A 121,896-nucleotide genomic window follows, 5' to 3' on the forward strand; every position below is an offset into this window, starting at 1 on the left:
CACTATCAAATCATAACTGCTAAAGCCTATAAATATTTAGGACTGCTGAGGCGTGTCTTCCATAGCTGCCATTCTATCAGAGCCAGAAAACTTCTCTATTTAACTCTAGTGAGATCTCAGTTAACTTATTGCTCACAATTGTGGAATCCTTATATGATCAAAGATACCACTATTCTTGAAAAAGTACAAAGACAAGCCACCAAGTTCATTCTAGCTGATTATGTCAGTTACTATAAAACACGCTTACTCCGGTTAGGTATCTTACCTCTAATGTATATGCTCGATCTCTATGATATTATGTTCCTTGTCAAAGCTTTACAACAGCCATCTTCTCAATTTAACATATACAACTACATATCATTTAGCTCTTCCAACACCAGGTCTTCGTCTATTAACAAACTAAATCATGTCCGCACTAATAGTAACTATGCCAGAAACTTTTACTTTAATAGAATTCCCAGGATATGGAACCAATTACCTTGCATTGACATCAACCAGTCCCTACCAGTCATCAAAGCTACTATTCAGAACTATTTATGGCAACACTTCACCACAAATTTCTCTCCTGACAATCCCTGCACCTATCATTACTGCTGTAGATGCAGCAAGTGCTATGATTCTGGACTGACAATTAACTTTACTACATAAGTTTAATTAACTCCCGGCTGCCAGCACAGGTTGCTGGCAGACCATCAATGCAACTTTTTCTTCATCTATACCCACCTACAGATGTATAATTGTAATTGTATGTTGCATTGTAAAGCATTAATAATAATAAAAAATAAAAATAATTAACCAGAAACTGTTTTTACCAAACTGTAATAAACAGTTTGGTAAAAACAATAACATTGCTTGTTCGCTTTCCTCACCTCCACGACAAACTGTTGTAGCCAATACCCAATAGAGCTAGTTTCCATTGTGAGAAGGTCGCGATGTCGAGACGATACCCTACCCTGGTTTCTTCTGGTGTTATATACTCCTTGCGGTACGTTTCCCATTCTCGCCAAATGTTAATAGACCAAGCAGTGTTAGCTTTAGTTTTAGGCGGGATTCGAGCTTCTTTTACTCGATCTTTTTATTTTATTTTATTTTTTTTTAGCTTTATAGTGCAATGTTACAGGTGTACATGGTTGTACAACAATAAAAGTGAGTTTGTATACAATTGCACTAAAGGTAATCTGGTAAGTACCAGATCCCATAACTTAAAATAAGTACTTATCATTACTTATATAATTACAATTAGCTGCTAAATGTATCAAAGTTAGGTGGCTTGGGATGTTTGGAGCAGATGCTACAAGGACATGTAAAATGGAAACTATGCTGGTTGTCTGGGTCGAAGTTTCTTATAAAATGCTGCCATAGGATTTTAGTTAGCTGAAATTTAATGGTAACAAAGGGTTGAGTTAGGTCAATTACTGGTAAGCTGTTGAAGGTTCGAGGAAGTCTGTTGAAGTAGAAGTTTCTTTGTTGATTAGATGATGTAAAATTTGTTACTGGAAGAAGACCTAGTAGAATGATGACAGAATTTGATGAAGGTCTGGATGTTGAAATGATCAGATGGATTTTGAATTGATTTTATGAAAAACAGAATGTCACACTGGTCATAAATATACATTAATGGTAGTAGGTTGAGCTTGATAAGGCGAGTTTTATAATCAGAAACATAATCGTTGAGGATGTATTTGGTAGCTCGGCGCTGGGTGTTACTAGATATTATTGAGGAATCGTCAATGTTGTAAGAAGTTGGGAACTTTGTATTAAAGGAGAGGTGAATAAATTTCTTAGTGTTAAAAGATAGGTTTGAGTCTTGAGACCAGTCAAATAAGGAGTTGAGGTCATCCTGGAGTTTGATGGAATTAAGTAGTTCAAAAATGAGTTTGTAGCATTTAGTGTCATCTGCAAAAGATAAAGCATTGGAGTGATGAATGGATAGATACAAATCGTTGATGAAAACTAAGAACAAAAGTGGGCCAAGGATGCTCCCCTGGGGCACACCTGATAAAACTGGAAGTAGAGTTGAGTAGGAACCATTGAGTCGTACACATTGGTATCTATTATATAGAGATATGATTTGAACCACCACCACAGGTAGCCAGTAATGCCAATTTGCCACAATTTTAAGAGTAGTTCATTGTGAGGAACTCGGTCGAAAGCTTTGGAAAAATCTAAATAGATTACGTCTGTTTGGGTTTTGTGCTCATAAATATCTTTGAGGAAGATAAGAAGTTGTTGCAAAGTTGAGCGCCCTTTCATGAATCCAAATTGTGAGGTAGAGATACGACTAGAAATAGATTTCGTAACTTTTTCATGAATAATATGTTCGAGTACCTTGGACACAATGCAGAGTAGGGATATAGGTCTATAATTAGTAACACAATTTTTGTTGCCAGCTTTGAAAATAGGGGTGATGCAATGTATCTGCCATTCGGAAGGAAGACAACAATGGTAAATGGCATATGAAAATAAATAGTGTAAAGGTTTGGTTAAAACAATGGCACAGTTTTTTAGGACAGCAGGACTAATTCCATCAATACCAGTCGCCTTTGAAGAGTCAAGAGATAGTAAAGCAGTGTGGACTTCGTCTTCAGTGATATTGATGGAGTCAATGGTAGAATTTGTAGAAGGCATGTCCTCAAATAGTAGGTACTCTGAGAGAACACAGAGTAAAAGTACCTGTTGAACAAAGTAGCTTTATCAATGTCATGGGTGGCAGAACTATCATCAAAGAAGACTGTAGCAGGGATAGAAGCAGATTTAGTGATGTTTCTTACATGCTGATATATTTTGGAGTCATTACTGAAGGCAAAATTGTGTTGCTTCAAAGTTGGCCTTGACTTGTTGGATGCTGTTTTGGAGGTTATCTTCTGCTGTTTTTATACGATTCAAATTGTGATCAGTAGGATGAGATTTGTATTTCTTTCGTAGAGTCCGAAGACACTTAATCTGATGGCGTATATTTGAAGTGTACCATTTAGGAAACTGAGAAGAGCTGGTTCTAATTTTAGGAATAAACAGGTCCATTCCCCTAGTGATATTGTTCTTGATAAAGAGCCAGATAGAGTCTATGTCAGATAGCTGTTCACAGGTAGTATAGTCAATATGAGATAGATAATTGATGAGGCCAGGATAATTGGCTTTAGAGTAATCAAAGATAACTGGTGGAGTGTGTGAGGGTATATGGTCTGCATGTGACTTAATACTTAAAGTGACAATAAAGTGATCAGATGATATCGGTTGGTAATGGGGATGAATAGATATGTTGTACACAATATCTTCATTGTTAGTGATTATTAAGTCCAGAGTATTTCCTTGATTGTGGGTTGGCTCATCAACCAGTTGATAGAGGTTTAGCTGAAACAGTAAGTCACAAAATTTGTTAGATTTTGGTGAGGAACCACTATAAGTGGCCCAGTTGACATCAGGGAGATTGAAGTCTCCCAAGAGAATAATTGGACTTGATTCGTTGACTAGGTTGGTAAGGTAACTATACAGCAATTCATGGTAAGTATCAGAAGAGTTTGGAGGAATGTAAACAACACTGATTATAAATGGATTTGATGTAGAGATGAGAACAGTTAGGATTTCAACATGAGGTGGGGATGACAATTGACTACTAGTGATGTTATCCTTTACAGCAAGTAAAACACCCCCACCTCTAGAATCTCTATCTTTACGATAAATGGTATAGCCACTGGGTATTATTTCATTGCCAAATATATCTTTAGATAACCAAGTCTCGGTGATACACAAAATGCTAAAATCAGATGAACAAATAAAAGATTGGAAATTGGATAGTTTGTAGACAAGACTTCTGGTATTCATTAAGCAAATGTGCAGATCATTTGGTTGAGTGTCATATGGGATAGAATGTTGATTGAAATCATGTAAGTTATTAATGCTGTTTCCAGTATTGACGTCACTAGAAATAATTATTATGTCAGAGTTATCATTGGTAAAAGCATTTGAATCATTTATTAAGTTAAGAGAAGTGTTGTAGGGTGTACCAGGAACTAGTCAATTGTTGGAGGACTCCATTGCAGTTTCAGTTTGTGGAGATTGGGAAAGGATGAATGAGGAGTTAATGATTTGGCCATGTAGTTTGGTCTGGACAAAGATCTTATTATAACGAATTCTAATGACTTTACACTCAATACCATTTTGGATTAGAGACCACCTCTCTTTTAGAAGAAATGACTCAATTAGTCTTTCTTCTTGTGACATGTCTGGTTTGATTCTGATATCTTTAGAAAGTGATTTAGCTTTAGATAAGAGCAGTGATACATCAATGGTTCGGGTTAGTCTAACTAGTATTGGGTGTGGTTTTGTAGATTGGTCACGATACTTTCCCAGTCTCAGTAGATCACGAATAGATAGGGGATTGATGGAGTTTTCACCTTCTGTAACAATGGATGTAAGTCGTGAGTGAGCCGTTCATTCCTAGGAGTCCCCTTACTACATTCATTTATTCCATAAATTACTACATTAAACTTGCGATCTCCTTGTGCTTTATCATCTGCCTTGTCAAACTTTTTAGCGGTCGTTGCTGACTGTGTCTGCCTGTTGGTGACAGACACAACAGGATTTGACTGTGTGTCCGGTTGTGATTTAGGGGAAGAGCCTTGAGGGTTAATAACCTCGTTGATTGGAGATGCTGAAACTTTCAGAGCGGTCACTTCTTGAGTGAGATTATCAATGGTAGATTTTAATTCTTGCAATTGATTTTCTTGAATGCTTAGATGACAGTGTGGGCAGTAAAAAGGATCTTCTCCTTCTTGCAACATTTTGTACAGTGTCTGTGAGAGTCCGGCACATTGCCGGTGGATCCAAGCATTACAAGTACTTTCACAGTAAATTGCCTCGTGCCCCTCTGTGTCTTCAGTGGCATCAATAATAGGATCCAAACAAATTGGACAAATTGTTGAAGTATCACCTGGAGAGTTCATTGGAGGTCGTTTCCTCTTAGTACGAGGGGTTGCCATGGTGACAATTCTAGTATTAATAAAACAACAGAGCAGATAGTTAAAGTGCAATGGTTTTCTGACCTTTGGTGGTACCGTTAAAAGAAACTAAGCCACGGTACAACAGCGTATGCGTCTGGGGGCAGGATCTTCAGTGACAGAGACGTCACGTCCGTCCGGCTAAAATCAGCCTGGCTTGGTTTCCTAGTTATCCTTGCGACTAATGAAGACTTTGAGAATAGTAAGATGGCTTTGTAGACTCAAAAACACACGATTAGGGCCAGGTAACGTAGAGCACTATAGCACCGAACAACTTCATTCCCGCGGTTTTATTTGAGATGATGAAAAGGGTGAACAAAATCGAGTGTCACTTGCTGTCGTCGTTGAGGCTGTAGTCAAGACGGACGTCACCGTTTGATTGCACACTGTAACAAAAGGCTGTAGCTTGCAATTACTCGAGCGTGGTAGTTCTTCCCCAAACTTAATCTCAAATTCCTGTGATGCTTTTACAAGCAACTCATCACTAATATCGTCACTGAGTCCGTACATAGTGTCAACCCTCACAGACAATGGATCGCCGGCAAACAAAGCTTGCTGTTCAAACGTTTGCGATGCAGCTATAAATAGAGCATCATCCATCTCGTTGAGTTCGTAGCGAGTATAACGTGTGGCACTTTTAGGCTTCAATGTTGTATCTTCCAGAGGCTTTTCCACAACCTGGGTGGGCTCCACAAAATCTTCAAACTCCATTCCAACTGGCGAGATACCGGCCTTTCTAAAATTGTCGCGAAATCTACGAAGCAAGGACGGGCTTACAACAGCATCCTTTCCACTGGTGCGATGTTCCATTTTCTAAAACAGTTAGACAGCACACACTCCAGCCTCCTCGAGGTATAAATGCTTCGTAGGAGGTGTTAGAATGACGCAATATATGTTTCGTCATTCTAACACCTCCTACTCAGCATTTATACCTCGAAGAGGCTGGAATGTGCTGTCTAACTATAACATAGTAGCTAATTGCAATTAGTTAACCACAGCTACGTGCACAATGAACAAAAGGTAAAGTGTAATGGAGAATCATAAAGATTCATGCGTCGGCGTACATGCACCATTGCCATACTGAGTGTGCGGTGTCTGTGAAACCCTGGCCACGCGTCGACAAGAGCGTTGATCTAACAGCACGTCGATCTGAGATTCAAGCTATAGCTACAAGAGTTTCGCTGGGAAGCTAGTTGATAGTGAGCTTGAAGAACTGTTGACTGTATTGTCAGTTGATCCAACTTGTCACTTGTGTTTGAAGAATTAGCCTCGTAGTGACGCACAGTGACAACATCTAGCGGAGCTACAACGATGGCAACCTTTCCCACAAGTTTGCAGTTCTCACTTCTAGTAACGGTGCTCTTGGTTGGCAGCGCAACTGCAGAAAGAAAGTGTCCTTTGGGAGAGTTCTGCCGTATTGGAGCCAACTGCAGCGGTGATAGTAGCCAGTGTGTAGAGACGTGCCCAACTGATTCGGACAGATCACAGCAGGGAAACTGGAGTACTGGAAACTGTGAAAGAGGTAAGGATGTCTATCGCTCGGTCCATCATGTCATAGATAATATATACCTCCGGACAGGTATATATTATCTATGATCATGTCCAATTGAAACTATCAGTGCTATAGTCTATTATCGTTCACCTGAGCTAGCCCTCGTTTCTCAGCCGGTCTTGTTTAGTAATATCTCGATCTTGTTAGCTAGCTACATGAACCCGCTTCCCAAACACTTTGTAGTACTGTAAAGCTCGATCTTTAAACGCCGGAACTATTTATCAAAAAAGCGCTTTGATACGGGCAAGAACAAGTTAGTTTTGACAGGGGCTCAGGTGAACGCGTACCGACTATAGACACTGGTAGATTCCATTATCAGGCCACATAAACTTAATTGTGACCCAATCTGCAAAAAGGGGTCTTATATATAATTTCCAAGTTTGTCGAGCCATAACTCATCATGTGTTTACCGTAGCTACGCAAGGAAATTTTGACATCAAAAAAATTTGACGAATTCAGACTTCAGCAGATTTGACAAATAAAATGTTGACGAAAATCAAGAAATTGTAGGCAAAACCTGTACTTTTAAGGGCGCTTATAAACAGTGTTGGGCAAGTTACTTTTAAAAGTAACTAGTTACATATTACATATTACTTGCTGCTGAACTATTTAGTTACAGTTACATATTACCCATAAAATAAAGTAACTGTAATAATATTACATATTATATTACTTTGTGTCCATAGCCTTAAGCTGTCACGTGTGAAACTACCACCTTATCACGTGACACGATTGCGCTGTTGGACAATGTGCAAGTCTTGATATAAGTAAGTAGCTGGTGAATAAGCCTCACTTAGTAGGCTTCATTACTTCGTTGTGGCTAGGAATTACTCAGTGGGCTACTAACGAGATTAGTAACTTCCTTACTTTTAGTAATAACATTTCGTAATATTAGATTCGTTTCAGTAACTATATTACTTAGGTAACGCGTTACATTTGCAAGTAAAGTAACTTGAGTTATATTACCTGTTTTTATAGCGTATTTCCTTATATTACTTTGTTACCACAAAAGTAATAATATTATGTAACACGTTACATAAGTAGCCTTTACTCCCAACACTGCTTATAAACATTTGACGAATTTAAATTTGATGAATTAAACCGATTCGTCAAATTCATCAAATTCTTTGACGTCAAAATTTCCTTGCGTACAGTAACTATTGTCTTAAAATTACCTCCAGGAATAGTGCTATGTTAGGAGTGTAAGGTGACTAAATTTCAACCTGGTACTATATTCACAAGTCAAGTTATGAATTTCCAAGTACATGCAATTGGAAAGGCTATAAGACCCCTTTTCACAGATCCAGTCACAATTATTACTGTACGTAGTTAGCATCATCATTGGAAAATTTGTCCTTGAAAATCCACAAAAAACTCTCAGAAAAGTCAAAATTTCATTGTGGCTCCAATGAACTTTTATTTTCATAGGATTTCCATTGAACAAATCAATGAATATCTAATGAAAGTTCTAATAATTTCATGAAGACTTCATGAAATAACTTGAACCCATTGGAATGAATACTTAGTATTCATTTCAATGGGTTTAGTATGTGAAAATAGAATAAACATTCCAGTGTTTTTTGGCCACCCATTGAAGTTTTGACTTCAAAGGGTTTTCAAACAATAGCAGTGCAGGATGGTTGATTTATCAAGACACACGTGCAGCCCAAAAAGCCAGCGCACCACACCATGAGTATATTAGCAGGAAGTAAGAAAACGCAATTTTCACACCTATATAGCTCTGTGACCCTACTCTGATTGGAACCAAATTTGCTACAGAAGTGCCGGCCAGTTAGGGGAGTCTACATGCCAAATTTGAAGAAAATCGCTCCAGCCATTTCCGAGCTATGAGCGAACAAAGTTTCGCTTTAGTGTCTTCGTTTTTTTCTTCATCTTCATTTCGCACACTTCGCAAAATCCGTCATAAAACATGAATGCATGTTCGGATTGGGCTGAAATATGGCACACTTAAAGAGTTCATTAAGGCGGATCTCCGTACCAACTTTGGTAGGTATCCGATGAATAGTCACGGAGTTATTACTGATTATTTGCGTAAAATAAGGTCGAAGGTCTGTCACGCCTACAGGGTAAACCCCTTGGAGAAATGAGTTAAAAATTGATATATAGATGGAGTAACCATTATAGGAGTGCGTTTTTGTGGTTTGAAAGAAATTGAGATAAAGACCATGGAGATATGACACAAAACCCAACCTGTGCCAAAATTACGCGGTTGATTTTTATGAATAAAAAACTATTAGTTTTCACGTCTACCAGGCAAACTGCCCAGAGCAATGAGCTGAAAATCAGTATGTAGCTGGAATAATTATCATAGAATGCCCTTGTAGTAGTACAGAAGAATCGGATTACAAACCACTGAGTTATGAATCGGAATGCAACTACGTGTAGCAAATGCGAGATCTAGATACTCTAATAGAACAGTCACCCTAATAAAGCATTCAGCTACTTACTCCATTATAGAATTACATTACATTGCAAGTTAATCTGTGGGGAATTCAGCTACAAACAGTTAATCTGATAGACAATTCAGCTACAGGCAAGTCACCCTGTAGAGAGTTCATCTTGAAACAAATCAGCCTGTAGAGAGATCAGCTAGAAGAAGTCACCTTGTAGAGAGTTCAGCTGCAAACAAATCACCCTGTAGAGAGTTCAGCTATGAACAGATCACCCTGTAGAGAGTTTAGCTGCAAACAAATCACCCTGTAGAGAGATCAGTTACAAAGAAACCATCATGTAGATAGTTCAGCTGCAAACAAATCATCCTGTAGAGAGATCAGCTATAAGCTGTGGCTAAAAAGTGGTATGATGCAAAATCCTTCCATACATGAATAAACATAGGACCTAACAATGTAGGTCACTTTCCTGGTACACTTTTGAGTTCTAGCAATAAGTGCTGATGAGTTGTGATGGTGACGTTGTAATAGTAGAATTGAAAACTCAATAATCGACACGTATTGCAACAAATCTCCAATTACAACACACTTACTCTAATTAAGGCACACAATCAAATTACTGGTATATGTTACAACAATAATCACACATACATTTACAAGATCATATGTTACAATATTATCAATAATGATAATAATAGTTCCAGTTCACAATGTTACATTTGCCCCCTCCAGATGAAGCTTGACCACAAGCTTATGGTCTTTAATACTCAGGTAGTCTTCTATTTCTTTGGGGATAGCGCGGGGTCACAGTTTGTTCAGCTGGAGAGAGTACAATATGGTCAACTGAAGGAGGGGCCCAGTCTGTACACTCATGTCTGTTGTTGATGTCATCTAGTTCAGCGGTGTCATGTTGGCCTGGAATATAACGATGTTGTAATCAATTAGTATGCACAACTCTAGTATGTCTGCCATCACAAATTTTTGCAGTAATGGGACTTTTCATAGATTTAATAACCCACTCCCCTTTCCACCTAGGATCGAGTTTCCCTGCTGTAGGGATAGACAACCAAACTGGGTTGCCTACAGCAAATGCAGGTTGCTTAGTACGTTGGTCATAATGGAGCTTTTGTGAACAAGCCGCTTTGGAGATGTTAGTGTGGACAAAGTCTTGTAGTTCTGCAAGTCTGGCTTGAATTTGAACCGGGTAAGATTGTGGGTCATAAGCTAATTGTGTTGCCATTGGACGTGGTGATGGATGCCTGCCATACAAAAGCAAAAACAGAGAAACTCCTGTCATGGTGTGTTGAGATGTTCTATAAGCATACAATACATATGGAAGGTAAATTTCCGAATCACTCTGTGAATCAACATATGTTCGCAACAGCTGTAGCAAGGTCCTATTGAACTTTTCTACCATACAATCCCCTCGGGGGTGGTATGGAGTAGTCCGTGGTTTGCAAACACCAAATGCATGTAAGACTTGCATAAACATTGCACTTTCAAAGTTACGACCTTGATCAGAGTGTAATATTTGGGGTGGACCATATGTACTAAAAAACTTGATAAGCTCTGCTGTGATACGAGATGCTGTTTGATCTGGAAGGGGGGTGGCATCAGCCCATTTAGTAAAATAATCCTGTATCACCAGCAAATAGCGATTATTATTTGTTGACAATGGCACTTGCAAGATGTCCACCACTATCATTTGCCATGGCTGACCAATGGGGATGTTTTGTAATGGTGCACGTTGTGGCATGGGCAGTTTTGACTGCTGGCAGGTGGAGCATTGTTTACAGTATTCCTCAACGTCCTTGGCCATATTGATCCAGAATGCATCACAACGTAAACATTCAAGCATCTTGTCTGCTCCCAAGTGGCCAGCTGTCGGTTACAGTTGAGGGCATCTTTCTTAAGACTTGGGGGCAGAAGGGGTACTGTGACCATCTGCTGCATAGGACTGGGTGAATACTGGCGGCATAGTACACCATCAATTACTTTGAGTTGGTGCCAAAGCTGTTTATACCTATAGAGTGGTGGTTTATTCCACTTTGCACTCTGTGGACTATCTATCTGTCAAAGCCAGATGGGCTTGAAGAACAGTTGACAAGATGGCATCCTTAGACCGACTGGCATGGAGGTCCTCATGAGAGTAAAGCAGTAAACTTATGGTAGCAGCACATGGTGAGGTTGTAATGCGGGAAAGTGCATCAGCATTATTCAAGCATCACACTAATTCGTATACAACATCTAATTTTTATAGTAACAGAGTAATGAATGACTGGAATTCATTACCCCAATCTATTGTTGATTCTCCCTCTGTTAATGATTTTAAAACACTGCTGGACAGACACTACAGTAATTGCTTATTTGATTTTGTATAGTAATTAGAATAGCTAAGTACATAATTAATTTTTTATGGATGTACAGGCATAAGCCTTTATCCTTAAAATACAAATACAAAGCATTACTGTTCGCAGATCCTTTACGGTAAACAATTGCAAAATCATATTCCTGTATAGCCAGAGACCATCGACACAGCATACCTTCCATCTTTTGTGCTGATAGCCATTGCAATGGAGCATGGTCTATATATAATTTAAATCGTCGACCAAGTAAGTAGTGGCGGAATTGCTTCAATGAAAACACAATGGCTAAGCATTCTTGCTAAATGACACTGTAGTTGCACTCTGATTTAGTGAGAGACCCACTAGCAGAAGCAATTGGGTGCCCATCTTGCTCTAAAACAGCTCCTAGACCAACTGCACTAGCATCTGTTTCCAGTATGAATTCTGCAACATTTGGGCCAAACAAGGGATAAGAAAGGACTGGTGCCTTAGTTAAACATTTTTCAAAGGCATTTACACAGTCACCATTCCATGAAAAGGTCATGCCATCATGTGTAAGAGAGTACAAAGGAGAGGCAATATTAGCAAATTGGGGAATATATTATCTATAATAAGAAGCCAGGCCAAGAAAATGGTGCACCTCAGTGGGATTGGTTGGAGTTGGTCACGTTACAACTACTTGTACCTTGTTGGGATCAAGTGACATACCTGTACCTGAAAACACATGACCTAAGTAGTGCACAGTATTCATTCCTATGTGACATTTTGAGCCCCTCAAGGTTAAACCAGCATCCAGCAAACGTTTAAACACTATATCAAGATGTTCCTTATGAGAGACTTCACTTGGGGAATGAACGAGAATATCATCTAAATATATGGTGACAAATGGGAGACCCTGTAGTGTTTTATCCATCAGACGCTGAAATGAACTGGGAGCTCCTGATAGCCCAAATGGCATTCTGCAGAACTCGTACAGCCCCATGCCAGGACCAGGACAAAAGGCAGTCTTTTCATGATCTTCAGGGTTGACAGGTAGCTGCCAGCAGCCACTATGCAGGTCAAGGGTGGAGAAAACCCTTGATCCTGCAAGTTTGTCCTGCACCTCATCAGGAAGGGGTAAGGGATAGGAATCCTTTGTGGTCCGTTTATTTAACTCCCTATAATCAATGCATATTCTTAATTGCCCAGATTTTTTGGGGACAAAAACAGCTGGTGCCATCCAGGGACTTTTACTACGTATAATAGTGCCTTCATCTAACATTGTTTGAAGTTGCTGGTTTACTTCCTCATGCTACTGGGCTGGTATAGCCTAGGTGGCACTTTTTCTGGGTTGCCAGATGTAGGAATATAGTGCCAAGCATCCTCAGTATACCCTGGTTTGGTACAAAACAGAGTGTGGTATTGCTCAAGGAGATATTTAAAACCAGTGAGTGTGCATGCAGGCAGCTCAACATTTGGCGGAGCATTGTAATTAGGAACAGCACAATCATCTACTACATCAACTTCTGATTCTTGGTCAACTGAAATGGCACAAACTTGGGTAGCATTGATTTTTGGTACTTCGTATATTGGAACAACTTGGGCAATGGCCATACTATTTTCTGTTAAAACATCTCTCTTTTGGGAATTGCTACATACTACTACTGGGGTTTGTGTAAAGTCCGATATCAACTCATTTCTGTGCAAAAAGTCAATTCCAAGAATCACAGGAGCCACAAGGGTTTTTACTACAATAAACTCATGTATGACACATAACTCACCCAACTGTACTGGGGCCTTCGCGTGTTTTATGGTCAGCAAACGGTCACCTGATGTTATTACCAACAAATTTGTCTCGCTGATGACATTTGAACAACATTACAAGCACCTGTCAGAGCATTAAAATGAATCAATGAGACTGGTGACCCAGAGTCCAGCATTAACTCTACTGATGCACCTCCCAGCTTTCCCTTGATAGGTGTTGCTGTGGACTTGACTGCTACTACTGTGATGATTGTGTTTTCATTGTGCACGTATAAGTCACTTGCAGGGCTTGCAATTAAGGACGCCTGTTGCCCCTCACAGGTGCCCCATTGTCGTTTCCCTGATACCAGCAATCCTCAGAGAGGTGGCCTCACTTGCCACAGAAGTAACATCGTTGACATTGGCAATCACGTTGAAGATGTCCCACTTGATTGCAATTGAAGCATCGATGGTGACTTCTGGGTGGCTGATTTACTTTTGTTGTCAAAGTGGCCACTTTCTCTGTCAAAACTGCTATTTGCTCTCTCAGAAGCTGGGTTTCATTAGGTTTCTCTGCAAGGGGGCTTGGATTCTTATCTGCAATAGTTGCCACAGGCTCAGAGTCAATTGTCATCGGTAATCTTGCACATGTCATCACCTTATCTAATGTGGTTACTTCACCCAACGCTCTTAGCTTTCTTGCAGTGGCTTCAGGAATTCCCGCCAAAAACTGGTGTAAGAGCAGTGATTCCTTTGCATCATTCACTGCTTCTGGAAGGGCATGAGGGAGAAGCTTTCTTAAATCATGGACGTAAACTGATATTGCTTTGCCAGGGCAGAGCTTCCTGCGGTGAAAGTCGTCCAGTGAAACGAAATTCATGGGTAGCATCGCCTTTTCCATAGCCTTTTTTGTTACCGCGTAGTCATCTTGCTGTTCTCGTGTCAGTTTCAACCAAACTGCCAAGGCCTCTCCTTCAAGCAGCGTTGGTAGCTTCTTTGCCTTTGTCCCCGCCTCCCATCCATTCGTTCAAGCACAAATATCGAAACGTTGAAACCAGTCTTCCACGTCCCCACTTGAAAATGGCTTGGGTAGGTTTATATGACATTCAGCCATCCTCTGCTACCAGTGTAATAGTAGAATTGAAAACTCAATAATCGACACGTGTTACAACAAAACTCCAATTACAACACACTCACTCTAATTAAGGCACACAATCAAGTTACTGGTATATGTTACAACAATAATCACGCATACATTTACAAGATCATATGTTACAATATTATCAATAATAATAATAATAGTTCCAGTTCACAATGTTACAACATCAAATTTATCCAAATTAAATGTGGGATCAACACCAAAAACACAATGCTTCTCACCAGTACAAAAATGTACTAAATCATCAAGAGTATAATTTACGAATGGCTCAAGGCATGAAGTGCTGCTATTTGGAATTACATGAGGAAGGTGAAGTTGAAATATCAACATGTATTTGGCACAAATACAAGGATATGACAGCCATTTTGAAGAAAAGTACACATGACAAAATAATAGAAAAATGACCTAACATGACTGTTCCCCTATAAAAGGGCCACATTGTCAAGTCTCATCAGCTTCTTTGTATTGAGTTCTTTGATTGAAATCTTGCACAGCACAGTGACCTATACAGCATCAATTTTCTGCTGTCAGTTGTGTAGGTGTTGTAATTAACCTAGGAGAAACAAATCAACTAAAACATAAAACAGGGTGAGATGGGAGGGACATGTTGATATTTCAACTTCACCTTCCTCATGTAATTCCAAATAGCATGCAGACACTTCATGCCTTGAGCCATTCGTAAATTACATTTTGGAAGGCTCCGTTTCATATCAACATGTATGGTGTGGAGCACAATGGAATGCCAAAACACTTGTTCCCAACTTAGTTTTGTCATCCCCATCCAAATTCTTATGATAAAACTTCTGGAAGGTGCCTTCTGAGGACCAGTCCGCAGCCTCTAGTATCTGCTTAGTTGTAACACCTGCTCCAGCTGCTTTAGAGCAGGCAGTTCCACGTAAGAGTGCAACTTGAAGATGCTAATGTCTATCCCAGCATCCTTCATGGTCTCCTTAAGCCACCTGGCAATTGTAGAAGAGGTCACTGGGTTGTGCTTCCCAATCCAAGAGAGAAACAAACAAGTTTTTGGTGTAGATGATTGAAAATCTCTAAATTCCTTGGTACACTCTTCAGAAGCCTTTACTGTCACCACTGGGCATAATATAGGATCATCCTTGAAGCAGGGAAAGAAAAAATCTGGTAAGTGCTTAGATGACCTGTTCTGCTTTGCTAAATGAGTTGGTCGGAATGTCACCCCATCTGACCGATAAGACCTCCATTGAATATTCAGGTTGGATAGGTCAGCTGATTGAGAAGGTCTAGTCAAGGCTAACAACATCACAGTCTTAAGTGTTAGTTGCCTAAGGGTCAATCCCTCATTGTTACCCAAACTCTTGAGGTAGTTAATTACTATACCTACATCCCAAAAGGATGAATATCTAGGCATGGGTGGTGTTCGATGAAAAGCACCCTTCAACAGCCTCGCAACTGCAGGATGTGATCCTACACTGATTCCATCCACTGCTTCATGCACTGAAGATATTGCTGAGCGGTAACAATTAAGAGACTGATAATGGTAGCCTTGAGAGGAAAGGTCAGCAAGGAAGTTCACGACATCTGCTATAGGTCCTGAAAGGGGATTTCTACCCCGCTTTTTACACCAGCTAGCCCATTTAGCAAAGGAGGAACCATGAGTCAGCACTTCCCAGTTTGTTAGGAAGTGTGACACTCGCCCAGCCACCTTTGGGCAGCTTATTAACAGGTTCATGTTGTTTATGAGAGCCTGTATGTGATGTGCTTGTGAACCCTGCAATTGAATATTGGTCCCAAGATTTAACGAACGATTTACAACATGTGTTGAATCGTGCACACAACTGACTGTTAATTGTCATTTCTTTTGTTTCATGGCAGATTTGCTGCTGCTGGGTGGCCATCCCCTTTGTTTGTAGTGGCCACTGTTGTAGTGGGAGCCCCCCCCGCGGCCCTTGAACTTTTGAGGGTGACCCTTCTGAGAATCCCGTCGAGGTTGCTTGTCAATGTTCAATGTCTTTGTTAGTGCTGCTGCAGCTTCCAGTCTTTCTTTAGCTAGTATAGCAAAATTGTCTCCAAACAATAGGGGGGCAGCCTCCTTGAAATCAGCATCCCTCACAAGGCTTTTCAGTCGGAAGTTCATCTGCGTAAGAATGGTCTTCCTTTGGTCTATAGTGTTCTGGGCACTAGCATTTCCTAACAACTGTCTGTATAGTTGCAATCACCTCAACTGGTAGCTCTAACTCTTCTGCCCTCTCCAACACATAGACCAACGGGTTTACCACGTCTAGCCAGAAGTTCTGTAGATGGCTTGCAGCTCTGTCTGCTCTTTGAGGTCGTGGGGATCGTAGCTGCGACCACAGGGTCTAACTCGGGGCATTTCAATCACCATGAGTCAGGTACAGTGGAACCTGTCTATAATGGTCACCTTGGGACCAGATATATCTGGCCTTTATATACAGGTGGCTGTTATAGAGAAAACCTGTATAAGGTGGTCAGCAGCATTTGAGTGGCTATGGCCGTTATAAATGAGTGATTATTATTAAGAGGCTCGCGCCAACCGCAATGCAGTAATACTTTAGTACAGAAAGGACAAGGTGAGCTTGTTATGAATGTTGGTTATAGCTATTGAATACGTTTAAGCAATGAAGCCTGATAGATTATATAGTAGCTATTCATTGAAAGGCAGGAAGTGTGATAATTGTGCATTAATTGAAACGGTGCCGTAGTGCCAGACAGTTGGCTTAACAAGCCACCATAAAAGGTAGCGACCGCTATAAGTTATGTATACAGTGATTCATAGGCGAATTCTTGGTTGGCCGTTATACGCGCGTTAGACAGGTGACCGCTTAATGCAGACAACAATGCATACATTTGTATGGGAACATATTTGGGACCTCATGTCCATGGCCGTTATGCAGAGGTGACCGCTTAATCCAGGTGACCGTAACACAGGTTCCACTGTACTCTAAATTTCTCGGCGCGCTCCACTCTCTCACTGTACTTCTACTTGAATGCTGTTTCAATAAAAGCAGCCGCCTCCTCAGAGATTTCAACAAGCTTGGATCCGCCACTTCCACCTTTCGCATGAAGCTCTACAAACGGAAGCAGTTCTTCTCCTCTTGTTAGGAGGAGCATTGTCGCCAGGTACTATGTCGCTGTGTTGCGAACCGGCCAGGTTATTACTACTGTATGTGGCCCTGTTCTTAAGTGTATTTCAGCATGCATGGCATTGATGCTGCTGCACAGATTGGTGATGACTTTCTTCGTCTCTTCATCCATAGTCTCCTATTGAACGTCTCAGCACGGGTAGACTGTCAGAACTAAATAAAAATGCCGATGAGACTTGACAACGTGGCCCTTTTGTAGGGGAACAATCATGTTGTCATTTTTTATTATTTTGTCAGGTGTACTTTCCTTCAAAATGGCTGTCATATGCTTGTATTTGTGCCATATACATGTTGATGTGAAACGGAGCCTTCCAAAACGTAATCGAATGATAAAACCATCATGGGAAAAGGTGCAGCATTTACAGTTCTCACAAAGGGATTTTTGCATTTCTGTCTTTCTCCTTCTTTACACATGTACATAACTGCATACAGTGAATCATTGTCTTCTTTACATGCCTGTACACCTTTTCTCCTTGCATCACCAATTTGTGTCTATCACGCAGAAGAGAACTGGCACTTTTCCCCACCTGCTTCACTGTTAAGGTATTTCTGGTCAATATTGCATATTGACTAGTTAATATTATTGTTGTCCGGACATTGTGGCTGGATAAATCAGACAGACTGCTGGAGAGAAGCCTTACAAAGGCATTAATATTTAATTAAGCTGTTTGTTTATGGTTTTTGGCAACAAGCTTTACCTCAAGCCTAAACAGTGAGGTTTGAACACCAGTCTACTTGTACTTGTCGGCTATGAATGTGCAAAATGTATTTAAAACCATGTTAACCAGTGTCAGCTTTGGCTTGTGGGATGCATGAAGTTTCATTTAATAGCTTAAAGACTATTGTACTTGACTAGTACATTATTTTATAACATAGTTACATTACTTTTGGCATAACTACATCTTGAGTACTGAAAGCTTAAAGCTGGGTACTAGTACATTTTTTTTGTTTTGGCTGGACAAAATCAGTGTTGTACTGGCAGTATGACAGTACACTCAAAAAAAAATTAGTCGGAGCCCTGGTTTAACTGCTGTTTCCTTTGCTTTTTTCATTAATCATGCACATTGTACTTGGCTTTGTTCTAATAACATATGGCTCCCAAGAATGAGCATTTCCATTTGGAGCTAAAGCTAAGCTATGGGCTCCTTTTTTTTGAAATAAAAGCATGATACAGAGTCTCACCATCACAACTTCAGAAAAAGTGAGTAAAAATTATACACATATGTATTGTGAGTGTAATAATACAGTCAGAAATTTTCAAGGGACAGAAGAATGCATCACATAAATTTAAATGTATTCTTTGGAAGACAAAGGAGTTGTATAAAAACACTATGAGCGAAATAGTCTCCTAAAAACAGACTCCAAACTTTGTACACAGTTATAAAGGTTAGTATATAATTATACTTATATAACTAGAGATGTACCACCAATACATACTGCATCAGTGGCTGGTATAGAGATTTTTGGTTAATATACGGTACACAATATCATAACCATAACCAGTACAATACACTAATATAGAAATGAAATATCTCAGACACTGTGCAATGACTAAGCTACATTATATACTGTACTATCAATGCACCGATATCGATAGTATCGGCCATACTTGGTAATATCAGATTGATATCAGTTATGGATTAATAAATTCCAATGCCATAACCGATACTTAATTTGTTTTGAGATGGTAACATGCATAGTGAGTGGAATGGAACATTACAGAAGAACATACACACCTTGAATTATTTTAAGAAGCTGTTGGTTAAATGACTATTACTAAGGCTGGGATGAAGCTTCGAATCTTATGTGGGTTCAAAGGTTAAGTAAACTTCAAATTATAAAACTATACTTTGAATCTTCGTAATGCACTCATAGCATACAAAAGAATTACAAATAAACATCATTTTCTTTGTTGCAGCTGCTTGTATGATCAATGTTCATTTCTTCACGATCAATCTTTGTGTGTCATGCTGACTTAAACTATCACAGTTTAGCTTGCTACCGTAGTTGTAGCTTTAATACACCTTATAAAGCAATAGATAATGCATGAAAACATCCTATTAGCCATTAGTTGGTTATTTCACGTATTTTTAATTGATTTTACAAAATTTTAAAGCGAAAATTTCTACACGCCTGCAAAGATTGAGCAGTATTTACCCAACCAAATAAGATATGTTAAAATAGCTCTGTAACTTTTGTACATGTACATATATATATATTCTATCTAATCAAAAACAGCCAAGCTGTAAAAAAAGGAGTGCGGCCCTTGAAAAGGCTATGGTGAAAAAAGATGTGAAATCCAAGGTGGCGGCCAAGAAATGGCTGTGATGGTAGGTTAATGGTAAAAATTTTAATAACAACAATTCAGGTGAATTTGGTGCTGCTTGGTCAATTGGCACAAAATTCACCTGAATTGTCGTTATTAAAATTTTTACCATTAACCTACCATCACAGCCATTTCTTGGCCGCCACCTTGGATTTCTTCACCATAGCCTTTTCAAGGGCCGCACTCCTTTTTTTACAGCTTAGCTGTTTTTGATTAGATTTCACTTCTTTTTGTATATGTATACCCCAAAGATGGCCTATGGCCAGCTTTGGGGCTTTTTAACCTATATATTTTTCTTTACCACAGGAAAAAGAAAAAGATGAAGCAGATTTTATAAACACTTTAACTCATTCTGATTTTATCAGTAAATGTACAAATTATATATATAATGCATATAATAGAGTTCATAATATAAAAAGAGAGCATATATTTATTACAAGTCAATTAATCCCCACAGGGTAATTTGCTGCTGATCTCTCTACTGGGTGACTTGAAATGTAACTGAAATCTCTACAGGGTGATCTGCTTGTACGTAGATGAACTCTTTACAGGATTCTCTCTATACAGGGTGACTTGACTCTAGCTGAACTCTCTGTAGGGTTATCTGTTTGTAGTTGAATTCTCTACAGGATGATTTGTTTGTAGCTGAACTCTCTACAAGGTAACTTCTTCTAGCTGATCTGTCTACAGGGTGACTTGTTTCTAGCTGATCTCTCTACAGGACGATTTGTTTGTAGCTGAATTCTCTACAGGGTGATGTGTTTGCAGCTGAACTCTCTACATGGTGGTTGCTTTGTAGCTGAACTCTCTAAAAGGTGACTTCTTCTAGCTGAACTCTCTACAGTGTGATCTTTTCATAGCTGAACTCTCTACAGGATGATTTGTTTGCAGCTGAACTCTCTACATGATGATTTCTTTGTAGCTGAACTCTCTACAGGGTGATTTCTTTGTAGCTGAACTCCCTACAAGGTAACTTCTTCTAGCTGATCTATCTACAGGGCGATTTGTTTGTAGCTGAACTCTCTACAGGTGATTTGTTGTAGCTGAACTCTCTACAAGGTGATCCTTCTAGGTGATCTCTCTACAGGATGACTTGTTTCTAACTGAACTCTCAACAGGGTGATCTGTTCAAGCTGAACTTTCTACTGGGTGATTTGTTTGCAGCTAAATTCTCTACATGGTGGTTTCTTTGTAGCTGAACTCTCTACAAGGTAACTTATACTACCTGATCTCTCTACAATGCGACTTGTTTCCAGCTGATCTGTGATTTGTTTGTATCTGAACTCTGTATATTGTTTGCAGCTGAACTCTCTACATGGCGGTTTCTTTGTAGCTGAACTCTCTACATGGTGACTTCTTCTAGATGATCTCTCTACAGGGTGACTTGTTTCTAGCTGAACTCTCTACAGGTTATTTGTTTGCAGCTGAACTCTCTACATGGTGGTTTCTTTGTAGCTGAACTCTCTACAAGGTAACTTCTTCTAGCTGATCTTGCTACAGGGTGATTTGTTTGTAGCTGAACTCTCTACATGGTGGTTTCTTTGTAACTGAACTCTCTACAGGGTGATTTGTTTGTAGCTGAACTCTCTACAGGGTGATCTGTTTGTAGCAGAACTCCCTACAAGGTAACTTCTTCTAGCTGATCTATCTACAGGGCGATTTGTTTGTAGCTGAGTTCTCTACAGGGTGATTTGTTTGCAGCTGAACTATCTACATAGTAGTTTCTTTGTAGCTGAACTCTCTACAATGTGACTTCTTCTAGCTGAACTCTCTACAGGATGACTTGTTTCTAGCTGATCTCTATACAGGGTGACTTGTTTCTAGCTGAACTCTCTACAGGGGATTTGTTTGCAGCTGAACTTTCTACATGGTGGTTCTTTATAGCTGAACTCTCTACAAGGTGACTTCTTCTAGCTGATCTCTCTGCAGGGTGATTTTTTTCTAGCTGAACTCTCTACAGATGATTTGTTTGTAGCTGAACTTTCTACAAGGTGATACTTCTAGCTGATCTCTCTACAAGATTACTTGTTCCTAACCGAACTCTCAACAGGGTGATCTGTTCATAGCTGAACTTTCTACTGGGTGATTTGTTTGCAGCTTAACTCTCTACATGGTGATTTCTTTGTAGCTGAACTTTCTACAAGGTAACTTCTTCTAGCTGATCTTTTTACAGGGCATGTTTGTTTGTAGCTGAGTTGTGATTGGTTTGCAGCTGAACTCTCTACATGATGGTTTCTTTGTAGCTGAACTCTCTACAAGGTGACTTCTTCTAGCTGATACAGGGTGACTTGTTTCTAGATGAACTCTCTACAGGGTGACTTGCATGTAGCTGAATTGTCTATCAGATTAACTGTTTGTAGCTGAATTCCGTACAGAATATCCTGCAATGTAATATAATTCTGTAATGGAGTAAGTTATAAACGTAGCTGAATGCTGTATTAGGGTGACTGTTCTATTAGAGTATCTCGATCTCGCATTTGCTACACGTAGTTGCCTTTCGAATCATAACTCAGTGGTTTGTAATCCGAATCTTCTGTACTACTGCAAGGACTTTCTATGATGATTATTCCAGCTACACACTGATTTTCAGCTCATTGCTCTAAGCGGTTTGCCTGATAGACACTAAAACTAATAGTATTTTTATTCATAAAAATCGATCGCGTAATTTTGACACAGGTCGGGTTTTGTGTCATATCTCCCTGGTCTTTATCCCGATTCCTTTCAAACCACAAAAAGACACTCCTACGATGGTTGCTCCATCTACATAGCAATTTTCAACTGATTCCTCACAGGAGTTTACCCTGTAGGCGTGACAGACCTTCGACCTTATTTTACGCAAATAATCGATCATAACTCCGTGAATGTTTATCGGATTCCTACCAAAGTTGGTACAGAGATCCGCCTTAATGAGCCCTTTAAGTGTGCCAAATTTCAGCCCGATCCGAGCACGCATTCGTGTTTTATGGCGGATTTTGCGAAATGTGCGAAATGAAGTAGAAGAAGAAAAAACGAAGAATTTAAAACGAAATTTTGTTCGCTCGTATCTCGGAAATGGCTGGAGCGATTTTCTTCAAATTTGGTGTGTAGACTCCCATTGCTGGCCGGCACCTCTCTAGCAAATTTGGTTCCAATCGGATAAGGGATCACAGAGCTACATAGGTGTGAAAATTGCGTTTTCTTTCTTCCTGTTAATATACTCACGGGTGGCACGCCGGCTTCTTGGGTCGCACGACACACTACTGTGTGTCTTGATTCTGTGAAAAGAATTTGGATCCCTGCAAGTATGCAGTAGTTGATGCATTTTAAGTTTTCAGTTATATGTGACTGGATTTTCGAAAAACGATCCAAATCGCACATTAGAAGTTTCGAGATAAACAGTTTTAAAGAATTCAATCCAGCATAACTCTCCAAGGATAGCAAGCACGCGTATGAAACTTACACTAAGGATGTATCAATCTGTTACCTTTCAGACCACTTCCAGTACTTGTAGCTGCTTGTAGAGTTTCCCGCCAAATAAGATAGAAAATCTGAGCTGTTGGACGAGCAAAGTAGTATCACGAGTGCTCACAAAGGGGTGGGGGGTAGTGGGGTGGGCAAGGGTTAGACTTCAAAATGGAGGCAGACCATGATTGGAATCCAGAGACAAGATTACAGGGCTGTGCTGGCACCCTAGTGGTTGATATGTAGCAAAATCCACAGAAAAAACATCTGGCCTACATTATCAGGCTGTCACCAGTAAACCACTGATTCTTGCCAAGCCAGGTCCTTCACAAGGCCTAAAACCACCATTCAAGTTCTACACACACCCCAGAAAAGACGTCTGCTGAAACCAGCCTCGAGTAGTTTGAGTGTCAAAACTACTAGTACGATAGTGTAGCTATCCACTGGTGGTGTTAGTTTGATTTTGCCTGATGTGTGATTTGGATCGGTTTTGTAAAATCTGGTCACATATGCTTGTATAACTCATTCTAAAGCAGCAACCAAGAAAATGCTCTGTAACTTTTTTACAGTACCATGAGTGAACACAATAAATGCTGTAAATCTAGTTTGTCTCCGACTTGATATGTTTTTCATGAAAAGTCAGGGTTTTTAAAGTGATAGATCTGTAACTTAGAAAAACAACTTTGAACAACTTGACAATTGGCTCAAAGTGTGGGTTCCTAAATTTATGTAACTGTTCTAAATTTCATGGTAGTAGCACTTTACATTACAGAGTTTAAGAATTTTAAAAATCATGACTAAATTTTGGAAGTTTATGCCTTGGTGCACTGAAGGAGCATGGAGCTATGTTTGTGTGAAAATTGCATTTTCTTTCTTCTTGTAAATTAATAAACTAACAGTGTGATGTGCTGACTTTCCTTGCTGCACTACACATTACTGTGTGTCTTAAGTAATATTATTATTTATTATTATTATTATTGCTGTGGTTTATAATTATGCAGAAGTGTCTTCCATCCAATTGTTTGATTTATTGAGCAATTCATAATGATTATAAAGGCAGAATTATAGGCAGCACGCATCACTTTGGGGGGATCCCTACATAAATGGTACTACCATGCTGTTTGATCGGAAGCAGTGATAAGGTGTGAGCTTCAAATTTCCAGCTCTTCAACAAAGTATGTTCAGTCTTCCACACTTACTGTAATTTAACATAGTACGATGATTTTAAAACAACATATCCAATCCCACAATGACTTAAATACCCATATGAAATAATCCCATTATCTAAGTTGGTTAGGAACCGCACCCTTGGTTATTCATGGTTTAGAAACCACACTTTGCCCAGTTTCTAAATCCACGGTCTGGTTCCTAACCTCAATAGGTAGGACAACATAACCTATTTGAAGTCTACGACTATGCTATTTGCTGCATACTGCAAAGTGTAGGCAAACTACTCACTGTAGTGTGTTGCGCGGCCAGTAAAGCAGAAACGCGCGCCGCAGACAATAAATGACATGACCACTACATGTGAAGGATTTTACAGGAATGAACGTTGTCAAATTTGGGTTGCCTGTAACTCACCCATCATTTACGCTATCCCTCTAAAACTCTAGAGTTAAATTCATCATGTCACTAGTATATCTACCACACAAGCAGTGAAGCAAATCTACATTGACTGTTTTGAGATCGAGATTGCCAACATCAAAGGGGAGATTTCATTTCTTTGTTTGTTTTTGTTTTTTTGCATGCAGTTAGACACAACCGCAGGTATATTCCTTGCGTTCCTTTGTGCATTCCGAACATTGATTGCCCTGCTATTGCTTCCATATTCTCTCAATTGCCTCAAGATTCACATCATCGATTTTGCCATACATCATTACCCTACAGTCGTAATTTCAGTGCCAAACAAAGTTTCAGTCGTCCTCAGTCGACCTAGAGGCCATACACAAAACCCATATCATTGTTTTTTGCAATACTTGCTTGGCAAGTAGGGCATTGCTTGGCAAGTAGGGCAATGTGTATTTAAACTGTTCTAAAAGTTTTGTTGAGATTGTTACATATGTTTTCGAGAATGGCTAGTTTGAAATTTGAATTTAGTCGCCCCCACGTAATTTGCTCTCTAAGGGTGCAGCTTAAGAATTTAAAGAATGACGCAGAGCACAACTGCGGTCACCAGTTATTGGGCTGTGAATAGTAAGTGTAGTTAATCAGTACATGCGCCATAAAGAAGTATACAAAAAACTATGTCATTGAATTTAGTCACCCCCACATGATTTGCTCTCTGCGTCATTGGCTAGTTTGAAATTTGAATTTAGTCACCCCCACATGATTTACTCTCTTAGGGTGCAACTTGAAGAATTTAAAGAATGACACAGACCACAACTGTGGTCGACTCACCAGTTGTTGAAACATTACCAGTTGTTGAAACAAGCTGTGAGTATGTGTATTTAATTAGTGCATCTAACTAGCCTAAAAGGAAAACCACCAATTATTTAGAATTGTCACCATGCATTATATAGCACCCCTACACAAAATTATATGGGTACACATGTAGTTACAACATACAGAGGAAACATGAATACCCAACAGTTTTCACAATAATAAAAGTAAGAATTGTACAATGTAATGACTGTGATATAACTGCTATAAAAATAATGTCTCCACTTCTCCAGTGGCCAACCATGGTAGCAGGTCTCACATGACAACATATTCATCCAAACACAGATAAGCAGTGGGAGTCAGTGCATTGACAACAAGTTGGTATGACTCCATTTTTGTAGAATCCAGATGAGTGGGTGTGGCTCCAGTATGTCTAAACAGTTAACACACATTCTTTTTCTAAATATGTACTATAGTTGCAACAGTATAGTATTTAAGTACAATGATACATAGTTTCCATTGCATCACTATCAAACAACACTAAGTGGAGGATATTGTTGCATCTCTAGTATGTACACTCCATCAATAAAATCAAGGAAACCTGTCTTAATTGCCACCAGTATAGAAAGACAACCTCTCTCGAATAGCCAATTCCAAAATGAGAATTTATACACTGCTACCTTCTTATTGAGCGAAGGTGGCAATAGACAAGCTCCACTGTAATTTATTCACATGATCTGATTTTGTACCTTCTGTCAGTCGATGAGATCCACTTGGCCAGGACAAAATGTGACCCAAATGTCCTAGATGATCCAGACTCAACCCACTTACGACCCAGTGACACAATGGAACTGAGTACTTATATTGGAGAATATAATTGAAGGGGTCAGTGGAATATAGAGGTGTACCAATATGGGTTTTTGGCATGTACCGATATCCAATATTAATGCCACCAAAGGAAGCCAATAACCGAGAGTTGATCCAATATTTGCATTACAAACAATAATCTATGCAACAGTGTACATTACCTACTCTACTGTACAACAGCATGTGGATATTCATTGCTTACACTATGCTTATGGTGGTACCGTGGTAGAAGCTTGGGTTCAATCCAGACAATTAGGCACCCACAAACATTTTTTCTTCTCCCAAGAACTCTTCAACGGATATGTCTGCATTACCCCACATTTTATTGGCTTGTGTGAAGGCTGGTACAGCAAGTTTCCTTGGTTATCTTGCGACTCTTCTTTTTATCACAAAGGTACTATATAACTGTTTTTTTTTATTTTTAAAGACTGATAAGCTTTCCAGCAACATAAACACTAAACTCACGTGTATTTCTTGTAGCGTAGTACTTGTTGTGGAGTGAACAATACGCCACTGGCACTAAACAGCCACATGGAAAATGTAGAAACCAATATATAATCTGTTTATGTACAAACTATTGCTGCTGTATAAATATCAGTAGCGATATCAATCCTCCTATTGTTCTGTACCGATACTGAAAAAATGCCATATTTAGCCAATCCGATTATCGGTACACCTCTAGTGGAATAAGGGGACATGTGCCATTTTAGATTTTCCATTTTCTAAAAATAAGAATGGCTTGGTTTAACCATGTGAATAATATTGTCACTAGGTAAAAAACAGAGTTTAAAAGTTCATGGCAGTCTCAATATAACTTTTAGCAAATAGTACAAATATTCAATTATGTCCCAAAATTCCCATTACGTGGTCACCTAATCACAATGGTGCTTGTCCGCTTTTGCCGCTGGCCCCTCAACTATATTTATTTCTAAGATGTGTGAACACATTACAACATGTGTATACAAGAAATGCTACATACCGTTTTAGCATTCCAAATCACCACATTAAGTCAATAATACTGCATAACAGTGCTGGGCGATATAGATTTTTCTTATGTCATATGTCGTAGCAGCAAAATTTATTCATGGTATGAATATCTAATCCAAAACAGCCAAGCTGTAAAAAAAAGAGTGCGTCCCTCAAAAAGGCTATGATGGAAAAAGATGTGAAATCCAAGGTGGCAGCCAAGAAATGGCTGTGATGGTAGGTTAATGGTAAAATTTTAATAACGACAATTCAGGTGAATTTTGGTGCCGCTTAGTCTTGGCACGAAATTCACCTGAATTGTTATTAGTAAAATTTTTACCATTAACCTACCATCACGGCCATTTCTTGGCTGCCACGTTGGGTTTCACACTTTTTTTCACCATAGCCTTTTTGAGGGCTGCACTCTATTTTTTACAGCTTGGCTGTTTTGGATTAGATTTCACTTCGTTTTGTATTTGTATACCCCAAAGCCGGCCTATGGCAGGCTTTGGGGCTTTTTTAACTTGTCTTTTTTTTCTTTACCACAGGAAGAAGAAAAGATGAAGCAGATGTTAAATACTTTAAATATTTCTGATTTTATCAGTACATGTACAAATTATATATATATATATATATATATATATATATATATATATATATATATATATATATATATATAATACATAATATATTTATTACAGAAATTTCTACGTGGTGGTTTCTTTGTAACTGAACACTCTACAAGATGACCTCTTCTAGCTGATCTCTCTACAGGATGAATTGTTTGTAGCTGAACTCTCTACAAGGTAACTTCTAGCTGATCTTTCTACAGGACGATTTGTTTGTAGCTGAATTTTCTGCAGGGTGATTTGTTTGCAGTTGAACTCTCTACACAGTGGTTTCTTTGTAGCTGAACTCTCTACAAGGTGACTCCTTCTAGCTGATTTCTCTACAGGGTGGTCTGTTCATAGAGCTGGAACTTTCTACAGGGTGATTTGCAGTGTTGGGAGTAATGCGTTACGTAATATTATTACCTTTGTGGTAACTAAGTAATATAACGAAATACGCTATAAAAACAGGTAATATAACTCAAGTTATTTTACTTACAAATGTAACATGTTACCTAAGTAATATAGTTACTGTAACGAATCTAATATTACATATTATTATTACTACAAGTAACAAAATTACTAATCTTGTTAGTAATTCACTGAGTAACGCCTAACCACAGCGAAGTAATGAAGCCTACTGAATGAAGCTTATTCACCAGCCTCTTACTTATAACCAAGATTTGCACATTGTCTAACAATGCAATCATGTCACTTGATAAGGTGGTAGTTTCACACGTGACAGCTTAAGGCTGTGGACACAAAGTAATATAATATGATAGTTACTTTATTGGGTGATATGTAACTGTAACTAAATAGTTCAGTTGCAAGTAATGTGTAATATGTAACTAGTTACTTTTACAAAGTAACTTGCCCAACACTGGTGATTTGTTTGCAGCTGAACTCTCTACATGATAGTTTCTTTGTAGCTGAACTCGCTGCAAGGTGACTTCTTCTAGCTGACCTCTCTATAGGGTTACCTGATCTCTCTGCAGGGTGACTTTTATCTTGCTGAACTCTCTACAGGGTGATTTGTTTGTATCAAAACTATCTACAGGGTGATTTGTTTGTACCTGAACTTTCTACAGGGTGATTTGATCTCTCTACAGGGGGTGATTTGTTTGTAACTGATATCTCTTCAGGTAGATTTATTTGTAAGTGAGCTCTCTACAAGGTGATTTGTTTGTAGCTGATTTCTCTACAGGGTAATTTGTTTGTAGCTTAACTCTCTACAAGGTGATTTGTTTGTAGCTGAACTTTCTTCAAGGTAATGTGTTTCTAGCTGATCTCTCTACAGGGTGATTTTTTTTTGTAGCTGAACTCTCTACACAGTGATTTGTTTCTAGCTGATCTCTCTACAGGGTGATTTTTTTGTAGCTGAACTCTCTACAGGGTGATGTGTTTGTAGCTGATCTCTCTACAGGATGATTTGGTTGTAGCTGATCTCTCTACAGTGGGTGATTTGTTTGAACTGAAATCTCTACAGGTTGATTGTTTGTAGCTGAACTCTCTACAGGGTGATTTGTTTCTAGCTGATCCCTCTACAGGATGGTTTCTTTGTCACTGAACTCTCTACAAGGTGACTTGTTTCTAGCTGATCTCTCTACAAGGTGACTTCCTCTGGCTGATCTCTCTACAGGGTGACTTGTATCTAGCTGAACTATCTACAGGATGATCTGTTTGTAGCTGAAATCTCTACAGAGTGACTTGTTTCTAGCTGATCTCTCTATAGGGTAACTTGTTTCTAGATGAACTCTCTACAGAGTGGGTTCTTTGTAGCTGAACTCTCTACAAGGTGACTTCTTCTAGCTGATCTCTCTATAGGGTGATCTGATCTCTCTGTAGGGTGACTTTTATCTAGCTGAACTCTCTACAGGGTGATTTATTTGTGGTTGAACTCTCTACAGGGTAATTTATTTGCAGCTGAACTCTATGCAGGGTGATTTGTTAGTAGCTGAACTCTCTACAGGATGGTTTCTTTATAGCCAAACTCTCTACAATGTGACTTAATTCTAGCTGATCTCTCTAGACGGTTACTTCTTCTTGCTGAACTCTCTACAGGGTGATTTGTTTGCAGCTGAAATCTCTTGTTTCAAACTGATCTCACTGTAGGGTAACTTGTTTGTAGCTGAACTCTCTACCAAGTGGTTTTTTTTATAGCTGAACTCTATATAGGGTGATTTGTTTGTACCTGAACTTTCTACAGGGTGATTTGTTTATAGCTGAACGCTCTGCAGGGTGATTTGTTTGTAGTTGATCTCTCTACAAGGTTTCTTTGCAGCTGAAATCTCTACAGGGTGACTTCTTCTAGCTGAGCTCTCTCTTGTTTCTAGCTGATCTCTCTACAGAGTAACTCGTTTGTATAACTGAACTCTTTACAGGGTGGTTCTTTGGTTGCTGAACTCTACGCAGTGACTTGTTTGTAGCCAAATTCTCTACAGAGTAACTTGTTTGTAGCTGAATTTTCTACAGAGTGACTTACTTGTAGCTGAACATTGTATAAACTATAAAGTAACTTGTCTGTAGCTGAACTCTCTACAGGGTTACTTGTTTGCAGCTGATCTCTATAGGGTAACTTGTTTGTATAGATGAACTCTCTACAGGGTAGTTTCTTTGTAGCTGAACTCTCTCCACAGTGACTGTAGCTGAATTCTCTAGAGAGTGTAGCCGAACTCTCTATGGGGTGCATGACTTGTTTGAACTCTCTTCAGTGTGGCTTGTAATGTTCTGAATCACTACAGCGATATATTTGTAGCTGAACTCTCTATTGGTGACTTGCTTCTTGCTGAACTGCTTATAAGATTAACTTTTTGCAGCTGAACTCCCTACAGAATAACTTGCAATGTAATAGAATTCTATAATGAAGTAAATAAATTAGCTGAATGCTCTATCAGGGTGACTGTTCTATTAGAGTATCTCGCATTTGCTACACAGAGTTGGCTTTGGAGTCATAACTCAGTGGTTTGTAATCTGATTCTTCTGTACTACTGCAAGGACTTTCTATGAAAGTTATTCCAGCTATACACCGATTTTCAGTTCATTGCTCTAAGTAGGCGTAAAAACTAATACTTTTTTATTCATAAAAATCGATCGCGTAATTGTGACACAGGTTGGGTTTTGTGTCATATCTCCATGGTTGTTATTTCGATTCCTTTCAAACCACCAAAAGGCACTCCTACAATGATTACTCCATCTACATAGCAATTTTCAACTCATTCCATGAAGCGGTTTACCCTGTAGGCATGACAACAAATCGATCTTGTTTTACGCGAATAATTGGTCATAAATCCTGAACCATTCATCAGATTTGCACCAAATGTGATACTAGGATTTGCCGTTGGACTGCCTTTCTGTGTGCCAAATTTCAAGGCGATTGGAGTACGCATTTGTGTTTTATAGCAATTTTTGCATGTGTGCGAAAAGATGAAGAAAAAAACAATGAAAAAAATTGAAACTTTGGCAGCTTGTATCTTGGAAATGGTAGAAGCGATTTCACTCAAATTTGTAATGTAGACTCCCACTAGTTGGCAGGCAACTCTGTAGCAAATTTGTTTCCAATCGGATAAGAGATTACCAAGATACAAAGGTGTGAAAATGATATTTTTTGTCAATATACCTACAGTGTGGCACGCTGGCTTCTTGGGCCGCACGACACACTATCGTGTGTCTTGATATGTCACGATATAAACTTATAAACCATGATGCTTAAAATGTATGTTTTTTTCTTTTTTCAGATGAGATTTGTAAATTTGACACTGTACACACATCACAACACAATGACACATGGTTACATTGCATACATTCTCTGCAACATAGGTGTACAACTTTATAAAGTTAAAGGATTTTAAACAATTATCGTTTGCTTACAATGAAAAGCTAGTATTTGTACCATCACAGGTCAGTCTTCAGCTTCACCAATAATTTCGTCTTCACTACCTTCATCTTCTTTATTTAATAACCTTCATTTAAATTTTCAAACAGAAAAGCAGTCTGTCCACATTCTCAGGAAGCAAGCAATTTCACTTTTCTGTTACCAAATTTCCAGCTGCACTGAACAATCTCTCTGATGGTCAACTGGTAGTTGTAATGCAATACAACCTTCTGACAAGCTGTGAAAGGTAAGAAAATGTCACTCTTCACTGCTTCCACCATTCAAGAGGGTTTTTGTCCAAATCAAACTGTTCTTCTGCAGTATACAGTTGAACCTCTACTCGAGATTTTTCTTCTACAGTCCTGGTTGAAGACGCCTCACTGCAACTATTGAAGAGCTCACCCAGCAGGGTTGAAACACATCCTTTCTTCTTGGGTGGTTGAGGATCTTCATCTAGGTTAGCAACTAAATCTGCAGTTGGAGGGTCAGATGTTCATCAATCAAATCAGCAATTTCTTCTCGAGTATTCAACATGATTGTGGTCTTCTCACTTTCTATCAAGTAGGGCTGCTCCTTAAATCTTGGGTCTAAAAATGATGTCATCTTAAGCAAACTTTTTAAGTGCATGTTCTTGGTATCGAGTTGAAAGATCCTGAGCTATGTACCTTTAATGTTTTTTAACACAGGGGAATCCTCTTCCTTCATTTTGAGGGAATTGAGCAACAGCTGCTGTAGAACTGGAAACATGCAGGAAACTGTGGCATATTTACTGCCACTCAATAACTCTGTAGCCTTTTTAATAGGATTCAAAACACTGGCCAGTTCTTCTAAAATGGTGAATACATCTCATGTAGGTATCAGAGTACGATCGCTTCTATTTTCAGTAAGTACAGCACAAACCGCTACTCTTTGTTCCAATATCCTCTCAATCATGGGCATAGCTGAAAAACAGCCTTTTTGGCTGACGCTATTTTCCCTGATTAAATAAAAAAATTTAAAAAATGGACAATGTGCTACCCCACCTTGTTACACAGTCCTGTATTAATTTGTGTTGCTTAATGTTTAATTTGTAATGTGCGTCCAATACAAGGAATGTGTAGTATTTCCAAGTGATCCACACAAACATTCTTTATATTGCCTCCATTATCGGTGGTAGCAAACAATACCCATTCCCCAATCTGTCATCTATCAAACCCTTCCTGTATCACTGTTGCTAATGATTCTGCATCATGGCCACCTGGAACTTCTACAGTCTCTAAGCATTTGGAATTGAATTTAAAGTCCCTACTGACAAAATGACAGGTACATGTAAGTGATAGGTAGGAACAATTCTGATGTGACGTTGACCAAATATCTGTTGTAATGCTAAAACTGATTGGGTTCAATAACTGAGACTTCAGAGATTATACTTCTTGGTTATACCTGTAGGGGATTTCTGTCCTTGAAATGTGATGTCTACTAGGCACTTGAAATCGTGGCTCTACAGTAGAGCTAAATGAACTTAGGTGAATTCGAAGGTTTGTTTGAATGAACGAACATTCGAATGCAGATTGAACAGTTCAAACTATAGCTACTAATTAGATAGTGGTACAGTTAAGCTATCCATCTTGCTGTGTTCCATAATGATGTGGGGGAAGCTAGACATATGGCATTTAATTAAGATATGTGTTGATGGTTTATTGGTGGTCGCAGGCCATGTCTCTATGAGGTTTTAAGGTTTCTATGTGGTGCCAGTCACTTGTCTCAACTGTATAGCAGTAGTAAAATGTATTCCTAGTAACCATAAGCATTTTTACTTGTGGTATTCAATTTCAAGTTTTCTCAGTAAAACTGGTGAGTCCGTAAAGACTCAGTATAACTGCATGTGTGTGTTGCAAACTTTTGAGACATGCATTTAACATTTAATATCCTGTGATTTATAATTTGTAAAGAGGAACCAGCTCCATTTAAAAGTTTGAACTTTAGTTGATGAATTTCGAACCCTGACAATCCAAGTTTGTTTGGGCCCTACTCTACAGTATAATAGCTTGCGAAACCCAATTCCCTCTACAATACTTACTGGCTGCATAACTAAACACACAAATTCTGTGAGAGTGCAAACTAATTCCTTGTGGCGCTTAGTGTTTTGAGTAAGTGGATTGGAAGCTTACGTAAACTGTAAAATCTTCTTTTGCCTCAACTCAGAGGGATTCGAACTACTACTCTCAGTACTCTACTCACTAATCCACTGCTTCTCCTTGAATGCTGTAAATAATTCTGGGTGGCGCCTTTCCAGATGATGTGTTAGATTAGAAGTGTTCCCAGAATACCCAACTGCACTACCACACTCACAACAAATATCCTTTTTCAAATCTTTTATTGATCCATCTTCCTTTGATTTAAAACCAAAATGGGTCCATGTGGTGCTATTTCCTCACGAGACCTGGCAATTCCATCTTCTAAAATACTCATATGTAGTGGGTGGATCGCGTGTGCTGTGTTGCGACAGCAAGTTCTAACTATCGTATCGCGACAAAAATATTTATATTGTGATATGTCGTATATCAGCTAAATCGCCCAGCACTACTGCATAATGCCCATCAGTAAACCCGAAGAGGAAAAGTTACAAAAAGTACAAATGCATATAAGTATGAACGGTTAACAATGGTGAACAATACTAATGGTTAACAAGAAACCTCACTCAGGTCACTTTATGACCAACCTTGTGGCAGATTGCTCTGTATGCAAAATGACACATTCAGGTATTGTATTTAGATAGTTGATAATGTAACGCATTGTGACATACTCATAATGTGTCACTGCTAGGCAGTTTACTGATATGGCTACTATATATACCTGAGTAAATCAGATAAGTAGGTGCAGTAAGATGGTTACTATTGGACCAAAATTTCTTGGCTTAATAAGCAGGTAGCTGCTTTAGCAAGGCACTGATTTAACCATACAGATGTCTAGAAGTTGGCCTTCTTAGAGAGGCAGCCTTCTGTACAAGTCTTCTGTACAAGTCTTCTGTACAAGTCTTCTGTACAAGTCTTCTGTACAAGTGGCCACCAAGGCAGGTCCACTGTAGATGAAAGCCAGGCATTAGATATTTGGCATTTCATGTGTTGAAGGAATTCCAGGGCTTCTGGTAGTCTGAAATCTCACCACAGTTTACTCAGGCAGCGTTGTGGCCACTGGAATGCTGTGTTTTTGTCTTATGCTTGAACTGAAACGGATATTCTGAAAAATATATCCTATGGATAATGACTTCATCACTTTCTTCATCAGGAGCTTATAAGGACCAAAAGTGAAAATTCTTACATTTTGGGCTAACACCCAACTTGGAAATGTCCCATCTGTGATCCTATAACCTACGTCAAGAGCAGTGCCTTTGGCACTCTAACAGATTGGTTTCCCCCTTGCTGCCAGCACTCACTGTCTCACACGTTGTCGCACACTAAATCAATCTCTATAGCCAGTTAGAAGTTAAAACAGTGGCATTGCTGATGCTTCTTACCAATTGCTTACAGCTGCAAAATGTAGCCACCTCCTAGTAGGTCAGAAAATTTTGTCCCTTACAACAATGACCAGGTTTTACTGTACTATTAGGGAAGGATTAATTATCAGTGCTGGTCACTGTAAAGCATTAATACAATAATATAATACAAGATACTGAGATATACATACGCTACAAATGGACAACCTCCAAAAATAGCAGTAAATTTTTCACCCTGGTCCAATGTCTAATAATTGTATACTGAGATACCACTGTACAAAATACATACTATCATGGTATGCGCTAATTACACCTTTTATAATTAAGTTTTACAACACTAATACATGTACGGTTAAACTCACTAATTGTGTCAATTTCTTCAACACAAAAAGACAACCTTCGGGCGATGAGACAACAGCCGCAAAGATCACAGCCTATTCTGGTGTGCTTATTTATTAGTAATGTATTAACAGACTTTAAGCCTTCTCACAGGTCCCTAGTGGGATAGCATTCACAGAACAGAATATAAATTTTTAAGGCATTTATTTACAATAGGACATAATTACGCACCCCTCTATTGTTTCTGGACGTACTCGCCATTAATCTACTGTTCTCATTTCATTTCAAAAGAGCTTGTACCGATATATGTAGGGGCATGGCTTCTCCGCTTAAATTAGTCAATGCTTGAAGTAGATCAAGATACTCTAATACAGCAGTCAATCACTCTAACAGAACAGTCACGTTTCTACAAGTGCTGTATTTTTATACTGTAAAGTCTGTAAGTAGCTAGCAATTTAACTGCACAATGCAATGCTACGCAGAAGTTGTAACTATGCTGTAACTTTGATTGCTGTATTAGAGCTGTTTTGTGACTGCTCTATTACAGTATCTTGATCGTTTCAATGCCAGGCAGCCGTACGAGTTGAAAGGTAAAGTTTACTAAGGGTTTACTAATTAAAATGGATGTTAGTTGACTGCAGTTGCATGCCACTAAAATTACAGTTGTATTTTAATATTCTGTCACTGTAATCTAAATAAAAAGGGGTTTCTGTCAAAACCATGGAAACCTACCTACTGTTTTCAACAGTAAGAGTATGCTTATTCTAACAAAAAGATTTGAAATCCCTTCCAAAACAGCTTATAGCTATAAAAAAAGTGTGTATCCAAGTAAAACAGAGTTAACTGCAACAAAAAGTGATGATATCTTAGTGCGGCCACGTGTGAGGTATGCAAGTTGTAAATGTTAATCAGATAATATAATTTTATTGTTAAAGTATTAATGAGAACTAGCTATGTGATGCTGCCAGTCTTTAAGTGTGTGAGCATCTTCATAAATGCCACTCAAATTTGATTCTCAAGAAAGCAAAGTGTATAGATTCTCTGATAGCAATAAATAGCTTGAGTTTGGCCCCCTTTCCTTTGCCGTATACAGGAAAGGTGGCTAAACTCAAGCTATTTATTGCTATCAGAGAATCTATACACTTTGCTTTCTTGAGAATCAAATTTGAGTGGCATTTATGAAGATGCTCACACACTTAAAGACTGGCAGCATCACATAGCTAGTTCTCATTAATACTTTAACAATAAAATTGTATTATCTGATTAATATTTACAACTTGCATACCTCACACATGGCTGCACTATGATATCATCATTTTTTGTTGCAGTTAAGTCTTGGACGCGCACTTTTTTTACAGCTGTAAGTGGTTTTAGATGAGATTAATTATACACATTCCCCAAATGTGATCGAAATACTGGTATTGAACATGTTTCAATAAACACTCACCACAACAAAGCGGAGGCATCCAGGTTCAGTTATTTAATAGTGCACTCTTTAGTGCTAATTAGCTCCTTGGGAATTAAGTTGGTATTGCCCTATTGGTGAAGCTGCATAGCCTATGGTTTGCCAATTATCACACAGTGAAACATATCTTCTCAAACAACAGTACTTTACTGCATAACCAATCATTGAATAGTTTATGCATACTGGTCTACCACTTCCAGCAGACATTACTGTTCTATATATCACTTTGAGGCTTCTGTGTATCATCCAGCTGATATATAACTATGTATGACAAACGTTTTGCATATGTTGTTTGTAAGTTCAAGACATATGGTAGTGTGTCATGTTTCCTAGGAAGCTAGTGCACCACACCATACTTTATTGGTAAGAATATAGAAAAATGTGATTTTCACACATGCACAGCTCCATGGTTCCTTCTCCAAAGCAGAGCTGTGCGATTATCTAGATATTACCGATTATCAAGATATTGCAAGGCTTATCAAGATAGATGTATTTATTTATTGAGATCTTAGTAAATTCTCGTAAATTCCTTGTATACCAAACAATATCAGATAGTGTTAACTCTCCTACCATTTCGGCAAAACTTCAACTTTGTTGCTTCTTAGTACTCTGTAAATTACACTTCGCTGGTTACGTTAGCAAAATAGATGTTTCTAATAAGTGTCTAGGCATGTTAGAAAAGCAAGGTAAGTTCAAAAGGAGATATGTTTAAATTTGCTATCTTACACCTCTACTCCAAAACACACACTTTTGCATTATAGCTTCCCAACAGGTAGAGCAGGTCACAGACCGAATATGATCAAATTTCCTTTAGCCATACCTACGATATGGGTGGCCAAAGTTTCATTTTTTCTTATGGGTTTAAGGGACCAAGATTTTTCTTCTTTTTCACACTTTGCAAAATTGCTATAAAATGCAAATGTATAACATAGTTGCCTAGGTGCATGCAAAGATGAGCACAGGAACTAATGGATCTGTTGGTGTTATAGAAGATTATTTGTGACTGGATCTGTGAAGACCGACACACATCACGCATTTTTAAATTCCTGTTTATTAAATATCTATAATCTATGTAGCCAAATGCATCATCTGACAACGTTTCAGCTTCATATACCAATAACTTTGGGAGATATAGCCCTACAAAGTAGCAGCAACAGAGAAAGAGATTGATTTGTACAGAGTGTATAGTGAAAATAAATTACAGGTGCTTACTTAAACAGTTGTAACGTACAAGCAGAATGACACACGAAGTTGAAATTTCCACCATCCTATTCGCCATGTGTAGGGGAATCTATTACTGGGTAAGCTTCCCCTTGTATCACCTGTCTTCACTACATACAAAGGTGAACTTAGTGAAGAAAGATCTATCGCATTTCAGTGCATAAACAAACGTCCGTAACTTGCAAATCCTTGCGTCTATACTACAACGAAACAAAGATTTTTAAACTCCTTGACTAGGATATGCAGGTTTTTATTATGAGGCGCCATTTCTTCATTAAGCAAAAAGTGTTCAAAAAATTATGGATTTTTAAAATTATATGCAAGTATTTCACCCATTGTATTCAATGCTTTTTACTGTAAATTTAGGCTTGCGCAATTTCGTCGGGTTTTTGGCAAATCCAGTCATATTTGTGTAAATAACTTGAAAATTGGTGCATACATAAGTTGACCATTATAGCAGTTCCCTGTGATGATTTGAAAACAAAGCAGTAATAGCTACAGAGTTACAGTTACAAAGCAATGACCAAACTAATTTCCAAACCAATCAAGTGTAAAATCGCAGGACTAAGATACTCTAATAGAACAGTCACTGTGAGGTAAAAAAAGTTCATGAAAACAATGAAAAAAGTTGCCAGGGTTCAAACCAAGGACCTTATTGGAAATTCTTTAAAATGTGTGTTCTATTAAAGTATTATAATAATATTAACAAACAGTACATGCATTGAAGGAATGTGCACATGCCTATGCTTGCCCACATATCTTAATTGTTTTTGCAGGCCCAGCCACACTCTCAGATTTCTCTATTTCTTCACTGCTCACAGTGGTAGTGAAATGAGCAGATAGACATAATGACTTAGACTTCTCAGGTTTCTTCTTCTTTGATAAACTGAGTTTCTTGCATGTTGGCTCTGGAATGTCACAACAATTGCACATTGTCATTCTCAAACAAAACAGCAACAAACTACCAGGAAAATAGACTCTTACCATACACTCTACCCATTGGACTAACATCAAAGCATGATCAAATACTTGAAACCATACAGTTGTGCATTTAACGAAGCATGGAATAGAAACTAGTCTAACCCTGCCCTTATCATTATTATTGACAACTCGGTCTCATGGTCTCAGCCTCAGGTTCATGACAATGATATCCTATTTGTGGTGGAGTTCAACCACAACCTAAAATAGATGTTAAATGAGTAACTTTTAAAAAATAAATATACAGCAGTTCTTGTATGCTTTTGTTGTTGTTTGCCAGAAAGCCAGCGCACCGTGCTGTGAGTGTATTAACGGAAAGAAAGAAAACAACTTTTCTGCATGTGCTTAACTCCATGGCCCCTTCTACAAAACACGCCATTTTTGCATTACAGCTGTCCGACAGACACAGTAGGCCACACAGCAAATTCGATTAAATTCGCTACAGTCATTTGCAGAAATTCAAAGTTTCAATTTAATTTCTTCAGTTTTTCTTGTGTGTATGAGGGTTACAGGGGGGCTTCGATTTTTTTTTGCACACTTTGCAAAAATTGCTGTAAAAATAAATAATCGATTGCCTCCACCTTTGGTGTAAATGAAAAGTGTATAAAGGTGAATTCACGTACCAAGTTTGCTGTGAATGTGATGAATATCCAAGGAGTATTGAACATTTATTCACGTAAAAAAGATCAAACTTTTGTTATGGCTACAGGAGAATACCTTGAAATTGGTGTGTAAATAGGCTGATCATCATAACAGTGCCTTTTGACAGTTTGAATAGCAGTAGAGTTACAGTGACAAAGTTGTAAAGCAAAAACCAAACAAGCATATAATCAACAGGACTGAGATACTCTAATAGAGCAGTCACTGTGAGGTAAAAAAGATACACAAAAATGTCAAAAAGCTTGCTGGAGTTCGAACCAGGGACATCCATACCTAACATCCTCATCCTTAACCCTGAACCACTGCTATCTTGGCTAATCACCTTGCTTAATTTCTGCTTTATAAATAAAAATTCTAAATTTAAATCTACTGATAAATAATAGTTAGTAATTTCATAGATCATTCTATGTGTGTTCTTTTAGACGTCTTTTAAAATGTTCACTCTACTAGAATATTACAATAATATTGCCAAATATTAATTTAGAAGTAAATCATGTACAATACATTTATAAGTCTGCTTTCAATAATCAAAAGAAGAAATGTGAGTAAAAAGAAACCCCAAAGTCAGCCATAAGCTGGTTTTAGGACCTTATAAAGTACAAAAGAAGTGAAATCCACGCAAAAGTAACCAAGTTGTGAAAAAACTGTGTAGCCTTAAAAATTCTGGGTGAAAGAAAGTTGGGAAATCAAAGGTGATGGCCAAGAAATGGCTGAATTAATGTTAAGGTGGTGGTATACCAGAAACCCATCTAATGGGAAGCATTATGAAGTGAAGCCATAATATTACCACAAGAATCAATTTTGCTTTATTACAGTAGAATGAGTAGATCACGCGATTACACTTACGTAATAATAATATGGCTATGCTGCATGTTAAAGTGTGTGGCTTTGTTGTTAGAAGAAATTCATCATTGTTTATTGTGTAGTAGTATTGTAGTAAGAAGACATTCACAAAAGTAAGTAGAGTAGTATAGAAACTGGATTCGTATCCTTTGCGCAAAATTTTGGCGGCTAGGATATTTTGTGGTTTTAGTATGGTATCCCAAATAGTGAGGACAGTTTTTCTGTATCAGTTTTCTCTAGTATACTAGTGAGTTAGACCTCTGTATTTGTGTTATCGTGTGTAATATACGTAGGCGTAATGACCAGTAGTGTAAAGAAATGGCTTCTATTGCTGTAGTGGGAAATATTCGCGATGTTTCCAAACCTTTGCGATGCCACAAAAATTATAATGGTTAATAACTCTTGCATGTTGAAAGCTACCTAGTCTTCTCTGTTACTGGGCACTAGCTAGTAGCGTATACTAACGTACAGTGTAGTGATCACAGATTTGTAGGTGCTCCCTTCATTGAAATTTGATGCCAAGTGGTTATTTTGAAGGTGCATTTTACCTGTAGCATAAGTCGGTAAGTAAAGATCCCACTTCTCTGAACTTGTAGCCAGTAGTAGAGGGTACATTACTTCTTCAATTGCAATTTAACTTGTGTGTATAACCTGTAAGGTCTGTGTGCTAGAACTAAATTTAGGAGAGTATGCATATTTTCGGAATTTCAATGGCTTCCAGTATACCGCCACCTTAATGCTAATATATTTTGATAATGGCTGTGTTCATTGTTAAAATTTATATTAGCGTTAACATCATTGCAGCCATTTCTTGGCAGCCACCTTTGATTTTACAACTTTTGTCACCCAGGATTTTTATATAGGGCTGCACCATTTTTTTCACAGCTTGGCTTTTTTTGTAAGCATATAAAATGTGTGTGCGAGTCCTAATTTGTATTAATAGTATGATACGACGCATTAATATTGGATGTATGTATTTCATAGTACCAAATGGAACTCAATACTGGATGGATTCCACACTATATGAACTGTTTATTCTACCTAATGTGACTGGAGAATTTAAGGATTTGCTGTTCATTCTGAGCGATGAGTTCCAAAGATTTAATGAAGACTATGATTATCTTGATGACATCACATTTCACCTTTATCCATCTAATAATCCATACTTTTACTTTGGCAATGGAGATACTACTCATATAGCATTTCAGGATTACTATGATTTGTATCTTGCTGATCTTATTGAATCATGTTCACTATCATCAGCAACATCTGATCCTATTCCACTGGATGATTATGAGTTACATGTAGCTGTTAGTGCAGAAGGAACTGAGTTACAAAGACATGATATAATAATTCATGTTGTCGATCTGTTACCATCTTCTCTACCACCTCCAGGTAATACTCATGTTCAAGTTATATGGAACCTTATCCTGTGAATGTCCAAATATAGAATCCACCTGTGATAATGTTTACAGTTCAGATACATTAATGATCCCTACATATAAAACAGCATCATGGCACACTGAACACTATAGGTGAAACATATTAACCTGAAAAGTGGCTAACACCACACATATGGCATGCATAAGCTGCCTTACCAGGACCAGAAATGGTCTACCATGAGAGACACAGACAGTTAGATTTGTTAGGTGATCCCTAGCCCATGCATTTTCCAGGTAGCTACTAGCTATAAGGCAATGCTAAGTTGTCTCCATTGCAGTTAAAGGACCTCTATATTGCTGTAACCAAGAAATCATTACTCAGGTTTCTACTCCCACACAACAACATACAAATATGTAGCTGCAATTACTCATTATGTATTTAATAACCTGTGAGACCATTACATTAGCCACATGCATTTTTATAGTAAGAGCTCCAGAAATGGCCGGAATTACACAATTTAGGATTGTATATATAATCCATGCAAAACAGCCAAGGTGTATAAAAAGGCTGCAGCCTTCAAAAACCCTTGGTAAAAAAGTTACTAAATCAAAGGTGGCAGCCATGAAATGGCTGCAATGATGTGGATGATAATAAATTTTAATAAAAGCCTTTATTAATAAAATTTATTATCATCAACATCATTGCAGCCATTTCATGGTCACCACCTTTGATTTCATAACTTTTTTCACCCAGGTTGTTTGAAGGCTGCACCCTTTTTATACAGCTTGGCTGTTTTTGCATGGATAGTATTTTTTCTAGCTGATTTCTCTACAGCAAGTTTTGTTCTAGCTGATCTTTCTACAGGGTGACTTGTTTCTAGCTGAACTCTCTACAGGGTGACTTGATTCTATCTGATCTCTCGATCTACAGGGTGACTTGTTTATGATCCTTCTATGGGGTGATTTATTTCAAGTTGGTCTTTCAATAGCGTGATTTAAAATGTAGCCGATCTTGTTTCAGGGTGGCCTGTTTCTAGCTAGCTGATCTTTCTATAGGGTGACGGGTAGCTGATTTCAGGGTGACCTCTCTTTTAGTTTAAGGAACCTGATCGGTTTTAAAGCCTTTCAGGGCCAACACATAGTCGCATGCGGTTGTTACATCATAATTGGCAGCAGTATTATGAATACTTAAAGTATCTGTATTAGGTGGCAATGTTTTGCACCAAACAAATTGGCCAAAAAATAGCCTCTTTTGTTTGAAAACAATAAAAAAAATGATTGTCTGGGTGTCCAAGAATGACACTAGAGTTGAAAGTAAGTGTTAGTTTTGAAGAATGAAGATTTGTGCAAATGCACACATGCTGGTTTGTAGCCAACACGCATCAGTACTGTGTTTTCTCATAGGTTTCCTCGAGTGATAGTGTATGCTGGTAAGCTATAATAATATGTGACCAGATTTTACAAAATCGATCCAAATCGCACATCAGACAAAATCAAACTAACACCTCCAGTGGATAGCTACATTATTGTACTAGTAGTTTTGACACCCAGTACCACTCAAACTACTCGAGGCTGGTTCAACAGACATCTTTTCTGGGTGGTGTGTAGAGCTCGAGTGGCAATTTTAGACTTTGTGAAGGACCTGGCTTGGCAAGAACCAGTGGTTTACTGGTGGACAGCCTGATAATGTTGGCCAGATGTTTTTCTGTGGATTTTGCTACATATCAGAAACTAAGGAGCCAGCACAGCCCTGTAATCTCGTTTCTGGACTCCAATTGTGGTCTACCTCCATTTTGAGGACTAACCCTTTCCCACCCCACCACCCCCACCCTCCACCCCTTTGTGAGCACACGTGATACTACCTCACTTGTCCAACTGCTCAGATTTCTATCTTATTTGGCTGGAAACTCTACAAGTAGCTACAAGTACTGGAAGTGGCCTGAAAGGTAATGGATCGATGCATCTTTTGTGTAACTTTCATATGCATGCTTGCTATCCTTGGAGAGTTATGCTGGCTTGAATTCTTTAAAATCGTTTATCTCAAAACTTCTAATGTGCGATTTGGATTATTTTTTCAAAATCCAGTCACATATTATTATTGTAATTGTACACCTGTTTTATGTATGGACGATGTTACCGCTGCATTTATCACCCAATACAAGATGCTGCTGAATTTATCACCCAATACAAGATGCTGCTGAATTTATCACCCAATACAAGATGCTGACTGTGCATAACATGGCATTACCTATCGAAGCACGGGCTTGGTGACTCCATATGTAACAGGAAGATGTCCCAGAGTGTAAAGAAAAGGAACAAGAGTTTTTCTTGTGTTCAGAACTTCATTTATATTTGATACGTTGACATTTGTGGTTTATTTGAATTTGTTGTAATAACTGGTTGGCGTGCATAACCTCTACACTGCATTGAAAATGGTACACAATAGTCGGACTTTTGGTGGGCCATCAGTGATAAAATTAATTTGCAAACTTTTACTGCATGGAATTACAATTGTTGCGATCTAGCATGAAGTTATAAGGCCTGGAAGTTCAAGTTCACTCACGGGTACTCACCATTTGGTTCATAACTCAAGAAAGAAGAAATGCAAAGACAAATCCATGCACTAAGTTTCCACAAGTTCAAATTTAGTGCCTGTGCAAGCAACCAGTATCTTGGAATAAGACAAATGTAGAGGTAAACTTTGAGGGACTATAGTGCGTGAATGAAACAAGGTACACTCTTATACTTTGGTCTTTGTATAGTAGAAAGTTAGGTCAATCTCCAAAGCAGTAGTTCAGATTCCTGTAGGCTTCTTTTAGCCTATATCAAAGGTGAAAAGAACAGCATTTGTTTGGCTACAAAACACCACTAGCACCCTTAACCCTCTACAGGGTAACTTGTTTCTACCTGATCTGTATACAGAGTGATTTGTTTCAAGCTGATCTCTCTACAGGGTTTCTTGTTTCTAGCTGATTTCTCTACAGGGTGACTTCTTTTTGACTGAACTCTCGTTTTGTTCCAAGCTGATCTCTCTACAGAGTTGCTTGTTTCTAGCTGATATCTCTACAGGGTGATTTGAAAACTAGTTGAAATGTTTGCAGCATAACTTGTTTCAATCTGATATCTCTACAGAGTGATTTGTTTCTAGCTGACCTCTCTACAGGGTGATGTGTTTCTAACTGAATGCTGTACAGGGCGATTTGCTGATCAGTCTACTGAGAGATTTGTTTGTAGCTGAACTCTCCACAGGTTGTAGTTGGAATCTGTACAGGGTGATTTATCAAGCTGATTTGTCCACAAGGTGCCTTGTTTCCAGCTGATTTCTCTGCAAAGTGATTTGTTTTTCTAGCTGATATCTCTACAGCAAGATTTGTTTCTATAGCTGACCTTTCTACGATATCTCTACAGCAAGATTTGTTTCTATAGCTGATCTTTCTACAAGGTAACAGTTTCAAACTGATCTCTCTACAGGGTGACTTGTTTGTAGCTGAACTCTCTACTGTGTGACTTGTGCGTAGATGACACTCTAGATGGTGATTTGTTTGTATATAGCTGAACTCTCTACTGGGTGACCTGTTTGTAGCTGAACTCTCTTCAGGTGACTTGTTTGTACTACAGCTGAATTCTCTACTGAATGACTACTGAACTCTCTTCTGTTGGGTGACCTGTTTGTAGCTGAACTCTATATAGGTGGCTGAAATATTTACTGGATGACTTGTTTGTAGTTGAACTCTCTGCAGGTAACTTGTTTGTAGCTAACTCTCTAGAGGGTGATTTGTTTGAATACCATACAGGGTGACTTCATTTTAGCTGACATTTTTACAGTGTGAATATTTGTAGCTCGACTCTCTACTGTACAACTTGTTTGTAGCTGAACCCTCTACATGTTACTTGTTTGTTGCTGAATTCTCTACTGGATGACTTGAATTCTCTACAGGATGGCCTGTTTGCAACTGAACTCGTAATTTGTTTTCAGCTAAACTCTCTACAGGTAACTTCTGTGTAGCTGAATTCTCTACTGGGTGACTTGCTTGTAGCTGAATTCTCTACAGGATGGCTTGTTTGCAGCTGAACTCTGATTGTTTATACACTTTACCTGAACATTCTACCGGTAACTTATTTCTACCAATCTACAGGATGGCTTATTTGTAGCTAAACTCTCCACACAGGGTGATTTGCTTGTAGTTTAACTCACTACTGGGTGATTTTGTTTGTAGCTAAATTCTCTGCAGGGTGACTTGTTTGTCTCTATGGGTGAACTGTTTGTAGCTGAACTCTCCACAGGGTGATTTGCTTGTGGTTGAACTCTCCACTAGGTGATTTGTTTTGTAACTGAATTCTCTAACAGGTACCTAACTTGTAGCTGAACTTTGCAGGGTGAATTGTTTGTGGCTTAACGCTCTACAGGGTGACTTGCTTGTAGCTGAATTCTCTACAGGATGGCCTATTTGCAACTGAACTCGTGGTTTGTTTCCAGTTCAACTCTCTACAGGTAACTTCTATGTAGCTGAATTCTCTACTGGGTGACTTTCCTGTAGCCGCATTCTCTACAGGATGGCTTGTTTGCAGCTGAACTCTCCACAGGGTGATTATTTCTAGCTGAATTCTCTACCAATCTACAGGGTGGCTTATTTTTATACTCTCCCAGACTGATTTGTTTGTAGCAGAACGTTCTACAACGTGATTTGTTGGTAGCTGAACTCTCCACAGGGTGATTTGCTTGTAGTTGAACTCTCTACTAGGTGATTTGTTTGTAGCTGAATTTTTTAAACAGGTAACTACCTTGTAGCTGAGCTTCGTATGGTGAATTGTTTGTAGCTGAACTCTCTACTTGTGAAATGTTAATTGTCTAACATAATATTATAGCTAGCTTGTAGATAAACCTTGCAGGGTGAATTATTTTAGCTGAATGGGTGATTTGTTTGTAGCTGAACTCTCCACAGGGTGATTTGTTTGTAAGTGAACTCTCTACTGGGTGACCTGTTTGCAGGTGAACTCTGTACTGGGTGACCTGAACTATCTACAGGTGACTTATTTCTCTACCAAGTGACATGATTGTAGCTCAATTCTATATCGAGTGATTAGCTTGTAGCTGTGCTCACTTTCTGTAGCTGAACTCTCTACTGGGTGACCTGTTTGTAGGTAAACTCTACAGGTGACTTCTTTTTGGCTAATCTCTCTCCAGGGTGGCTTGTTTGTAACTAAACTCTCCACAGGTTGATATGTTTGTAGCTGAATTCTCTACAGAGTTACTTATTTGTAGCTGAAATCTCCACAGAGTGATTTGTTTGTAGCTCAGCTATCTACTGTGTGACTTATTTGTTTGTACCTGAACTCTCTACAGGCTACTACTTTCTAGCTGATCTCTGCATTATTTGGTGGCTTTCTGCAGCTGAACTCTCCACAGGAAATTTTTTTACAGCTGAACTCTCTGCTGGGCCAGAACCTGATTGTAGCTGAACTCTCTACTGGCTACTTGTTTCTAGCTGATCTCTCTATAGGGTGTCTTTTTGTAGCTGAATACTCCACTGGGTGATTTGTTTGTAGCAGCTTAGTTCTCTACTGGGTAACTTGTTTTAGCTAAACTTTCCACTGGGTGACTTGTTGCATGACTGAACATTGACTTGTTACATAACTGAACACAAGTACTGTACTAACGATGCTGAATTCTCTAATAGGGTGACTGTTCTATTAGAGTATCTCAATATAGCTATTGCTACACGTAGTTTGCTTTCTAAGTGGTCTGTAATCCGATTCTTCTGTACTACTACAGACTTTCTATGATGATTATTCCAGCCACATACCGATTTTCAGCCCATTGCTCTAAGTGGTTTGCCTAGTACGTGTGAAAACTAATAGTTATTTTATTCATAAAATTCAATCATGTAATTGTGACGCAGGTTGGATTTTGTGTCATATCTCGATGGTCTTTATCTCAATTCTTTTCAAACCACAAAAAGGCACTTCTACGATGGTTACTCCATCTACACAGCAAATTTTCAATCATGGGTAAATTAACCCGGTGGACGTGATAGAAGTTTGACCTTGTTTTACGGTCATAACTCCGTGAATATTCGTCAGATTCCTACCAAACTTGGTACTGTGAATACCTTTAAATGTGCCAAATTTCAGCCCAATTGGAGTATGCATTGGTGTTTTTGCAAAATGAAGAAAATAAACCAAAACTTTGGTCGTTTGTATCTCAGAAATTCTAGTTTGGTATGTGGACTCCCCTACCTATGGCCAGCACTTGTGTAGCATATTTCATTTTAATTGGATAAAGGATCACCGAGCTACAAAGGTGTGAAAATCATGTATTCTTTCTTCCTGTTAATATACTCACAGTGTGACACGCCGGCTTCTTGGGCTGGATGACACGTGTCTTGATTGTTGACATTCGGTGGGGTCTAATCAACAGAACGGAACAAACCGGAACAGAATCAGGGGCTAAACTACGGAACCATGGAATGGAACACTATCTTAAATCAAGGTCTGCACCTTACTATTGCCCTACGACTTTATTAGTGGTACCTCCAGGTGACCAAACTTATCACACAGTTGATCGAAATAGTTTACAGATCAATTGTAGGCTTAGTCGCCATTAGTAACGAAATATTAATTGTGGGATTGGTTGTCTTAGTTCCGGGAATGGATCTGTATAGAGCTTTTGTTGTTTCTGCTGATCATTTTGACGTGATATTTACTACCGATTCGATCATAAGTGATGTATCCATAAAGAAAGTAGAAAGAAACTGGTGATAGAAGGCCAATTCACTTGGAGATTGATAGTGCTGTGTGTAGGATTGATTGATTGATTGATTATTTATACTCTCAGGATCCGTTTTTAAAAATATTTAAAGATGAGTGAAGGCTATACAACATACCTATTCTGTGATATTCATGATATCAATTTTTATTGCAGTGGAATTCAGTAGCTATTGAGTTGAAAGAACTTATCTGTCTGTTAGTTAGGGTGCTAAGATCTTTTTGTGCAGTTTTGGATAAAAACATGAAACTTGCCACGAGGTTGTTTGTATCATAAAGGTTATTTTTTGATAGGGAGCCACCTCAGATTTGACCTTTGGTGACCTTTACACCCAATTTAATGCTTAAAATGGTCAGTTTTTCATCTGTCTTGTGAGAACTAATCAACATCATTAACAAAAGACACATCGCACGTGATACACCAGTGTTCTAATTAGAACAGTATCCTACACCTCCCCCTAAGCATTTGGGAGTGTGAGATTACCTAATTACAAAATCACAAATGCTAAATAACAAAAAAAAATTTACAATCATTGTAAAATTGAAAAGTCAGTTCGAGGTGGGGTCTTCAATCAGACGATTGGGTGGTTGCTTGATCCGTGTTGAACGGCAGAGTTCTTGGGTTACCTGGGCAGCAGGGGAATCTGGCAATGTAGTACATGTTGGCATAGTCAGAGGAACTCTTCTGCGGATAAAGTGGTGGTTTCGCACCAACACCCTGCTGCTGGACGTTTTGATGTAATATTTGCGGTTAGGTGATATAGCTGTGATAATGCCATAAATATCCCAAAGTTTGGTACGGGGATTTTGGACAGCAACATTGGAGCCAATTTCTATCTCTGTAAGGGGATGAGCATGTAGATTGTAATAAGTTGTAGAGGATTGCTGCATGGCTTCTGCTTGCTGCTCAGCTGCTTCAGCTTTACACTGCCACTCTTGTGAAAATCAGCGTCTATGTGTGGGTAAGGTGTCCTGGACAGGATGGCCATAAAGCTTTTGGGCCAGGGATAACCCTTCCTTACGTGAAGGAGTATTTCTGTATTGAAGGAGAGCTTGTTGTGGTCCAGAGAGCGACCTTTCCAGGAGGTATAAATAATCTTTTTCATCGATTTGACGGTTGATTCAACCTTTCCGTTACTTTGGGGGTAGTGTAGGGATGAGGTGTTGTGACGAAACCCTGCAATTTGAGTGAATTTATGAGAGGTGAATTGTGGTCCACCATCTGACCAAAGAATGTCTGGAATAGCAGTCCTGCAGAATGCTTATCTCAGCGCTGTGGTGATTTGAGGTGTGGTGGTGTTATGTGTCATAGAAATAATGTCAGGCCAGTCAGTGTGACAATCAACCATAACCAGATAATCTTGGCCAGCATACAAGCATAGGTCCACAGCAACTTCCTGAAATAGTTGAGAGGGTCGTGGTTTCTGGATGATGGGTTCCTTGTTGCTGGATGGTAAATGGTCTTGACACTGTTGGCAGTTGAGTATGATATTATCGATATCATTATCTAGACTCGGCCAATAGATGGTCAAACGGGCACATTGTTTGGTTCGCAGTGCTCCTTGGTGGGCCTCATGTAAGTTTATAAGCACTTGGTGACGCATACGTGACGGGATAAGGAGTCTACATCCGAATACAATGAGGTCATCATCTACAGTTAATTGCTGGTGAATATTCCAGTATCGTCTGCAGGATTCAGGTAGTTGTTTACTTTGCTTAGGGAACCCATTTAATATAAAGGTTCGCAGCAGCTGATATTCCTCATCTTGTTCAGCATGCTTGCATAATTCTTGCAAACGTAGGCTTTCAGATTGTGTGTCAGTGATGGCGTGAAGTTCAGTGAAGGACATCTCAGGATTGTTATGGATGTCTATTTCAGCAAGTGTTTCAGTTGGCTGAGGATCACAGACAGGGTGGCGTGAAAGAGCATCTGGGGCATTGTTTTAGCACCCTTAAGCCACTGTGTAGTGAAATTATATGCCATCAGTCATGTAATATGTGAAAGCTTGCTGGTGGTCAGGTGACCAGAGGAAATCATTCTTAGTGCTGAGAAGTGGACGTAATGGTGTTAGTAAAGGTGCTGTGGTGTTTGTGCTGGATGAGAGTTGATTGACCAAGCCAAAGAATGATCGCAGATCAGTTCTGTTGGTGGGGGTAGGGAATTTTATGATGGCCTCGGTGATGGAGTGATCGACCTGGTATCTGTCTGCTGATAAGGTAAATCCAGCAAAAGTCACCTTGTTTTGACTAAATTTGCACTTCTCTGGATTCAATGCTATGTGTTTGTCTGCACAGCGTTGGAGAAACTGTCTGACATGAGTGGCATGTTGAAGTTCATGTCATCATAAATAATGATGTCATTGACTACTCGACAGAAGCCTGTCAGGCCCACAAATACCTCAGTCATACGGCAATCATAATGCTCCGACATTGAAGAGATACCATACAGGGCTTGCAAGTACTTAAATCGGTCAAAGGGCGTGATGAAGGTCGTAAGGAGTTGGCTGTCTGGGTCTAAAGGGCATTGGTGGTAACCTTTCATGGCGTCCAGAACAGTGAAGAATTTAGCCTTAGTGGCTGCAATATCTGCCACTGCTTGGGCTGGAGTGGATGATTGGTATTGCTCTCGTCTTACAAACCGATTAAGATGCAAGAGGTCAACACACATTCTAATCTGATCTGTATTCTTTTTTGGAGTGACTACGATTGCAGCGCACCATTCAGTTGCAGCAGTGACTTGTGCTTTAATGTGCTGGGATTCTAAGAGGTACAGATCTGCCTTCAACTTGTCTCTATACGCGAATGGTATAGATCGAGGAGTGTTGACACGGAATGGCTTAACATCAACAGTTAGGGAGATGTGGAATTGTTCCCCTTCCATGCTCCTTATCTGTCCATCAAAGACAGTGGAATATGCTAACATTGCTTGTTGGAGAGTAAGGGGAACTATGACATTACTAGGAGTATGTGGCAAAGTGATTTCATGTACTGTCGGAGTTGACATGAGGTTAGGGTAACATGGAGGTAAGATTCGAAGAGCTTTACATACCTTCCAGGAGAGGATGGTACCATGAATGTCAGGGTAGATGTGCAAGTCATCATGATATTCTGTACTGCCAAGGCGGAATGTGACTGGCAGTCTTCCTAATGGAAACATCTTGGCTCCATTGACTGCTTTGGGGATGACTGTTGAAGGCAGGAGAGTGTTAATCTGTTCATTAAGGGTGGACAGTATTGCTTTTCCAGCTGCTGAGATGTCGGCAACAGAGTCAGGGAGGGCTTTGGTGTTGCAGGAGCCATTTGCAGAGATGACATCTAGATTGACTAATGATGCTGGGTCAGAGGAGGCTACGTGTTGAATGTTGTCTAGTGTAGGGTGAGTTGGGTCATCAGTAGTAGCAGAGAGGCTACGGTGTCCTGCATGCGGTGTACGCTGTTCTGTATTAGTAAAGGGAGCATGCTGCCTAGATGGCTTACTCCGACAGACTTTGGCAAAATGGCCAACTTTTTGGCAATTGAAGCAAATCTGGCTATAGGCTGGGCATTGGGTTCGGCCAGCTGGATGGGATACAGCACCACATCCTTGACATGTAGATGTTGAGGAATAAGATTTCCGGTTTTGTGGTTTTCGAAGTGCAGCTATTGATTCTGGATTATGTAACTTAGCACGCTGCTTCTTTGCAGCTTCCTGTGCTTGACATTTGTGCACAGCTGTAGCCAATGTAAGGTTGGTCTCTTGCAAGAGATCCTCCACTATATCTGCATCTAATAGACCTTCGATGATTTGGTCCCTGATGTTCTTCTGAGTACAGGTGATAGAGCAGAAGTTGCATGTTTTCACCAGCTCATGGAGGGACACAAGAAAATTATCGAACGATTCGCCAACTTGTTGAGTGCGTCTGCGAAAGTTCCTTTGCTCTACCATTTCATTTACGTGGCTATCTATGTATCGTTTGGTGGCACTAATTATAGAGGCAACATTCACTCTTTCTTCGTCGGTTAAACCAAGGTTTTGAACAACTGACAAGGTGTCACAGGAGAAGCAAAGAGTGAGTGCTTGTACCTGTTTGGCTGTGTCTTGGTCGGCGAGTCCTGACAAACTGCAGTAGGAGTCCCACTGTAGCTTCCATGCTGTAAAATCGGATCCACAGTGCACCTGTAGGTCCAACTTCGGGAGGTCTCCTTGACGGAAAGTATATGTCGTCATACTGATCGATCCACTGGGGAGAAATGGCAGCAAAAACAACACTTAGGCAAGTAACACGTAACCTTTCTGGGTGCCTCTTGCCGGCACTGGGGAACCAGTTGGTGGGTTAGGATAGTATTAAAGTCACTACTATCTAGGGTTCTGCAGTAGCTCGCAGCGTCATGCGAGAACTAATCAACATCATTAACAAAAGACACATCACACATGATACACCAGTGCTCTAATTAGAACAGTATCCTACATGTCTCACCTATAAATGGTTCAAAATTCACAAACTTGGTGTCAAATTAATGCGCTTGCTCTGAAGAGTACACTAACATTTAAAGAAAGTCCATAGCTTTTACTATAACAACGTTATAGCCATTTACAGTATAAGAGCAAAAAGTAGCCTTATTTTCTCCCACCCATGCACACCATGCAGTATGGCACTTATACATAGTGCAGATTTGTATTTCCAACATAATTATTAGCAGTGTTGGGAGTAAACGTTACTTATGTAGCGCATTACATAATATTATTACTTTTGTGGTAACTAAGTAATATAACGAAATACACTATAAAAACAGGTAATACACACGAACGTTTTGCCAAGTTTCATGCTTTTATCCAAAAGTGCACAAAAAGGCCTTTTTTAAAGGCTTACAACCCTGACTATGTAGTATTACAAACCAAATATTTGTTTTGGAAAGTCTTTTTGAGTTCTTGGCTGCATTAAGTGCGTAACCTGTCACTAATCCAGATGAGTACTCCCTCTCTACTTTGATGACTCAGGATGGTGCTCGTCTGGATGTAGCAATGAATGGTTTCTGGGGTGGTCAGTCAGAGAAATGCTTTATTGATGTCAGGGTTTTCAATCCTTATGCTGCTTCCAATAAGAGCTCCTCACTGTCTGCTGCACGAGAACATCAAATGACATGCTTATGGCCAATGTATCTGTGAAGTTGAACATGATTTTTTTCCACTATTGGAGGACTGGCTCATGAAGCCCTATCTTTTATATCTCATCAAGTGGTAAGACAGTTATTCTGGTTTGGCTTCGTTACTGTCTTTCATTTTCCTTGCGGTGCTCTGCTATTGCCTGTATTTGTGGTGCTCGATCATCATCCAGTCACTTTGACAGAGTTCCACCTCCAATGGATCTGGTAAGAGTGGAGTCTCATTTAATGGACTAATTTATTCTTTTTAAGTATTTGTTTTCTGTGTAGTTTTGTCTTTTAAAATGTAATTGATACTGTTTTAAAAAGTCCAGTAGCTAGACCAACAAAATTTTCATAACCCTGAGGTTAATGTCAGTCACTTTTCCCAGTTTCCTTATGCAATGTCTAACAAAAAATGATTTATAGTTATTGTACAGGAGAAGGCTGCGTAATATGTATAGCTATGTGATTTATTCCTGCTCTCACCAGGATGGAAATTCCACTGACTAAATATTCACAATGTTTATCATTACACCTTTGATGCAATATCTACATGCATATGATCGGTGCTTGTCAGAGTCTATTCCATTGTTGAGATATGATAACATTGCTTTAGCTTCTCTCATTTTACAACTACAAAGGGACTATTTTAAAATCTAGATGCTTATAATCATGCAACTGGGCCTTCCATTCGTCAGCACAATGATTATCAGGATGATCCTTTTTGCCAAGCCATTGTTGCCCATAAGGTTATGTTCATCAGCTAAAATGGCTCTTACTGAAGCATGAGAAATTATACTGAAAAGTGATGGTTGGAATGCAGAGGAAATCCTGGATCCCAGGATAAATTTTTGAAACTCTTGGGAAACAGTTGCAGTATAGATTGGCATTGTTAGTTCTAGCATTTCCATGTTTTAAACAGCAATTTTATGCAATTTTAAAGCCTTTAAATTGCAAAAATCCTACAGCTTTTGGGGGTTGCATCCCCAGAGCCCCTGCTGAAATTCTACTATTGGTCTCAATAAGAATATTGGATTTAAGACTAGCATTTATTTCTGTGATTTATTAGTGGCAGCCGCAGAAAGTTCTTTCAACACACTACTGACAATACTTATAATGTCTACTGGCAGTGTTTCAATTCTGCATTTCATTGATTGCCACATTCTGTCATTGATATGGCTGCATATCTGTTTCTCACACACTATACAAATTTCCTTAGTTTCATAACCTCCTTCTAACTGAATAGGCCAGCTGCTTTCCTCTTTCTAATTGTGACATCAGCTATAATAAAATGTGACCATAGTAGTCATCAGCTCAGATGTCAAAGTCAGCAGAAACAACTAACACCTAACATGTAACTAGACTTGCCTTGTCATGTGTTAAGTGAATGGAAGCTTCTTGCTTGACATCACGAGGTAAAACATTACTAAGAAAGCTAATCCACACAAAAACAGCCAAGCTGTGAAAAAATAGTGCGGCCTTAAAAAGCCTGGGTGAAAAAAGTTGTGAAATCAAAGGTAGCGGCCAAGAAATGGCTGCAATGATGTTAATGCTAATAGATTTTAACAATGCACACAGCCATTATTAAAATTTTTAGCATTAACATCATTGCAGCCATTTCTTGGCCGCCACCTTTGATTTCACAACTTTTTTCACCCAGGCTTTTTAAGGCCGCACCATTTTTTCACAGCTTGGCTGTTTTTGTGTGGATTTCACTCCTTTTTGTACTTTACAAGGCCCCAAAACCAGCCTATGGCTGACTTTGAGGTTTGTCTTTACTCACATTTCTTCTTTTCTATGTAGATACAATGATGATTATTGAAGACAGACTTATAAATGTATTTCATTGCATGATTTAATTCAATATTTGATAATATTATTGTAATACTCTAATAATAGAGTGCACATTTTTTTTGAGGACTTCTAATAGAACATACATAGAATGTTCTAGAACAGTCTAGAACTTCTATTGGTAAATCTATGAAATTACAAACGTTTGACTATAAGCAGATTTCAACTAGAAATTTCATTTATAAAGCAGAAATTAAGTAAGGTGACCAGTCAAGGTAGCAGTGGTTCAGTGGTTAAGGATGGAGGTGTTAGGTATGGAGGTCCCTGGTTCGAACTCTGGTAAGTTGTTTTTTTCGACATTTTTTGCTCACCTTTTTTACCCCGTGGTGACTGCTCTATTAGAGTATCTCGATCCCGTGATTTTACACTTGCTTAGTTTTTCCTTTATAACTTTGTTGCTGTAACTCTATTGCTATTCAAACTATCAAAAGGCACTGCTACGATGATCAGCCTATCTACACACCAATTTTCAAGTTATTTCTATGCTTGGTTTACCCTGTAGCCGTGACAGAAGTTTGATCTGTTTTTACGTGAATAAACGTCCATAACTCCTTGAATACTACTCAGACTTACAACAAACTTGGTACGTGAATCCACCGTTACACGTTCTTAATTTGTGCCAAAGATCGAGGTAATCGAGTTACACGTTTGCATTTTATAGCAATTTTTGCAAAGTGTGCGAAAAGAAATCGAAGCCCCCGTAACCCCCCGTACGGCATAATAAGAAAAAAACGAAGAAATTAAAACGAAATTTTGGACGCCCATATCTCGCAAATGGCTGTTGCGAATTTAATCTAATTTGCTGTGTGGCGTACCCTACCTGGGGGACAGCTATAATGCAAAAATAGTGTGCTTTGGAGAAGAGGCCATGGAGCTATGCATGCGTGAAAAAGCTGTTTCTTTCTTCCTGTAAATATACTCACGGTGTGGTCACCGGCTTTCTTGGCCGCACGACACACTACTGTGTGTCTTGATCCCACAATTAATATTTCGTTACTAATGACAACTAAACCCACAATCGATCCTTTGTTATTTCAATCCATTTCTTTGATCACCAGAGATGCCGCTAAGAATTTGCAATGGCATACATTAACTATTCAGCAATAGTAAGTTACAATCTTGATTTTTAAAAGTGTTCCGTTCTGTGGTTCTGTAGTTTAGCCCCTGATTCCATTCCGCCTCATTCCGTAGATTAAACCCCACCTTGACATTCCTCAAAATGCTTTTCCTGTGTTATGACCAAACATTTATTCAGTATTAAAAGGATGATATCTCAGTGTTACAAATGAATGTAACGTTGTGCTTATCAATAAAAGAAAAAGAAAATTTATGGGGAAAGAATTTAACACAAAAGTGTTGGCTTGACTATTTCCTGCTGTGAATTTGCAGCTTGTTTCAATGCTACTACATCTTTTGAAAAATACTAACTATTGGCTTATATTTTCAGTATTAGTTTTTCATGCATCAAGTACAGCATTAGTATTGTGACTTTGATAAATTACTTCAGTGTGACCAGTATAAATTTATTGCCAATTCTCGATTCACAGGCAAAGATATACTGTTGTACTTGATAAATTCCTTCCCATAACCTCTATACTAAACGTAACCAAGAGTTTATTATAATGGTGTAGGGACGTTTCTCAAGTACATGCACTGTTCTTTTACTCTGTAACTTCAGTTGCTCAATGTCCCCACTGTAATTATAATTAGTCACCAATCAACACTAATCACCAAGTTGTTTGAACAATGCCATAGGACTTTATGGGCTCATTTTTGACAGGGTATAGCATAGTTTGACACCAGAGGGGTAGGACATGATGTCACAATGCATATATGTACATGTGGTTTTGCATAATTTCCAATGATAATTGCATGATGAAAAAAACTAATGTGACCCACGTCGATTGCATTTACTACTAGTGACTAAGAATACAGCGAACAGTAACACAGGTACCTGAAATTATGATCAGAATTTATTCTAAATAATGCGCTATTGCAAAATTCACCGTAATATCGTTGGGGCTTACCGGTACTTAGAAAATAAAAGGATTTCTACACTAGTGAGATACATGCAATTTCCAAAAATAAATACAGCACTAAACTTCATGGTTTACCAGAGCTAAATAAACCCTATGGCAAAATGTAGAGTACGAATACATCACGCAATTATCGTGATGTCATGTTCTACCTCCTCTGGTTTGACACTTACATGCGTGATGTCTTAATTTGATGGTAGCCATTCCATGCCTTGACAGTTCTGATAGTGAAAGTGACATGTCTAGATGGGATTATAGCCATAGGGATTCAATGCGGACCACCCAACCAAACTAGCAAGGTGGTTAAATCTGTGCAATCAACAACGGTCAGATTTACGAGAAGACACAAATGTGGGCGGGCTACTTTACGAGCTCATTTTTCATTGGGTATAGTAGAGTCTGATACTCTCCCTAACATATTATTAACTCTTGACACAACCTAATAAATTTTCCCAAGTTTAAAAAATATTGGGGATTACTATATTATTAATATTCCATAGTTAATTACTTATATAGCATATCTCATGTTGTGACCAAGTCTGACAAAATGGGGCTTATAGCCAGAAAATACATGTGTTTGCTTAATAATGTGTATCTCCATTTCTGTGCTATAGGGTAAACTATAACAAATCTGTAAGTTTCAGTAAAATCTTCATAAAATTCTACATAAGAGACAAAAATTTTAAATAGTTATCATGTCCACAGAAGAGGGTATAAAATTTCAAACTTTGAAATTAATTTGATGGGCTATAAGCCCCATTTTGTCAGACCGGGTCACATATTGGCACACACCAAAATCAATAATTCCAACTGTAGTTATGCTCCCCCCTCCCCCAGCTGCAGGGAGCCTACTATTTGCTATCACTTGCTATACTTATAAGCATATCTTTTGTAAACATTACCGTGTAAAAAAATCTACCCCCTTTATAATTTTTAGGGTCTTAACTCAGCAATACTATTTACATTCCAACATATCACATATATTATGAGGGACACGTCGATTTCACCAGCAAAATTTTTGGCAAAAATTGGTGGGTAAAAGCAATGAGCAAAATGCTGGGATAATAAGTGCAATTTTTGTGAAGTGGAAATAAAATTGCACAAAAGATTGAGATACTCTAATAGAACAGTCAGATGCAATAAAATATCAGCAATGCATAGCTAATTGTTATGGGAAGAACAAGTAGTAAACAAGACACTCACACGTGCTCAGCAATATTAGCTAGTTTCTTGCTGTACATGTTAAGAGCAGGTGTAGATCAAGATACTCTAATAAAACAGTCACTTTAAGGTGAGTAGACAGCAGAAAACTGAAAAGGTAAGACAAAGTCTACTCACCCTCCCACCCACATAAATGAGATATTAGGCATGACTAGGGAGTAAGTATTATTATATTGGTAGATAAGTAGTTGAAGTTAGAGTTGTTTCATAATCTTAAGTATATCAATGTGCAAACACTTCATTTACAAAGTTGTAGCTTATACTAAACCTGCACCAAATGTACCACACAATTAGGTGCATAATAGGTAGGCAAAAGCATTGAGCATAATGCCAGCATAATTATTAGGAACAATATTTGTACATTGAATACTAGAGAAGCTGAAACTCTGCTCATTTGACATGATGCAGATTGAAATAATTGTCTATAAATCTGCAGATTTATAGCTGCTTGTAAAGGGAAAAAATGATATACTCTAATAGAACAGTCACTGTAGGTTGAAATATCATAATATAATAGAGATGTATTAGATATTCCAATAGAGCAGCCAAGATAAAGATTTTCTGTGGAAGCACAATAAGCAGGTAGCTGCACTATTTGTGCATGCATTAAATGGCAGATTATCAGGTTTGCTGGCTTAGACAGGGGACCTCATCAAATAAGACAGTTTTGCTGTGGTTATTTGTGCAAATTTGTAATTTCAATGCTGATAGTACTTTGAATATTTCTCCTGTAATTTTATAAAGTGCACCCTTCAATGCTATTATGTTCATATTATTTTTGAAATAGTGACCACAGTGGAGTTCAGTTCTTCTAGCTTATTAGTGGCAGAGTCAGATGGTTCAGTAATTGTTCCTCTAGTATTATTAGGACAAGCCCAATCATCATTCATTGTTATTGTCATTGCTGAAGCTTACAGTTCATTATCAACTCCTGCTACAGGTATGTAACATTTGTGTTTATGTAACAATAGTGGAATCTGGTTTATTGTAAACTAGTCACATCCAACCACTCTTTATTATTTCTAGCCAAAAATATCCTCTCAGAGGCTAGAATACTTTGAATACTTTGGTAGGAAGCATCATTTAAATATTTCCTTACAGTAGATTTGGAGATTGTTATAGTAACATTGGAAAATTTTGATGAACTTAAGGTAGTTTCCTGGTTGGCAGTGGCCAAGTGTTGAAATTTTGATAGTTTCATAGTAACTGGAGATATTTAATCTGACAAATTCTTCCAATAATTGTAAATATTCAACTTTCGATTGCTTTCTATTTCTTGCTCATTCTAAATGATGGACACAGTCTAGTCAACAGGTCAATTCCAACATAGCAACAGAATGGGCTTGCGAATTGTACACAACAATATCAGGGCAATATGGAGTTATCAGAATCGAAGTTGGAATGGTAGCTTGAGGTGCTTCACAGGTTCAGTGGTTATGCAAGACTTATGGTTAAGGGAGGTGCGCAAATCACCACAGTTGTTTGTCTGCAGTTTTGACAGGAATGTAGCTAAACTTTTCAGTGATCCTTCCCTACGTCAGTGCCTTCATCACCCTGTAAAGAACAAACAAAAGCGTGTATTGATTTACTACAATAATGCTCGAGTTACCAGATTATGGGCATTTAATTTCACTAAAATTCCAGATCGACATATACTTTTTGTGCCAAGATACTATGATCTAAAAAGGTGTGCAGAAAAGGGTACTGTAACTACTGCTAAGAATAAAAATATGTGCTACTACATGGATTCAAACCCACGACCTCTTACATGCACGCTAGACAGGGATTCTACCACTTGAACAGTTTGTGCTGTGGTTTTCAAAGGAATGTTGCTCAAATTTTCTCTACATCTTTGCCTTCAACCTGCTGCAGAGAACAAACAAAAGCACGTGTGAACTCACGTTAACAAACTTGAAATAGGTTGATGATGAGCGCTTCGTGTTGGGCATATGATGTGTTGATATGTGAAGTCGCAGGAAAGTAATCGGCATGACAGACAGACAGACAGACGGACGGATGGCTTTTCAGCTTTATATATAGATATATCCTACACTGTAAAAAATGGGGTGTTTCATTACACCCCACTGGAGGCGTTACATGTACACCCACACCTCAAAAGGTGCTTGTGTACATCCATAGAGTGTTTAGGCACACCCAAAGGTGTTTTGTAAAACTTTGTCCTAATAGGAGTTGTTTAATAGGCACTGTTAGGGTGTAATTCCACACTATGCTGAAGTAGTCCCTCGTACAGTGGTGTTAATTATTGTGAGATAAGAGTAAACAGATTGTGGGAACTATGCTCCTTATGACATTACTTGTGTTACTTCACTCTTTCAGTAATATTATCTTCTTATACCATAGAGTCGGGTTGTTAAGCGCATGTATCTATTAAGCGCATATTATTTGTTAAGTGCATACACATTTCTTGTAATTAACTATGGATGATAAGCACACATGGCCAAAATGTGACAATAAGGCAAAAGTAATGTCTCCTCAAGTGCTTACGTCTCCCTTGAGGTCTCCCTTTGCTATGTATACAGCAAATCAGCCATCTGGATCTCCATCTGGATAGTGATAACAAAGGATTTCACCCAGAAATGGAGTCAAAATATCCTTACACACTGGCGTGGCAACTGGCACAAACTATTAACTACTCTCACAACAGAGTGATTCCGTGTTACACTCGCCACAATTATTCATTAGGTATATGTGCCTAACAGATAGTATGAATTTTACAAAAAGTTGTCTCCGAAAAATTATAAGCACATGCAATTAACAACCCAGCTTTACAGTATTTTAAACCCACAATATTTGTTGCTTATGTTATACAAATCCAAAATCTTTAAAAGACAAGGAAGTAATTGCTGGAGAGAATTGTAGTATGTAAGTTATATCAAAAGTATATAATCTAAACCAAAATAACCAAGCTGTAAAAAAAGAGTACGGCCCCCAAAAAGGCTACGGTGAAAAAGATGTGAAATCCAAGGTGGCGGCCAAGAAATGGCTGTGATGGTAGGTTAATGGTAAAAGTTTTAATAACGACAATTCAGGTGAATTTTGTGCCAAGACCAAGCAACACCAAATTCACCTGAATTGTCATTATTAAATTTTTTACCATTAAGCTACCATCACAGGGCCGGAGGAAGCAAATTAGATTTGGTCCGGCCAAGTGAAGCACTTATAGTAGAGTATCCATTGCGTGCGAAGCACGCCTAATCTAGGGGGGTCTGGGGGCATGCCCCCCCAGGAAAATTTAGAATTTTAACCTTCATGTAATGCAATCTGGGTACAATTTGGTCACATTTACTAACCAATCAGCTCGGCAAGATCGCTGCACAACCTTCTTCTTACCGAAATCCCGCTTAGGAAACACAAAGATTGGTGGCGGATGTGCTGGTTTTACTGCAACGTCATATGAATTTTTTTATTCTCAAAATTTTTTTATTCAGTTCTCAAAAATTGGTCCGGCCAAAACCGGAGCAACCGGACTACCAATCAGCTTGGCAAGATCACTGCACAACCTTCTTCTTACCGAAATCCCGCTTAGGAAACACAAAGATTGGTGGCGGATGTGCTGGTTTTACTGCAACGTCATATGAATTTTTTTATTCTCAATTTTTTTTTTATTCAGTTCTCAAAAATTGGTCCGGCCAAAACCGGAGCAACCGGACTACTTCCGCCGGCCCTGCATAACAGCTATTTCTTGGCTGCCACCTTGGATTTCACATCTTTTTTCACCATAGCCTTTTGGGGGGCCGTACTCTTTTTTTTACAGCTAGGCTGTTTTAGTTTAGATATCACTTCTTTTTGTACATATTTGTATACCCCCAAAGCCAGCCTATGGCCAGCTTTGGGGGTTTTTAACTTATCTTTTTTTCTTTGCCACAGGAAGAAAAAAGATGTAATCATAATCAAGATTTAAAACAGATTTTTAATGCTTAAATTTCATCAGTAATTATACAAATTATATAATTATTAAATGCCAATTGTTTCCTACAGGATAACGTGCTTGCAGCTGATCTCTCTGCTGGGTGACTTGAAATCACAGCATTTTAGGTGCCTTGAGACTAAATAGACAAGGCGCATCTCTAATGGCTATAGATGGCCTCGAGACGATCATGTATTCAGTGACAATCCTTGTAAGCGCATTATATTCACTGAAGACTGAAGCGTCTAGAGCAATGAAACCCTACGAGGCTATCCACTCTTGCCCATAAATTGTCTGCTATGACCACATGCTACTCGAATAAGGCTTCTATACAAACTATAGCTAATTAATGTATAACAATCCGTTGTATGTATGGATACCTTTTGGCAAAGCTGATCATGCCAGTCTACAATGCATAAACAGGCCTGCGGCAACATCACTTTTCACGTTCATAACTAGCACAAACTGCACGTTTTCAGCAATAGCTAATTTAAGACTGAACAACAGTTTAACTGATGAGCAAATCTTCTATACGTACCAGCATTGAAACCGGGTTACTATTGCTGACCCGCAGACCTGGATTGAGGGCTACACTTTGAGTACTCAACTAGTCCGTTACATATGTACGAGAGTAGCTATAATTATAAAACTAAGCAGGTATTATTCGGCATGGTTCCACATAAGTTTGCAGAAAGTAAGCCACACCCGTGTCTTCAAGACATGTTTCCTGTAAGTGGGTGTGACTTCAGCATACCTAACAGACCATAATTACAACGTATTCCCAATGTCAAAGTGTCACGAAAAGCTGGCCTGATGCAAAGCTAGACCATGTCTCGTATGGCAATTAGTCGGCGTGGCTCAACATACAGATTTGTGCATACCTACAGACTCAATACCACCGATAACTAGGCATGGCTTAACGTATGGCTGCAGTCATCCAATAAGTGGGCGTGGCTCACGAAAGAAGCTGGGCTTGACTATGACACATTTATACACTTCCGTATTGTCCCAACTAATTAATTTTCTTCACACGTGAGATCTAACCCGGATAATTTGCAAAGGGGGTCAGACCTGGACAAAATGTGACCCGGTTTCAATGCTGATATGTACCCTATGCTCTATTAAGGACTGTCGACCTATTTTCAAGACTCCATAGTTTGACGTAGCTATCCACCGATTATATGCTGGCATAACACTCTACCTCAGTATTATGCTTGACGCCAAGCCAAAGCTTCTACATACCATACACTGTGAAGGACAATAATTGTTAACTATAATGTTGATGGTAAGCTTGATCCAACAATGCTCCCTTGATTATCCAACCAAGACAAGTTCAGATAATCAAAGCCCATTCATTTATGTAACAAAGCCTTGGCTTGATCGTATCTCAAAAACTCCACTGACATCCCTGCAACACCACCAAGGCGAACACCACAGAGGAGGTTGGAAGCAAGCACGTGAGCCCAGTGGTAAAAACAGCGTCCTTGAGTGCTGAAATACCTCCTGATCAATGAAATATGACAAGTAAATGGCATTGGCACAATAAGCCTTGTTCAACCCCACCGAATACGTTACTGAGGGTTTTAAATGGACAATCAAGCACTGTACTTAAGAAAGCCTAAAATCTTTGGAAAAAAAGGCAAAATAACACAAGAGGAAACATCACAGATATGGTTTATCCGTCCAAACATCTCCAACCAACTTGATCTGCAAAGGAAGAAAAATGTAGTAACATAATGCACGTATTCAGTAATAACAAATCAGTGCATGCTATATATTGTTATGTACAAATGCCAAAAGTCTGCTATGTGCATAATAACATCAAGAGCAGCAAAGATTTTTATCAGCCATTCATGGCCTTATATAAAGGGATATGCAGTTGAAATCCTGTTGTGTTACCAAGTGTACTGACAGGTCAAAGAAAATCTGTTCTAACAACTATGCTCTTAGTAGGCGTGTGCATGGTATTAGAAATAATGTAAGTGCATGGTGTAAAATCTTAAACATGGTAGAACATATCTTATTAAAGGTGCATCCCATAACAACATCTAAAACCTATATTAAGGATGATCTGTGGAGAAAGAAAGAGTGTAGTAATACTGTGTATGTAGTTATCTAATCCAAAACAGCCAAGCTGTAAAAAAGGTGTGCGGCCCTCAGAAAGGCTATGGTGAAAAAAGATGTGAAATCCAAGGTGGCAGCCAAGAAATGGCTGTGATGGTAGGTTAATGGTAAAAATTTTAATAATGACAATTCAGGTAAATTTTGTGAAGCAGCACAAAAATTCACCTGAATTGTCGTTATTAAAATCTTTACCATTAACCTACCATCACAGCCATTTCTTGGCCGCCTATGGTGAAAAAAGATGTGAAATCCAAGGTGGCAGCCAAGAAATGGCTGTGATGGTAGGTTAATGGTAAAAATTTTAATAATGACAATTCAGGTAAATTTTGTGAAGCAGCACAAAAATTCACCTGAATTGTCGTTATTAAAATTTTTACCATTAACCTACCATCACAGCCATTTCTTGGCCGCCACCTTGGATTTCACATCTTTTTTCACCATAGCCTTTCTGAGGGCCGCACACTTTTTTTACAGCTTGGCTGTTTTGGATTAGATTTCATTTCTTTTTGTATTTGTATACCCCAAAGCCGGCCTATGGCCAGCACTGGGACTTTTTTAACCTATGTTTTTTTTCTTTACTACAGGAAGAAGAAAAGATGAAGTAGATGTACTTTAAATATTTTATCAGTAAATGTACAAATTATATATATGTGACCGGATTTGCGAAAAGGGGTCTTCCACACACATCCAATTTACGAACTTTGGCAGTTCATAATGTCAGATAGGAAAATAGTATTGCCTTGAAATTTGGACAGTGATGAGTAACAACATAGGTTAATACATGAACAAAATTTCAGGTTAGTATCTTCTTTGAGCACAAAGGTATGGTCATTCACGTTCATAGAATTGGATGTGTGTGGAAGACCCTTTTTCGCAAATCCGGTCACATATAATACATATGTGACCGGATTTGCGAAAAGGGGCCTTCCACACATCCAATTTGCCAACTTTGACAATTGATAACTTCAGATTGGAAAGAGCTATTGCCTTGAAATTTGGGCAGTGGTGATTTCTTTGCAGCTGAACTCTCTACATGATGGTTTCTTTGTAGCTGAACTCTCTACAAGGTAATTTCTTCTAGCTGATCTCTCTACAGGGAGATTTGTTTGTAGCTGAACTATCTACAAGGTAACTTCTTCTAGCTGATCTCTCTCTACAGGGTGATTTGTTTGTAGCTGAATTCTGTACAGGTGATTTGTTTGCAGCTGAGCTCTTTGCGGATTCTTTGTAGCTGAACTCTCTACAAAGTAACTTCTTCTAACTGATCTTTCTACAGGGTGATTTGTTTGTAGCTGAACTATCTACAAGGTAATTTCTTTTAGCTGATCTCTCTACAGGCTGATTTGCTTGTAGCTGAATTCTGTACAGGTGATTTGTTTGCAGCTGAGCTCTTTACAGAATGGTTTCTTTGTAGCTGAACTCTCTACAAGGTAACTTTTCTAGCTGATGTCTCTACAAGGTGACTATAGTTTGTAGCTGAACTCTCTACATGGTGGTTTCTTTGTAACTGAACTTTCTACAAGGTGACTTCTTCTAGCTGATCTTTCAATAGGGTGATTTGTTTGTAGCTTCACTCTCTACAAGGTAACTTCTTCTAGCTGATCTCTCTACAGGGAGATTTGTTTGTAGCTGAACTCTCTACAGGTGATCTGAATTCTGTACAGGTGATTTGTTTGCAGCTGAGCTCTTTACAGAATGATTTCTTTGTAGCTGAACTCTCTAAAAGGTAACTTCTTCTAACTGATCTTTCTACAGGGTGATTTGTTTGTAGCTGAACTATCTACAAGGTAATATCTTCTAGCTGATCTCTCTATAGGGTGATTTGTTTGAAGCTGAATTCTGTACAGGTGACTTGTTTGCAGCTGAGCTCTTACAGAATGGTTTCTTTGTAACTGAACTCTCTACAAGGTAATTTCTTCTAGCTGATCTCTCTACAGGGAGATTTGTTTGTAGCTGAACTCTCTACAAGGTAACTTTTCTAGCTGATGTCTCTACAAGGTGGCTAGTTTGTAGCTGAACTCTCTACATGGTGGTTTCTTTGTAACTGAACTTTCTACAAGGTGACTTCTTCTAGCTGATCTTTCAATAGGATGATTTGTTTGTAGCTTCACTCTCTACAAGGTAACTTCTTCTAGCTGATCTCTCTACAGGGAGATTTGTTTGTAGCTGAACTCTCTACAGGTGATTTGTTTGAAGCTGATCTTTCTAAATGATGGTTTCTTTGTAGCTGAACTCTCTACAAGTTAACTTCTTCTAGCTGATCTCTCTACAGGGTGATTTGTTTGTAGCTGAATTCTGTACAGGTGATTTGTTTGCAGCTGAGCTCTTTACAGAATGGTTTCTTTGTAGCTAAACTCTCTAAAAGGTAACTTCTTCTAACTGATCTTTCTACAGGGCAATTTGTTTCTGGCAGAATTTTGGGTACTGATGAAAGCCGGAATGGAACGGAACGGAATGGAACCAATAGGGGGCGTGCGCCAAGTTAAAAAGTCGTTTTAAACAGATTGTGCACTGTTTCCAACTTTCACACAATAACTAGAATTGTGTTAGAATTAGTTCGCTTCTGCTATAGACATGCTAGAAAACATTGCTCGACGGTTCTATTTAATGCCCACTGCAAGAATGCGTTGTACAATCGTCTAAGCTGAACAGTGATCATTTAGCTAAGCTGTTAACCTATATTTTGTAAGCACTGTTAATATAATAACATACTGCAGTTTGCTAACTCTCGTAAATCGCTGCCAATATAATGGTAGAATTATAGTTGCTTCAGAAAACCAGCGACACTTGTACAAAAAGGCTTGAATACTGCTACAACATGAAAATACTACAGTAGTTTACCTGTTGGAATGGTAAGGAAGTACTTCTACATCAGGATTAAACTAAACTGGATGGATTTTATTTACACACACCTTGCCACGTGGTGGGCATTTAATAGAACTTTCGAGTCGAACGATTACTAGCATCCCTATAAACAGAAACAAACTGATTCTAGTTGTTGTGTGACAGTTGGAAATAGTGCACAATCTGTTTCAAACGATTTTAAACTTGGTGCGCGCCCCGATCGATTCCATTCCGTTCCGTTCCATTCCGGCTTTCATCAGTACCCCAGAATTTTCTACAAGGTGATTTCTTTGCAGCTGAACTCTCTACATGGTGGTTTCTTTGTAGCTGAACTCTCTACAAGGTAATTTCTTCTAGCTGATCTCTCTACAGGGAGATCTGTTTGTAGCTGAACTATCTACAAAGTAACTTCTTCTAACTGATCTTTCTACAGGGCAATTTGCTTGTGGCAGAATTTTATACAGGGTGATGTCTTTGCAGCTGAACTCTCTACATGGTGGTTTCTTTGTAGCTGAACTCTCTACAAAGTAATTTCTTCTAGCTGATTTCTCTATAGGGTGATTTGTTTGTAGCTGAATTCTGTACAGGTGATTTGTTTGCAGCTGAGCTCTTTAAAGAATGGTTTCTTTGTAGCTGAACTCTCTACAAGGTAACTTCTTCTAGCTGATGTCTCTACAAAGTCACTAGTTTGTAGCTGAGCTCTCTACATGGTGGTTTCTTTGTAACTGAACTCTCTACAAGGTGACCTCTTCTAGCTGATCTTTCTACATGGTGATTTGTTTGAAGCTGAACTCTCTACAAGGTAACTTCTTCTAGCTGATCTCTCTACAGGGAGATTTGTTTGTAGCTGAACTCTCTACATGATGGTTTCTTTGTAGCTGAACTCTCTACAAGGTAACTTCTTCTAGTTAATCTCTCTACAGGGAGATTTGTTTGTAGCTGAACTCTCTACATGATGGTTTCTTTGTAGCTGAACTCTCTGCAAGGTAACTTCTTCTATTGATCTCTCCACAGGGCGATTTGTTTGTAGCTGAACTCTCTACATGGTGGTTTCTTTGTAGCTGAACTCTACAAGGTGATTTTTTCTAGCTGAACTATCCCTTTCCATAGTTGCATGAACTCCCTACAAGGTAACTTCTTCTAGCTGATCTCTCTACAGGGTGACTTGTGTGTAGCTGATCTCTATACAGGTTTCTTGTTTCTAGCTGATCTCTTGAATTCTCTTCAGGGTGACTGCTCTATTAGGATGACTGCTCTATTAGAGTATCTCGATCTCGCACTTGCTGCACCAAGTTGGATTTCGTGTTATAACTCCGTGGCTTTAAGTCTGATTCTTCTACACCATTGATGAGCCTTTCTAAGATGATTACTCCATCTGTACAACCATTTTCAAAGCATTACCCCAAGCGGTTTATCTGGAGGCGTGGCAAGCAGTCGTTTTTTTTTATTAGCTAATCTCTATTGCATAATTGTTACACACTGTTGGTTTTTTCGTTGTATCTTCCTGTTTTTTAGCTCGATTTCTTTCAAACCACAAAAGGTTTGAGGTTCAATAGTTAACCTATTCACCCACCGATTTTCAGCTTCTTCCCATACGCGGTTTACCCTGTAGGCGTGACAACATATTGGTGTTATTTTTCGTGAATAATCGCTCATAACGCTTTGCCTGTTTATCGTATTCCAGCCAAAGTTGGTACCGAGATGCGCCTTTATATCCCCCTTCTGTGTACCAAATTTCAAGACAATCGGATATGGCGTTCGAGTTTTATAGCAGTTTTTGTAAGTGTGCGACAAGAAAAAGAAAAATAAGAAGAAAAAAAAACAAAACGAAGAAACTGAGCCAATGTTTGAAGTCGCATATCTCGGGAACGCGCGAAGCGATTTCGCTCAAATTTGGAATGTGGAATGCTGCAGTTGGAGGGCATGTCCACAGCAAAAATCGTCTTGTTTCATCAAGGAAACACAGAGGTACGGAGGTGAGAAAATTGCGTTTTCTTTCTTCCTGTCAATATACTCACGGGTGTTACGCGCCGGCTTCTTGGGCCGCACGACACACTACCGTGTGTCTTGATATGCCAGATTGATACTACTTGCATAATTATATCTAAAGTCTTTGTATACCACCTGTATTTTACTACAAAATGTGGTGATAAGTTACCATCATTATGGTAGCTGTAGTTTAGAATATTTCTTACTAAACATATAGCCATTCACAGATTCAAAGACAGCAATGGTCCAGACCCGTACTGGTAACTACCCTTAGTAAGCAATTTGGAAGTACGGTATAAGAAAGTATAAGCTGTACAAAAACTTTAGACTGATAAAACATGGTAGAACATACCTTATTAAAAGTGCACCCCATAGAAACATCTAAAACCTACTAGCTAAGGATGATCTGTGGAGAAAGAAACAATGTAGTAATACTGTGTATGTAGTTATATACCAGATTGATACTACTTGATAAATGTGTAATTATATCTAAAGTCTTTGTATACCACCTGTATTTTACAACAAAATGTGGTGATAAGTTACCATCATTACGGTAGCTGTAGTTTATAGAATATAACTTACTAAGCATATAACCATTCAGGTTCAAAGACAGCAATGGTCCAAACCCGTTCTGGCAACTACCCTTAGTAAGCAATTTCAGAGTATGTTATATATCAATCGAAGAACGTATAGGTGGTATACAAACTTTAAACCAATAAAAACACAGTGTAGAATGTACATACCTCAAGTACATCGATCACTTTGCCTCATTCTTCATCTGTGGGGACGAAAATGTATATAAGACACACATAGTTTTACAAACATTAAAATGCTTATAAGTAATCTTTATAATTTACAGAAGATCACGCTGAGCATAAGACTGATGCCAGACGTCAAGTCACTTGTTTAAACTGTACAGCAATTACTTTTGAAAATGATAAGCAAAAAGTGGTTATGGTGATTAAAAGAATATGATAGTCAGCATAATTATTATTTTGCTACTTGCTAATAAACAACATCAATAAACAAAAATACATGAAGGTTTTCATATGCTATGGCAATTCTATATATGCCAATAAAAGATTATCATTTTATCAACAGATGAGAGGTGAATCAAGACACACGATAGTGTGTCGTGCGGCCCAAGAAGCTGGCGCGCCACACCGTGAGTATATTAACAGGAAGTAAGAAAACGCAATTTTCACACCTATGTAGCTCTGTGATCCCTAATCCGATTGGAACCAAATTTGCTCGAGAAGTGCCGGCCAGTTAGGGGAGTCTACATACCAAATTTGAAGAAAATCGCTTCAGCCATTTCCGAGATACGAGCGAACAAAATTTCGTTTTAATTTCTTCGTTTTTTCTTCTTCTATTTCTTCATTTCGCACACTTCGCAAAATCCGCCATAAAACACGAATTTGTGCTCCAATCGGGCTGAAATTTGGCACACTTGAAGGGCTCATTAAGGCGGATCTCAGTACCACGTTTGGTAGGAATCCGATGAACATTCACGGAGTTATGATCGATTATTCGCGTAAAATAAGGTCGAAGGTCTGTCACGCCCACAGGGTAAACCCCTTGAAGGAATGAGCTGAAAATTGCTATGTAGATGGAGTAACCATCGTAGGAGTGCCTTTTTGTGGTTTGAAAAGAATCGAGATAAAGACCATGGAGATATGACACAAAACCCAACCTGTGTCACAATACGCAATCGATTTTTATGAATAAAAAAACTATTAGTTTTCACGCCTACCAGGCAAACCGCTAAGAGCAATGAGCTGAAAATCGGTGTGTAGCTGGAATAATCATCATAGAAAGTCCTTGCAGTAGTACAGATAAATCGGAGTACAAACCACTGAGGTATGATTCGAAACCCAACTACGTGTAGCAAATGCGAGATCGAGATACTCTAATAGAACAGTCACCCTAATAGAGCATTCGGCTACGTTTATAACTTACTCCATTAAAGAATTATATTACATTGCAAGTTATTCTGTAGGAAGTTCAGCTACAAACAGTTAATTTTATAGACAATTCAGCTAGAAACAAGCCACCCTGTAGAGAGACCAGCTAGAAGAAGTCACCTTGTAGAGAGTTCAGCTGCAAACAATTCACCCTGTAGAGAGATCAGCTAGGAAAAGAATTTACCTTGTAGAGAGTTCAGCTACAAATGTAGAGAGTTCAGCTGCAGACAAATCACCCTGTAGAGAGTTCAGCTACGAAAAGATCACCCTGTAGAGAGTTCAGCTAGAAGAAGTCACCTTGTAGAGAGTTCAGCTACAAAGAAACCACCATGTAGAGAGTTCAGCTGCAAACAAATTATTCTGTAGAGAGTTCAGGTACAAACAAATCACCCTGTATAGAGATCAGCTAGAAACAAATCACCCTGTAGACAGATCAGCTAGAAGAAGTTACCTTGTAGAGAGTCCAGCTACAAAGAAACCATCATGTAGAGAGTTCAGCTGCAAACATATCACCCTTTAGAGAGTTCAGTTAGAAACAAGTCACCCTGTACAGAGATCAGCTAGAAGAAGCTACCTTGTAGAGGGTTCAGCTACAAAGAAACCATCATGTAGAGAGTTCAGCTGCAAATAAATCACCCTTTAGAGAGTTCAGCTAGAAACAAGTCATCCTGTAGAGAGATCAGCTAGAAGGGTCACCTTGTAGAGAGTTCAGCTACAAAGAATCACCCTGCAGATAGTTCAGCTACAAGCAAGTCATTCTGTAGAGAGATCAGCTAGAAGAAGTTACCTTGTAGAGAATTCAGCTACAAAGAAACCATCATGTAGAGAGTTCAGTTGCAAACAAATCACACTGTAGAGAGTTCAGCTATGAACAGATCACCCTGTACAGAGTTCAGTTAGAAACAAGTCACCCTGTACAGAGATCAGCTAGAAGAAATTACCTTGTAGAGAGTTCAGGTACAAAGAAACCGTCATGTAGAGAGTTCAGCTGCAAATAAATCACCCTTTAGAGAGTTCAGCTAGAAACAAGTCACCCTGTAGAGAGATCAGCTAGAAGGATCACCTTGTAGAGAGTTCAGATACAAAAAATTCACGCTGTAGAGAGATCAGCTATAAACAAGTTATCCTGTAGAGAGATCAGCTAGAAAAAGTTACCTTGTAGAGAATTCAGCTACAAAGAAACCATCATGTAAAGAGTTCAGCTGCAAACAAATCACCCTGTAGAGAGTTCAGCTACAAACAGATCATCCCGTAGAGAGTTCAGTTAGAGACAAGTCACCCTGTATAGAGATCAGCTAGAAGAAGTTGCAAATAAATCACCCTTTAGAGAGTTCAGCTAGAAACAAGTCATCCTGTAGAGAGATCAGCTAGAAGGATTACCTTGTAGAGAATTCAGATACAAACAATTCATGCTGTAGAGAGATCACCTCGAAGAAGATACTGTACCTTGTAGAAAGTTCAGCTAGTAACAGATCACTCTGTAGAGAGATCAGCTATGAATAGATCACCCTATAGAGAGTTCAGCTACAAGCAATTCACCCTGTAGAGAGTTCAGCTACAAAGAAATCATCATGTAGAGAGTTCAGCTGCAAGCAAATCATCCTGTAGAGAGTTCAGGTATGAAAAGATCACCCTGTAGAGAGTTCAACTAGAAGAAGTCACCTTTTAGAGAGTTCAGCTACAAAAAAACCACCATGTAGAGAGTTCAGCTGCAAACAAATCACACTGTAGAGAATTCATCAGCTACAAACAAATCGCCCTGTAGAGAGACCAGCTAGAAACAAGTCACCCTGTAGACAGATCAGCTAGAAGAAGTTACCTTGTAGAGAGTTCAACTACAAACAGATAACCCTGCAGAGAGTTCAGCTAGAGTCAAGTCACCCTGTAGAGAGAATACTGTAAAGAGTTCATCTACGTACAAGCAAATCACCCTGTAGGGAGTTCAGCTACATTTCAAGTCACCCAGTAGTGAGATCAGCTGCAACTTATCCTGTGGGGATTAATTGACATGTAATAAATATATGCATTATATATATATCTAATCCAAAACAGCCAAGCTGTAAAAAAAGAGTGCGGCCCTGAGAAAGGCTATGGTGAAAAAAGATGTGAAATCCAAGGTGGCGGCCAAGAAATGGCTGTGATGGTAGGTTAATGGTAAAAATTTTAATAACGACAATTCAGGTGAATTTTGTGCCAAGACCAAGCGGCACCAAATTCACCTGAATTGTTGTTATTAAAATTTTTACCGTTAACCTACCATCACAGCCATTTCTTGGCCGCCACCTTGGATTTCACATCTTTTTTCACCATAGCCTTTCTCAGGGCCGCACTCTTTTTTTACAGCTTGGCTGTTTTGGATTAGATTTCACTTCTTTTTGTATTTGTATACCCCAAAGCCGGCCTATGGCCGGCTTTAGGGATTTTAACCTGTCATTTTTTCTTTACTACAGGAAGAAGAAAAGATGAAGTAGGGTGATTTCTTTGTAGCTGACCTCTCTGCAAGGTGATCCTTCTAGCTGATCTCTCTACCGGATGACTTGTTTGTAGCTGAACTCTCTACAGGGTGATTTGTTTGTAGCTGAACTCTCTACAAGGTAACTTCTTCTAGCTGATCTTTCTACAGGGTAATTTGTTTGTAGCTGAATTCTCTACAGGGCGATTTGTTTGCAGCTAAACTGCTGAACTCTCTACAATGTAACTTCTTCTAGCTGAACTCTCTACGGGTGGCTTGTTTCTAGCTGATCTCTCTACAGGGTGACTTGTTTCTAGCTGAACTCTCTACAGGATGATTTGTTTCTAGCTGAACTCTCTACAAGGTAACTTCTTCTAGCTGATCTTTCTACAGGGTGATTTGTTTGTAGCTGAATTTTCTACAGGGCAATTTGTTTGCAGCTGAACTCTCTACATGGTAGTTTCTTTGTAGCTGAACTCTCTACAATCTAACTTCTTCTAGCTGAACTCTCTACAGGGTGACTTGTTTCTAGCTGAACTCTTTACAGGGTGATTTGTTTGTAACTGAATTCTCTACAGGGCAATTTGTTTGCAGCTGAACTCTCTACATGGTAGTTTCTTTATAGCTGAACTCTCTACAATGTAACTTCTTCTAGCTGAACTCTCTACATGGTGACTTGTTTCTAGCTGAACTCTCTACAGGGTGATTTGTTTCTAGCTGAACTCTCTACAAGGTAACTTCTTCTAGCTGATCTTTCTACAGGGTGATTTCTTTGTAGCTGAATTCTGTACAGGGCAATTTGTTTGCAGCTGAACTCTGTACATGGTAGTTTCTTTGTAGCTGAACTCTCTACAATCTAACTTCTTCTAGCTGAACTCTCTACAGGGTGACTTGTTTCTAGCTGAACTCTCTACAGGGTGATTTGTTTGTAGCTGAATTCTCTACAGGGCAATTTGTTTGCAGCTGAACTCTCTACATGGTAGTTTCTTTGTAGCTGAACTCTCTAGATGTAACTTCTTCTAGCTGATCTCTCTACAGGGCAATTTGTTTGCAGCTGAACTCTGTACATGGTAGTTTCTTTGTAGCTGAACTCTCTACAATGTAACTTCTTCTAGCTGAACTCTCTACATGGTGACTTGTTTCTAGCTGATCTCTCTACAGGGTGACTTGTTTCTAGCTGAACTCTCTACAGGGTGATTTGTTTGTAGCTGAACTCTCTACAAGGTAACTTCTTCTAGCTGGTCTTTCTAGAAGGTGATTTGTCTGTAGCTGAATTCTCTACAGGGCAATTTGTTTGCAGCTGAACTCTCTACATGGTAGTTTCTTTGTAGCTGAACTCTCTACAATGTAACTTCTTCTAGCTGAACTCTCTACAGGGTGACTTGTTTCTAGCTGAACTCTCTACAGGGTGATTTGTTTGTAGCTGAATTCTCTACAGGGCAATTTGTTTGCAGCTGAACTCTCTACATGGTAGTTTCTTTGTAGCTGAACTCTCTAGATGTAACTTCTTCTAGCTGATCTCTCTACAGGGCAATTTGTTTGCAGCTGAACTCTGTACATGGTAGTTTCTTTGTAGCTGAACTCTCTACAATGTAACTTCTTCTAGCTGAACTCTCTACATGGTGACTTGTTTCTAGCTGATCTCTCTACAGGGTGACTTGTTTCTAGCTGAACTCTCTACAGGGTGATTTGTTTGTAGCTGAATTCTCTACAGGGCAATTTGTTTGCAGCTGAACTCTCTACATGGTAGTTTCTTTGTAGCTGAACTCTCTAGATGTAACTTCTTCTAGCTGATCTCTCTACAGGGCAATTTGTTTGCAGCTGAACTCTGTACATGGTAGTTTCTTTGTAGCTGAACTCTCTACAATGTAACTTCTTCTAGCTGAACTCTCTACATGGTGACTTGTTTCTAGCTGATCTCTCTACAGGGTGACTTGTTTCTAGCTGAACTCTCTACAGGGTGATTTGTTTGTAGCTGAACTCTCTACAAGGTAACTTCTTCTAGCTGGTCTTTCTAGAAGGTGATTTGTCTGTAGCTGAATTCTCTACAGGGCAATTTGTTTGCAGCTGAACTCTCTACATGGTAGTTTCTTTGTAGCTGAACTCTCTACGATGTAACTTCTTCTAGCTGAACTCTCTACAGGGTGATTTGTTTGTAGCTGAACTCTCTACAAGGTAACTTCTTCTAGCTGATCTTTCTACAGGGTGATTTGTTTGTAGCTGAATTCTCTACAGCGTGATTTGTTTGCTGCTGAGCTCTCTACATGGTAGTTTCTTTGTAGCTGAACTCTCTACAATGTAACTTCGTCTAGCTGAACTCTCTACAGGTGACTTGTTTCTAGCTGATCTCTCTACAGGGTGACTTGTTTCTAGCTGAACTCTCTACATGGTGATTTGTTTGTAGCTGAACTCTCTACAAGGTAACTTCTTCTTTCTACAGGGTGATTTGTTTGCAGCTGAACTCTCTACATGGTAGTTTCTTTGTAGCTGAACTCTTTACAATGTAACTTCTTCTAGCTGAACTCTCTATAGGATGACTTGTTCCTAGCTGAACTCTCTACAGGTGATTTGTTTGCAGCTAACTCTCTTACATGGTGGTTTCTTTGTAGCTGAACTCTCTACAATGTAACTTCTTCTAGCTGAACTCTCTACAGGGTGACTTGTTTGTAGCTGAACCCTCTACAGGGTGATTTGTTTGTAGCTGATCATGAACTCTCTACAAGGTAACTTCTTCTAGCTGATCTTTCTACAGGGTGATTTGTTTGTAGCTGAATTCTCTACGGCGTGATTTGTTTGCTGCTGAGCTCTCTACATGGTAGTTTCTTTGTAGCTGAACTCTCTACAATGTAACTTCTTCTAGCTGAACTCTCTACAGGTGACTTGTTTCTAGCTGATCTCTCTACAGGGTGACTTGTTTCTAGCTGAACTGTCTACATGGTGATTTGTTTGTAGCTGAACTCTCTACAAGGTAACTTCTTCTTTCTACAGGATGATTTGTTTGTAGCTGAATTCTCTACAGGGCGATTTGTTTGCAGCTGAACTCTGTACATGGTAGTTTCTTTGTAGCTGAACTCTCTACAATGTAACTTCTTCTAGCTGAACTCTCTACAGGATGACTTGTTTCTAGCTGATCTCTGTACAGGGTGACTTGTTCCTAGCTGAACTCTCTACAGGATGACTTGTTTCTAGCTGATCTCTGTACAGGGTGACTTGTTCCTAGCTGAACTCTCTACAGGTGATTTGTTTGCAGCTGAACTCTCTTACATGCTGGTTTCTTTGTAGCTGAACTCTCTACAATGTAACTTCTTCTAGCTGAACTCTCTACAGGATGACTTGTTTCTAGCTGATCTCTCTACAGGGTGATCTGTTCGTAGCTGAAGTCTGTACAGAGTGGTTTGTTTGCAACTGAACTCTCTTACATGGTGGTTTCTTTGTAGCCGAACTCTCTACAAAGTGACTTCTTCTAGCTGATCTATCTACAGGATGACTTGTTTCTAACTGAACTCTCTACAGTGTGATCTGTTCATAGCGGAACTTTCTGCTGGGTGATTTGTTTGCAGCTAAACTCTTTGCATGATTGTTTCTTTGTAACTGAACTCTCTACAAGGTAACTTCTTCTAGCTGATCTCTCTACAGGGCAATTTGTTTGTAGCTGAATTCTCTACAGGGTGATTTATTTGAGCTGAACTCTCTACATGATGGCTTCTTTGTAGATGAACTCTCTATTAGGTACCTTCTTCTAGCTGATCTGACTACAGGGTGACTTGTTTGTAGCTGAATTCCCTACAGAATAACTTGCAATGTAATATAACTGAGTAAATTATACATACAACTGAATGCTTTATTAGGGTGACTGTTCTATTAGAGTATCTCGATCTCGCATTTGCTGCACGTAGTTGCCTTTCGAATCATAACTCAGTAATTTGTAATCCGATTCTTCTGTACTACTGCAAGAACTTTCTATGATGATTATTCCAGCTACATACAGATTTTCAGCTCGTTGCTCTAAGCGGTTTGCCTGGTAGACACGAAAACTAATAATTTTTTTATTCATAAAAATCGATCGCGTAATTTTGACACAGGTTGGGTTTTGTGTCATATCTCCATGGTCTTTATCTCGATTCCTTTCAAACCACAAAAAGGCACTCCTACGATGGTTGCTCCATCTACATATCAATTTTCAACTGATTCCTCCAAGGGGTTTACCCTGTAGGCGTGACAGACCTTCGACCTTATTTTACGCAAATAATCGGTCATAACTCCGTGAATGTCCATCGGATTCCTACCAAAGTTGGTACGGAGATCCGCCTTAATGAGCCCTTTAAGTGTGCCAAATTTCAGCCCAATCCGAGCACGCATTCGTGTTTTATGGCGAATTTTGCGAAGTGTGCGAAATGAAGAAGATGAAGAAGAAGAAGAAGAAAAAAACGAAGAAATTAAAACGAATTTTTGTTCGCTCGTATCTCGGAAATGGCTGGAGCGATTTTCTTCAAATTTGGTATGTAGACTCCCCTAACAGGGCGGCATGTCTCTAGCAAATTTGGTTCCAATCGGATAAGGGATCACAGAGCTACATAGGTGTGAAAATTGCGTTTTCTTTCTTCCTGTTAATATACTCACGGTGTGGCGCGCCGGCTTCTTGGGCCGCACGATACACTATCGTGTGTCTTGATATATATATAATTTGTACATTTACTGATAAAATCAGAATGAGTTAAAGTATTTATAAAATCTGCTTCATCTTTTTCTTTTTCCTGTGGTAAAGAAAAAAATATAGGTTAAAAAGCCCCAAAGCTGGCCATAGGCCGGCTTTGGGGTATACAAACACAAAAAGAAGTAAAATCTAATCAAAAACAGCCAAGCTGTAAAAAAGGAGTGCGGCCCTTGAAAAGGCTACGGTGAAAAAAGATGTGAAATCCAAGGTGGCGGCCAAGAAATGGCTGTGATGGTAGGTTAATGGTAAAAATTTTAATAACGACAATTCAGGTGAATTTTGGTGCCGCTTGGTTGATTAGATATAGCTTAGGTTAATAAACAGGCCAGAGTGCTATGATAAAGGAAACACTTTCGGTATCATAGAAGTTGCATACCTGTGCATGAACCTTGTTCGTACCAGAAAATCTCAATAAAAATACTCTTTAACCTATGGTTGACATTCCTATGTACATGATAATGACTATGTTTGCTAGTAATTCAGCTGTGGTTAGGGATAGCACCAGCCTGGTATATCACAGAGCACTACAGTAACAAGATCCTTAGATAATTGAAACAACACTAGCCTGAAGCTATATAATGCACCTTGCAATGATGGTATTCAATTTGATTATAATAGCATTAAAGGGTCTCATTCTGTCCTTAGAGGACATGTGAAAATAAATGTGGTAACAGAGATATACTTACCGTAATTAAAATTTCTAATTTCAAAACTGTTTGATCTATCCTTGTGTATGCTGACCTCCATATAGTTTATGAGCTATAGTGAGGTACTTCAAGCCACTATCCATCATCTGCTAGATCTAGAAAACAAGACAAGACTGAATATCTTTGATTACTTGCACAATTGACCATCTGTGGATTTCCAACAATTATGAAATTGAAATTACTATGCCTTCCTACAGAATATCAAATGTTTTGACTTTGTACAACCTTCCGTACCCAGCACATATCTTCCAATCAGGCAGACCCTCAACAATACTGCTTGTGCATGTATGATGGCAAAAGATTTTCATGGCTCAGAACTGTAGTAAATGGTCAACAGAAAGCCTATTAACTGTGCTCTTTTTTTGTAATTTTGGCTTGTTTATACTTGTACACATATACATACATCTTTCTGTGCCCACATAGATTATCTTTGTATATGATCTGACTGTGGTCACATGAGACTCATACATAATACAATTTTATTATGCTGTATCTGTAGCTATGTACTTATCTCATTTAATAGTGATGCTTCTCTCCTACTGAAACTAGAGGACCGCATCCCTATCACAGCTAGTCTCGCATAGCCAGACCATTACTTGTTTTTGTGTGGAGCTGGAATATCTCCTCACGCGACACTCCAGTAAGGATGCCAACAAACCTGCGTTAGTGTGTGTAGTACAGTAATCAACAACATAACAGCAAAGTCAAGTTACCTTCTAGTCTCATGAGTACCTTCCTCCATTTACAGATTCATTCCCGCCACGTAGCCTGTTCTCCCGGCCATTGAAGATTTGGCCACCAGTGGATACGCCTGGATTTTATATTGAACGCACGTGATCACTAGATAACAGCGGAAGATTTTGAAAGTCTAGCAATGAACGTGAGTTCTACGTATCCAGTACAAACGGTGTGTGTCATGAGATATCGCAACAGTGGTTGTGTAGCTTCGGGAACGATATACATGTACAAGATACTACATGGCAGTCACTGGTGATTGTGGTGCCGGATGAGAGAACAAGTTACAACTGCTGTGTATTGGCATGGGACAGCGTGGATCAATTATCATACATTAAATATATAGACATACATACATTTATAAGTTGAAATATTTCTTTCCTAGTGAAGGAGGCTTTACAATGGCATCCATTAATGACAAAGCGGAAGAAGTAAACAGTTGACCACAATCTTGAATGGCTTCCTACAGGTAAATCTGGAATGTTACACTGTATGTTCTATGTTGGTTTCACCAGTGGACCACTGTATACTACTACACTTAAAATGGTGCCTATGCAGCATTGATAGAACTATTATCATCTTCAAGGAAATTTGTGTTTGCTGAAAATCTCAAATTAGGTATGCACAAATTTGGAGTGTGATATGTTGTTTTTCATATGATAAAGCAGGCATAAATAACTACCTGTGATGTGCTAATGGGGTTATCAGTCATCAATTTGTCATCTGATAATATCTAATGTTGAACTGGCCTACTCCAAGAGTTGCCTTAAATGTGGCACCCTCAAGTGATTTAGTTCAGTAACTGGTAATTCTAGCCAGTACTGGGGTGGTGGCAAGGGCATGCAGTCCATCTAAAGAAATCCATCACCCTGCTACAGGTAAAGTTTGATCCAAATCATGTCTCAGTTGTGATGAAGTTCATTTTCACAGGGTCATCCTTCTATAGCATGTTACGTATTGTACTCCATTTCTTCTATGCTCTCTGTCAGCAACTGCACACTGGTCCATTGCCTAATATATGTACAGTACAATACATGAATAATGGACAAGACGGTATGCATGAAGATAATGCACATATTCAGTATGATTTGACATACATAATTTTGCAGGTGAAACTATTACACTATGCTATCTGCAACAGTGAAAATTAGCAACTAAGGATTGAGCTCAACTCTAGGGTTAGATAATAAAAGATCATTATGTTGCTGCTGTATTTAACTGCTCCTCAACCATTGCAGGCAATGAGTAAGGGATGCCTAGCTGAACAAGCCATAATAATTATTTTGATGCACGTATAGCTACTTTTGCTGTGGACAACAGCATGCAGCCACCTTCGCGAGTCCGCGATGAAGGAAAGGTTGAACTTACTTAACATTTAAAGAATGTTTTAATAGTGTATAGCGTTGTACCATCAGTTGACCTCTATGCTAAAATTAACAATAATTGTTGTAACCTTATTTGGCAATCTATGAATAATCTATTAGCACTACACGACTACAGACGTCGCGTGATACGAGGCACGATATGAGCCTTCGTCTAAAGGAGTGGTACCATTATGACAGATACGTCGTTAGACGAAGGATATAGACGTTTGCATATCCATCTCGTCTCGTTAAAAAAGACGAGGCTTGATACGTATATACGTGCCGCATATCAAGCTAGCTGAAATCCTGTTAATCTAGCTGAACTCTCTACAGGGTGATTTGTTTACAGCTGAACTCTCTACATGATGGCTTCTTTGTAGCTGAACTCTCAACAAGGTAACTTCTTCTAGCTGATCTCTCTACAGGGTGAATAATATTGTTTGTAGCTGAACTCTTCACAGGGTGATTTGTTTGCGGCTGAACTCTCTACATGATGGTTTCTTTGTACCTGAATTCACTTCTTCTAGCTGATCTATCTACAGGGTGACTTGTTTGTAGCTGAACTATCTGTAGGGTGATTTGTTTGTAGCTGAACTCTCTACAAGGTGATCCTTCTAGCTGATTTCTCTACAGGATGACTTATTTCTAGCTGAACTCTCTACAGGGTGATCTGTTCGTAGCTGAACTTTCTACAGGGTGATTTGTTTGCAGCTGAACTCTCTACATGATGGTTTCTTGTAGCTGAACTCTCTACAAGGTAACTTCTTCTATCTGATCTCTCTACAGGGCGACTTGTTTCTAGCTGATCTCTGGATGACTTGTTTCTAGCTGATCTCTCTACAGGGTGACTTGTTTCTAGCTGAACTCTCTACAGCTGATTTGTAAGAACCCATTTTTTACAGTGTATATCTTAAGCAGGAATAATTAAAATTCTTGTTTAAATTTACTAGGGGAAACTTTGGCAGGGGTTACCTTTGGCGGATAGCAAGCTAAATTACATTTGGCGAAATAAATTTTGGCGAATTCAAGCTCAGTGTTTAGCAATAAAGATGCTAATCTGAGGCACTACGAGTAATTGGTGGATTAAGCTTTGGCAAATTTGTAGCAAATCACCAAATTCGCCTAAGTTTCCCTCTATACGGTAAATTATAAAATAGTGCATGAGCTACAGTATTTTATATTATGAACTGTTGATTTAAACAGGCACTAGTCACAGACATGTGCAAACAAGTCCAACCCATCTGAAATATAATAAAACATTGCACCACTTCTTTGCATGTGATGGGATGGAAGTTTCACACTCTGCAACTTATAGCACCTGCCAGTCAGCACCCCTTATTGGAACCTAGTTTTATTTATTCAGGCTTTACAGCACAATTAAGTGCTAAAAGCCTATAGGACACCCAGTCCTACATCCTGTAGTATTCAGTCTGCCTCAGTAGTTCAGTGATTTGAGTGTTCAGGAAGTTTTTCTGTGCTTTATTGGTAATGCACTTATTCTAGGCCATGCTCCTATGTATACATAAACAGGAACAGGGATAAACTGATCTCTCATGCACTAATGCTTGTAACGTTATGTAATTGATGAATTTGTGGTTGAGTATATAATTATTATAATCACAATTCTGTTGGATACTTCCAAGTGATTCTGTCCTTATGAGTAAAAGGAAATGGTAAAAGAGATAGATTAGACACGTTTTAACACTCAACTGGATGGTTTACTCTTCATGGATTGATGGCTTTGTGGGTTTATGTGCATGCATGATTGTTCAAACGCCTGAAAACCAGACTTCCAGTGAATCGCTTCAGATATACATGGGCTAGTGATCTTCATTGTACTGTTTTATATATAAACACTGTAAGACTGTTAATTAATCTGATAATTTGCTGGCTAAGGATTGTTAGCCAAATTTTTAAACTTTATGATTATATAACTTCATAGGGATTGCCGTTTAGTAGACCATAAGTATGGATTCCTGGGTTAATGGTGATTAATATTATAAATGGTGAATAATATATTATTATTGATTATTGGATTATATATTGAATGGTTTGTGAGATATGGTGATTTAAAACATACAGATTAGAATCTTTCAGAAATTTTAGCGGTTAAGGGGGTAATTACATCATTGGAGCCATTTCATACACTTAGCAAACATCCATATATATGTAATAATTAAAGGCTCAAATATGTCACTACTGCATACAGTATGTGGTTGGCTGCCATAAACTATGTGTCCTTTAGTGTACAAACATGAAACAAAGATTCTCCATGAACAGCTATTTGATGCTGAATAGGTTTATTGACTTGAGCTTGCTTCAGTGCATACTAAAATGATTAAAATGTGTGTAAAAAGTTTTATGGAGCATGCGTAATTTTACTCACCTTATTTTTTTATTGCAAAATAAAATTTTGCAAAAACAGCCGGCCGCATTACATTTTTGTGAATAATCACAGTTTACTGGTTTGTTTTAATTTTGTAGCTGGGACAGATTTCACCCCCGGCCAATACACTGCTATGTTCACAAGTGGAGCTACTACAGCCACAGCTAGTATTCCAATAGTTGTTGATGATATTGATGAACCAACTGAACAGTTTAGGCTGAGACTATACATTGATGGAACTGGATATGGTATAGGTCTGCAGAAAGGCAGCATTTCTACAGCTACAGTCAGTATTTTCTTGAGTAAGTTTGATTTTGTTTGTCTCAAGTATTTTCAATACCATATGATGGCATAGTTTACTATAACAATGTCTTATATTTGATGATTTGGATACAGATATGGACACTTTCATTTTAATACGGGTATAACAAATGCCTATAAGCTCCGGTATGAGCAAATAAGTCAACATGTCTTCTTTTGCAGTAGGAACCATTTTAACATTCATGTCAGTACTAATACAAGACTTTATATGTGGCTTTATAATGGAAACTATCAAAGGGAGTAAATGCTTAGGTGAACATGTACAATCTATATATTTTGTTCTTGATATGAAGGAAACTTTTGTAGTCATAGATTACAATGGCATACATACTACATACAGTATGTTGAAAAGTAAAAATGCAAAAGTTACTCTAAATCGACAAAAGCAGCTACGTAGTTCTTGACTGTGTAGTGGTGGCAATTTGAATTCCCTAGATTCTAAGGTGTATACCATAGGTCTGTGCCAAGTTGCAAGTAGGAAACATTTTTCATTTTTGTGTTTTACTGATCAAAATCTTTTCATATTTTAAGAATATAGTAATTGGGACAGTGTCTCTTAAGGTAGCAGTCAAGTGGATAATGGGGTAAGTAGAATTTGAGGATAATATGGAAACAAGAACAGGAACGGGAATGACCCATGGAAATACCTTGATAAAGGTCATCATGCAATATACAGGTTAAATATAGGATGGATTTAAAGCGATTGAGACCAAAGTAAAATCATGTGAACTGTGTACTGCAAATCCAAATTCTCCACCAGAACTCCACTGCATACTTGAAATGGCTGTCCCTTTGTCTTCAAATTGATATTGCCCAGAAAAGAAACAATACTTTCCTAGTCTTCATTGACAGCCACTCAAAGTGGCACATGTGATGTATATAATTGTGAATGTCTCTGCAAAAACTCGACTTGTTCGTACAAGCATGCATATCAGGGGTGTCAGAGTAAAAGTGAAAATAGTAAGGCTCAGTCTGGGGACATTCCCACAGGAAAAGATTTAAAACTGCACATTTAAATATGCCATTTGGAGGCACTCTTTGGTTGTAGTACTGTGTGCAAGTGTTCAATGGAGACTGACCAAAAAGCACCTCCATAATACAGTTTAACTCCTAACCTTATCATTTGAGTCTATTAATAAACAGTAAGAAGTGTTTTCAAAGCAGCTACAAGGAGAAACAAAGCCAAAGCTAGTATAATGATAATTATTTTTAGAGGCGCTTAATATGGACAAAGTCGACATGAAGGTGAAAGACAGGTTAGATTAGTATTGTTTCTGTCCATTATTGCTATAAATTGATGCCAAATATCACATGTTAACTACTTTTAGCTGGGCTTCATCAAGTTTAATTTTTTTATGTCACTGAGCCAAAAAGTGGTGAGGCTTTGGCCTCTCTAGTTGTACCTACTCTGACGCCCCTGATGCGTATTGAGAAAATTGAAAAATTTTAAAATAATTCATAAAATTATGCATGTTACAAAAAAAGCTACGCAAGTTTTTACGGGGCCAGTACTCGAAGAGTGAAGACTCAAATTAATTAAAACTATATACCATCTTATACCTGTTCATAGAGAGTTTGGAAATCTTTTTTTTTGTTTTTCTAGCCTCAACAGTATTCATGTCACGTGCGTTTGTTTATGATGTGGTAAACGTAAACAATATCGTCCTCATTTCTTCTACCAAACCGCCTTCATATCCATATTCGCAAGTATCTAGAGGTCTAATACTATTTTTTTTATTCTTACTTTTTTTTTATTCCAGCCCTAATGGCACTCCTGTCCTCCCCAATCTCTAGCTAGAAGTTAAACCTATTATAACAGACAAAAAGCAGAAATAAACAGCTAAACCTAAAGAGCCTACACAGACCTACAAAAACACCGCATGGACCGCCAGCATACACACAGCAAAACCCCCGGACAGGGGCCTTATGAAGAAAGCCCTGCAGGCTACTGACCAAACTGCAGGGAGTGGGAGCATGAAACAGACTTCAACTCCCACAAAGGACTGCCAGGCAAAAGGGTAAATAGATGTAAAAATGTCCAGGCATTGGTCAAACACTAAACCTTGGCTGATGTGCTGATCCATGGTGAACGTTTTAAGCCAAATTGTAACGTTGTAGACTAATCCAAACGGAAGTTATAACTGCAAATGTAAGCGCATATAGTGACAGAGAGAGAACCATCATTAGTAATATGATGATATATACAATTTTCAGTATAGTTGCTGTACAAATTGATTATCTTGCTCTTCCTACTGTCTAGCACTATAATTCCAAAACTACATACCACAGAAGGCTGAAACTTTGGTGGTCCATTCTTTGGATACTGCAGACATTGTTGAGTGAATAAAAAATTTTTTTAATTGTGTGAACAAGTCGGGTTTTTGCTGAGACAGTCACAATTGGTTTTGTATCTTATGGGCTGCCAGAAGAAATAGTAAGCAGCAATGGTTCCCAGTTCACTGCAGGTACAAATGGAATCAAACAAATGTTGGTACCTTCTTACCCTCCAGCATTAATGCAATGATGCTGCAGAATGACCTGTTAACATCTTAAAAGAAACTTGGAAATTCTAGTATTGCAAAAAGGGGAAAATCCGTCAATGTTAAACCGATTGCCAAACTTTTTGCCTGCCTACAGAAACACACCCCATACTGTGACTGGAGAGATACCTGTATCATTGTTTTTTACATTCACTAAGGATCAAGCTATGGCTGATTCACCCAAATTTAGCGGAGACATTTGAACACAGAGACAGCAAAATAGTATCACAATACACCAAATTCATAGTTACGAGAATTCAACAAGGGTGAGAAAGTATTAGTTAAGAACTCTAGTAAGCATCTACGAAAATGGAGTAAAGAAAAGATTGACAAATGCTTTAAGCCAGTCGCTTAAAAGTTTTAGACACCTCTAAGCAATTCCGTGCTTATCATCTCATTCAAAAGCCTGTCAATATGTCCACGGAATGTGTACATTACTACTTTGGCTTAACCTTGGTTGCATCTTTAATAACACACATTATAATTGGCAACTTCTCTAGGTATGTTGTTTGGAAGATATCTTCTACTTCATCTTCAGCAGGACTAACTGCTAGCCTAGATGTAGCATCAGCATTTGTATTATTTCCTGATGTGTGATTTACTATTAATTTTGGTACGTGTATGCTGAGAGTATTAAAGCCCACTTTTACATGCGCGCATCAGCTGATATAGGGATGTCAGACTAAAACAGTTGTATGTGACTTATGATCTGTATAAGGTGTAAACTCCCGACAATAAAGGCACTGGTGAAATTTGTGTACACCAATTATGCTCAATACTTTGTGCTCTATCTGTGCCTAATGCTTTTCTGCTACACTTTAAGCTCGCAATGCAAAAGCAACTGGTCTTCCTGTACCATCATTGTCAAACTGTGACAGAACTGCCCCCACACCAAAGGGCAACAGATTGCAAGCTAAGTGTGAAAATACCATCATAAAGTACTAATGCTGGGCTGTTTACTAAAGCCTGTTTACTGTCTTGAAAGGCCTTTGCACATTCTGGGTACCACGACCACTTCTGACCACTGAAATGGTAAAATACACTTTGGCTATTATCAATCCTTGCTACTAGTGGGATAGGTTGGTGCATGTGATTTAGTTAGATTTTTTTTTGTTTAGTAGATATAACATATTTTAGTGTATTGTGGTTTGTCAATTACATTACATCATAATGCATCAGACAAAGAAACTTTAGTATGTGTGAAGTACCATTGAAGGGACAGAAGCGTCCATGTACAGCTAGATTCGATTTAGTTTCATGTCATATCTAACATAACAATTCAAAACATGGTAAGAACTTGTACTGCAACTAGTTACAAGCCAGTAAGTGAATTTATGTTGGTTTTGTGGTGAAGTTCGTTTGAGAACACCTGTTAAAGGGACTGTAAATCAACACAGGGTGGTCAAAACACGTCTCAAGTTTATTTCTTAGATGTTATGAATACACTGAAGGGTTCAATACAGTGAATGGAGGTAGAGAAACGAGAGGAAAGAATTGCGATGGTCCCACTGGCAAGACATTCGGCTCTACCAGGCAGAGAAGCGACTCAGGAAAGTGTAATATAGATACCATTGTTTGTTTCATGGTACTGCTAACCCAGCTTTGAAAACAAATCGAACTAATCTTACTTTAGTGAAGCATAATAAAGCGTGAGCTTCGATAGTGCGAAGCACACAGGCCGAGCTGCTACAAGCAACTACCAAGCAACTACAGGACAACTCTGCTATTGTTTTCCAGCAGAACGTTCAAGTATTCTTAGAACACTACAGAGTTGAAAAGGAGAGCTTGGTATTGCCACCTGCACGTTAGACTTTCAGTTTTTATCTACCATTCCCATTGCAAAGTGTGTAATAACAGTACTTCCAGTTTATGGCTTGCGTCACAACGGGACGTAACTAGACTTTGTGGCTTAATATCTCAGTACAACAGCATAATTGAATTATTAAAAAGGTTTTTTATGCATTGCATGATACAAACAACCTATTTATTTAATAAAATGTAAGTGAATTTTCCATTTCAGTAGACCTTTAACTTGTAGGTTCTGGAGAAGTCACGACTGCTTGGATCTTGTGTGTGGTGGGATGGAGTATTGTTGCATCAATCTTGTGTCCCAGATACTCAAAGTTCTGTTGTATAAATCTTACTTATCTAAATGTACTTTGATCCCTCTACCTTGAAGCCACTGTAATACTTCTAAATTCTGCAGATAATTAGCCTCATTAACACCTGATACCAATATATCATCTAGGCAACAAAATAATGGTGTTCTTTACACCTTGCAGAATTTGATTCATGGTAGCTTGAAAAATGGATAGTGCACTGGAAACACCAAAGGACAATCTCTTGTACCAGTAAAGAGCTTTGTAGATGTTTATCATGAGGAATTCTTGTGAATTTTCATCTACTTTTAATTGCTGGTTTGCTTGCTTCAAGTCTATCTCTGTAAAAACCTTCCACAAGCAAAGGTCACAAACAGGTGTAGGTTTTGCAATGTAGGCAATGGATATCCATCTGTCTTGACCCAAGGATTGGTGCTGATTTTATAATTTTCACACATCCAATTATGCTTGTCTGGCTTGGTACAAGAATCACTGGAGATGCTCTACTACTACTTTGGTCTACTTTGATCTGTATTTCGTCTCTTTCCAATGCATCCAATTTGCATCTAATGGTTTCTTGAGGGAGCCGAGCTGTCCAAAACACTGGTTGAGCTTGTCTTTTTGGTGTAATATGAGCTTTCACACTCACCCTATTCAAACAACATGGCACACTTGAGCATCAGGTCTTTCACAGGATTTTGATTGATGCACTACAAATAATTCAGACCAGTTTAGCTTGATGTGTTTCAGCCACTTTCTTCCCAGTAAAGGTACTTTTTTCCTCATTTTACTACCGGTGGTAATGTACATAGCTGTTTGTGAATCATACCTGACTGGAACACATGTCTGCCCCAGCAGCTCCAGTTGGTTACCAGAATAGCTCTTCAATGGTTTAGTTTCGGTTGGGGTAAATTAGGTTAAATACTGTATAAGTGTGGTAGGTTGACCTGGGGATAAATCGATACAGCAGCTAGCACCAGTGTCAAGCTGCATGGTAGCATCGTGTCATCCTATGGTTACTGCAACCAAATATCCAGCTTTTGTTGACTTGGCAGTAACAATGCCATTCAAATCAGAATCACTCTCAACATCCAAGTCTATTACCTGGTATTCGGAATCACTATCAGTGTCAAGATTGGTAACTTGATCACCAGATTCTCTCGTGCAACTTTTTTTGTAATGTGGCCCATCTTTCCACATTTTCTGCGCTTTTCTGATATAAATCTGCAGGCCTCAACTCTGTACATTCCTCCACATCAATAGCAGCTCTTGGCATGTCTTCCTGTTTGTGGTGCCTCACTTTCAAGGTTATATGACTGTTTGTTAGGTCTGTATCTACAAAATGTGACTGTTCTATTAGGGTGGATGACTGCTTAATCAATTCTAATTACTTGAATATACTTGAACAGTTTTTGGAAACCTCAGAAACCCCTCTAGATCTGCAGTGGCATAGCCAGGAAAATTTTTTTACCAAGGCAAAGTCTATTCATTGAAATAATTGAGAGGGTCAGCTTCTGACTCGACTGATTCACACACACTTTCAAGATTGGGTGGTACAGCATTTGCAGGTTGACTCTCTGTTTGGATGGAAGAGATTGTTTCAGAAGACTCTAAGCATTTTCTACATGTCATAAGAAATGTTCCAGCTTAGTTAATGCTACAGTATATGCATACCATGCATGCTTCAATTGTTAGACTAGTGTAATTGCACTCAACACAAAAACTGAATCAGAATACTGAATCAGACTACTCCTGAGATATTTTGAGTGATCAGGCCATCGTGGACTGCAGTGGTAGTCATAGTCATACATACTACTTTTTCAGCATTGATCTGATGTGATGTTTTTAAGTCAGAGATTATCTCTTTGATGTAATGTTCAACTGCATGTGCTAATCATGTCAAGCTAGTGAGTCTAGGGGCATGCTCCCTTAAGGAAATTTTTGGAAATATGTGACCCAGTCTGACAAAACCGGGCTTATCGCCTATTTAAAAGTATTGAGAAATGCCGGTTTTAAGTATTTAGTGTGTTGTAGCTCGCCAATGGTTAAAGCTATGTGTACCAAATTTTCACACGTTTTACACCAATTCCTTACCTTCCAGAGCATCCACTGTGCACGTAGCCAACAACTAAGTTTCCCACCATTTTAGATAGTTTTTAAACCAAAGTTGACTGTATCAGGCGAGCTGCAAATTGGGTGAGAGGCGGGGGCCCTGGAAGGTGTGTTCCAAAATTGAAAAGGAAGACCAATGGATGAATTAGGCCAAGTTTTGAGCCATTGAGGTCTCAAAACTGGCTAAAATGAAAGGAAATGCACAGCAAAGGTACTTATTCAACACCACAGAGCTGTACAGCCACATTCAGTCATTCCCAGGCTGACCGGAGCTTCATTAGGGCCCCACACTACACATACGGATCACCACTGGGCTCGGGAAAAGCAGCCAGCAAAACCAGACCACTCAAGTCTGATTTTAAATGTGGAATTAGATAGTTTGTTCATGTAGTTGTGTTTCCTAGGTGAAAAATCGAATCTGCTGACATGGGCAATAAGACCGGTTTTCTCAGACTGAGTCGCGTATTATATTCTTTGAAATGGTATGTGGAGGCTATTTTTTATTGTAACAGCTAATACATGATATGCATGATCAATTGATTAACATAAATGTAAATGATTTAGACCAAGCAGTGCAATGAGAACAGTGGCTATAATCTGTACTGAAAGTTCTATTAGAGTGTATTACGATGACTGCTCTATTAAAGTATCTCAATTTTTTACAAACTCAAGTGGCTGAAAAGTGATCCATCCAATGTGTCACCAAGGGTTCTGGCCCTGCTTAGTACTACAGCCATAGATACTATTGTGTGTGGTACAGTAATGCTGTCTAGTAATGTTTGAGTAGAAAATTCGGGTTGCCAAAACTCAGGCCTGCTCAGGCTGTTCAGTTGAGCATTTTTTTACCGAGGCAGCTGCCTCAGTTGCCTCAATGGTAGCTATGCCCCTGATCTGTTATAGTAGTGTTCATAGTTATACTCCGTAATTTGCATCAATATTAATTGCATAAGTGGCCACGACTCATGATGTACTTGCCATTCCAACTTCAAACTTACTGTCATGAAAGAAGGGTATTAGAAGAATATTAAGTTTAAACAAAAAAAGCAATTAAAATATCTGTTTTTGAAAAAAAAGATCAAAGGGAAAAGTACTGTAACATTTTTGTGGTTTGATTTTTTCCTTGAATTATATATCACTTGAAAGAGGATTTAATAACGATTCAAAAGATCTGAACACCTGTGGCAATCACTGAAAAATGTGACTGTCTCAGCAAAAACCCGACTTGTTTGCACAATTAAAAGAAAAAATTCATTCACTCAGCATTATTAGCAGTGTCCAAGGAATGGATCACCAAAGTTTCAGCCTTCTGTGGTGTGTAGTTTGAAATTATAGCACTAGCCAGTAGGAAGAGTAAGATAATCGAGTTGTACAGTAACTATACTGAAAATAAACTACAGACGCTTACATTCGCAGTCATAACTTCCGTTTGGATTAGTCTACAACGTTGCAATTTGGCTTAACATGTTCACCATGGATCAGCACATCAGCCAAGGTATAGTGTTAGCCCTGCAGACATTTGCACATATGGATCAGAGGCATATCCAAGGGGGGGAAGGGGAGGCATTTGCCCCCCATCACTGTAGTGGTTGTTTTAAAAACCTCCGTCATAAACTTACCAGTATTAAATTGACACGCAATTGACTATAAATTATGTGCACTACTATGCGGTATCACCAGGGGTTGCTAGTGAACGTGCACATACAACATTCAACTCACTCATGAATCCACCGAACAAAATATTAGAGACACACTTCTACATTTAGCCTAGATTACTCATGTGATAGAGCATTTTCAATCTAAAGAGTGACCCGCTCTAAGGACCTCGCCACGGCAGGAGTTGCAACTCACAAGTGGCAAAGGAGACCAGATGACGTTATGAACCTAGCTACTGCCTACGAGGTAATAAAGTGTTAAATGTACCAAGTTTATTTTCTCGAGTCAATCACACCAGATCTTTGTACAACAGTGCAGTCTATTTTTTTACTTTATCAGTCAGTCAGGCAGATCAGTCACAAGCTTGCAAGTTCTGCTAGCAAGAAAGACAGGTGGGATTTCATGTAATACGTGGCATTTGAATTTTGCCGAGTGAAGTGAGTGAAAATTTCATCCTGTCAGCAGTGCACTAGGACTGCAGCACAAGCTGTAGCTAATATAAAGTAACTTGCATTTGCACTAAAATATTAACAATATAGCTCTACCAGACTGTGGATGAATTTGTTGGAGTACAGTTGTGGCACGTGCGATGATGGTCGACGAATATGCCTCCATTGAATCATTGATAAGTGATAAGCAATCAGTACTGAATTAGTTACGTAGCTATATGTTGGCTAGCCCACCATTGGGTCATTAGTCCTTTTTGCAATCATGAATGATTTTGAACGTTTCGTGGGGGAATGCCTGCCCCTCCATCACCTTCTGGCTAGCTACGCCCCTGGTTTGGATATGAAAGCGGTTTGGTAGGAGAAACGATGACGATCTTGTTTACGTTTACCGCATTGTAAACAAACGCACGTGACATTCACACCATTGAAGCTACAGAAACGAAACAAATACTTTTGACCTCTCCATGAGCAGATGAATAAGATGGTATATAGTTTTAATCGATTTGAGTCTTCCTTCTTTGAATCCTGGCTCAATAGAAACTTTCATATTTTTCTTTGTAGCATGCGTAATTTTACGAATTATTTTTAAATTTCGTTTTTCTCAATATATACGCATGCTTATGCAAACAAGTCGGGTTTTTGTTGAGACGGTCACAAATTATAGCCATTTTCTTAAACATATGTAAGCTAAAATGATATTTTAAAATATACTTTATATCTTAAAGGGAGATCAATAGAATGGGCCAACTTTTGGTGTGAGAAAGTGTCTTAGCTAGAGTCCATGTCTATGCCAAATTTCATAAATATCCAAGGGAATTGGGATTTTTGTGTTGATTTGGTATGGAATGATGCAATAGAGTTCACTGAATAAATGAAATAAACAAGAGACAAACAAGCCAGCATGTTAAGCACACACAGATCTTTATTTGACTCAAACAAACAGAAGCATTCTCAGTACTTATCAGTTAGCTCCTGACTTATGGAAACTATTGCTTTTCCTTAGCGGTCTCCACCATATCCATTGAGTCCAAACAGAGATCTGTCTGTGTTTAACATACTGGCTTGTTTGATGACTTTTGCTTCTTTACTCTTTTCAGCAATCTCTATTTAATTATTTTTTTTACACTGCCTTAGCGTAAGTCGCCAATTATCGGCACCATTTCATCACGCAACTGTAATTCCTTAATTCAATAGCATATGAACTTCCGGTTTAAACCATTTAACAGAGCAGTCCTTCGTATCTCAACACACCAAATTTAATTAGTGAACGTCTTGTTATGAGGAAAATTGCGATGCCTATCGTGTGCCAATTATCGGCATGGAGTACCTATTATCAGCAACTGTACTTCCCTGATTGACCAATTATCGGCACAACATGCAATTTTGTGTGTAACTCCATGACGGCTCGTTGGTTCTTCGTGAAATTTTTATGGGAGGTGCCGCCCTTGGATAACTCCATTTCGCAGACGTTTTATGATGATGAGGACAGCTGTTTGAGAGATATTCAGGTTAGACGTAAGAGCGTACTGGTTTCCAATACAAAAGTGCATTAACCAGAATGGCTTGTATAGCGCTTTAACAACAATAATCACCGAGTGAAAACGATTCTAAGAAATATTTTAGAGGATATAACAGCCCATTGTAGAACTCGGTAGCCTCCATATACCCTGTAGCCTCTATAGTTTACAAGTGCCGATAATTGGAAACTTACGCTATTATAATTTTTTCCACTGATATACAGGAAAACCTGGTTACTTTTGAGGGCGAAAACTACATAGCCTTCCTTCCTATTTTGGTCTCCACATCTGTGACCTATTTTTATGTGCAATTGTGAATGTCAACACCAACCTTGAAGTAGTTTTGCTTCTTTTAGGTTCACTTTTCCATTAATCTGACTTAGTCACTGCAAGGGAAGCCAGTATGTTAAAATTTCTTAATAATTATGTATCCAATTAAGGGAAAATGAAGTGTTAAATTGTGGTTATAGTATAATTTACATGTTCATTTTGGAAATCCTATCATCTATTATTCTAACCACAGTACACTTAGATCATGCTAGAACAACAGTATATAGTTGTACCATGGGCACTTCTGATATATACACACTTGCACTCAGGCCATTATGACATGACCATGCAAAAAGTTTGATAGAGGATTTATAGCTACAGTGAGCAAGAACATCGAAATGTGACTTGATAATTATGGTTTGATGCTATTATAAGTGCTCTCAGGTATTCACTATAATAATCGTGAGTATAAATTACGGCCATGAATAAAGTTACAGACTTGCATGAATGCCAATTCACTGCCAATGGCTCAATCTGTTTAGCGTGTGGTACATCACATCAAGATACAGACATCAAAACATAATGATGCCACTGGCGTAGCCAAACCCAGGCAAGCTCAGGCATTGCCCTGACATCAGACTACTTTGCCCCACCATCAGCCACTCAGAGCAGTTAAAGATGTGGGCTGGATTAAAGTTAGCTATTGTAGCTACAAGAATAGGTAACATAATTTTACACAATACTAACCATGTCATTTTCAGCAATGTTTTTCTTTCCAACTAGTCAATGGGTTATCCAAGGGATTTTCTCTACGATTGTGTACAAACAAATAGGAGGCAATAAGATCATGTGATTACAAAAAACCATGCAACATTGTGACAAAGAGTGACAGACAAGAATTGGTAATAATTATAATGGGATGGATAGTTAGCATTTGGATTAACTTGTGTAACTATCAGTGTGGTCAAAACATGGATCAGACAATAGAGGCGAGGCAGCCTAGGCATTAGCACCCACTAGCCGTGTAGATCACTATTAGTAATGAATAAACGGCATGGAGTACTTGTTCAATTGTTTTCTTTTTGTTTCTAGGCTGACAACTCTAGTGGCACTAGTCATCACATGATACAACACTAAAAGCGCCTCGTGTTTTGATTCAGGTTTCTTCATAGTCTGATATTAAGACTCATACAGAGATGTAGTAGGCCAATAGCTATAGCTAGCATTCATGTAGGTAAGGCTACACAGTACATTAGTCATCTTGCATACAGTAGTTTAGTCACAGTAGCTGTACATGTAGTGATGCATACACATTGCTTTTAAAATGCTGTGTTGATGTCAATATGAAGATGGGCATGTGTGTGTGTGTGTGTGTGTTGCATGGTTGAATGGCTTGCCCACCCAATGCCCTGGCATGACAAAAAGTCTAACTACACCACTGAATGATGCTTTAACACTGTTGTAAGTGCTTTCAAGTATTTACTATAAGGCCACAAAAAGTTAATTATGTTCCTCGTTCCCTTCCTGGTCATTTTTTGCTGAATGAATTATGCAATCACCATACAGCAATTTATATTATCTTTTCTGTTGAAAGATTTTCATGTCTTGTAAACATTTTTTTTCTTGTATAGATACACTAACTTCATCTTCGTTTTTTTCTTTATAATTCCGTATACAATAATGCTATGTCAAGTGTAGTGTACCACATCAATAAGTTGGGGGGGGGAGGGGAATACAAGTATGATCACATGATCACCTGGTCAATTTTGGAGAATTAGTAGGATCAGAAACATATAATTAACTTTGCATGGCCTAATAACCACAAATAAATTATATCCATGAATAAAATTACAGTTGCACTTAAATACCATTTCTGGCTCAATTTACTTAGCACGCATGTAGATAACATCAAGGCAAGTGTCTTGAACTTACCAAAATAGTATTATACAGCTCACCTGTATTAAAAACAGCATCGTTTCATCTACTGGGGTGTAGAATATAATAGTAATAACATGATATGACAAAAATACATACCACTTTGACACCTCAGATCAAAGGAAACCACCTAGTTATATTTCACATATTTCCCTGACCATCGCCCTGTTGTTAGGGCATTATCATGATATAGCCCTGATCACATCTGCTTTTGATGCTGAGGCAGTTACCAAGGATCAGTTCCCTTTGATTATTTATATAGAGCTGTTTTAAGTTTTGCATTGTGGGTTTGAGATTAACATGTTGGTTTTAAATTAGGTAGGGGAGTTGTTGTGAAGCAAAAAGAATTGAGTGAGTCAGCATTGCATAGTTCAGTTACTAATTATCTTTGCAATGTGGGGATTGTTTTTCTACAGAGTACATTTCAACTGCATGAAAAGATGCCTCAAACATTCCCAACCTATACACTAAAAGTATTTATTTTAGCACCTTAGGTTACTTTATTCATCCACAAAGTGGTTATTTAGTTTAAAATGGTATCACTACAACCAGTGAAACCCACAATCATTTCTTTTTTGTGCCCACAATTTAAACCCACAATAGATGTTTGCAAACCTCTGTATAAAAGTGATGTGGTGATGTAGGTTTGTCTTCCTTTACCTATTAGATGAGCATACCAGAGTGGTATATATCACGTATACCATGACCATTTGGGATTTGCCTGATATATATGCCCATGGCCCTCGGGATTGGGCATATATATCAGGTAAATCCCTAGTGGCCATGGTATAACTATTAAATATGCACTTGCAGCCAGTGGGCACTTGTGCATATTTTTGTCATATCCCCCATAACCGTGTTATGACTATAAAATATATATATTATGTTATTATGATTATGCGTTACAGTGCATGGCTAAAAAATTGTGTGTATAAAAGACAAGAACTAAATTAGAATCTATATGCACTGAAGGTCTATCAACAAACACCAGTGATGCTCTATACTAAATACAAAACTAATTAAGTGCACTTAACTACTATATATTTCATATATAAAAAACATTATATGTGACCGAATTTTGAAAAATCACCCATATGGGTGCATTTGACACCTAAAATATTTAATGATCAAATCACAAACTTTATAGTGCAAATCTACTTGTTAATGGTTGTAAGCCATTCTCAATACCTTAAATTACAATAAAATTCTTGAAATATTTTTAAAACTGTGCCCTTCTCTTATTAGCAACCCACTAAACACGAAAATTCTAATTACTTCACGCGCACCCATATGGGTGATTTCCAAAATTCAGTCACATATGTGTGTGTGTGTGTTTGTGTGTGCAAGTTTGGTTCCTGTTAATAACACATAATATACATAATGTAACACACATACAACACAAACAAGTTATTACAGAGTATGTCTTCACAGATGAAAGTGCAGTTATTACTAATCACCCATCTGACGGTGATGTACCATCAGGAAGTAGTATTACTCTCAACTGTACAGCTAGTGGTGTAGGAACATTAGTATATTCCTGGGAGAGAAAAAATTCTGGTAGTAGCTGGACTACTGTTGGTAACAATGCATTACACACTACTGATACTTCACTAACTGTTGGAGAATATATGTACAGATGTAGTGTGAGTAATGATGCTGGAACCACTCTGTCAAATGTTGCTACTGTTAATGTGTTTGGTGAGTGTTGTCCTAGCATAATTATTACAATTTAATAGATAATAATTTTAACGGGTTCAAACATTATCAATTACTGATACAGCACAATGTACAACACACATACAACACAAACAAGTTATTACAGAGTATGTCTTCACAGATGAAAGTGCAGTTATTACTAATCACCCATCTGACGGTGATGTACCATCAGGAAGTAGTATTACTCTCAACTGTACAGCTAGTGGTGTAGGAACATTAGTATATTCCTGGGAGAGAAGAAGTTCTGGTAGTAGCTGGACTACTGTTGGTAACAATGCATTACACACTACTGATACTTCACTAACTGTTGGAGAATATATGTACAGATGTAGTGTGAGTAATGATGCTGGAACCACTCTGTCAAATGTTGCTACTGTTAATGTGTTTGGTGAGTGTTGTCCTAGCATAATTATTACAATTTAATAGATAATAATTTTAACGGGTTCAAACATTATCAATTACTGATACAGCACAATGTACAACAGTGTGACATAACTCAATGCACGTACGTACATACATAAGGCATTGAATAGATACATACATATAACTATTGTGTGTGCATGAAGAATAGTATTTATTTCACATTGCTCCCCCTAAGTTTATTGGGTCCTTGAAATTAAGGTCTATAAAAGTCTGGGATACAACGAGTCTTTTGAGGCCTGGAGCAAATTTCAATATCATAATCTATAGATCATATCAATATATCAATGATCATACCAATGATTTATGTCAATCATAAATCATCAATCTATTAAGCCAATAATCTGGTGGCTATGCTAATCTTAAGAAGCCAATAAGTAACTACACACGAATTTGTGGCTTTCTATGACATTAGGTACGTAGTTCAGAATATATTGATTACTCTAACAAAACAGTCAGCAGTTGTAAAGGATCTGGCCCTGGCCAGTGGAGACCTCCTTTTATAAATCCTTTCCATGCCCCTCGGTGTGGTATATACTTGGTCCATGTGGTTTGAAAAGGTAAGGTACATTCTACTAAGCCCCAGACTTGTTATGTATGCATATGTATGCATATTTGTCTGAACTGAAACGTCTGTTCTCTCACAGAGGTGCTTAGCTTAAATTGTACCGCAAATTGTTTAACATTAAGAAAAACTGTGAATGCTACATGGAGACTACCACAACCTCAAGGACAGCCCATTAGTTTTTATGCTACCATTACCTGTGATAATGGATATGTAAACAGATCCGTAGAGGTGAGGATATATCACCATACCAACTTGTTTACATACTATATGCTTTTATAGAGAGCATCCATATATGATCATCAGTCAAGTGTGACTGATAAGTGGACATGGAAAGTTCCATCTAATGAAGCATATTGCACTGTAGAGATTGGATCTGAATCACAAACATTTCGGAATAGAAGGAAAACCTGCAGATTTCAAAGTATGTAAGCACCCTTTTCATAACTGTGCTGCATCTTCCACATATCTGTACTGTTTCCCAACTGGCTATACTGTGAATACAGTACACTTCAGCAAAATCTGTTGTTTTCGTACATTGACAAATCCATTGTATTGCTTCTGTGTTATCTATTGCAACATAGGAGTGGACTGAAAAGTTTCAATATTAATATGATAAATGGTCTTGGATTACAGTGCTAGACATGTCGAACAGCAAGATTTGTACAGCAAAAAATGGCGTACTGCTTTTCCTATATTTCTTCATGTGCGCAAAGAGGAAGAAGGCCATTTTCAACAAATAAATGACAATGGTATAACAGTACTATAGTGAAATACATGAATAACTAGAAAAGTTACAAGTTGTTGAGTGCACATGGCATCACAACAGTGTAAAGAACAAGTGTATAGACACTGTTACAGTTTGAAGACGAGGTTTGAGTGCGAGTTGAGGGTAACAAGTTACTTTGTAACAAAGTTACATAACTAGTTACTTTAATAGGTAACTAGTAATATAACTAGTTACTTGTTCTGTAACTAGTAACTTGTAACTAGTTACAACTGACTGAAAAAGTAACTAAGTTACAATAGTTACATTGTAACTGTAGGTAATTATGCTTTAAAAGCAAGATCACTTCAATTTTTGTGCTGCAATAAATGCTTTCTGTGTGCTGTTCTTCATGACTCAGCTTGAGTATGCAGACTTAACAGTTGAAACTGAGCTGAAATGGCTACAGAATCGTTACTTTCAGGACAAGCAAGCATAACTTATTATATGAAATTAACTAATAACTAGATAAACAGTTGCATTTTAAAAAGTACAGTAACTATAACTGTACATGGGAATAAAGGTAACTAATATCTGCAGTAGTTACTTTTCTGAAGCAATTACCTCAACTCTGCTGGGAAGGATGGTGAGCAGTTAACACACAGCACAGTTTTGATTACAGACCACACTCACATTACAGATAACACAAAATAACCATTCCACAAGGAAGCTTACCCATCTAGGTATTTTAATAGAAAACGAAACAGGCATAAAACGCTTTCTAAAATGCATGCACTCTAAATAGAATTTTCTATAATATCTCTGGATGTGTCCATTACTTGTAACAAACATATATACAACATTAGACTCTATCTTCATGTTTATAAAGGTATCCGGTGGCTAAACTCATATTGGCTGGGGCGACTGGTCACCCACTACAGGCTATTAGCCTGAATATGCTTGAAAGAGCATGGCAAATCAATGATTGAATGTGAGATTTGCAGTGCTTGTGGTCTTTCTGCTGGCAGGTCTCTATAAAAGTTGTTTAGAAACCTGCTAGCAGATTTTAACCACTTTAAGAACCTGCTAGTACGTAGGTCTCTTAGTGGTTTTTAAAGACCTTATATCTTCCAAAGATCAAAGTATATTATGGGTACCATTCAGCATTGAAACCGGGTCACTGCTGCTGACCCGGATGACCCACTGACCTGGATAGCAATCTGGGTCAGACCCGGATTTGACCCGGATGTGACCCGGTTTTACCCGGAATAAATAAAACTGAGGCGTGCGATAATAACTATGTTTCAGGTAGTCTTGAGCATTTTGTGTGTTCAATTCATGTTGAGTAAACGAGTAGTTATGTGATAACTAAGCCGGTATGTTTATAATTTAAAATCAGTCAGTGGGTTTGGTTCCACGTAGCTACTATAAGTTAACAGACAACAATTGGGTGTGGCTTCGTGTATACCTAGTATTACAATTTCCCAATATATTACAGTGGGTATGGCTCACAAAAGTACTTATCCTGCTGCAAGACTAGACTATATACAACTCGTACAATAATTGATTAGTGACTGTGGCTCCATGCAAGCTTGCAGACAGCAGTGGACACAGTTTCATGCTACAGACTGCACTTACTAATAAATGGGCGTGGCTGAGAGTGTGTTTGTAATGCAATAAGTGGGTGTGGCTCATGAAAGAGCTACACGACTAGCATTTATAAGTTTCCACGTTGTCAAATGAACAATTTCAATTCTCACATGATCCGATCTGGGTCAGACCCAGATAATTTGTAAACCAGGTCGGACCTGGATGACCCAGAGAAAATGTGACCCGGATGACCCAGATGACTTTACCAGGTTTCAACGCTGGTACCATTATCTAACAATTGATATCACCTATGGGTACACTTCACAACATCATGTGTCTTTATTTTCTTTGTTTTATAGGAATTTATCCTGACTTTTGTATTCAGAGCATTACTACTAATGAATCTTACAAATTATTAACAATTGTCAATGACAATAATGACTTAAATTACTACAATGTTGGAGGAAATAAGAGTGGATTAATTGACTGCACATGCAAGTACTATTATTTTGAAGAAGCATTAAAAGACTTGGATAATAACACTTATGTTAATCTGACCACCTCCTTTGCAACATTGCTATCACCAGTTTTTGCATCCAACTTGAACAACATTAAAATATTTGGTCACGGCTTCCCTACAGTGGACTGCAATCATACTGGATCTTTGTTGTGTGAGAATTGCAATAACATTGTCATTGATAACATCAGATGGATGAAGTGTGGATTCTATAATGTATCTACTCTAGCTGAATCTTCCATTAGTGAATCCCATCAGTTTAATAATGCAAATGGTTTACAGTTTCTCATTTGCACTAACATAACAATTCAGTTCTCTACATTTGTAGAATCTTTAGTTGAAGTGTTTCAATCATCAGGAATTGTTAACATTGAATGCGTTGACTTCTTAGATAAAGACACAAGATTTTTAGATAATGCCACAACAAATACGTATGCTCAGTCATATTATAATGGTTTATTTATTGATCTGCATAATGTAGCTGTGTTAGAGGTTCTTATCAATAATTGCCTGTTTGCTAATAAACCAAAGAGTAGCTCAATTCAACTGTTAATTGTAAAGGCTGGATTAGCAAACATGCTAATTTGTAACACTACATTTGTCAACATAAATGGTCAACCTACACCAAGTATCTATGGAAACAGTATAGTTTACATTGATATTTCTACAAAAAAATCAAGCGTCACATTTTACAATGTAACATTTCAGTCCAACAATGTTACTGATAATGGAAACATTTTGTCAGTTTTGATGAATGAAGATGATTCTTCTATTCTACTATATTCATGCACGTTTTCCAACAATATTGCAACCAGAGTAGCACTCTTGAAAACTAGAAATTTAACGATAACAAATTCAAGCTTTAAATTCAATAATGCTAAATCTAATCTCATTTCTTTAACAAGTCAAGTGTCACTTGTTTCTGATTTCAATGCATTAAAGTTTTTATTCAATTCAGGAGGTCATTTGCTGTCACTAAATGGTTACAGTATTTCAATAAACTTTAATGAATCTATGGTACAAAATAATACATTGGTTTCAGGTTCTGGCCTAGTTGTACTCTTAGATTACTACAATTTAGATGTCCTACTTACTGGAATACAGTTTATATCCAATAGTATGTCAGCTGGAGGAAGCGCATTTTATTGCAGGAGCCCATTAATTACTACCGTTAACTCAACTGAGACTCCACCCACTCATAAGCTAGTGATTCAAAATGTAAAAGTTCTTAGACAACATGGCAGTGGTCATGGAGCAGGTGTATACATATCACACCAATCATCTGATTCTTGTTTAGTCAATGGCTCTTACACTAGCTAGCTATCAAGCAATGTATATTTGATGACATCAGTGATATTAACAGTGTGATTTACTACAGTGCTTGTAATTATTCACGATTTAATACAAATTTACTGATTAAAAACTGTACATTCAAAAACAATTTCGGAACAGCACTTTATCTTCAGAATGGAAACTTAATGTTTGAGGAAGGATATACTTTATTTGAAAATAACACTGCCGAACATGGGGCAGCAATATATTTGGACTTAAACTCAAGAATAACATTTAATGTAAACTCTGCAGTCTCTTTCCGTAAGAACGAAGCAAGAAAGTATGGAGGAGCTATTTTCTGTAGTGTATCAAACTACAGTAATTGCTACAGAAATGTCAGTGATACTTTAAGAGTGATTAATAATAACAGTAAAACAATTCAGTTCAGTAATAATGCAGCTAGTATTGGGGGAGATTCAGTGTACCTCAATGTGCAGCAAACATGTGACAAACATTTTTCGTCTGCATCAAATGTAGTACTACATCCATTTGGAGATAAAATGGTGACTTCACCAAAACAGTTAAAGCTAGATCCTCCAGCAAGTTTAGTAAACTTTACTAATATAACAAAGTTCAACGATACTTATGTAATCCGCAACATTATGCTTGGACAAAACATTACCATTCCAAGTTGTTTATTGGATTACAATAACAAACCAGCAGGAGTAGCCTCATTCCTGATTTCTCATATTAAAGGTACTGATGAACGGTATTCCATTAATGCTAGCAGAGGTTTATCAATTGGTTGTCACTCTTTTCAAGGAATTAGCAACCTTCAAATTATTGGTAATCTGCTGTCTAATAGTAGTTTAAGCAGTTCTTATTTTAGAGTTATTGACAATGATGTGCTAAGGAACTATTGGTCTGATAATGATTATACCATGATTCATGTGCGCTCATCTTATGATTCTATTTATGCTTTAAAACCAACTGAAGTATATTTAATAATAGAAATATCTGCTTATTGTCATGCTGGTTTCCATTACACTCAGAAGGATAATAAGTGCATTTGTTACTCTACAAATAACATCATTTCATGTACTGGCAGTGATGCTGACATCAGAAGAGGCTACTGGTTTGGTACAGTTAATAATCAAGCTACTGTAGCAGTCTGTCCAGTAAACTATTGTAACTTTGATAGATGTGAAGGTGCAAATGCTATGTGTCGCCTATCAGCATCACCAGATGATCAATGTAGTGAACACCGGTTAGGTATAGGTTGTGGAAAGTGTGAAGATGGCTATACTTTATCATTTGATTCTGTTGATTGTGTCAACATTAATGAATGCACCACAGGGCACTCAATCTTAGTAGTCACAATGACATGTGTGTACTGGATATTTACCATTGTGATGGTGTTTGCAGTGATGTACTTTAAAGTTGGAATTGGATACTTTTATAGCATAACATTCTATTACAGTGTAATAGATATTTTACTAGGACAAGCTTTGCATACTTCAGATTCTCTATATAAGATGGTGACTATTGTGTCTAGCCTTGCTAGATTGACTCCACAGTTTTTGGGACAACTATGCTTTGTAAGAGGACTAAGTGGAATTGATCAGCAGTATATTCATTATATACACCCATTAGCTATTTTGTTCATCTTGGTGCTTATTAGTGCATCTGCACGATTTTCTCCTAGGCTTTCACTATTTGTCAGTAGAGGAGTAATTCATGTAATTTGCTTTCTGCTGCTGCTGTCATACACGTCAATAGCATCAACATCATTACTGCTGATGAGGCCACTGACATTTACAGGGATAAATAAAATTTACACTTACCTATCTCCAGACATCCAGTACTTTCATGGACGTCACTTAGTATATGGCTTAGTGGCTTTAGCATGTGGTATGATAATTGTAATTGGCCTACCCCTTTTGCTTTTGCTGGAACCATTTCTCAACAGTAAAATAAGCTTCACAAGAATCAAACCTCTGCTTGACCAGTTTCAAGGACATTACAAAGACAAATATCGCTGTTTTGCTTCTTATTACATGATTTGTCGACTTGTGTTACTCATTATAGTGAATGCAAACATCAATAATGTTTTCACTGTAGCATATTTGCAGCTTGGTGCACTTGTGGTAATGACATTAATTCACTTTATTGTGAGACCATATACTAATAATCTTCTGAATTGTGTTGATGGCTTTTTGCTGCTTACTACTATAATGGTTGTTATGCTACAGCCATTTGAAGCTTCTAATGGATTTACTACCAACACTGTAATTGGATTATCCTACTTTTTAGTGCTGTTGCCACTGTTCGTTTATATGGTCCTGATTATACCATTCATGAACAAGCAGTATATTGAAAAAATTGTAATAAGTCTATTTTCTGTAAAGTCACCCAAGAGAATTGAAGCAAGAAATAGAGGTTTTGAACTACAGTCTACTTCTCGGGATGTGTACCAAGTTACTGTTGATGAGGAGTTGAGGAGTTCCACAGCTACAACAGTTGTGTAAGTTGCTGCTAAAATGAATTATAGTACTAAAAATATTAATTAAAGAAATAAAGTAGGCATCAAGCCTATAGTGATAATAATAGTGAAACAAGATGATAATGATGGCAATGCAACATAACTCTGTGGGAAAATCCCTACAATGACATGCTGTCACAATGATTTTGTCCAGTACCACAGTGGAGATTTTCCCACAGAGCAATGTTGTAATCATCATTCATATCTCTTGTTTCACTACTTTTTTTGCTAGGCTGGATCCCCACTTCATTTTTAAAATAACTTGTTTATTAATACTGTAAAGCTGAATTTTTCTAGGGGAAAATATTTAGCAGGTCACCACCATCCAAAATTTTTGGAGAGAAACTTTTTGCTTCTTCAGGATGCATTTATAATACCGTATAGCAGGTTTTTATTGTGAGGACTTTAATCTTGCGTTTTGGGCACTTTGCAATATTAAAATTTGCAACAATTTTATCACATGGAATTTTGTTTATCAAGAGGTTTTTAGTGCCTGTAAAATTGTTGTTTTGGAATGTTCAACAGGTGCTCGTTTATGTACGTAACAGCTTGCTGATTGTTTATTACAGCTCAATCAGTTGCTCATTCCCCTACACAACACGTGTTTCTTCACCTAACATCGCTGAACACGGCTACCCTACCTGTCTCCTGGCAAATTTCAGCCACCTGCATAATTCATCGTGGTCTGGATACAAAGAAACACGGCTAATATGACAAAATTTCATTGCTTTCCATCTCATATGCTAATACTTATTACAACAAGTAATAAGTTCACACAAGGAATTTAATGTTGCAAATTTGTCACCTCACGAGATTAAGTGTCACATGATTTTATTTTTGCAAGTAAATTTGTCTGCGAGGAAAACCCACTATACAGCACTTTAAGATTGCCATTTTGATAGTACAGCAAATTTTGAGGTATATTTTTTACAGAAAGCTAGAAAACAATCCACAAAAATCACAAAAATTCTCCTCGGAAAACAAACCCTATGTACAGTACATATACTACTTTGATCACAGGGGTGTCAGAGTAAAAGTAGAAGTGGTGAAACTTAGTCTGGAAGCATGCCCTCAGGAAATTTTGAAATTGTGCATATTGATATGCTATTTGGAGGCACTCTTTGGGGCTGTAGTACTGTGTGCAAGGCAGTATAGTTAGCTGACAGGTGTTTAATGATAAAACTGGACACTGCATCCCCATAATACTGTTTAACTTCTAAATTTTGTCATTTGAGTTTACTATAAGGAATATTTACAAAGCAGATACAAAGCCAAAGCTAAACATAACAGTAATCATGTTAAAGGTGTTTAATGCAGACAAAGCCAACATAAAGTCCTTTTGAGTGAAAGACTGATTAGATAAGTATTGTTTTTGTCAATTGTTGCCATTAAATGAATATTGCATGTTAACTATTTTTAGTTTTTGTTTTTTTTGTTTCAGCAAAAAGTGGTGAGGCTCTGACCTCACTGGTCATACCTACTCTGATGCTCTTGGATCAGTATTTTTTTTTTGTTTTTTTTTTTGTTTTTTTGTGATAGGATATATACACCTATGACTGTTCTATTAGAAAAAGTTGAGCTGTAGAATGTGTGCCCAAAAACGTTTGATTAGAAGGAAAAAATGTGCCACCAGCTTGATTCAAACCCACAATCTCCTGCATGCTAGTCAGGCACTCTATCACTTGAACAGTTTGTTCTGTGGTTTCCAAAGAAATCTAGTTCAGGTTTTTCCTACACCATGACATTCAACACCCTGTAGAGGACAATTGGAGTGTGCATAAACTTGCAACAATAATCTTAAAGTAGCCAGACACATGTATGTAGCTCAGTCTGAGAAAACTGGTCTTTTTGGCTAGTTAAAAGTATTGAGAAATCCCAATTTTAAGTATTCAGTGTGTTGTAGCTCCTAATTCCTTACCTTCCAGAGCATCCACTCTACAACTAGCCAACAACTAAGTTTCCTACCATTTTTAAACCGAGTTTGACTGTGTCAGGCAAGCCCCAAAAGAGGTGGGAAGCAGGGGGCCAGAGGAGGGTAAGAGACTGTTTAAAAACTTTTAAAGAAGAAGGGATAGGGATGAATTAGGTTGTGTAAGTTTATAGCCGAAGTGCACAAACTAATGAGAGCCAATATACACCACATAGCTTGTATTTGATGCTGTCAGGAGTGCAGCAACACATGAGAAAGATGGAGATAATTTTTTTCAAAACATCCATTATTTTGACCTCTAAGAAATAATATTTCTTAGAGGTCAAAATAAATGAACACTTGTGCACTGCATCACACATATTATGAGTGATGCAGTGTACAAGTATTCAAAGGTATTGGAGTGAACACAAAAGCTACCCCACCACTATCAAGAGATGAGGAAGACATTCTGTGGGAGAAGGGAATTATTAGTGAACTGTTGAACACCATGTTTTTCTATAACAGCAAAAAATTTTGTCTAAGAGATGGAGCAGAGCATAGAAATCTAAAGGTGCATGCCTAAGTTTGCTAGAGAAGCTACTAGTATAAATGGGAAACAGGCTTCACGTTATATGTACACTGATCAAGCACAGGTCAAAGAATAACCAAGGAGGGCTTGCATCCCTTAAACAATAAAAACAAACCTGTTAAACAATACGAAACTGATTCAGAGCAATGCCATGTAAAGATATTGGACAAGTATTTAGAAGTGTTACCTTGTGATGTAGTACTGTAAAATGATGAGGTTCCAAATAGCGAATTTGGCAGTGGATCATCTGTGCCATGGTACAACAATACTCCAATAGGAAAAAATGCATTAGGTATTATGATTGAAAATGTGCGAGCATGCTGGTATTACAGGAGGATATACAAACCACACCTTCGGGAACCACTACTCTTTTCATGCTGATGTCCCCGACAAACTGATTTAACAGAGAACAGGATTTTGATCACCACAAACTCTCCATCAGTACAAATTTAATATAGGATATAAGCACAATCTAATCAGCCAAGCTGGAGAAAAAGGGTGTGGCCCTGAAAAAGACCATGGTAAAAAAAAGCAATCCAAGGTGGTGGCCAAGAAATGGCTGTGATGGTAGATTTTAAAGGTGGAGCTTTAAAGGTGGAGCGATACCAATAACAGTATCAGTATTGATGTCGATACCTGTAGTATCGGGTCAGATCAGTATCAGTAATACGAGGTGCAGCTACCACCAGTAGACACTCACCACTTTTATTAAACCATCTCTAGCTAAGTTTCCAGTAGCAAATAACTTAGTTGGGCTAGCAAAGTAGTGAAAAAAAGCCTTTGTTACTCTTTTCCAAGTATTGCTACAATTGTTCCGTGTGTATTCTAATATATTAGAACATGTAAATTTTTTGTAATTAAATGTCAGTGCAGTTGTTGCTAAGTTTATGACTTCTTGGCTTGCTTTTTCATGAAACGTTAACACCAATATTGCATGTAATTTTCAATCATTCATTGTCAACTAACTCATTACCGTATAATTGGTTAAAAGCTGATGTATGTCCAGTATTTAAGAAAGGTAGCCGCAGTAGTGTTAGCTATTATCATCCCATATCTTTGACCTCCATTGTGCAAAGGTTATGGAACACATTATATATCATTCAATTATGAACCATCTAACCATACAATACGTGTGCTATTGTTTTACTTTATATTTCCATGTACTATAGTGGCCATAGCACAGTACAGCTTTGATCTCTGGTATGCACATTAAAAGCAACCATTCCACTTCGTTTTAAACCAAATTCCACTTCGTACACATGAAGAACAGTATGTCAAATACCTCTACAATCACTACAACAATTATGCATGATTCTTATGATTAAAATGATCATGACAATAAAACTAATAGTATACAGCAGAAAGAAACACAAAGAAAGAAAAAAAAACTAGCTAATTGCCATAAAACCACCAATACTAAACAAGCAAAATTACAAGCAACAACTAGAGTTTGGTAAAAGGGAAATCAGTGTCTACACGCTGAAAAGTCTATGCACAATACTGCACGTAAAATTGTTTTTCTGTATAATGAAACCAAAAGCGGTTGCAAATACTTTATTTGAGCTAGTTTGCTAGATGTGGCTGTGGTGCAGTCAGCAATATGTGACTGAATTTGACAAAACAAGGCTTCGATGCACAAAGCTTTGTTAGGAGATATGGCGATTTTAAGGAATCATTGTGTAATAACTTCCCAGTGCCTACAGCTGTGCAAACAAAATTTGCACCAATTGTTCATCTGTTCACTAGCTATCACTGAGTGGGTGTATACATTTCTGATACCCAAAATTTGCCCTGTTTTGAGCAGCTTTTTTCGAGCGGGTAATATCACAGGTGGTAGTAATAGGGTGGGAGTGGACGGTGGTCTTAATATAGGGGTATAAAATGAAGTAAGAAGACGATTGAAATCCAGAGGCCAAGTTTGGGCTCTCCATGGCCCTCCATGGCCCTCAAATTACTCCAAATTGACTGGGAACACTATTGGCGAGCTCTCTGTGAAGTCCCAGCTCACTACACACCATTATCACAAAGCCATGGCCATTTAATGACGCCAATCTCCCACTCGTGGCTTTGACAGGGTCGGAAGAAAGCTGCTATAGAAACCAGACTTGCCAGTGCTGAAAAAAGTACAGTGTGAAATATGATAGTGTATTAGACCAGCAATCCATTTCTGGTAAAATCGTAAGTTTGATTTTGTGTGTGTGGAAGCCTTGTTATATGAAATCCAGTCACATATAGTTTGAAGAGTTAGAAGAGAATAGGGTGACCAAACTCCAAAAGTTTATACTACAATCACGTCCTACAGCATCTTGACCCTTGGGAAACTTCCCAGTGCAGCAGCTAACCCAGCACAAGAAGAAGAGGAAGAAATGTTGTAGGCCAATGTAGCTGGAATATAAGTCAGGACAGCCCTTGTTTATTAGGTCATGAAATGACAAATGCTTCACAAACAAGTATAAGAAAAATTAGAGATTTTAAACTAGAATGTAGTACCACTGCAATAAAAAGTACTGGATTGGAGTAGTATGTAATATCCAGATACCATAAAATAATAAGTGAATATCCCTACTGTGCGTTTTCATTGTAGAATCTCTGTAACACAGTAGGGATATTCACTTCTTATTGCTTTACAGTATCTGGACATTATGTACTACTCCAATCCAGTACATTTTATTGTAGCGGTACTACATTATCTGTAAAATTCCTAATTTTTTCTCATTATACTTGTTTTATTAGAAATTAATCTGAGTGTATTCAAAAATAACATAGGATTTTCTTCAAATTTTGGTGGAATTACAGTTAGTACTAGCAGAGTATTTTTAAACCAGGCTGTGGGCATGCACCTGGTTTACTGAAATTGTTTTTGTAAAAATGTGTGTGTGTTTACCTATCTATCTATCTGCCTATCTATGTTTGTCTGTACACACCCACATGAGCAAAATCATTAATGGTAAATGCAGTTTTTACATAAGAATTAAAAGCGAAATGAAGTATGTATTAACTTACGCACTTGTAAACTTTGCTTTGTGGTGGTTTCTTTTTGGCAGTCTGAAATACGGATGTGGCGACTCTCCTCAGGACTTTGTGAATTACCTTCCTTCGGGTTTTACATATGTTTAACAATTGAGAAACAACAGTGCAGGCCTCATAGACTACCAGGAATAGCCTATCCCTTCGAGTTGGAAAGGGGCGTATCCCCGACGTACATGAATGAAAATGAAGAGCAGCTTTGAAGCTTTGTTGAGAGAATTTGTGGGAAAATTCAAACTATAAAACAGTTTAGAAGATACTTCTGTGCTTAATATTTAAAGCAGTTTGTTTAACAAGAGCTTCCTTAACAGTGATTAGCAACGTAATTGAAGAATTACAAAAAAATTCATGAATTATGAAATCTGAGAATTACAATAAGTTAATTATGCATTATTGCACAACATAATAAAATAGTTGGTTAATTTCAGATGAGTTAGCTAGCTGCATGGCGTCTGGTTTTTAGAAGTAGCACAACATCAACTTGTTTATTACGGGGAAGATTTAGTTTTGAATTGTGTGGGAATAACAAGTGAAATACATCTAACCAGACAATATTTCATGTACGCAAACTATTGAGTGGACAATAAACAATGTTGATCAGCAATAATTTTATGCTTCATACGACTGTCCTTGGCTGGATGCTACTGAAGAACTGTCTTGGAAGGTGATACATTGTGGACACCTTGAATATTAATAATTAGTCTGTCACTGGGTATAAAAGGATTGTGTCTGTTTTGCTCTAAACAAGAATCCCATAGGTTGGCATACAACAAGTTTGATAATTGATTCCTTATACAACATATTTATAAACTAACTAATTTTAAAATCTAATCAATCTTTTTAAAACTTTGTTCTATGTATCTTCAACTTTTGGACAAGATTCAATAAACCCCATAGCTTTGTTTATGAGATCCCCTGATGTGTGATATAAAACTTTTACAAATAATTATACTCACATATATTCAGTAGAAACATATTATACATGTAGTATAACTAATACAGTGTACAACACAACATACCAGGGCATTAAACTTGGCAGTTGGCAAATCTCATCAACTTTAAACCCACCAAGTATCTGTAGCATGCATGTCTATCAACGGATGAATGCATGACTCTCTTGAACTACTTGAAGAAGACAGATCATGCTGAAAGGCCTGTTTGCAGTTGACTTTTTTGAATGTGGCTATAATATTTGCTTGAGCAGCCATGAATTTTAAGCTTACATGTGATTTTATCAATGAATTCTTGTTCAGTGCCTATGCCTTGAATGTACTACAATGTGTAACAACAGGAACCATCAAATTTAAATTCATCAAAATTAATTGACATAGCTACCGATATTTTTCAATTCACCAAATATTTTCTCATCAAAATTTCTGCTTTCATAGTTATGGTAGTTCAAACAACCTCTTTGACAAAGTAAAAGCTGTTACATAAGTACACCTATAGAATACACAGATGGGCAACTCATCACCCCACCTACTGTATATTTCAATTCAATGCAAATAGTAAAAATCTCAAGGACCGAAAGCTTTCATTCAAGGAGATAATGTAGAGTATTAATTATCTCAGTGTCCTATGTTGTAAAGATAATTCTTACAGTACCATAGCAACTAGCAAGTAGTAGATAAGGAAGAGGTAATAATAAATTTTCTGCAAGTGTTTTGTATGAAGTATCACTTAATATTTCTATTAGTAAATCCTGTGATGTTATTATGTGATCCATACTATCATGTCATACTTAAGTACTTAATTGTAATACTATTCTATTCGTTTATAGAACTGTTCACGATGATAAGCCACGTCCAGTTAAATTACGAGAATCTCTGCTGGAAGTTGGCATAGACTGATGATTTATCCTCCCATGCTGTGTGTATATTAGAATACTTAGACAGTTTTATGCATAGAGTTGAACAGAATCATACCTTCACTTGGTTAAAAGTTTACTTTTCATGTAGATGTGTTAGGACAGCACACTTAGACATAACATTTTTTGTCATACATGTATTGTATATAGTTGTAGACCATTTTAAATGTATGTTAACTTTTCACTACTTTTGTTCATTTTTACAAGTGCATTGATGTTTGCTAATTGTGTCTATACGTGTGCAAGTGTATGCACTCCAACTGGGTGTACAGCATGTGGGTATTGTATGTAAAATCCCATTCAATGACATACTGTAACTGTATTGTATATATTGTTTCATTTGTTAAAATTACATTACACCACTATAAACAAAGTTTGATAGATTTTTACTATCACAGCAAGAGGAGAGAGTTCACAGCTTTGTAATATTAGTGTGATCACGTGATCTCACGTGACACAGTTGTATTACAACAATAGATTTATAGCTAGGTACACCAGAACAGCCAGCTTACCATTTTCAGCCATGAAACACAACAAGAAGCACTGATAGCCACTTAAAACAGCAAGAGGAGAGAGTTCACAGCTTTTCTCCTGAGCCAACATGACTGAGGAACGCATGCTAGGAGGAAGTTCATGGAACAAGTGATTGGCAGATTGAAGTTGCTCTTGATGGCTCCTAGAGTGATACTTGGATCGCAAGTGAACCTGTGCATCAAGACAGTCACCTAGTTGATGTACCTGAGAGATAATCAAGCCAACGAGACCAGCATTTACTTCTACAGAGCTGGAACGCTGCTGTGACACAACAATCAAAGGATTAAATACACCAAGGCCTCCTAGCCGCACAGGCAAGGCAAGGCAAATAGCTTTCTCTCAACATCACCAGGGACAGTTCGACCCAATAGACTAGGAAGGAAAACAGATTTAACAAAATGTTCAAGAGGAAGGAAAAGGTCTGTAGAACAAGAAGAAACACGAAAAAAATAGTTCCATCGGAAAGAGACAAAAAGCAGCATAGGAAGCATGAGGTTGTGTTTCGGCAAAGAGGCTCAAGGTCTTAAGATCATCAATCCAGCCATCCACTTTACGTCTCAAAAATAGCTGTTCAAAGGCAGGAGTGCCAATTACACCTCCCAGATAATGGTGTCCTTCAGCAGTAACCTGAATGTCACAGTCTCCAAAGATTGTTCTAGCATCAGTTAAAACAGTTTCCTTGACTATCAAGATAGTTTTAGTAGCATTTGGAAGATAGCCATAATGGGGCCCTACAGAAGATAACAAGTCCCACCATTGCTTAAGCTTGGAAAGCTTGCCACCAGCAGCAGAGTCATCAGCATACCAGCACTGCTTTACTAGACCAGTAAGACGAGAAATCAAGGGCAAAGTACTGATAGTGTACATAGCCATAGCGAGAGGATCACCCTGGGTAGTCCCTTCACTAGCAAAGATGGTACGACCTCCAGTAAACAAAAAAGCATCAGTACAATAAGTGTTAATTAAAATGGGAGCAAGAGTGACGTAATATTTTGTATGAATCCCCATTATGCATTGGAACAGAAAATAGTAATTGCCACATAGCTATGCAATTTTAATGCAATTTAGTAGTAAAATTCTGTTCATACATTTACAAGTTTTAGCCTTCTTGCAAGTTCCTGCTGACTATACAGATGGACAACAACAATAATCTTGACTAAAACATTACACACATTTTTACACATTTTTACACATTATCTCTAGCTGATTTAGTTAAGGGTTTTTTTTCCTCTAAAGACAGATGTAGGTTATATTTTCCCATTCAGTTATTATCGACATTTTAAAATGTATAGTATTGTGTACATAGTTACTAGTAGTTTGCACATATACTATTCATTTACGATATACACTGTACAGAACTACAAAACTATTCAAAGGGAAGGAATTGGATGCTACATCACAAATCAAAAGGATTTCGTGCGATATGTCATTGACAATTACATAACATAATTATCAAGTTAGCTTAAGCAAAAAGCATAATAATTAGTTGTGCCTAACACTATTACCATATAGCACTGTTAGGAAAGTAGGAAGAATTATACACAATACAACTGTTAACATTAACATCATTGCAGCCATTTCTTGCCTGCCACCTTTGATTTCACACCCAGGCTTTTAAGGCCGCACCATTTTTTCACAGCTTGGCTGTTTTTGTGTGGATTAAAGTTTAAGTATTATTATTACAGCAGCTTAAAGAATGCTGTTTCTTACTGGCATAACTTCAACTGGTTAGATTTGCTAAAGTAAAAGAACCAGTCTTATAGTATTACCTATTATGCTATGCTGTAGTGCTCAGTCACTCTGTTAAATACTCTCATTATTCTGTTTGCCTTACCTTCCATCATATATTTTGCATTTTACACCTAATGAATCATAACAACTTTCTGGTTTGTATTCAATGTTAAAGTTGTTGCCAATTGAATAGCAATTGTTCCTTATGGAACTTGAAGACTGCATGTCACATCAATGAATCAAGACATGAATGAAACGTGTTACATGTTCTATTAGAGCATGTTGATCTTTTTCCCTTGACATGACACAGTTTCATGGGAGCGACCTCATGATGGAAATTAATTGCCATGGCTAGCATAATGCTTGATGCTTCAGGCATCTATAATTATGCTAATTATGCCAGTATAATGGGTTAAGTTAAACTTTTGTATTATCGGTCTTGGATAAAGGCTTATAGGCATTGTTTCATTTTTGTTACATATTAAATCATTTTTGTGTGCAAAATTATATGAAAATTTTTTACACATTCTAATCATTAATCGTGTAGCTTATTGCCAGTTATAGCTGATACTGATTAGGAAGTATCGATCTATTTTCATGGATCTATAAGTTCCATAGTTTGAAATTATCATGCACCTAGTATGCTGGGATAGCACTCCACCCTATGGTACTTTTATTATATGCTGGCATCTATATAAGATGATAAGAATCAAAAAATTGACAAATGCCACGGTATATAGCAATGCTGCAAAAGAGTGAGATACTCTAATACAGCAGTCATTCATGTAAAATAATTATTTGATTTGAGTTTTAATTTATCTCAGCTATTCAGCAAAAGTCATTCTTTCATAGCAGAGCAAAAATACAAAACAAGAAACAGAAAAACAAAACCATGCTACAATGAAGGCACAGAGCAGTTAAATAGCTACATCACCAAACAACCTAACAAAGCTACAGTATATATAATTATACAACATGTGAAATCAATAAGGAAATGGTGAAGACTAAAACATGCAAGATGGTCAGATAGATATCTATCTGACACAATGTTGACAAGACAATTATATTCCACCATGCATATTATACAAATGTACTATGACAAAAGAATTTCTGGCAGGAGTAAAGTATACATCTTTGAAGGGTAACACCAGCAAGTTCAATATGTATACCAAGATCCAATTAATACAGTGATTTCAGAGGTACGTGCACAAAGTGAATGATACTTCACTTGAGAGGCTACTGGTAACCAACCAAGAGCATGGCAATGTTGAAGCACATGATCATGACATATTTACGAAGTGGCTGGTAGTGCAAACATCCCAGACTAAATTTTAAGTCCAGCAAAGTTGACTGTCATTGACAATTCCCAAGTAGTTCTGAGGTCTAACTTCCTTCAAAAAAGTATATTCAATATGTTAGAACATTACATGACTTTGGTGTTAACTTGACAATGTTCAGCTTCTAAAAGTCCACTGAACCAAATGGAATGTTTGATCATGCCAAAAAAAGTGATGGAGAACTTCCTGAACTGGTAACTGACAGTTGTTTTTCCAGCTTTTAGAGATGGCTATTTTAGGTATTATGTCAGCATTGAAACTAATAGTCCAAAGTGCTGCCTAGACTGAGACAAACTCAAACCAGTTTGCAATATCCATATTTTGTATGCAATATAATACTGTAGCTCCAATACTGACATGAAGATATATGAGTGTTATAATTGGTACATGAAATGCAGCAATAGTTCAAGGAATTTTGAAATGACTTTTTTTAATCAGATACTTCACAAACAAAAAAATTGATGTTATTTATAATATAGCAGCTATATATTTTATAAAAATATTGAAAGCATACATAAAATTACAAAAATGAAACAGTGTGCCATTTTGAGTATTTTATTATTCACTCTTGGTATATATCAAGACACACGGTAGTGTGTCGTGCGGCCCAAGTAGCCGGCGCGCCACACCGTGAGTATATTTACAGGAAGAAAGTAAACGCGATTTTCACACCTTTGTAGCTCCATGATTCCTTATCCTATTAAAACCAAAGTTTCCACAGAAATGCCGGCGAGGTAGGAGAGTCCACATACCAAATTTGAAGAAAATCGCTCCAGCCATTTCCGAGATACGAGCGGCCAAAGTTTGGTTTTTTTTTCTTCGTTTTTTTCTTCTTCTACTTCTTCTTCTTTTCGCACACTTTGCAAAATTCGCAATAAAACACGCATGCGTGCTTGGATCGGGCTGAAATTTGGCACACTTAAAGGGCTCATTAAGGCGAATCTCAGTACCAAGTTTGGTAGGAATCCGATGAACATTCACGGAGTTATGACCGATTATCTGCGTAAAATAAGGTCGAAGGTCTGTCACACCCACAGGGTAAACCGCTTGAAGGAATGAGCTGAAAATTGCTATGTAGATGGAGTAACTATCGTAGGAGTGCCTTTTTGTGGTTTGAAAGGACTCCAGTTAAAGGCCATCGAGATATGACACAAAACCCAACCTGTGTCACAATTACGCGATCGATTTTTATGAATAAAAAACTAATAGTTTTCACGCCTACCAGGCAAACCGCTTAGAGTAGTGAGCTGAAAATCGGTGTGTGGCTGGAATAATTATCATAGAAAGTCCGTGCAGTAGTACAGAAGAATCGGATTACAAACCACTGAGTTATGATTCCAAAGCCAACTACGTGTAGCATATGCGAGATCGAGATACTCTAATAGAACAGTCACCCTAATAAAGCATTCAGCTACGTTTATAACTTACTCCATTATAGAATTATATTACATTGCAAGTTATTCTGTAGGGAGTTCAGCTACATACAGTTAATCTTATAGACAATTCAGATACAAGCAAGTCACCCTGTAGAGAATTCAGCTACAAATATGTTGCTGTAGAGATTCAGAACATTATAAGTCACACTGAAGAGAATTCAGCGATAAACAAGTCACCTTGTAGAGAGTTCAGCTACAACAAGTCACTCTGTAGAGAATTCAGCTACAAACAAATTACTGCGTAAAGGGTTCAGCTACAAAAAAAGCTACCCAGTAGAGAGTTCATCTAGATCAGCTACAAACAAGTCACTTTAAGCAATGTTCAGCTACAAGTAACTCACTCTGTAGAGAGTTCAGCTACAAACAAGTCACTCTGTAGTACAAACAAGTCACCGTGGAGAGAGAGTTCAGCAACCAATCAAAAAACCACCATGTAAAAGAGTTCAGCTATACAAACAAGATATAACTCTATAGAGAGATCAGGTAGAAACTTAACAGATCACACTGTAGAGAGTTCAGCTAGAAACAAGTCATCCAGACTAAGTAGAGAGATCAACTAGAAAACATCACCTTGTAGAGAGTTCAAATCACCCTGCAGATAGTTCAGCTACAAACAAATCACCCTATAGAGAGATCAGCTAGAAGAAGTCACCTTGTAAAGAGTTTAGCTACAAAGAAACTACCATGTAGAGAATTCAGCTATGAACAGATCATCCTGTCGACAGTTCAGCTAGAAACAAGTCATCCTGTAGAGAGATCAACTAGAAAAAGTTACCTTGTGGAGAGTTCAGCTACAAAGAAACAACCATGTAGAAAGTTCAACTGCAAACAAATCAAACTGTACAGAGTTCAGCTACAAACAAATCACCCTCTAGAGAGATCAGCTAGAAACAAGTCACCTTGTAGAGAAATCAACTAGAAGAAGTTACCTTGTAGAGAGTTCAGCCGCAAACAAACCATCATGTAGAGAGTTCAGCTGCAAACAAATCACCTGTAGAGAGTTCAGCTACATACAAATCTCCCTGTAGAGAGATCAGCTAGAAGAAGCTACCTTGTAGAGAGTTCAGCTACAAAGAAACCACCATGTAGAGAGTTCAGCTACAAACAAATCGAATTGTAGAGAGTTTAGCTACCAACAAATCACCATGTAGAGAGTTCAGCTAGAAACAAGTTATCCTGTAAAGAGATCAGCTAGAAGAGGTTACCTTGTAGAGTGTTCAGTTATGAACAAACCATCATGTAGAAAGTTCAGCTGCAAACGAATCACCCTGCAGAGAGTTCAGCTACGAGAAGATCACCCTATAGAGAGTTCAGCTAGAAGAAGTGACCTTGTAGAGAATTCAGCTGCAAAGAAACCACCATGTAGATAGTTCAGCTGTAAACAAATCATCCTGTAGAGAGTTCAGCTACGAACAGATCACCCGGTAGAGTTCAACTAGAAACTAGTCACCCTGCAGAGAGATCAGCTAGAAACAAGTCATCCTGTAGAGAGACCAGCTAGAACAAGTCACTTTGTATGTAGAAAGTTCAGCTACAAAAAAAAATCATCCTGTAGAGAGGTCAACTATATACAAACAAATCTCCCTGTAAAGAGATCAGCTAGAAGAAGTTACCTTGTAGAGAGTTCAGCTACAAAGAAATCATCATGTAGAGAGTTAAGGTGCAAACAAATCACCTGTAGAGAGTTCAGCTACAAACAAATATCTCTGTAGAGAGATCAGCTAGAAGAAGTTACCTTGTAGAGAGTTCAGCTACAAAGAAACCATCATGTAGAGAGTTCAGCTGCAAACGAATCACCCTGCAGAGAGTTCAGCTATGAGAAGATCACCCTATAGATAGTTCAGCTAGAAGAAGTGACCTTGTAGAGAATTCAGCTGCAAAGAAACCACCATGTAGATAGTTCAGCTGTAAACAAATCATCCTGTAGAGAGTTCAGCTACGAACAGATCACCCGGTAGAGTTCAGCTAGAAACAAGTCACCCCGCAGAGAGATCAGCTAGAAACAAGTCATCCTGTAGAGAGACCAGCTAGAACAAGTCACTTTGTATGTAGAAAGTTCAACTACAAAAAAATCACCCTTTAGAGAGGTCAGCTACAAACAAATCTCCCTGTAGAGAGATCAGCTAGAAGAAGTTACCTTGTAGAGAGTTCAGCTACAAAGAAACCATCATGTAGAGAGTTCAGCTACAAACAAATCACCCTCTAGAAAGATCAGCTAAAAGAAGTCACCCTGTAGAGAGTTCAGTTATAAAGAAACCACCATGTAGAGAGTTCAGCTACAAACTAGTGACCTTGTAGAGACATCAGTTACCTTGTAGAGAGTTCAGCTACAAAGAAACCATCATGTAGAAAGTTCAGCTGCAAACAAATCACCTGTAGAGAGTTCAGCTACAAACAAATCTCCCTGTAGAAAGGTCAGCTAGAAGAAGTCACCTTGTAGAGAGTTCAGCTACAAAGAACCATCATGTAGAGAGTTCAGCTACAAACAAATCACCCTCTAGAAAGATCAGCTAAAAGAATTCACCCTGTAGAGAGTTCAGTTACAAAGAAACCACCATGTAGAGTGCTCCGCTACAAACTAGTGACCTTGTAGAGACATCAGTTACCTTGTAGAGAGTTCAGCCACAAAAAAAAATCACCCTGTAGAGAGGTCAGCTATAAACAAATTTCCCTGTAGAGAGATCAGCTAGAAGAAGTTACCTTGTAGAGAGTTCAGCTACAAAGAAACCATCATGTAGAGAGTTCAGCTGCAAACAAATCACCTGTAGAGAGTTCAGCTACAAACAAATCTCCCTGTAGAAAGGTCAGCTAGAAGAAGTCACCTTGTAGAGAGTTCAGTTACAAAGAACCATCATGTAGAGAGTTCAGCTGCAAAGAAATCACCTGTAGAGAGT

The 121,896-nt window shown here is 38.2% G+C and overlaps 3 protein-coding genes and 1 long non-coding RNA gene across 4 annotated transcripts; 3 read left to right on the forward strand and 1 right to left on the reverse strand.

Annotated features, from left to right (window-relative positions):
• Nucleotides 1-860: 860 nt before the first annotated feature.
• On the reverse strand, nucleotides 861-5,863 carry LOC136258780 (uncharacterized). The gene is made up of 2 exons (XM_066052132.1): nucleotides 5,043-5,863; nucleotides 861-4,989 (listed from the first exon to the last, which is right to left on the reverse strand). Exon 2 carries the CDS (start codon nucleotides 3,820-3,822, stop codon nucleotides 2,794-2,796), a length of 1,029 nt encoding a protein of 342 aa, XP_065908204.1. The 5' UTR covers nucleotides 3,823-4,989; nucleotides 5,043-5,863; the 3' UTR covers nucleotides 861-2,793.
• Nucleotides 5,864-6,017: 154 nt separating this feature from the next.
• On the forward strand, nucleotides 6,018-104,078 carry LOC136257354 (uncharacterized). The gene is made up of 9 exons (XM_066050520.1): nucleotides 6,018-6,519; nucleotides 41,747-42,157; nucleotides 59,929-60,081; nucleotides 84,447-84,650; nucleotides 98,676-98,942; nucleotides 99,082-99,348; nucleotides 100,028-100,176; nucleotides 100,228-100,369; nucleotides 102,601-104,078. Exons 1-9 carry the CDS (start codon nucleotides 6,309-6,311, stop codon nucleotides 104,076-104,078), a joined length of 3,282 nt encoding a protein of 1,093 aa, XP_065906592.1. The 5' UTR covers nucleotides 6,018-6,308.
• On the forward strand, nucleotides 79,899-82,079 carry LOC136257358 (uncharacterized). The gene is made up of 7 exons (XR_010701925.1): nucleotides 79,899-80,503; nucleotides 80,612-81,067; nucleotides 81,114-81,216; nucleotides 81,267-81,476; nucleotides 81,529-81,651; nucleotides 81,708-81,776; nucleotides 81,837-82,079. It is a non-coding gene; the product is annotated as an uncharacterized lncRNA (long non-coding RNA).
• A 6-nt stretch (nucleotides 104,079-104,084) lies between the features above and the next one.
• LOC136257355 (uncharacterized) lies at nucleotides 104,085-114,315 on the forward strand. Its single transcript, XM_066050521.1, has 2 exons — nucleotides 104,085-106,554; nucleotides 113,878-114,315. The coding sequence occupies exons 1-2, from the start codon at nucleotides 104,237-104,239 to the stop codon at nucleotides 113,945-113,947; spliced, it is 2,388 nt and encodes a 795-aa protein (XP_065906593.1). The 5' UTR covers nucleotides 104,085-104,236; the 3' UTR covers nucleotides 113,948-114,315.
• Nucleotides 114,316-121,896: the final 7,581 nt, after the last annotated feature.

The sequence above is a fragment of the Dysidea avara genome, chromosome 6 (genome assembly GCF_963678975.1).
Source record: "Dysidea avara chromosome 6, odDysAvar1.4, whole genome shotgun sequence".
Taxonomy (NCBI): domain Eukaryota; kingdom Metazoa; phylum Porifera; class Demospongiae; order Dictyoceratida; family Dysideidae; genus Dysidea; species Dysidea avara.

Coding starts and splice junctions, on each gene's coding strand:
- LOC136258780 (XM_066052132.1), bottom strand. CDS start 3,822: ATGAATACCAGAAGTCTTGTCTACAAACTATCCAATTTCCAATCTTTT.
- LOC136257355 (XM_066050521.1), top strand. CDS start 104,237: ATGTTTGAGGAAGGATATACTTTATTTGAAAATAACACTGCCGAACAT. Junction 106,555..113,877: donor TCCACAGCTACAACAGTTGT/GTAAGTTGCTGC, acceptor ATTCGTTTATAG/AACTGTTCACGATGATAAGC.
- LOC136257354 (XM_066050520.1), top strand. CDS start 6,309: ATGGCAACCTTTCCCACAAGTTTGCAGTTCTCACTTCTAGTAACGGTG. Junction 98,943..99,081: donor TGCTACTGTTAATGTGTTTG/GTGAGTGTTGTC, acceptor ATGTCTTCACAG/ATGAAAGTGCAGTTATTACT. Junction 100,370..102,600: donor GAAAACCTGCAGATTTCAAA/GTATGTAAGCAC, acceptor TTTGTTTTATAG/GAATTTATCCTGACTTTTGT.